The 104,866-nt window shown below is 32.9% G+C and overlaps 8 protein-coding genes across 10 annotated transcripts; 5 read left to right on the top strand and 3 right to left on the bottom strand.

Annotated features, from left to right (window-relative positions):
* Positions 1-19,192: 19,192 nt before the first annotated feature.
* On the bottom strand, positions 19,193-48,013 carry LOC128166846 (cytochrome P450 4c21-like). The gene is made up of 11 exons (XM_052832270.1): positions 47,891-48,013; positions 47,441-47,520; positions 46,798-46,941; positions 43,525-43,631; positions 42,750-42,868; positions 35,413-35,528; positions 25,848-25,972; positions 24,775-24,893; positions 23,678-23,853; positions 23,159-23,272; positions 19,193-20,900 (listed from the first exon to the last, which is right to left on the bottom strand). Exons 1-11 carry the CDS (start codon positions 48,011-48,013, stop codon positions 20,633-20,635), a joined length of 1,491 nt encoding a protein of 496 aa, XP_052688230.1. The 3' UTR covers positions 19,193-20,632.
* A 3,684-nt stretch (positions 48,014-51,697) lies between these two features.
* LOC128166994 (transmembrane protease serine 2-like) lies at positions 51,698-55,583 on the top strand. 2 transcript variants are annotated; one of them, XM_052832480.1, is made up of 7 exons: positions 51,698-51,802; positions 53,173-53,294; positions 53,850-53,938; positions 54,114-54,406; positions 54,616-54,734; positions 55,116-55,173; positions 55,283-55,583. In XM_052832480.1, the coding sequence occupies exons 1-7, from the start codon at positions 51,763-51,765 to the stop codon at positions 55,414-55,416; spliced, it is 855 nt and encodes a 284-aa protein (XP_052688440.1). In that variant the 5' UTR covers positions 51,698-51,762; the 3' UTR covers positions 55,417-55,583. The 2 variants fall into 2 exon arrangements, with proteins under 2 accessions (XP_052688440.1, XP_052688439.1); XM_052832479.1 differs by having other exon boundaries at positions 54,586-54,734.
* Positions 55,584-58,346: 2,763 nt separating this feature from the next.
* On the top strand, positions 58,347-60,829 carry LOC128164922 (transmembrane protease serine 2-like). Its single transcript, XM_052829033.1, has 6 exons — positions 58,347-58,544; positions 59,100-59,188; positions 59,364-59,656; positions 59,832-59,980; positions 60,362-60,419; positions 60,529-60,829. Exons 1-6 carry the CDS (start codon positions 58,347-58,349, stop codon positions 60,660-60,662), a joined length of 921 nt encoding a protein of 306 aa, XP_052684993.1. The 3' UTR covers positions 60,663-60,829.
* Positions 60,830-63,594: 2,765 nt separating this feature from the next.
* On the top strand, positions 63,595-66,075 carry LOC128164921 (trypsin-1-like). Its single transcript, XM_052829031.1, has 6 exons — positions 63,595-63,792; positions 64,349-64,437; positions 64,614-64,906; positions 65,078-65,226; positions 65,608-65,665; positions 65,775-66,075. Exons 1-6 carry the CDS (start codon positions 63,595-63,597, stop codon positions 65,906-65,908), a joined length of 921 nt encoding a protein of 306 aa, XP_052684991.1. The 3' UTR covers positions 65,909-66,075.
* A 4,467-nt stretch (positions 66,076-70,542) lies between these two features.
* LOC128167474 (trypsin-3-like) lies at positions 70,543-73,076 on the top strand. Its single transcript, XM_052833208.1, has 7 exons — positions 70,543-70,677; positions 71,002-71,189; positions 71,381-71,469; positions 71,872-72,134; positions 72,221-72,369; positions 72,536-72,590; positions 72,896-73,076. Exons 1-7 carry the CDS (start codon positions 70,632-70,634, stop codon positions 72,994-72,996), a joined length of 891 nt encoding a protein of 296 aa, XP_052689168.1. The 5' UTR covers positions 70,543-70,631; the 3' UTR covers positions 72,997-73,076.
* Positions 73,077-73,301: 225 nt separating this feature from the next.
* Positions 73,302-82,303, bottom strand: LOC128167473 (uncharacterized). Its single transcript, XM_052833207.1, has 17 exons — positions 81,942-82,303; positions 80,898-80,987; positions 80,036-80,160; positions 79,663-79,743; positions 77,438-77,543; positions 76,995-77,042; positions 76,862-76,901; positions 76,562-76,727; positions 76,187-76,288; positions 75,783-75,859; positions 75,149-75,263; positions 75,010-75,051; positions 74,763-74,829; positions 74,506-74,613; positions 74,276-74,340; positions 74,068-74,157; positions 73,302-73,937 (listed from the first exon to the last, which is right to left on the bottom strand). Exons 2-17 carry the CDS (start codon positions 80,957-80,959, stop codon positions 73,666-73,668), a joined length of 1,566 nt encoding a protein of 521 aa, XP_052689167.1. The 5' UTR covers positions 80,960-80,987; positions 81,942-82,303; the 3' UTR covers positions 73,302-73,665.
* Positions 82,304-85,033: 2,730 nt separating this feature from the next.
* LOC128165216 (cleavage and polyadenylation specificity factor subunit 4-like) lies at positions 85,034-89,146 on the bottom strand. Its single transcript, XM_052829499.1, has 7 exons — positions 88,966-89,146; positions 88,570-88,773; positions 87,774-87,869; positions 87,254-87,347; positions 86,414-86,549; positions 85,623-85,781; positions 85,034-85,407 (listed from the first exon to the last, which is right to left on the bottom strand). Exons 1-7 carry the CDS (start codon positions 89,066-89,068, stop codon positions 85,330-85,332), a joined length of 870 nt encoding a protein of 289 aa, XP_052685459.1. The 5' UTR covers positions 89,069-89,146; the 3' UTR covers positions 85,034-85,329.
* Positions 89,147-89,248: 102 nt separating this feature from the next.
* Positions 89,249-102,055, top strand: LOC128165215 (arrestin domain-containing protein A-like). 2 transcript variants are annotated; one of them, XM_052829498.1, is made up of 12 exons: positions 89,249-89,427; positions 91,141-91,214; positions 91,647-91,748; positions 92,142-92,210; positions 92,503-92,600; positions 92,842-92,975; positions 93,618-93,714; positions 93,852-94,021; positions 95,346-95,427; positions 97,032-97,130; positions 98,881-98,968; positions 99,742-102,055. In XM_052829498.1, the coding sequence occupies exons 1-12, from the start codon at positions 89,366-89,368 to the stop codon at positions 99,795-99,797; spliced, it is 1,131 nt and encodes a 376-aa protein (XP_052685458.1). In that variant the 5' UTR covers positions 89,249-89,365; the 3' UTR covers positions 99,798-102,055. The 2 variants fall into 2 exon arrangements, with proteins under 2 accessions (XP_052685458.1, XP_052685457.1); XM_052829497.1 differs by lacking the exon at positions 95,346-95,427 and adding an exon at positions 95,207-95,288.
* Positions 102,056-104,866: the final 2,811 nt, after the last annotated feature.

Raw genomic sequence — 104,866 nt, 5'->3', positions numbered from 1 at the left:
CACTATGAATATTTCGAATGAAAAATTAAACAGGCGTTATACCTAAATCCGCAATAAAATGATTTACACGTACATTTTCTTAACAGTTATAAACTAAAATAGAACCCCGAATCTACTCTACAAATTTTTTTTAGGTAATTTGTGTTCTCCTTTTGAGGAAAGATTTTATTTCAAAATAAAATAGGGTCGCACAGCAGGCATGGCCTTTTTTTTTTGAGGAAAAAAGTATGGAAGACTAGAAAAGGGTTAAAAAAAAATAAGATCGACTTTGATATTTTAGCTGTTGTCCTAATGTCATAAGAAGTCTTTTTATAACCATAATTTTTATTCAAAAAGCTTTATGAAATAAACTTATCTAAAACTATAATTTACGCTGAATTGGAACTACCGTTCTCCGACCTCATGCTATGTACATGACTAGCTTGTAGTGACATAATATATAAATAGTGCCTGTTTGGGAGGGTAACAGTTGAAATTGACACCCCGAGAAAACCATTGTCAACCGACGCAAATTTCAACTGTTACCCTCCCAAACAGGCACTACCTATTTTAGAGAAATTACTATTGCTTTTACATAGAAATGACGTGAATTCTACGTCGAACCGTACGCGCATAATTTAAGCGCATGTAACAATTCGTTGTGTTACCTGTTGCCAAGTGTGTTGCTAACGCTTAGGGTAATAGAACAGATTATCAACTGTGTCTAAACCAATCAAATTTCAGTTTTTAACATGAAAGTATAATAATCATATATAACGTACAATTAGGTCTTTTTAAAGATACTAGTAATTTTTTCATAATGTTTTATTGCAAAAACTAAAAGGGAAAAATTTGCACCAGAATATCATTTTGTGTCATGTTCAGTATTCTGACACTGACATTTCATATTTTGAACTCAAAATTAGTAAAAGGCACATTTAGATTAAATAATGTAATGATATAGAATTCCGTTACAAACGTAACCAGTTTCCAAGGTCGATCTGAAGACGAATGTCTTCAGAGCTTTGTTTTCTTTTTGACCTCAAAAACAAACGGGAGATTCTTTTGATAAAGGGGGTTGTGATATTATATTTCATCATAGAAAAAAGAACGCTTAAATTACTAGTACCATTTTGAAAATCTTGTATACAATATATGAATTTCTGATCTTGATCTTGGACTTTTCGACCTCAAAATATAGATAGTTTTCTTATGTTATACGAAGTTATATTTTAAAAAATCCATTGTAAAAGCTCAGAACCTTTGAGATACCAATCGGAAGTACAATTAGGTCTTGTGATATAAAATATTATTGCAATAGCTCAAGGCTTTTTCAGAAATCATCAACAAATGAAAGACAGAAAAGGGCATTGGCGGAAAGGCAAAACGACACTGAAAAAAACACAGGATAAAACTCTGCCATTTTGTCAACTGAAAGTACAGAATGACAGAGCTTTCCATTCCTTAACCTTTCAAACCTTTAAGTTAACATTTTGTTTGATCGAAGGACACTATGTCTTCTTGTGAAATCTCGATAGTGTCTGGTATCATTCCTTCGACCTTGAAAGGCTTTAAGGTACTACTAATTGATAGGCTGGGCGCAAGGCGATGGTTTTCAATTTTTTGACTTCGGACTAAAATACACTTATTTTTGTCGCGGGTTCAAATATTCGGGAAAACTGAAAGATGGATTTTATTTTTTGGAATTCTTTATAGAAATAAGCCTTGTCTTTCCCATAACACTGCTATATCCCTCTCCATAGGGTTTCAGCGTGGATAAATCTAGCCTGATGTTTTTTAAATCATTTTTCCGAGTTTAAAAAGGTCGAAATAAACACCGACCAAAAACGACAGACTTCTTTTTTTCTATAAGTTTTATATTAAGTTAAACGTTGCAGGAGCACCAAAATTAAGATAAGACTGTATCAAAGATTATATGAGGATTCTTTCTTCTTCTTTTTTTTTTTTTTTTTTTTTACAAAACCTTATTGATTTTTGCATGTAAATTCATGCCAGACGCATTGCTTAGTCCTTTGTTCACACTGCATTGATGTTTGCTTTACTGTTTATAACGTCTCTTCCGAACAACAGGGGCAAGCGTCGGTGATAAATAAACTGACGCTGATTTTTTTTCATTTAAATTAAATTCTATGACGCAATGATGGTGAATTCAATATAAATCATAAGTGTTCAATTAACGATAGAAGTTTTTATTCAAAATATCTATATAAAGTGGCAATATGTCAACAAAAATACAAACCTTTGAAGCAATCGAACTACAATTTACTCTTCTTTTGAGGAACTTGGAGTGAGCTTTGTCTAAAAGGTGTCCATTTCCTGTTAAATAGTGTCCAGTACATCGAACACTGAAGTTCCATTGTTATCTCATAGATTGACGTAAATTTATAATTACAGACTTCCAGGGCATTCTTTTCAACAGCAAATTGAGGTTTCAGACATATTCGTTTAAGTTGCACTCTTTTATGGACTCCAATTGATTTTACCTAAACTTTACTGTAAAGTATATTTACTGTGAGATAATGGATGATGTACCACACGGGATACATGTGTATAACAAATTTATTTCTTAACAAGAAGTCCATATCTGAGCAAAAATTCACATAATAAAATCAGTTTTATGGAATCATATACGGAATATCTTAAAAATTTCGTAAAATACATGTAGGTCCTGTATAAAAAAAAGATCTCCTGCATATTCTTATGTTTATCATTGAGCCACTTTGCAACAGGTTGACCATTGCAGTTATAGAGAAGATCTTAAAACAACTGTTTACATGTATACATTGATTTCAAACCTACATCAAACTATAAACCTCATGTAAGACCAAAGAATTGCCAAGGGGCTAGAGTCTAAACAATCTTAAAGAATCAACATGTTAAAAACTATATGTAACAACATTTGAGTTGTTTTTTTTAAATAATTTAAATGTTTTCTTTTGTACAATTAGAACCCCCCCCCCCCCCCTACTCCTGAAAATTATAATTTTGACAAATTTTTATCTACACTATCTAAACGGACTTAAGTTAGATTTCTATGTAAATTTTTGACACCCCATTGTGGCCCTATCCTATTCCCGTGGATCAATTATTTGAACAAACTTAAATTATTCCTATTTTAGGATGCTTCCAATCAAGTTATAGCTTTTCTGGCTGATCGGTTTCTAAAAATCAAGATTTAAACAAGATTTTTCTTTATATATTCTAATGTGAAAATTCAACACCCGACCCCCACTGTAACCCCACCCTACCCCCGGGGATTATGATTTTATCAAACTTGAATTTACCCAAACCGAGGATGTTTCCACGCCAGATTTAGCTTTTCTGGCGGATCGGTCATTGAAAAGAAGATTTGTAAAGTTTTTTCTCCAAATATTTGTATGTAAAAATTTGATTCTCAATGTGTTCCAATACTACCGCTAGGATTATGATTTGAACAAACTTGAATATACCCTACCTAAGGATGCTTCCAAATAAGTTATAGATTTTTGACCGACAATTTCCTTATATTTTCGTATGTAAAAATTTGAACCCTCCCCCAATTGTGTCCCCCCCCCCCCCCCGATCACAATCCGAACAAACTTGAATCTGCCTTACTTCAGGATGCTTCCACATGGTAACAGAAAACAGAAAAAAAATCATTTGTAAAAATTCGACCCCCCCCCCCCCCCCCATTGTGCCCTACCCTATCGCTGGGGATTATGATTTGAACAAACTTTGATTAACTCTACCTGAGGATGCTTTCAAACAAGTCACAGCTTTTCTGGCTGATCGGTTTCAAAGAAGTATTTTAAGATTTTAAAAGATTTACTCTAGATAGAAATAAAAACTCGACCTACACCTACTGTGGACCCATCCCATCCCCGGAAACATGATTTGAACAAACTCTACCTGAGGTTGCTTTCACACCAGTCTCAGCTTTTCAGGCCGATTGATTTCTGTGGCAAAGATTTTTTTTTATTCAATGTATATTCCTTTGTAAAAATTCGAGTCCCCCCCCCCCACCATTGTGGCCACAGCCTATCCCTGGGGATCACGATTTGAACAGACTTACATCTACCCTACCTGGGGATGCTTCCACACAATTTACAACTTCTCTGGCTGATCGGTTTCAGGGAAGATTTTTAAAGATGTTTCACCATATATTCATTTGTAGTAAAAATTAAACCCCAGTTGTGGTCCTATCCTACCGTCGGGGTTCATGGTTTGAACAAACTTAAATTTACATTAGCTAAGGATACCTCCACACAAGTTTAAGCTGTCCTGGCCAAATGGTTTTTGAGAAAAAAAAATTTAATATACCAACAAATTTCCAACGATTTTTAACGATCTCCCAATAGAAATACAGCATGGTCCTTCATTTTTAACTAATTTGAACCCCCTTTACCTTAAGATGCTTTTTGCGAAGTTTGCATTGGTTTAAATTTAAAAGTCAAAGGCGAAAGTTGAAGTCGAAAATGTAAGAAGTTAACGGACAGATAGACGGAAGGACAAACGGACGGACGCCGGATAAAAAGTGGTCAGAAAAGCTCACTTGAGCCTTCTCAAGTGCATGGTTTTAAAAAAGATGGAAGTCATAGATAATTCTAGGATGAAACGAACGAATTTAATATTTATCATTGGAGCAGAAGCAAAGAATGACAGATTGTTTTACAAGATCTATGTGAAAATGGAATTAATAATAAAGTTATAATTTAACAAGAGGCCCAGGGGCCACATCGCTCACCTGAGCAACAATTGCCTTCATTCTGATCAAATAAGCATTACAGTATCAAAATATCTTGACAACTGAGTACAGTAGATCTTGCTAAAAAAATTGAAAATCTGCCAATTTTTATCCACCTCTTATTTTTTGGTAAATACCAAGCCCCTTTTGTTGTTGTACCTGTAAGAAGATTTTTCTCTATTCCTATATACCCCCCCCCCCTTTCATGGCCCCACTTTTCTCTAGGGAATCATGGTTTCATCAAACTTAAATCTGCATAACCTGTGCTTTCACACTAAGTACTGAGTTTTGAACCGAAAACTTTCCCAGAATACTTTTAAGATTTTCTCTTTATATTCCTATGTAAAAATTCAAACCGCCATCACGGTCCCGCCCTACCACTAGGGAGTGTGATTTTGCAAACTTGAATTTACACTACCGGAGGATGCCTCTATACAATTTTAAACCTTTTCTGGCCAAATAGTCTTTAAAAAGAAGATTTTTAAAGATTTTCTCTATATATTCCTAAGTAAAAATTCATCCCCCATTGTGGCCTCACCATACCACTGGACTATTATTTAAACAAACTTGAATCTATATGATCTGGGGATGCTTCCACTCAAATTTGGGCTTTCCTGGCCTAATAGTTTTGAGAAGAAGACTTTTAAAGATTTTCTATATCTATAAAAATTTATCCCCCATTGTGACCCCGCCCTACCCCCAGGGACAATGATTTGAACAAACTTGAATCTTCACTTCCTAAGGATGGTTACATGCCAATTTGAGCTTTCTTGGCCAAATAGTTTTGAGAAGAAGATTTTTAAAAGATTTCCTCTATATATTCCTATATAAAATCTGATCCCCCAATTGTGGCCCCACCCTACCCCCGGGGACCATGATTTGATCAAACTTGAATCTACACTACCTAATGATGCCTCCACACAAGTTTAAGCTTTCAGGCCGAATAGTTTTTGAGAAGAAGATTTTTAAAAAATACCAACAAATTTTCAATAATTCTCAATTATCTCCCCTTTAAAGAGGGCGTGGCACTTCATTTGAACAAACTTGAATTCCCCTCACCTAGTGGTGCTTTGTGCCAAATTTAGTTGAAATCTGTTTAGTGGTTCTTGAGAAGAAGATGAAAATGTGAAAAGTTTACAACAACGACAACAACGACGACGACAGACAACGGAGAAATTGTGATCAGAAAAGCTCACTTGAGCCTTTGGCTCAGGTGAGCTAAAAAAGGTTAAGTTTACAATACAATAAGTTGTTAAAGTTTGTTTCTGGAAGAACAGACTTTGAAAATTTTCTTAATAAATTTTGACAATTTTTTTTACTTTTTTAATCTTTAGTTTTTAAGATCTGTGTACAAACATAGAATTGTGAGCAAATCTCTGTATCTTGCTTATAATTCGAAGCTTAACACTCAAATATGGTTAGTAAATAAAAATTGTAAACAATTAAACACAAGAAACATGCACTATAACAAATAAAGAACACAATTTATTTTTTCGAAATGAATCATATATAAACATGTACATATACCTACATATTTCCGACAGCGATATCAAACTCTCTTTAAACTGAATAAACTCGAGAAAATGCCAAGCATCTCAACAAAACCTATTGCATTAATCTACCATTACGCAAAAGAGAATGCCGAATTACCGATAGAATGAATTGTATTTCAGTACTTTTTTGATACATCAGATTTTGCTTAATTTGCGCAGGTAAACGGTTAACTGTTTGATTTACCGAAGTATCTGTTTGATTTGATACGTAAAAATCACGAAATAAAGACGATAGTTCCCAGGTTACAAAGCATAAATAATGAAAACGAAACGAAAATCAGAACAAGCTAACACCAATTAACGTCATGTGTGAAAACTGTCAACGCATTGAAATATTTAGCCTCAATTTACTTCACAAAATCGGCACCAATATATTTTGCATGTTTCAAAAATTTCCCTTCATTCGCGAACTTTTGCACAACAAGCAAATTCATCATAGTCAGATCGACCCTTTTTCGTATAATGTCATGGCTGCTTTAAACAAACCAAGAACCTCGTTTTAGAAGTACGGAATACGAGTCTTGGTAAAATGGGTACGCAAACCCGGGCCGTGGCAAAATAAAAGCCGGGGCAGATCGGCAATCGTCAATGCCAAATACGCATTATTTTGCAGCAATATTTACAGCAAATACAAATATACTTGTCCATCAAATATCCTGAAATTTTAATGAGATTGGCAGATTAGTAACTGCCAATCTTTTGTTTTGCCCAGGCCAAGTCTTGTCTACCCATTTTACCGGATGCCGAATCCGAAGCTATTAAACTGATTGAAACACGCCTTTCCTTTATTATTATTTTCGTAATAACTCAGATTTGAAACAGAATTAGACCTTAATTTTTGCAATTTACATTTTCCTTCCAATAAGGATAATTTATGCTAAACTACGTTGAATTGGAATCAGTAGTTCTTGAGAAGAAGATTTTTAAAAATGCACCCCCCTTTTTCTACAGTTTCAAGGTTATCTCCGCTTTGAATACAGATCGGACTTTTATTTCTGCAATTTATATTCGCCCTCCCACAAGGATGCTTTGTGCCAAATTTGATTGAAATTGGATAAGCGGTTTTAGAGAAGAAGTTCAAAATGTAAAAAGTTTACAGACGGACAGACAGACGGACAGACAGACGGACGGACGGACGGACAGACGGACGACGGACAAAAAGTGATCAGAATGTTCACTTGACCTTTCAGCTCAGGTGAGCTAAAAACGACTGAGGTTTTTTCCATGCCTGTAAATTTTTACATTAATGTAGTTGCTTTTAATAATGGCTAATATAATATTTTTTTGAAGATGAGAATGAAATATGAAATTTTTATTGCAATCTTTGTCTTATAACAATTTTGAGCAGACAAATGAAATGTTTATGAATAACTGCAGATAGACGGTGCTGTCTCAGACAAATAAGCAAAATTGGTTAAATTTTCATGATATTTTTTGCGATATTAGTGAGACGTGATATTGCTAAAATTGAATATCGCTAAAATGTTAATTTTGCATCCAGAGAAAAAATAACCCTTGTCAAAATTGTGTCATTATTTACTTACCTGTGATCGCTACATTCAATTAGTATTAAAACGAGTGTTGGTGGACGGATCTTTAAAATTTCAAGCTAAATTGTATTTATTTTTAATTAAATGACTTAAAAGCAGATAAAACTACTTGCTATCAAATCTTAGATGAATTTAATTTCTTAAGGATTTGTCCAAATAAACATTTGTAAATGCCTTGGATTTTAATGTCAATGCAAATCTAAAAAAAAATCAAAAGTTAATTAAGGTACCTCATTACATCATGGCTTATTCTTTTTAAGACATTACGTCACAAGATGGTAATTTTAGTGTTTTGTTAAATAGCTTGACAATGTATCAATCGATATGATTGATTATCATTAAAGCTCAGCGGTTTAAGTATCGGGCTTGTGAACCGCATATCATGGGTTCGATTCCGCCTACGACTTTTGTTCGTATTTACTGAATACTATTTTAAGAAAAACAATTATCAAAAATTGCTTAGTTTGTTTACCTATTCGAGATTCGAAACACGATATTTGAAAAACGAGATTCGAAATTCAAAATATATCTAAATTAACCGTCCGTACATGTTCTAACCTACAAATAATGTCATATTTTTCATAATTCTTTATCAATTTCATAATTGTTAAGTTTGTCGTCTTAGACCTCCATCTTCAATCTTAACAGTGAAGTCCCATTTCTTTATATCTTTTTTCATAGCAAACAATCCCGACCTAGATTTTTACCCCTTCAGTATTTCAATGTGTGTTCTTAACCATTACATAATAAGAGAATTAAAATGATAGAACATAAAAACAATTCCTTTTCAGACTCTGATTCTATTATATTTACTTTCTTTTAAATTAGACATAAACCATCAATTTAGAATATTGTATGAAGCTTTCGATTTTCATTTGAACTACACAAATCAACATACAAAAGAGCCCGTGCTACTGCTGAATAGGAATAAAAGAGATATATTGACAAAATTCTTCTTCTGTTTTCAACAGTGCATTAGAAATGGACCGGAGAATGTGAAATTAAACTCAATGCTTGTGGTTCTGTGCAAATATAACGGTAATATTGATTAAATTTAACTTTGCAACTCATTCTGGTTGTTAGCCATTTGAATTGAATGTTCGAATCGAATTATTTCTATATAGTACATGCTAACCAACAAATTTGACGGAGCGTGCCATCGCAATGATTAGCATCATAATTATGTGCATACTATTACAAAAGTTGATATTACTTTTCGATTACTATGCATGTTTTTTGTTTTGTTTTTTGGGTTTTTTTTCGTTTTTTTTTTCTTTTTCTTTTTTCTTTGTCAGCATGTTTGAAATAGTTTTTGTTTAATCAACATTAATACTTAAAGTGACTAAAAGACCAGACAACGGATGACTTATGAATATAATCACAATGCATGACTTTATCTCCCACGACTGTGATAGCACAGAAAAAAAAATATTAGATCAATTCATTTTTACCAAGGATGAAGATTATTTTATGATTTAATATATCTTTAATACATATATATGACCCCAGCCTAGGACTTGAACCCCTGTCTTAGTGACTTTATATGAACTAGACTTCGACCCGTGCGTGTAAGTATATGATATCGTTCATTTACGAAATAGATACATCGACACACCGTATTGTTGACATTAACATAACCAAGCTTTAGCCTACAATAATGTAATTAATTCACTACACTCTGCTTAGTTAGAATAATCTAACTGTGTCTCGGGGACAGGCCTTCACCACAGTTAGAATGCCTCCTGTATACCCGTAATGTAGCAGAAAATAGCAGAATCGCTCCGAAACGATTTTGGAGTAAGGTAATGAAACTGCATTGAAAATATAAGTCAAATTATTCATTACAAACCATTATGAGGCTGTAAATACCTTTCATCTAAAATTTTGATTCATATTAATGAAGAATTTAACACTTTTTCACCAAAGCTTTTCACTCGCTTCGAATTTGCACACCATGTTGACATCGGAACTCTCGGGATTTTTCATATTAAGTGTAAATATTAAAAGTTAGAGTTATCTCCCGTATTTCATTTAATGAACAATATGACAAATTTTCATTGAAAATTTACACGTATTTGTAATATCGTTTCTGAGTTTATCCATGCAGATGTGATATTCTGGAAACATATATCAAAGAGATTCCCGTAATTTAGCGTGAATGTAATGCGCATACGCAAGATTGTAAAATCCAAAAACCAAGATGATTTCCGGATTTTTTAAAGGAATTTTCGGTGATTATTAATTAGTGAAGCTTGATTAAGATAAAATAAAAGCAAATTGATAATTTTCAAGTAACAATGATGTTTAAAATATATAAAACAAAGTCAGTACTCTTCCGATTTCTCGATATTAAAGCCCAAAAATTCGAGTCTATTATTTTAAAATAGTAGTATAGATTTCACAATTTAGGTGGAGGACTTCGTGGACATCAGATTCATGCATTAAGTTTTTCACATATGTATGGGATCGATGGGGTCCCGGCCATGTAATTCCTCTTATCATAGAGATTCTTCACATCAAAAATAATAACAATTGGCCATGTAGTTGACGAGAAGAAGTTAACAAGAGGCCAATTGGCCTTAACGGTCACCTGAGTAGCATATATCCGATACACAAACTTGTCTCATATATGCATCTAATTAATTAGGTTTCATACTGGAGTAGAAAAATTATAAATTTGTAATGACAACCACATTTAATTCAAAAAGAACTGTCAAACCTATAATTTTGGTGAAAAACTAAAAGATCTGGTCTACAAAATAATGAATTCAGTTTTCCTTTCAGGTGTGTGGGAGTAAAGAAGATAATTTTTTAAGGTTATATGCATTAACATCTATACATCCATTTTGGCCCGTCCCTAGAGTCAAAACCCATACCCCAGGGGACATGAAAATTAAAATTTCAGTAGAGGACTTCCTAGTAAACATAATTATTAGTCGTTTTTTTTTTAACAGATGTGTGAGAATAGAGAAGAAGATTTTTAAACATTATATGCATTAACACTTTATTGCCATATTGCCCCCCCCCCCCCCCTCATGTCCTGAACCCCTGACACAGGGGCCATGAATTTCACAATTTAGGTAAAGGAGATTGTGGATATCATAACTATGTATTCAGTTTTTTGCCCACATGTGTGGGAGTAGAGAAGAAGATTTTTTAAGATTCAAATCATTTTTACTATATGGCCATATTGGCCCCAGCCTAGAGCATGAACCCCTGACACAGGGGTCATGAATTTCACAATTAAGGTAGAGGGCTTCATGGACATCATAACCATGCATTTAGTTTTTAACAAATATATATGGGAGTAGAGAAGAAGATTTTCTAAGATTAAATACATTTCTACTATTTGGCCATATCGGCCCCACCCTAGAGCCTGAACACCTGACCGAGGGGTCATGAATTTCACAATTTAGGTTGAGGGCTTCATGGACATCATTATCATGCATTTAGTTTTTAACAAATATATATGGGAGTAGAGAAGAAGATTTTCTAAGATTTAATACATTTTTACTATTTGGCCATATCGGCCCCACCCTAGAGCCTGAACCCCTGACCGAGGGGTCATGAATTTCACAATTTAGGTTGAGGGCTTCATGGACATCATTATCATGCATTTAGTTTTTAACAAATATATATGATAATAGAGAAGATTTTCTAAGATTTAATACATTTTTACTATTTGGCCATATTGGCCCCACCCTAGAGCATGAACCCCTGACCCAGGGGTCATGAATTTCACAATTTAGGAAGAAGGCTTCATGGACATCATTATCATGCATTTAGTTTTTAACAAATATATATGGTAGTAGAGAAGAAGATTTTCTAAGATTTAATACATTTTTACTATTTGGCCATATTGGCCCCACCCTAGAGCCAGAACCCCTGACCCAGGGGCCATTAATTTCACAATTTTGGTAGAGGGCCTCATGGACATCATAACCATGCATTCAGTTTTTTCCTCACATGTGTGGAAGTAGAGGAGAAGATTTTTGAAAATTTGGCTCTTTTTTGCATATTAGGCACCGCCCGTGGCTCCCCAGGGGTGGTAGAGCCATAAATTTCACAATTTAGATTCTTCTTACCATAGAGATGCTTCACACCAAAAATGGTAACGATTGGCCTGGTAGTTTTCAAGAAGAAGTTAAAAATGTAAAATTGTTAACGCACGACGCGCGACGCACGACGCACCACGACGGACGAAGACCAATTGCAATAGGTCACCTGAGTGACTCAGGTGACCTAAAAATGTAAATTTGCTAGCGTTACGCACGACGGACGAAGACCAATTGCAATAGACCAAGCCACACTTTACAAAAGTTACTTGTACATGTATGTCCCTTGGCCGCCATCTTTAGAGTAAAACCTATAGAATGGGGCAGCCCACAGAACGAAGGAAAAAATTTAATTCAGGAGATTTTATCACATGACGCCCAAATATTTGGTAGCATATAAAAGGGGGAAATCTGTAATTCCCTTTTAATCTTTGGGTTGACCCGTAGAGGGAAACAACTTTTGTAAAGTGTGGATTGGACTAAAGATCACTTGACTAGCTCACGTGACATAAAATCTTATCAAATAAAAATTGAAATTTAATCACATCATATTAATGCTTATAATGCATTGCATCATCGCAAATGTAATTAGCATTAATAATAAAAAGAATTGCACATCTTCATGCAATAAAAGATCATCATTATAAAGTGTCTGGTCAGAAAAGTTTGCGATGATGGGGACTGGCATCTTGATTTTCCAGGAACTTTTTACTTTGCGATTGCTTAGCAACTGGCTCTTTGAATTTCGAACCCGACGTAAATAATATGCAAAATAATTGCCCGCGAAGATAAAAAAAAAAACATTTTCCTTGCAATAGACCAAGCCACACTTTACAAAAGTTACTTGTACATGTATGTCCCTTGGCCGCCATCTTTAGAGTAAAACCTATAGAATGGGGCAGCCCACAGAACGAAGGAAAAAATTTAATTCAGGAGATTTTATCACATGACGCCCAAATATTTGGTAGCATATAAAAGGGGGAAATCTGTAATTCCCTTTTAATCTTTGGGTTGACCCGTAGAGGGAAACAACTTTTGTAAAGTGTGGATTGGACTAAAGATCACTTGACTAGCTCACGTGACATAAAATCTTATCAAATAAAAATTGAAATTTAATCACATCATATTAATGCTTATAATGCATTGCATCATCGCAAATGTAATTAGCATTAATAATAAAAAGAATTGCACATCTTCATGCAATAAAAGATCATCATTATAAAGTGTCTGGTCAGAAAAGTTTGCGATGATGGGGACTGGCATCTTGATTTTCCAGGAACTTTTTACTTTGCGATTGCTTAGCAACTGGCTCTTTGAATTTCGAACCCGACGTAAATAATATGCAAAATAATTGCCCGCGAAGATAAAAAAAAAAACATTTTCCTGTGAATTATAACTGTTTCAAGGAAGCATATGTTTTCGGCATGATTTAGCGGTTTTCGTGGCCTTAATAGTAAAATTATCTCATTAGTGATATAAGCGATATCTTATTCAAAATGTTATATTATACATGCATTTATATTTTCTAGATTGTTGAATATCAGCCGATCAGAGAGATAGGAATTAATCAATTATGTACACCCGTTTGCTGCCATCACAATTGCTTGGTGGTCAGAAAACCGGGCATATAACATGCAAGACAGGTTTTTTTTCAAAGATAAAGATATATAACGTTAAATTGTTTGATTTTTAATTCCATTTTTCCTTCGAGTTTGTTCAAATTATCAAATCGGTCATAGTTGGTAATTTGTTTTTGAAGATATTTTACATTAACTTTTATGAATATAAGCTCAATTTTCATTAGGTCCATTGACTTTTGTTAATATTATAATTTGATGTTGTAGAGCTCGTCGAGGGATCAACTTTACATGGATAAGACTTAAAGCATCAGAATTTATCAATATAACGAATTGCTACATGCGCGTAAATTTAGCTCGTACAGTTCGCCGTAGAATTCATGTCAATAAAATTATAACATTAAGTATAATAAAATAAACTAGTGGGGGTATTGTTTTTTTAACAAAAAAACACATGTCTCCCCTTCTCCCCAAGGATTGTAATATGGGGCAAATTTAACAATTGAAAAAGAATGATGTCAGCTATATGTTACCCAGACCCAGACAAAATTTTATTATCTTTTTCTTCATTTGACCTTAAGTAAAACAAGGTCAAGGTCAAATATTATTCAATAGTACACCTAGGTGTATTATTATTGTTCTTTGTTTAAAGTTTGAAGTCCTTCTGTCAAAGTATATTTAGGAGTTGAACAATGAAGTTTTTTCTAATATGACCTTGAAATAAAAATTCTAGGTCAAGGTCAAAAATTTTGGTAAGGTTCAACTAGGTTATATACCATCTATCTATGATGCAAGTTAAAAATCTGTATGTTAAAGGAGTCTTGTGTTATGGTTCGGACAATATTTTTTATGAAAAGCTTGACCTTGAAAAACAAAATAGGTCAAGGTCAAAACTTTTGGTGGCGTGCACTCCTTCTCAATAACATCTACCTATGTTCCAAGTTTGAAGTCTTAATGTCAAAGGGTATTTAAGTTACGGCCTGGACAAATTTGGGTGAAGAAGAATAAGAAGAACTAGACACGATCTCGTTGCGAGCAACGAGGAGGTCTTCCGTCTGATTTTTAGAATAAGGAATGACCTTACTCTTGATCTTCGTCAACGAAACGTATCCAGAAAAGGAGGCGGAATCTATGAGTGTAATGGGTTAAAGACTATCTATCCATTTGGTGTCCCTTTTTGAGGGAACAGCTCCTTTTCATTAATTTTAGTGAAAATGTATTTTTGTGTACCGCTAATGAGTATTTAGAAATTAGTTACCGTTTTTTGAGATATCTGGGAAAAATCGTTTTGTTATCCGGTCCTAAAACTCCTTTTAAGGTCCAGATAACAAACAATGAATGGTTGTACATTGTTAAGCACATTATTTTGAGCATCTTTTGTTAAAATACTGCTTTCCAGATTGAAGATCAAAGTGTTTGACTTCTGGCCCCTTAAAATCCCTAATTACATAACATAGGAGTGAAAGATTACCATGTATAGATGAATAACCTTAGAATAAACTTAATTACCTCTATAACGTATCAAAAATATTTTACAGTAAAAATGTATCATTAAAAGACTTTAGAGCCCCACCAGCCCCTTAATTGAAGGGCCAGCCCCTTTTTTTGATGTCATAAGAGTATTCTTGTCAATTCAAACACATTTTGTTCAAGAAAGGTTTATAAATTCTGTACCATTCTCGAGATATCTTGACAAGGTCGTTTTAGGGGCCGACCCTGTAACTCCTTTTAAGGACCTCATAACAAAGAAATTATGGTTGCAAATTGTTAAGCTCAATATTTAGAGCATCTTTTGTTCAATATTGCTTTTTAAAATGTTCCTCTATATATTTTGAAATATTGAGCATAAAAGTTTTGGACTTCTGGCCCCTTAAAATCCCTATTTACGTAACATAGGAGTTAATGACTGCCATATATAGGTAAATAACATTAGAATGAACATAATTGCCTCTATAACGCATCACAAAATATTTCACAGTAACAAGTTAACATTAAAATACTTTAGAGCCCCCTTAGCCCCTTATTTAAAGGGCCAGCCCCTTTTTCATGATTTTAAATGAAAGCTCTAATCAATTCAAACACTTTTTGTTCAACAAGTGTTTACAAATTTTGTACCGTTCTCGAGATATCTTCAGAGGGTCATTTTAGGGGCCGACCCTGTAACTCCTTTTAGGGACTGCATAACAAAGAAATTATGGTTACAGTTTGTTAAGCTCAATATTCTGATCATCTTTTGTTCAATATTGCTTATCAAAATTGTCCTCCATTTTGAGATATTGAGCATCAAAGTTTTGGACTTCTAGCCCCTTAAAACCCCTAATTACGTAAAATAGAAGTAAATAATTGCCATGTATAGGTGAATAACGTTAGAATGAACATAATTGCTTCTATAACGTATCACAAAATATTTCACGGTAACAAGTTATCATTAAAAGACTTTAGAGCCCCCTCAGCCCCTTATTTGAAGGGCCAGCCCCTTTTTCTTGATTTTAAATGAAAGCTCTAATCAATTCAAACACTTTTTGTTCAACAAGTGTTTACAAATTTTGTACCATTCTCGAGATATCTTGAGAGGGTCGTTTTAGGGGCCGACCCTGCAACTCCTTTTAGGGACCGCATAACAAAGAAATTATGGTTGAATATTGTTAAGCTCAATATTCTGAGCATCTTTTGTTCAATATTGCTTTTCAAAATTGTCCTCCATTTTGAGATATTAAGCATCAAAGTTTTGGACTTCTGGCCCCTTAAAATCCCTAATTACGTAACATAAGAGTAATTGATTGCCATGTCTTGGTAAATAACGTTAGAATAAACATAATTGCTTCTATAATGTATCACTAGTTTTTTCACAGTGAAAAGTTATCATTAAAAGACTTTAGAGCCCCCTCAGCCCCTTATTTGAAGGGCTGGCCCCTTTTTCTTGATGTCACATAAAAGCTCTTGACTTTATAAAGATTTTTTGTTCTACATGTTATAACAAAATACAATCGAAGAAAGAGATATTGAAAAAAAACCACGAAAAATCACGACGCTTTTTCAACTGTAATTTTCGAGCTCGGGCGAGCTTCGGCGCTTTTGGTCACAGGAAAATATATTTACCACATGTCAGATCTACAACCTTTTGTCTACAATCCCTAAAATTTTGAACTCAATATCTTAAATCGTTTAGGAGTTTACCCCTGGACAAGCCGACCCTCTGAAAATCGTTAAATTGTAAATAACTCAAAACTGGAAGTGACGTCATCATTAAAAAATATTTCCAATAAGGTTCAGATCATTATCTATCAGACCTGAAAGTTTCGTGTAAATCGGTCGAGTAGTTTTAGAGAAATCGCGTACACAAAATTGGTTGGAAAAAAAAAGAAAAAAAATAATAATAATAGGGAAAAAGAAACCGAACGAAAACAATAAGGTCTTCCGTTGGAAACGGAAGACCTTAACTAGAGCAAAGCTCGTTGCAAAGCAACGAGTGGGTCTTCCAGTGGTGTCGAGAGTAAAGATAGAAGTTCCTGTAAGAAGCAGAGTTCTAAAACCAACTACAAAGAAAATAAAAAAAAATATTCTTAAAGAATCGAATAATTCTTAGTACGACTTAACAATGTATGAATGATTTCAAGAACGAATTAACAAAAACCTTTACAATTTCTAGAACGACTTAATAAAAAAGTCCCGAATGTCTTCAAGTACGAATTAACAATTTCCGAATCATTTGAGGTACGAGTTATTTTAATTTTTAACATAACTCTATTTTCTTAATCAAGAACATGGAATCAAAATTTCCGGAAAACTCAATTTTTAAATCCCAATATTTTTGTAATGCATCGTCCGATTTTAAAACGTATTTCAGTTTTAAATTAAGCTTAATAAAAGCTCCTTTGTTGCTTCATGATTTTTATCAAATTGTTGGTCAGAAAGGTGTTATTATGAAAAGACTTAATAGCCCTTCTGGCCTCTAATTTGAGGGGTCAGCCCCTTTTTTATATCAAATAAAAGGTCTCGCTAATATAAACATATTTTGTTTACAAATGTTCACGGATGGTTAACCGTTATCGAGATATCTAAACAACTGTATTTTAGGGGCCGACCCTTTAACTCTTTACCGGGGCCACTAGCAACAAAATGTATGGTATCATATTGTTCAGAACATAATTTTGAACAACTTTTGTTCTACATTGCTTTTAAAAATATTTCTCCTTTTTCAGATATTAATGATCAAAGTTTTGAATTCTGGCCCCTTGAAACCCCTAATTATGTAATATATGACTAAGGTATGATACTGTATAGATAAACAGCTGTACAATGAACATTTTTGCTTCTATAATTAATAACAAATTATTGTTCAGTAAAGAGTTCTTGTAAGAAGATTCAAGACCCCTCTTGACCCCTAATTGGAGGGGCCAGCCCCTTTTTCTTGATTTCAAATGAAATGTCTTGCAAATATAAACATATTTTGTTCAACAAGTGTTCACGAAATGTTAACCGTTCTTAGGATATCTTTACAAATGTGTTTATGGGGCCGGCCCTTTATCTCCTAAATGGGGTCATGAAGAAAAAAAATTAAGGTGGCATATTGTACAGAACATTAATTAAAGCAACTTTTGTTCTACGATGCTTTTCAAAATAGTTCTCCTTTTTCATATATTAATGATCGAAATTTTGAAATTCTGGCCCCTTGAAACCCCTTATTACGTAACATATGACTTAGGTATGGTACTGTATAGATAAACAGCCGAACAATGAACATTTTTGCTTCTATAATTAATAACAAATTATTATTCAGTAAAGAGTTATTGTAAGAAGACTTTACAACCCTCTTGGCCCCTAATTTGAGGGGCCAGTCCCTATTTCTTGATTTTAAAAGATAGCCCGTGTATTTTGCAACAACTTTTTCATAACATGTTTTAACTAAATATTTATACATCAAAAGATATCACAGAAAATGTGCAAAAATTTCGTGAAAAAATTTGGTGCCAATTTTCAGGTTCAGGCGAGCTTTGAGGCCTTTAGCAATTCTCATCATTGGAAGCATGGGGGTACATCTATATTCATTCATCTACAATCCCTGAAAATTTCAAGCTTCTATCTTGATTAGTTTCGGAGAAGATGCGTGGACAAAATGACCCTTAAAAATTTACAAAATCGTCAATATCTGAAACCGGAAGTGACGTCATCATTTAAAAATGTTATAATATGTAGCGCCGATCATGCTTTATCCGTCCTAAAAATTTTGTGCGAATCGGTTGGGTAGTTTTTAAGAAATAGCGCTCCAAAAAAGTCAGAAAAAGAAAAAAAAGAATAATAAAGAAAAAGAAACCGTAGAATAACAAGAGGGTCTTCCGTTGGAAACGGAAGACCCTAAAAAGAAAGTCGACAAAAACAATATGTCTCCCCTTTGAAAGGTAAGACATAATAATGCCTGTTTGGGATGGCAACATTTAAAATTGACATCCTTCGAAAACCGTTGTCAACCGACGCAAAGCGGAGATAGACAATATTTTTTCGGGGGTGTCATTGTTCCACTGTTATCCTCTCAAACAGACACAATTTATATAGTATTCATTATTAATGATTTCACAGCACGTCGAAAATTAAGATGATCCTTGTGGAAATAAATGAATTGCAATGAAAAGGCAAATAGAAATGATCCTGATAATTATGAAATATTTTTTAAGCAGTCGAAAAATTATAATTTAAATTTTATGATAAAAATTTAAAAATCTTATTCAAGTATATCTCTGTTTGAAAGTATTGTATATTTCTTTTAATGACAAAAAACTTGCACAAATGACCAATTCAATTGGCAGGACATATTTTCAGGCTACAATCTTCATGTCAGGTTTAAGTGAGAAAAAAATGTATAAAACAGTTATTCAAATCCTCCTCTATTGGAAAGTAATGCATCAACCGTTTTTCTTCCAGTAACATTGAACTTGCACAAATAATGACCAAATCACAAGCCAGGGCATATTTTCAGGTTACAGACATTCTTTGAATTAAGGTATATGACGATCATACATAGTTTCATCCAAAGCTTACTTTTTGGTACATTTTTATAAAAACATCAGCCATTTTAGTTTAATGGTGAAGTATATTTTGTTCTCTCTTTTAACAGTTGTTTTATTCTTATCCCGGATAATCAAAACAAAAGGCTTATGAGCCACATCGCTCACCCGAGGAACAATAGGTATGATGAAATCAGCTTTATGGAGTCATATGCATAATATAAACTATCTGGACAATGTACAATAATACATTTAGATCCTGTAAAAATAAAATCCATTTTCACCCATGGATATTCTTATACTAGTATTTATAATCATTAGGCTAGTCTCTTTTCTAACAGGCTGAGTTGAGTATTGCAGTTCTCAAAAAGATCCTAAACAATTGTTTATATATAGAATTTAAACCTACATCAAACTCTGAACCCCTTATGAGGCAAACGAATTGTCCAGAAGCCAATGTCCAAACAAATATAAAGAATCACATGGCTGAATAGTTTCCGAGAAGAAGAATTTTAAAAATTTACTTAATATATTCCTATGTACAAGTAAAACTTTTACCCCCCCCCCCCCCCCCAATTGTGGTCCCGGGGTCATGATTTTTCACAATTTTGAATCTACACTACCTGAGGATGCTTCAACGCAAGTTTCAGCTTACCTGGCCAAATGGTTCTTGAGAGGGAGCCTCAAAAATATTCAATAAATCCTCATTATCTCCCTTTTTAAAAAGACGTGGTCCTTATTTTAATATTTTTGAATTCCCTTTGCCTAAGGGTGCCTTGTGACAATTTTTGTTGAAATTGCCCAAGTAGTTCTTGAGAAGATGTTGAAAATTTTAAAAGTTTACGGACAGACAGACGGACGGACGACAGACAAAATGTGATCAGGAAAGCTCACTTAAGCTTTCAGCTCTGGTGAGCTAAAAAAAAGTATTGTATCAAACCATAGTCATATTTTACATTTCGAAAGTATCACAAACCAGGAAAGTTTTTTATTGGCTAAAATAACATGATTGGTAATTGTGAAGAGCACGGATACAATAAAATTTATTGATATTTTAATGTTAACCTGGCAATATTGCTGAAACTTAAGATTTCCTTAGAAACTCATAATTAATGTTTCATATGTTTGAAATGTCAATCCCCGGGGTTTAACGTTAATAACAACACAGTTATTTAATTTCTAATTCTTATTCTAATAATTGCTGGTGGATTCGGTTTTAGCACAGCAGATTGGAATTTTCTATAAACAAAACCAGGTGTGGGCTGAAAAACAAACTTCCTGAGTAAAACTGATAATACAGTTTTCATTTCCATCATGGAAAACTTGTGGCCTATGCACATATATGGTCCGTATGAGAAAGGGAGGAACGTCATTGGAGCAACGCTTTCTGCTTCCAAAAAACGGCCAGGATCAAACTTGTCTGGATTTTCCCAATTTAATCTGAAAAATGATTTTGATGTTATATTTACATACAAAGTGAGATCGTTATGAAAATATTTTATGAATAGATTAATAGGCCCTCTACAGAACACTAGTAACTGATTTCGCGGGTGTGTGACTAATCTTATGTTTATAAGATTATATAATAAACAGTGTATACAGTGTAAATTTGCACTAGCAGATGATCATCTTTCTCAATTTGATAGCTTTGATTTCACCAACAGAATACATGTGCATGTGAATTTAGTTATTAAAAAGTAGACATGTCTACAATAATGTTCAAAATCCTTTAGCATATAGTTGTATGCATTAGTTTGGTGTGCAGCAAACGTCAGTAAAATATGTCAAGGAAAAGCAAATACGTTGTTGACAGGTTGTAATTGTTTGGGGAACAGAAAGTTTTAATCCACCCACTCAATGATGCGCGGAGAAAGAACATGGACTACTTTAATGGTTACAGTTCAAAGCAAAACGGCAATTTCTGTCAACCTTTGCCAGAGTGGTTTTATTCCTATTCCAATGATGATATGATTTATTATTTACTTTAACAAAGTCGACAACAAATTTAAGAGAGAGTTCACAAAGGACTGGTGAAATATTACATATACATCTGATTGTCTGACCATATAAAACGTCCGTCACACATACTGAGATAAAAACGGACTTTCTTGTTAGTTGGTACACTTCCTTGTAAATTGCCCGTTATACCCTTAGCGTGTTTATGAGATCAGACATGATTCAGAAATTAGAACTATAAACTACAGTACGTAAACAATATAACCACCACCATCGTGTCTTAACCAACCTGGTCTATAATAAGGAACTTGTTTCAACAAATGTTTTACAGTGCACTGCAATAATTTTAGTTGGAGATAAAATAATAAACCCGATATTGTTCTTTGAATAGACAAAATAACATCAAATTACATCATTATAGTCATGATTGCAAATAGGTACTTTAAAAAACAAAGTATCCGAGTGCATTAAAAGTTTGAAAAAAAAGCCTTAAAAGATTAATAAGGAGAGATTAACATTACACCAGTGATCACACGTCAATTCAAAAAATAAAGTTACAAAATGCAGAGGCCGAATGGACCATAGAGCTTAGCCTGTGATGAATGTGTTCATTTATAGTTATTTAATTATTCAACAAAACTGGTTTATAATAAAGTTGAATATTGAAGAAAGAGACGTTAACTCAGGTGATGAAAATCTGTGGGTGCAATGGTTTTTAAACAAATTGATTTTGGCATGTTAAAGTACAAATAAATGATATAAATTGAGGTTATTGGTAAAAAAAAAATGCGTATAAAACTAATTTAAATTTCAAGATCAAAACTTGTTTGTCCTTTTACAAGCAACTGACTGCTTTTTTTACAGAGTCAATTGAAGTTTGACATTTTATAAGCACAAACTACTAAATATTGTTTAGCACAAAACTCTACCTGAATGAACAATGGTGAAACAATTGACATCTAACACATTTTTCTTGAAAAAAAATCCTTAAGTGGTTTTAAACAATCAAAAAAACCTTCCTAGACAATTTAAAAATGAAAGGTTATTTTGGAATATCATGATTAAAGGACATCTTGCATAAGAAGTTTGCGCAAAATATTGATTACATTGACATGGGGGGGGGGGGGGTGGCTTTGCAATTCACTTTCACAGAAACGCTGTTTCTCATTTTGACAAACATGAATACCCTTTGAACACATCATGCAAAGATATGTTGATATTACACATTCAATCAAATCATGTATGAAAAGTAAAACAGTATAAAATTTAATGAATATATACATGTGTACACAAACAGGTGACCTGCAAACTTACTTTTAATCATGATCTTTCAATTCAGGATATATACAAAAAAAATCAAGATTCTCTACTCAGTAGTATTATAATCTCTTTTTCTTTGCTTTGCTTAATTAGTTTTTGTCCTGTTTTTTATTAATTAACAAACAATTATTAATTTTGCCTTTTTGTTTGTATACTTATTTTTTTTTTAAATGGTGTGCATTATTCTGGTAGAGCGATTGTTATAAACATTCATTGTCAAGCTAACACAAAACAGAGTATATGATTTTACACAAACAGTTCACTTCAGTCATAATAAATTTTTTAAGAGGTATTAATTGGAATGTCAGCAAGAACATTTTTTTAAAGCAGGGTAGTTATACCCTTTCTTTGTTTCAGATGACAACTTTAGAAATGAATAATGATCTCATTGTCTTTTTTCCATCATCACATAGAAAGCTCACCTATGGAGAGCACCAAAATGCAAGCCCACTATTGTTCCTTTTGGAATGTGGTAACCGTTCAAATTGTCATCAGCTAATGCAGTCCGGAATAGCGTGGGTATTACTGGGAACAATCTATAATGTACCAAGGTCGCAGTTTAGAACAATTATGAATTATTAGCAATATTAGTCGGCATCAACAAAAGAACAGCACCAAATTGTGAATATACGAACTTAATCATATCAATAGGTTTTCAAGGGAAGTATTCAGTGTCTAAAAATACTATGCAAACAATTTATCCTCAAAAGTCATGATTCGTCCGATTCAGAATTATTTGTATTCTTATTCAAAATACAATTTGTCTACCTGACTTTATATATATATATATATATATATATATATATATATATATATATATATATATATATATATATATATATATATATAATTATGTGTTTAATAATCATAATACAATAATTCTCTATAACTATAATACATGTATCTTTTTTCCATTAAAATGCGCATTGATACAATCATACCTCTGTGTTTCTTTAATAACGGCAGTTGTAAGTTTCAATGCATCCAAATCTTCGTGTGCCAGAGTTTTATTTACATCTTCTCCCAATACAGACAGAATTTCCTGCCGGACCTTTTCCTGTAGGTCGGGTCTCTCCGACAGCTGCAGGAGAATCCAGGTGAGTGCCACACTAGTAGTCTACAAAATACCGTATTAACTATAATTCTTTTATTACACACATAATTGTGTGAATAAAGAAAAATGGTCACTCTTAATATATGGGTTTAATCTTTCAAAAGAAAAACAATTTTTTTTTTTTTACAAATTTTGAATTTGTTTTTCTTAATGGTAAACAAAGCAATCGTAAAATACGATGAATATGCGTTTCATATATAAATATGATATGAAAAAAAAAATATTAATAACATCAACCAGTCCATAATCATTCCAGGTCAAAGGTTTCACAGATACCCTCGACTTAGGAAGGCGACCACAACGCATTTGTTTGTGTTTAATTTTTTTATTCTAATCCTATCACCGTTGACTATCATTGCTCTTGGTCTATAAATATCATCCACAAGTAGTTATACTTATGTTGATAGGAAATCGAATCAAATATATACTGTGGAATCATTAAAATTCGTTGGAGCCAATTTTCGTGGGTTGCTTAAAGTTTACAGGTTCGTGGGGATTTCGTTAAATCTCTTATACATACAAAAGAAAATATGACATGATAACTCTTAACTAATAATTCGTGAAGGATAGTTATTCATGGATGAGAGGTACCCACGAATTCCACGAAAATTGAGCCACCGCGAAATCTTATGATTCCACAGTATATATTTTCTAATCTGGCCCATGTCATGCGTTTGAACATTCTGAGCTCATCTATGTGTACACACGACATTGAAAATAATCATAACAGGTCACAAGGTCTTAAAATGCTTGTGGTTTTGTGAAAAACATATACAGTTAAATAAAACATAATAAAAAATTATTTGAATTTGATAAGATTCTTGATTTGAGATACATGATACATATGTCTTAATTGCAATGCTATATTTTAACGATAATCGACGCTTCTAATGGGTAAACACAAGATGGTAAAAGGTGACCTACATCAAATCCAGCCAAAAGAAACCCGAACACATGATCAACCAGTTCTCGTTTTGAAAGATGAGTTCCTTCGACATCACATGCTGTGGTCAGCATAGTCAATATGTCTCTTTTAGAAGATTCTGAAACATTATGTTGTACATGTATTGTAAACAATGCCAGAGAATCACAAAGTGATTTATTTGTTTTTTTTGGATACGAATAAGAACTGCAAACAAAGACAAAATTTGCAGAATTAGACATAAGCAACATAGACAGACGACTAACATTATAAAAGGTTAAGTTTTCTTTAAACTCGAACTGAATATTATTCCATGCCAATTACTTATTATTAGTTACAATTCCAGCTATCACAGTAAATTTAATTCTTTATTGGAGAATATTGTAAAAGACCAAATGTTTACAAGCTGTCTGAGCCCGTGTCAAATCTTTCAGAAAATGGTATTTATTTCAATCATTTTCGATGCAGTCGGTTCCCCTTGGTTGTTTTTCTAATCTGATCCTTTGTACCAAAATGTTTCATCAATATAAATTCTGTTATACGTCCATTTTACCATCTTTTTCCTGAATAAAATTAAGGAATAAGGAATCATTCTTTGAGTATTATGAGGTGATAATTTTGGTCAGGGTGTGGTCAAATCAAATGAAGTCCGAATGGCTTTATGAAAGATTTTATCACGCCTCGGTCGAAATTATCACCTCAAAATACGCAAAAGAATGATTCCTTATTATATTTTTATAATTTTCAGTAATTGTATGATTAGATATCAGGGTGTTGACGTATTTATCTTTTTAATTATGCAAATCCTGCTTGCACCCTAACAATACGAATTTACTGGACTGTGCATTTCAAAATCGATTCGTAACGTTCCCCCAGACAAAGACACTTAAATATATCGATAGAGGTATGTAAACCTCTGACGATTTGTATTTTTGTGTGTTTATTCTGTCCCTCTTATACCAAATGTGCCAGATTAATAGTATTTGGTTTGAGTGAATTAAGTAAACTGGAATTGAACTTAAATAAATCTCCATCTACAGAGAATGGATAACATTGTCTTGTAAAAACTACTAACTCGGATTGTTCTGTTGATTCCTAATTATCTTCTCTGTTAGTTCTTTTGTAAACTGAACATCTTTGTTCATCTTCCTTCTAGCTTTAGTGGGGAAGTACTTTGAAAAGGGCAAAAAATCCAAAAATCTAAAACAACAAAATCATGAGATGAAGCCAAGACTAAAAAGGTGTCAATGCGCTTTGTTTTAATAAATTAAATATACTATGGATACAGCATACATTAACTCCCAGATTATTTCATTTAGAATACTATTTTTCAATCCATTACTTTGGACCTGCTTTGTTTCAAACATTTGAAATTTCACGTGCATGATCGCCTCTCGCAAATAAGATCATTATTTTATATGCTTTTAATCGTAATTGTTTAACTGTTACTTAACTATTTATCCAAATCATGTATTTCAATTAAGTTTATGACCAGGATTAAATTTTACCACTTGTACAAAAATAGACCCCTTATTATGAATTTTTATGACCATACTTGTTCAATCTCATCCTCTATTTAATTATAAATAGTTCAACATTATAATCATCTAACTAATTAAAATTTAATTGGATTATTCCGTTGTTTTAAACTTCCAGTGTTCTAAATTTTAAGACAATGTATTTTTATGTCAAATATCATGCATTTCTCAAGCGTCATCAAGCGTACTGAAGACCAGATTGGAATGGATTTCTGACACACTGATGACATTGACTACTTTTTAAAAACATTTTATGTATCGCAAAACGTTTCTCTTTATTGATATTAAATGTATTCATTCCATTTATTGTTAGACCATGGACTCTGGGAGTGATGTAAGCCTGTCTATTTTCTTTTCGGCCATTTAGTCTTGTAACAAGCTTTGTTAAACGCAAAAGCTGTGCCTACACGAATCTCTGTGCATGATTTACTAGACACCAAAAAGTCAATAGTTACATCATATCAAAAGTCCACAGTCTTGTAAGGAAACTTTGTTGAATGATCCCTGAAAATCTGAATTTAAGTTTCCAAAGACAGAGCAAGACAAAAAAAAAACAAGGAAGCGGCCAGCTACAAATTGTGACTTTAGAAAAGGAATATAGACTAATGATCAAATTAATGATACTTTTTTAATAATTTAGTAAATATTTCAGCTCAATATTAATAGCAACAGATGGAAAGCTGTCAATGTGACAGCAAATTGGATTCTCTTTTTCAACAGTATGGATCCATAATGCACTTGCCAACACTGAAGTGATTAAGCCCCTTTCACAATTGGCGCACGACCACTTTACACAACTTTGCGATCGAAATTTTTGAGCTTCGCACGAGCTCTCGCATACGTTGCACGAGCTCTCGCATTCGTTGCATAATTTGTACTGGTCGCATCAAGTCCCCTCTGAATAGAGGACATGCACACTATTCAGACGCGACCAAACGCGATCCAAATTATCGCAGTGCAACGTTTTACAACGTTTTGTGTACTCGCAAGAGTGATACACGATTTATAAAGATCGTAAGATAAATCGCTGGTGTTTATGCGTCTGTTTTGTGACCTTGAAACTGTTGCTCAACGTGTCCCATGTAATCATGCAACGTTTTACTATCATTGCACGATTTATCAGCCTCAATATGCCATGCTTTGCTACTAATATATATACCCTGTATAAGTATCTCTGTTTCAGAACAAAATCTACAATAAACATTTATTGCATGATGGTGAGGGAAATACATGTATGAAGATTTATTCCCTCAAGAAAAATGATATTTCCCGAGGGCTTCGCCCAAGAGAAATTTGTTTTTTTCTGAGTAATAAATCTTCATATTCCCTGAACATTAATGCAATAAACGTTTTATTATACCAAGCAACATATGATTACACAAAATACGTTGATTTCTAATAATGTTTGACTTTTCAACAGTCGCAACATGAACGTCGTGATTGTTTGATTTCCTATGTAACTGTCTCACATTCTTTCATAAATCATAGATCATTAAGTTGGTTCTGAGATATACAGAGAATCATAATGATTAAATATTTTTGATTTAATCTTTTTTGTCTACATCGTTTGCACATATCGGCTTTTTCATTCCTATGACATCGCCCTGTCACGTGACTATCTAGACCAATCAGATATAATAGAATAATCATATTGAGGTATAATAATACATGCTGCTGCATACCTGTATCTTCTTGGGTGGCATCTTTTCTCGCTTTCAACTATGTCTACTGAATATGGGCGGTGTATATACCCCCTCCGACTCGCGCGATCATTCGTACCATGGAACGCATAATCGCACGTCCAATCATATTGGCGCATGTTCAATCGTCCGATCACCCAGTCTCTCACGCGTTCCTATCGTATTATCTTTCAACAGTTGCTTTCATTGTACAACGGTCGCATACAGACGCAAGATTCAATGCGTTTACATCGCACAACGCTCGCTTAGATCGTGCGAAATTCGTACGAATACTTTTTGCATGTGCTATTATTTCGACAACAATTAACGATTCATATCTAATTTTTTCGGTCGCACGAATATTTGGTCGCTTCTGCTCGTGTGAAATTGTGAAAGGGGCTTCATCAATACATATCTAGTGAAATGGTGCACCTTATATGTTATTGGAGTTATCCGTACAACAGGGTACCCAATAAGCAATATTCTGCAAGAAAAGGACCACTTTCAACAGCTGGTATTTTTTTTTCATAAATTATCAAAAATCAAAATCCAAGTAATATGCACATCTGATATATGTCCAATTGATATAAAAACATCAACTTCCTATCTTGTACTGCAAGAGAAGTTATCCATACAATAGGGTACCTTTTTGGCAACCGCCCGCCCGCCCGACTGCCGCCATTTTCACCATTTCAAAAACAGGATTTTTCCTTTGGAAAACCCCGTTTAAGAATAAGTGATGAAAATTAATTAATGTGAACTAAGATTAAAATAAGTGGTTTCATATAAATCCTTGCGGTAAGAATCAATATGTGATAGTACAAAGATAATAGGCTTTTATCATATTAAGTAAATCGAGTTTTTGAGCAATTGAAATTATCTTGTCTAAATAATCTTTCGTAAAACACATCCCAAGTGCAGAAAAGAAATTATTCAACTACATGGGCAAATTTTTACATTAGAATAAGTTGCTTTCTTTATGGAGGAAATAATTACATGTAAATACAAGTTCTTTTCAGGAAAAATAGAACAAATTAACCAAATTAATTACAATACAGAAATTTTAGCTTTCAAAATCAACATATAAATCATTCATAAACATTTTTTTAAAATAATCATTATAAAGTCATTAACTCAACTTGTTTATTGATTCATTTCAATTTGTTTCAAAACTGAGTATTAATTATTAACAGAAATAATACTCTTTCAGTTTTTATTATCAGAACATCTCTTGTTTCAATAGAAGAACGTGCTCATTAATTTCCTTGGTTGCAGTTTCGCAACCCTTAGCACCATCAAAGAGCACTGAGTTTCACGTTTCATGAGGCTATTTAAGATGTAAAATTAAACTGATTAATGTTAATTTACAAAGTAGCATAAATTTACAAAGTAATTGACTATCGAACTATAAATGGTTTTACTTCGTTTCGATTAGTTAAAAGACTTTGGTTAAATAAAGGATATACTAGATAGATTTGAAAAATTGATTTAATCATCTTGGGATTTTCGAATCACAGTTTACATCTTGATTGCTTTTAACAAAAAAAATTAAATAAAAACATTTGTTTTTATTACCAGAGCTGGGTCAAGATGGTTTCTGTATTCGCTAAAAAAAATATGGCTTCTAATTTGCTGTAGTTTGTAAAGCTCTATAGATATTATGTCAATTATTTGCATTTGCGCAACAAAATCAAACAAAAGGCCCATACGCCACATCGTTCACCAAAGCATCAATAGTCCATGATAAAACAGCTTAATCGGATCATATACAAAATATCAGGACAATGAAGTGGAATAGATTGAAAAGGAATTTTAAATATTTCACCAGATATTCTTCTGTTCCTCATCAACTCCTTTTTTGTAACAGGATGAATGCATAGTCATATTACATACTAAGCATTTGCAATTCTCAAGAAGATCTTAATTATTTTAAATATAGGATATAAACCTATATCAAACTATGAACCCCTTGAATTGTCCCGGGGCCTAAGTCTAAATAATTTTGAAGAACAATGTCAAAATGTTTGTAAATATAGTCATTTCATGCATATTTTTTACAATTGTATGCTTTGCTTTGGTATGATATTAAAATGATACGCTATGAGTTTTCAATGCAATGCTATGAGATTTGTATGCTATGCTATGAGATTTGTATGCTATACTATGAGAAATTGAAATGAAGGGCTTAATGATATGGTATGATATGCTATGCTATGGTATGCTATGAGACAAAGCAAAATCCTCTAAAATGCTTTTATCCTATTTTCCATTATTTAAGTTGGGTCCCTTTTAGATGGTCACCATCTCAATGATGTTTAAGTTCTTTTCCTATGTAAAATTTACCACTCCCCGTCAATGTGGCTATGCTATGGTATGCTATGAGACAAGGCAAAATCCTCTGAAATGCTTTTATCCTATTTTCCATTATTTAAGTTGGGTCCCTTTTAGATGGTCACCATCTCATTGATGTTTAAGTTCTTTTCCTATGTGAAATTTACCCCTCCCCTTCAATGTGGCCCAACCCTACGGCTGTCCCTGAAGATTATGATTTTGACGAATTTTAAAACAAGAGGCCCAGGGGCCACATCGCTCACCTGAGCCTTAACTCTGATCAAATTAGCATTACAGTATCGAAATCAAAATATCTTTACAACTAAGTACAGTAGATCTTGCTACAAAAAAATTGAAAATCTGCCAATTTTTATCCACATCTTTTTTTTGGTAAATACCAAGCTCATTTTGTTGTTGTACCTCTAAGAAGATTTTTCTCTAATCCTATATACCCCCCCCCCCCCCCATTTTGTGGCCCCACTTTTCTCTAGGGAATCATGGTTTCATCAAACTTAAATTTGCATAACCTGAGGTTTCAAACAAAGTACTGAGTTTTGGACTGAAAACTTTCCAAGAATATTTTCAAAGATTTTCTCTATATATTCCTATGTAAAAATTCATTGCCGCCCCGCCCTACTCCAAGGGACTATGATTTTGCAAACTTGAATTTATACACTACCTGAGGATGCTTCCACTCATATTTGAGCTTCTCTGGCCTAATAGTTTTTGAGAAGAAGATTTTTAAATATATTCTCTATTTATTCCTATGTAAAAATCCATTCCCCCATTGTGGCCCCGCCATACCCCCAGGGACTATGATTTGAACAAACTTGAATCTACACTATCTCAGGATGCTTTCATTTTAATTTAAGCTTTTCTGGTCTAATAGTTTTTGAGAAGAAGATTTTTAAAGATTTTCTCTATATACATGTATTCCTATGTAAAACTTTATCCCCCTATTGTGGTCCCACCCTACCCCCAGGGACTATGATTTGAACAAACTTGAATCCACACTACCTGAGGATGCTTTCATTTTAATTTGAGCTTATCTGGCCTAATAGTTTTTGAGAACAAGATTTGTAAAGATTTTCTCTATATATTCCTATGTAAAACTTGATCCCCCTTTTGTGGCCCCACCCTACCCCCGGGGACCATGATTTGAACAAACTTGAATCTACACAACCTGAGGATGCTTGCATTTTAATTTGAGCTTATCTGGCCTAATAGTTTTTGAGAAGAAGATTTTTAAAGATTTTATCTATATATTCCTATGTAAAACTTGATCCCCCTATTGTGGCCCCACCCTACCCCCGGGGATCATGATTTGAACAAACTTGAATCTACACAACCTGAGGATGCTTCCATTTTAATTTGAGCTTATCTGGCCTAATAGTTTTTGAGAAGAAGATTTTTAAAGATTTTATCTATATATTCCTATGTAAAAACTTGATCCCCCTATTGTGGCCCCACCCTACCCCCAGGGATCATGATTTGAACAAACTTGAATCTACACAACCTGAGGATGCTTCCATTTTAATTTGAGCTTATCTGGCCTAATAGTTTTTGTGAAGAAGATTTTTAAAGATTTTATCTATATATTCCTATGTAAAACTTGATCCCCCTATTGTGGCCCCACCCTACCCAAGGGGGCCATGATTTGAACAAACTTGAATCAACACAACCTGAGGATGCCTCCACACAAGTTTAAGCTTTTCCGGTCAAATAGTTTTTGAGAAGAAGATTTTTGAAAAATACCAACAAATTTTCAATAATTCTCAATTATCTCGCCTTTAAAGAGGGCGTGGCCCTTCATTTGAACAAACTTGAATTCCCTTCACCCAGTGATGCTTTGTGCCAAATTTGGTTGAAATCTGCCCAGTGGTTCTGAAGAAGAAGAAAATGTGAAAAGTTTACAACGACAATGCCGCCAACAACAACGACAACGCCAACAACGACGACAGACAACGGACAAATTTTGATTAGAAAAGCTCACTTGAGCTTTCAGCTCAGGTGAGCTAAAAACCCTACCTGTAGATGCTTCCACACAATTAAGTTTTAATGGCAAATTGGTTTTGAGAGGACTTTTGAAAATATACTCTTTATATTCCTATATTAAAAATCAACCCCCCCCCCCCACTATTGTGGCCCAATCCTACCCCCATGGTATCGTGATTTGATCAATCTACACTACCTGAGGATGCTTCCACACATGTTTCAGCTTTTCTAGCCAATTGGTATGTGAGAAGAAGAATTTAAAGTTTTCTCTCTATATTCCTACGTAAAAATCCCCCATGGTGGCCCCAGCCTACCCCCTAGGATCATGATTTTAACAAAATTAAATCTACATTATCTGAGGATGCTTCCATTTAAGTTTATCTTTTCTTGCCTATCAATTTCAGAAAGATGATTTTCAAAGTTTTTCTCAATACATTTCTATGTAAAATATTAAATCCCCTATTGTTGCCCCACCCTACTTCCTAGGAATCATAATTTGAACAAACTTGAATCAACACTACCTGCAGATGCTTTGATACAACAGTCGGCTTTGACACAACAGTCGGCCATCATACCCCGGGATCATGGTTTGAACAGTGTGAATCTATACATGTACTACATGAGGATGCTTCCACACAAGTGTCAGCTTTTGGTTTTTAAGAAGCAGATTTCTGAAAAATGCCAACAAATGTTCAATAATTTTTAACAATATCCCATAAAAAATTGCAGGACACAGCCCTTCATTTTAAATAATTTGAATCTCCTTCACCCAGATATGTTCATTTGCATTTTTGATTGAAATCGGCCCAATGAAGAAAAGGACGAAAATTTTAAAAGTTTACAGACAGACGACGGACAGACGCTAGACAAAAAATGATCAAAAAAAGCTTTCAGCTAAGGTGAGCTAATAAAAACTAATTAAAAACCAGGTCTGGTCTGGGCTCATTCGTTTGTTATATGTGAATACTACTACATTTCCATTTTTCAGTAATACATGAAAACATGTACAGATCACGTGGGTGTTCAAGATAAACATCTATCTATTCTTATATAAATTAGAAAATAAATCATCACGTCATCATAATAAATAGTTCACTTTAATTTTGGGGTATTGTTAACACATTTGTTTGATTTTCAAAACAAGATAAATTAAAATTTTATACCCATATTTGATATTTTCTGATATTTTAATTGTATCGTTTTCAATATTTGATAATTTCTACCATTTGTCATCAATTTTTTCACTTTTGCCATTGATAGAACATTTTCAACATGCCCAGTTCTTGCTTAATTTATACAGCGAGTATGTTTAATGCATAACTGATAAATTTTCTTAATAAATTTATTCAAATTTTCCGTTTAAATTCATATACTGATACCGTATACATACGTAACGATTATATGGTTGTTTAATTTGCTAATATTTCATAATAAACATTTAGCAATATAAAGCAAAACTCGGTTATAACGAAGTCACTGGGACCTAAGAAATTACTTCGTTATATCCGTAATTCGTTATAACCGTATAAGAAATTCATTAAATTTACATAGCTGGGGATCCAAGATGACTTCGCTATATCCGTGAATTCGCAATATCCGTGTCCGTACTAAACGAGTTTTCCTGTATCAGGTTCTTGGATGAAACAAAGGATGATTCGAGTACGTCTAATGACAGAATATGTAGTGTTACCTTTTCCCTGACCTACCGATGTAGGCCTATATTGACTATGCAGAGAATTCAGGGTAGGTCAGGGACACAGGCTTAAGGTTTAAAAAAAAAACTAGACTGACTTGTTTCAAAATAACACCTTGTTGTCATGTTGTTATGAAGTGCAAAGAATTTATTTGTTCTCAAATTCCTCAGACTTAAGTGCATGTATTTCTTGAACATTCAACTTTTAAATTTTCATCAAGTCTCTGAATATTCGCTTAATTTTTTTTTTCAACAACAACAAAGAAAAAAGAGACTAGAAAAGGCAAGCGGTTATGCATTCATGATGATTGAATGTCAACAGTTTTCCTATTGTTCAGACATTTTAGAAACTTCCAATATTGGTTAATGATTAATTTTTCGATTTTCATTTTCAAAGTGTCGAAATAGTATCCAAGGAATAAGTAATTTTTCATTTCATGCAAGGTTTCACATTCAATTAATTTAGATCGAGAAACTATATATTTAAAAGTTTTTACCTTTTCAGTTGCTAATGTAGTAATTAATAACCTAACAATCATAAATTATGCAACAGAACAGGATGGGTTAGCCAATTACATGCACAACTGAGTCATATAAAATACCCACGAGAATCAACACTCAACTCTAAAAGCTTGTTTTTCTATTTTTGTTATAATTTTCTTGGGTTATAAAATCCTGGTTTATCTACAATAGATAATGCAGCTCTATATATAAATTCATGTGATACCTCAGTATGTAGTTGATTTGGTAGAATTATATTCAAACTTCAGTTTACAAGTAAAACTCGTTAAATTTTTTAATTAATTACATAGATGCATATAGAACTCTCATTAATAGATATTGGAGCTATATAGGTAATTGCCATGGACATTAAACGATGATGAATTACCATTACAATTAATATATTTCATTCTAGTGCATGAGTTAAGGTTTGTGCAGGTTGTGTGACAAATTTTGCAATGCAGATGTTCTCTTGTCTAAAAGATACATATAACATAACAAATAAGACAATTGGCATTGGCTATGCATGAAAGTGTAAAGACGGAAGCTTCAGAATTTTTAATTTTTATGACTGGGTGAGAAAAGAAAACTACATTAAATGTTTAATTGTTCATGAAAACCTACGTATCATGTTTTAAATTGTAGATTTTGAAATAAATCTAATGTGGTCATTAATTCTACAAAGGGTATAAATCTGTAAAGAAATAAGGAAGTTGGTAGTACCTGTATATAACAAGTCCTCGGTAAAAATTTCCTGTGTCAAAGGGTACAAACCTATTTATTTTCATTTTACACCCCTCATAGCTTTTGAGCTTATTCAGAAAATACTCCTTAAAAGTTCATCGAATCTTTATGGAAAGCTATTAATAACTTGAAGAACTCTGAATATAAATGAATAAATACCCTTCTCTGACACCACTAACAATGGATCGTATCCCATCTTCATCCTCCGAGGAGGTTGGACTTTTTAAAAAGTCCGTGTCATAGCCAAATCCACATTTACAGATAACATCTAATGTCTGTAAAACACAAATTATTAAGAGAGAAAGTTTTATATAAAAAAAACCTAACCTATAGTAAACATAGGTAATCAGAGATTACGAAGCTCAGCGAGACAAGGCATAAACTTTATGAGGCATCATCTTTATAAGACCACATTTATCATATTATTTAAAAATCATAGTTAATGATCTTGGATATTCATGGATACTGTAATGACACAACATCGTATATCATATGTTTAAAAATAGCATGATAATCATATGTTAATTTCATACAGTATTATTAAAGATAATGACTATCAATACAATAATATAAAATATGATATTGCATCCTATGATACTTACAATAAATATCATTTCATACAATATAATACTGTAATAAATAATGTTGTTTTCCCTTGGACTGAAATGTCACATTTTCATTGGTTTAAACATAGCGTGATTGCCTCATATATCTCTATATTTGTTCTGTGAGAAATAATATTAGGCAATATGGCCGTCATTGGTCGACGCTTCGCTTACTCATTTCGACATTTCATAGTATTTAATACATAAACTGCATGCCGTAAGTTCTTAAAGTATTTGGAGTTTTTGCCCTTTGAAATTCTTTAAAATTAGAGTAGTTGCCCTTGGAATACAGCTCTGTTCTAAGGGCAACTACTCTAATTTTAAAGAATTTCAAAGGGCAACTACTACAAGTACTTTAAGAACTTACAACATGCGGTTTATGTATAAAAGTACTATGAAATGTCGAAATGAGTAAGCGAAGCGTCGGCCAATGACGGCCATATTGCCTAATATTATTTCTCACCGAACAAATATAGAGATATATGAGGCAATCATGTGCTATGTTTAAACCAATGAAAGTGTGACATTTCAGTTCAAGGGAAAACAAAATATGATATTGTATCATATGATTCAAAATAACTTGATAAATCATTGTATCATATCATATAATACAATATCATCTGATATAGTAAAATATTATATAATACACTATCATATTATACAATATTATCATATGATATAATATTATACATTACAATATCACATAATACAATTTCTTGTGATATAATAATATATTATATAAACAATATCATATAATAATACAATATCATATTATATTATATATTATACAATATTCTATCATATGATACAATATTATATTGTGCAATATACAATATAATATTGTGCAGTATAATATAAAACAATACCATTCGATACAATTATTTATTATACAATATTATATAATACAATGTTGTATAATAATATACAATACTATACATAACAATATCATTAAACAATATTTAATCATAATGTACAAAAAATTGATACAATATCATATTGTATCATATAACTATTCATGTGATATGATATATTGTATCATATAAAACAATAGTGTATCATATCATAGAATATGATATCAAAGGAATCATGTTATATCATTTAACAACAAACACCTCTATCAAGCAGGTCTGAGTGAGGTAGGAGATTTTTAAGCATCATTGACAATAGAGATCAGGCTCTGCGTCTGAAGCTACCTCTGCAATTCATTTATATTATAGTTAAATCAATTATGCAAGCCATTATCTATTAAACATGTGACCTGTTCTAAAAATCTAAACTTCATCCAGCATCCGAAACCTATGGCCAAGATTCAGCATTCAAATCTGTATCAGTATCATAAGACGCATCATCCATGCAAGTTTGATGAAGTAAGGACCGGTAATAAACAAGCATTCTGAGAGTATTGCATAAGCAATACACGTCCCCTACCGGTTTGTGGAAATTGTGAAAACAATGCACTGTTATGCAGAATATCAAACCCGAACATTAAAAAATTGGAATATAAAAAATTAATTTTCTCTAAAATATGTCAACCAGACGCTACAAAAGTGTAAACTTGATCTGTAGTTTGACATTTTGAAGCTGTTCAGCAAAATTCATATCATTCCTCAAACGCATAAAGAAAAAAAGTGTGGAAAACTGAAGTGGGACAGACAGACGGATGGACAGACAGACAGACGGACGAATGGACAGACAGACGGACTGACGGATGCAGAGGAAAGCTATGGTCCCCTCCGGTGAAAACCGGTAGGGGACTAATAAGATATAATCATTAGAGGGCACATGTATGGAACGCCTCAACTGCCTCATGTAGGTAATCTTCATAAAATGATGATACTTCAACATTACATGATGGTACTTCAACATTACATACTGATATTTCAACATTACATGATGGTACTTTAACATTACGTGCTGATACTTCAACATTACATGATGGTACTTTAACATTACATGCTGATACTTCAACATTATGTGATGGTACTTTAACATTACGTGATGGTACTTTAACATTACGTGATGATACTTTAACATTACATGCTGATACTTTAACATTACATGATGGTACTTTAACATTACGTGCTGATAGTTCAACATTACATGCTGATACTTCATTATATGATGCTATTTCACTTTGCGGTGGTTCTAAAAATAAGGAAGTTTTAACATTTGGGCCGTTTCTCTGTTTCAGAGATTGATCATATAGGACTAAGGTCCACTGAGACTAGTTTGGATCATGTTAAAAAGCTGGAACTACAAATAATAAAAAACAGGATTCTGCTTGAAAAATATATGTTATTGAACAAGAGGCCCATGGGCCACATCGCTCACCTGAGGAACAATAGTTATGATAAAATCAGCTCAATGGAGTCATAATACAAACTATCTGGACAATGTACAATAATACATGTAGATCCTGTATAAATAAAATCCATTTTCCCCTGGATATTCTTATGTTTATAATCATAAGTCCCTTTTCTAACAGGATGATTTTATAGTCATATCATATGTTGAGTATTGCAGTTCTCAAAAAGATCCCTAACAATAGTTTATATATGGGATATAAACGTACATCAAACTCTGAACCTTCTCGTGAGGCCAAAAAATTGTCCTGGGGCCAAAGTCTTAACAATTATAAAGAATCATCTGGCTGATTAGTTTCTGAGAAGATTTTTAAAGATTTACCCTATATATTCCTTTGTTAAACTTTGACCCCCCCCCCCCCATTGTGGCCCCACCCTACCCCTGGGTATCATTATTTTCACAACTCTGAATCTACACTACCTGAGGATGCTTTCACACAAGTTTCAGCTTTCCTGGCTGATTAGTTTCTGAGAAGAAGATTTTTAAAGATTTACTCTGTTTATTCCTATGTAAAACATCGACCTCCCATTGTGGCCCAAACCTACCCCCAGGGGTCATGATTTTCACAAATTTGAATCTACACTACCTGAGGATGCTTCCACACAAGTTTCAGTTTTCCTGGCTGGTTTCTGAGAAGAAGATTTTTAAAGATTTACTCTATATAATCATATGTTAAACTTCGACCCCCCATTGTGGCCCCAACCTACCCCCAGGGGTTATTATTTTCACAACTTTGAATCTACACTACCTGAGGATGCTTCCACACAAGTTCCAGCTTTGCCGGCGGATTAGTTTCTGAGAAGAAGATTTTTAAAGATTTACTGTATATATTCCTATTTTAAACTTTGATCCCCCATTGTGGCCCCACCCTACCCTCGGGGGTCATGATTTTCACAACTTTGAATTTACACTACCTGAGGATGCATCCACACAAATGTCAGCTTTCCTGGCTGATTAGTTGCTGAGAAGAAGATTTTTAAAGATTATTTGTATATATTCCTATGTAAAACTTTGATCCCCCATTGTGGCCCCACCCTACCCCCGGGGGTCATGATTTTCACAACTTTGAATCTACACTACCTGAGGATGCTTCCACACAAGTCTCAGCTTTCCTGGCCGATTAGTTTCTGAGAAGAAGATTTTTAAAGATTTACTCTATATATTCATTTGTTAAACTTCGACCCCCCCCCCCCCCCCCCATTGTGGCCCCACCCTCAGGTGAGCTAAAAAGGTTAAGTTTACAATTCAATAAGTTGGTTTCTGGAAGAACAGACTTTGAAAATTTTCGTAATAAATATTGACAATTGTTTTACTTTTTTAATCTTTAGCTTTTAAGATCTGTGTACAAACATAGAATTGTGAGCAAATCTCTGTATCTTGCTTATAATTCGAAGCTTAACACTCAAATATGGTTAGTAAATAGAAATTGTAGGGTAACAATTAAACACAAGAAACATGCAATTGTATAACAAATAAAGAACACAATTTATTTTTTCGAAATGAATCATATATATACATGTATATACCTACATATTTCCGTCAGCGATATCAAACTCTATTTAAACTGAATAAACTCGAGAAAATGCCGAGCATCTCAATAAAACCTATTGCATTAATCTACCATTACGCAAAAGATAATGCCGAATTATTGATAGAATGAATTGTACTTCAGTACCCCTACATCAGATTGTGCTTAATTTGCGCAGGTAAACTGTTAACTGTTTGATTTACCGTAGTCTCTGTTTTATTTGATACGTAAAAATCACGAAATACAGACGATAGTTCCCAGGTTACAAAGCATAAATAATGAAAACGAAACGAAAATCAGAACAAGCTAACACCAACGTCATGTGTGAAAACTGTCAACGCATTGAAATATTTAGCCTTAATTCACTTCACAAAATCGGCACCAATATATTTTGCATGTTTCAAAAATTTCCTTTCATACGCGAACGGTTGCATAGCAAGTAAATTCATCATAGTCAGATCGACCCTTTTTCGTATAATGTCATGGCTGCTTTAAACAAAGAACCTCGTTTTAGAAGTATGGAATACTAGTCTTGGTAAAATGGGTATGCAAACCCGGGCCGTGGCAAAATAAAAGCCGGGGCAGATCGGCAATCGTCAATTCCAAATACGCATTATTTTGCAGCAATATTTACAGCGAATACAAATATACTGGTCCATCAAATATCCCGAAATTTTAATGAGATTGGCAGATTAATACCTGCCAATCTTTTGTTTTGCTCAGACCAAGTCTTGCCTACCCATTTTACCGTAGGTAATTCTTACCGTATGCCGAGCCCGAAGCTATTAAACTGATTGAAACACGCATTTCCTTTATTATTATTTTCGTAATAACTCAGATTTGAATCAGAATTAGCACTTAATTTTTGCAATTTATATTTTCCTTCCCATAAGGATAATTTATGCTAAACTACATTGAATTGAACTAATTAGTTCTTGAGAAGAAGATTTTTAAAAATGCACCCCCCTTTTTTTACAGTTTCAAGGTTTTCTCCGCTTTGAATACAGATCGGACTTTTATTTCTGCAATTTATATTCGCCCTCCCATAAGGATGCTTTGTGCCAAATTTGGTTGAAATTGGATTAGCGATTTTAGAGAAGAAGTTCAAAATGTAAAAAGTTTACAGACGGACGGACAGACGGACGACGGACAAAATATGATCAGAATAGCTCACTTGAGCTTTCAGCTCAGGTGAGCTAAAAACTGTAGATACTCAGATTATGAAAACCACTGGCAAACAATTTGTGAGAAATTATAACAAGTTTTATGACATATGTGATTGCTTAAACTATTCTCTTTTTTTTAATTATATTGACTTGTGAACAAATATTTTGATACATGTACCCCCTTTTCTATTGTATTTTTTTTTATCCTCTATATCTCCCTTTTTCTCTTTTCATTTACTGCTATTTTTTTTTATCTATATATTTTTTTTTGCAAGAAAACACGTTTTCACACTACACGGATAATCTATTTCCTTTAGATTAATAAGATATTACGATATGTAGAATCTTGAAATGTATGAAATATGTCTGAAATATGTGTGTATGTGGATTTATGTGTAAATAAAAAGAAGAAAAAAGCTGGAACTGAAGAAGTACACAATACACTACAGCTCATGAGAGAGGATCTCTACTGAGTAAAAATATTGTCGAAACATATGATTTGTTTTGGTGCAATGTATTTAGGCAAACGACAACCATGCACACATGCAACTTATAAGATCATGCAAAGGATAAAGCATTGCATTGCTGTTGAATCTGATTTTAGCAGTAACTGTACTGTTGAACAAATCAGTGCTTTCATTGCCCACTCTTTCACGAGGATCTCCAGGAAGAACCCATTAATCCCCATATGTCCAATCTACATGTAACATGAATGACAGAAGTATTTGTTTAGGTGCTTTTTCAAAAAAAATTAGCATGTACTGTTGAAGTATCAGCATGTAATGTTAAAGTACCATCATGTAATGTTAAAGTATCAGCATGTAATGTTGAAGTATCATCATATTATGAAGATTATCTACATAAGGCAGTTGAGGCGTTCCATACACATGCTCCAATAAATTTATCCAGCTCTTAAAACCTTAACCTTCTCCAGCATCTGAAACCTACATGTCAAATTCAGCGTTCAAGCCTGTCAAATGCATCAGTATCATAAGAGGCAACATCCATGCAAGTTTGGTGAAGTTAGGATTAGTAATAATTAAATGAAATATGTTTTTTAGCATCCTTGATAATGGAGATCAGGCTCTGCATCTGAAGATACCTCTGCCATTTATTTACATTAAAGTTTCATCAACTATGCAAGTTTGAAATAGTACTAATATCTATTAAACATGCAACCTGTTCCAAAAAAACAAAACCATCATCCAGCATCCAAAACCTATGGCTCAGATTCAGCATTCAAGCAAGTCAGGTGCATTAGTATCATAGAACACATCATCCATGAAAGTTTGGTGAAGTTAGGACCAGTAATAATTAAGATATAATCATCAAAGGGCACCTGATCCAAAAACTTTATTCAGCTCTAAAAACCTTAACCTCCTCCAGCAACCAAAACCTATGGCTCGGATTCAGCATTCAAGCCTGTCGGGTGCATCAATATCATAAGATGCACCATCCATGCAAGTTTGGTGAAGTTAGGACCTGTAGTAACTTAGAAATTGCTATCAATGGGCACCTGCACCAAAAACTTTAACCTGCTCCAAAAACCTTAACCTCCTCCAGCATCTCAAATTCATGGCCCAGATTCAGGATCCAAGTCTTTCAAGTCCATTAGTAGGTCCAGATGCATTATCCATGCAAGTTTGGTGAAGATAGGACTAAAAATAACTTAGATACAGGACCTGCAACAAAAACTTTAACCAGGTCCAGACGCCAACACCGACGCCGGGGGTATAGTATAAGCTTCCCCCCCCCCCCCCCCCCCCCCCCCCGACTTCGTCTCGGTGAGCTTAAAAGGTAAACATGCATAGAGATCAAGTATTATAGACTGACCATTGTTTGGAGGTTTTTTTGCATTTCCACATCTGAATAACCTGTATTGGCACTCTCCTGTAACTTCTCCCATTTTGCACAAAGATTGATAGCCTTTTCTTGAAATACAGGAATCATATCTGATAAAAGAACAAATTATTAATAAGTATTATTCATACAAATACCAGCATCTATGATTTCATTTAAACATATATTTTATTATGTAAATAATCATAACTGGATTGAGCAGGATTCAGGCATTGCCGATGTAAAAAACAATTGCCTTCTCCAGAAGCATGACTCTCACAATACTACAGTACACAAGCTAAAATTATCTTTGATTTGACAATGTCTTTTCAGGTTCATTGTCTGAATTCAAATTAGAGGACAGAACAGATCTAGAGGAAAAAATCAAATGTTTTATATAAAAGTTTCGAAAGTACAGTTCAATGAGCTCATGATCCTTCAAAGGAAAAGGGGCACTAATCTAGCTCTTATGAAACTTTGCATCCAGCCCTCCTTTTTTCAAAATTTTGTTCAACACTTCATTGAAACAGTATTTACCAAATGATTTTGAAATTGTTAAAATGAAAGCATTCAATGCAAATTTTTTCCCAAAATATTTGTGGATAAGCTTATTTAATTATTGTACTGATATACGGGTACCATATATTTTTATAAATCAGAAAATTTATGAAAATATACAAATACTTGTTTATGGAGGACCTTCAGTATACCCCTTTTTGAGCCATTAATTGACTAAAGAAAATAATATTGAATTGAAAATGTCACAAACCATACAATACAGAAGGTGAAAAAGCTGGGTTGGAAATCTTTCTTATCACATGATGAGCTTCCCCAGACAACACAAACAGAGGAGCTGTACCAGTATATCGCTGAAAACTGTACAAAAGGACTACACACATATATATATATATATATATATATATATATATATATATATATATATATATATATATATATATATATATATATATATATATATATATATATATATATATGGGCCTAAAATGAACATCATCATTTTACAGTAATTCTGTTTTCTTTGTACAGATATATATGTGATGTTTTTACATAATGTTTATTTTTTTATTCAACTGCATGCCCACAATTTAGAAATATGACATCTTTAGCATATTTAAAACAGCTTTTTTTTCCAGCAGTTTTTCTTTTAGAAAACATAGAGTGCATGCTTGAACAAACAAAATATTTTAATCAGAGATGTATCTAGCCAAGGCTAATAAGTGACAAAAAAAATTTCCTTGTTCATGCATGCGCTCTGTATTTCCCATTCATAAAAAGATAAGAAAAATGTCAATTTCTGACTGATTTTAATATATTAAAAATAAATAAATTAAAAAATAAGTAAAATATATTTTACATCAACTCTTCTGAAATATAACATAACATTTTATTGTACCAGAAACACTTAAAGAATGGCGAATTATGGGGGCCAAATTAGCTCATATTATATATACTGGTAGTTCTTTCAGAGAATTTAATTACAAACTTCGTTATCTCGAACTAGATTGGACTCAGTTTAAAAACTTCGAGACATATCCGAGTATTCGAGATATTGAAAGTAAAATACTTCATAAAAATGTCGTTGGGATTTACAAATCACTACGACACATCCACTGTATTCGAGATATCTATGTTCAAGATATCGAAGTTTGACTGTACTTAATATCAACTACCCCTTTAAGCTGTACACAAGTTAAGAGAATTCAAATACCTAATATCAATTACTGCTGAAACTGTTCACAAATTTAGAGAATTTGATTATGTAAAATATCAACTACAGCTATTAAAAACTCTATACACAAGTTCAGAAAATTCAAATATTTTCTATCAACTTAACCCATGAAAACTGTACAAAAATTCATAGTACTCGATTTCTTATTATTGATTACCACTGAAAAATCGAATTTCGGTTAGAATTGCTTCTAAAAACTGCATGTATAATTCAGATTAGATATCCAATTACCACTAATTTAGATATTAATCTAGTACCACAGAACGACTACACAAATTCAAAGAATTCAACTACTTTTTATCAACTACTGCTGAAAATTGTTTACAATTTCATAACTTTTAATTGAAAAATGAATATTTAATATTGTTTAGCTACCTCTAATAACTATGATAATAATTGTTCAGAGAATTTAATCAGATTTCAGCATATCAATTACTGTTACTCACAATGAGAAAAAACAAGCCATGGGCCACATAACTCACCTGTGCAACTACAGCCATGATAAAATTAGCTTCATGGGATCATATACAAAAATATCTAACAATGTAGTAAAACAGCTCATGTATTTATGAAAATATTTTCAAAAATTTTCTCTACATATTCTTACACTGAATCTCTTTTGAAACTGGATGATTTCATAGTCATATTACATATTGAGCATTGCAGTTCTCAAGAAGATCAAGAAGAACAATTCATATAAACATTAACCTTCATCAAACTTTGAACGCCTTGTATGGCCAAAAACAAACCAGGGGCCACAGTCTAACTACCAAGAATTGATAAATGCAAAGATGTTTGCTTATAAGTAATACCATATATGATAAAATTTGAGTTTTTGAGAATAATCAAATCTATTACCTATGAAAAAAAGATTCAATGCCCCTCCACCCCAATTTGGCCTCAATCATAATTTGATCAAACTTGAACTTACACTACATACTAAAGGATGTTTCCACAAAAGTTACAGCTTTTGTAGCTATTTAGATTTTTTTCTACATACGAGGGTTGATCCAAAAGTAATGCCACAGATGCAATAAAATCGTGAAAAATAAGCATAAAGTGACAAAAACTTGTGCTTTGAGATATCTACCTAATTCAGTTCAGATCTGAAAATTTTAAGGCATTATGATAAATATTTCTGAAGATAATAAATTTTGTAGAGCGTGAAGCAAGGATAGTCGCCGCACGCTAGAGACGTCATTTCTAGATCTTTGGCAGTCTTGTAGAATTTCTTCATTTGGTGCTCTATAAAAATTGGCCACGATGCCCTATTTCACATATTTTTCCATTTTTTGTTCATAAAGTAACTAATTACTCCTTTTGTAATCAATAGGGTAATATAATGGGTATTATATAATGTGCAATCAGTTTGTTGAGGTCTCTTCAAGAAGTCATGAACTTAGCTTTATGATTTCACTCATGACATAAGAACCTAGTTTTAACTTCCCTTCAGAGTGTGTATCTTCTGTATTTAATTTATTTATTAACATGACGTAGGCTTTTATTAAATATTGGAACCACAATAAGGGAGCCCTTTTCACTCGCTCTCAATTTTAGGTTGATATGTCAATTCCAGTACATTTTCTAATGATTTCTATCCATCGAAGCAAAAACTGCATTGCGTAGATATTTGAAATGGACAGTAACAGTCCCTAATTTTTTAAAACAGTTAGAAAAAGTCTATGATATATCTGTTTCAAAATATTGTGTTGTTTGGGTCTTTTTCAAATTTTGGAAGCATGTAATTTATTTATAAATAGAAACCTTAAAAAAGAAGTAAATTCATGACGCGGCAATGTCACTGTATATCTATCTTGCTATAAACATCAATATCTTGTTCAGTGTTTATCGAAATTTAATCAAAACTTTACTTCAAATTAGAATTTTGATAAGGAAAATTTTGATCAATACAGCGCCAGTGTGAAACGTGGTGCATAGTGTGACATTACTTTTGGATCAACCCTTGTATTCTTAAAAATACATAAAATTTCACCCCCACCCCCAAATCGGGGCCCCACCTTACCCTGGGATTAAGATTTTGTCTATATATTTTAATGAAAAAATTTGCCCCCCCCCCCCCATTGTGGCCCCACCCTACCCCTAGGGAGCATGATTTTTTAACAAATTAAAATCTGCTGTATCTAAGGATGCTTCCACACAAGTTATGTATTCTTATGTAAAAATTTGACCAATGATGACGACAAACAACAGACAAATATGATTAGAAAAGCTCACTTCAGCCTTTAGCTCAGGTGAGCTAAAAAGGCTTTCTATCAATCAAAATATACTTACATTGATAATACCGTTGGCCTTGCATAATTCCGACTGTTTGTGACCAAGATTTGACGACAGATATTTGGATCTGCAACCAAAAGTCTCTCCTGTCCTCCAAAGTAATAGAAACGAATGATCTTTGAGTTGTATCTCTTCATCCACCTATTAGAGGAGAAAAATTTAGCTTTTTTAAAACCATTTAACCATTTTAGTCATTTTAATGAATAGGAGCATATGTTTGTAGGAAATCATATTTACTAATATGTTTTGAATGACTTTTGGGATGACTATCATTAAATTGTCAAATGAATCCTGCATGTATACAAATTATTATATATATATATATATATATATATACACACACACAAGTTTATGATATAATATGCAGCATTGATATAAGCATAGGAATATTAAATGCTGTACATGCAATTAACAATGCTGGTTTATATAGAAAATTCAAAGTCTTCATTGCTGTTACAGAAATTTTTACTCTGCACAACTCAATTTTCATATTATATTTTGTTATTTTAGGTGAGAAAAAAGTGATCAAATAAATATCTTGAATTTTAGATGTAAATTACACGCCAAGAGACTCATGAGAAATAGAAAAAACTTTGAAGGACTGTGCATAGAAACTTGAGTCTGTAGGTTTGATATATACCTGATAGCATTGGTCATAGGCTCTGCTTTTCGTGCCTCAAGCATGTTTCCAACAATTGGAATAAAAGGGCATCCTGGAATCTAGAATTGAACAAAAATAGTAGGTTTGTTGACATTCAACTTTTCTATTGCTTAATTAACAAATTCTGTTCATTTAATTTCTAAACACATATAAGATAATTTTGTGATATGGACCTATAATATAGATAATTAAAATGAATGACTTATTATATGGTATCACAAAAACCGAAATACACTGCATTTGTGTATATAGACATGTACATGCACTATGAAAGATTTCACCTGTAGGAGACTAGAATACTTATAAATGTATGTAAAGGTCAAGCAACAGCATAATATACTATAGATAAGGCTTCTATACAGTTCACTGTGACAGTATTATATACATGTATGTACAATGTACTTTTAGATCTGCCATTTGCAAGTTTACCTTTCTAAGTGGAGAGAAGAGGGGAGCTAATAGAAGCTTGTACAGATACCACAGCAGAAGAAACAGCCCACCTGTCAACAAGGTATCCACTAACAGAGCGTGACCCTCGGTAAATACCCCCATCTGAAAAACAAAAGCAAACTATAGGATCTCTGTGAAACATATAACGTTACCAATGCACTGGAATATGTAATACGTCATAGAAATAAATGATAAACTGTTGGCGTAGTATATAGATAATCGTCATTTTATTATAACAGTGTCCAAGGCAGGTTTTTGTGCGAGTTCACGTAAAGTTGGTGAAACACCTCACCCCATCCCTTCCCTTCCCTCCCTAAAACACAGGCCTCTGAATTTCTATCAATAAGCCGCTAAATGTAGGGGAAGAGAAAATATATACCCTATCTATATATAAATATAATGTATTTATATATATATATCTTTCTCTTCCCCTACATTTAGTGGCTTATTGATAGAAATTCAGAGGCCTGTGCCTAAAATAATGTTAACAACTTCACTATACTACTGTATAAAGCAAGATAATCAAACATCGAATTTCATAGTTTCGTATATGCATACCTATAAAGTCGTACTGTTAACTGCTTCAAGGAACAGTAACTCATATATGATCCTAGTTTACAATCGTAACTAATGTCAAGGTCGAAGGTATTCGTCATGCGCGGATCTAGAAAGGGGGGGGGGGGGGAGGTCCTATGGAAAATGAATATTTATTAAATTTACATAGTAGAATTAACGCAAATATACCTCGGACCCCTTGGCATAGTTATAGGTATACTAATCGAACCCCCCCCCCCCCCTAGATTAGGAATTTCATGATTTAGGGAATTTTATTTTTTCCTAGGTATATGAATATATGAAATTTTTTTTTTGGAGTTATAGGTATACTACGCCACCCCCCCCCCCCTCCATTGATAAGGAATTTCATGATTTTGGGAATTAGGCATTTTTCTTGGCTTGTCAATGTTTCTGATGATTATTTTAGCCCCCCCCCCCCCATTCCGACTTTTTCTGGATCCGCGCATGTTCGTTTGTCAAATAATTAAGATTGAAATTTTTTTTGTGAAAAGGGCTACAGTAGGATGAATATCATACATGTATACCTTAAAATTTTGTCGGTAGAATGTTCATTGTTTAAAAAACTGCTAATACATCATGCTGTAAATCTTCGTTCTAAAACTCGATAAATATACATCCTTAGTACATGTAGATTGATACATATAATATATGAGTACTCTATTCACACGTATAACCATGATAACTGTAGAACTCATTACTGCTAATCCATACCTATACATGTACATGTATACATGTACATGCCACACGAATGATTGATATTGAGCAAAGATTTAAATGATGAGCTTTTTTTAAAAAATGCCATATTGTGTGAAATTTCCATTGCGAATAAAAAATGAATAATTATGTCCTTAAATGTCAGACGCTAAAATAAAGGGAGGGGGGCTGGCAGACTTACTCCAAATCTTGACAAGCCAACAAACAATAACCACTTCGCCTATCTCCGAAATCCTAATCTATGACTGGTTTTCTATTATTATATTTTAACATACATGTATCATGATGGAAATTCTATAGAAATTGGTTATAGTACATGCGTTATAAAGATAGCGTATGTTTGTCTATTTTCAAGGAGAAATGTGTAATTAAGTCCATTGATGAGCCTGTCGACGCCGGGTCAGAAATGTAAATAAAATGCTACTACTGACCACTGTGCGTCAGATCATTAGTATGCACTTGATTGCATTTACTTATTAAATATTAGGAGGAGAATGTTGTAGCGCAGTGTCCGTGCATATAAAATGGGGGTGCGGGAAACACAGCTCTTCAGTCTTTCCGCCTCCTCTTTTTATACAGGTAAGATAAATTATAACTGTATAACGCTTGCGCGCATTCTCAAAAGTAAAGTTAATAGATTCAAGGGTTTTACTTTCAGAAAATTTTGTAATGAATATTAATGTTGATAAATTTCATTGTAATTAATATTAATATTTATTGTTAAAATGTCGTATCAAAATGTTATATCTAAATAAGAGACTATTCATCTAGAAGCTGTCTTTCTTTCTGCCTCCTCTTTTTATACAGACTGGGACACAGGCTACTCCTCATGTAGAGGAGGATACTTTCCAGCAACACAAAGATCTCGAGAATCTGTATAGACTAAATATCATAAAGCCCGTGGACATGACAAAGAAATGGCTTTATTTTAATAAAGTAATGGAATATTATAATATTGTGGTGGAGAATCCGGGATTGAGCGTTATGATACATGTAGTGTGTGTGGGTGTGGGTGTGTGTGTGTGGGTGTGTGTCCGGGAGGGAGGGGTGTCAGTTTAAAATTCAATTTTGTATATGTTAGTTTAAGAAAAAATATCTGTTTCGAGAAAAAGTTGGGTGGGTGTGGTGTAGTTTTGTAAGCATCTGAATCCACGTACTCTTATAGCTTCTGCATACATGGCTTGTATAATTTTATATAACGATAAGCATTTCTTAAATGATGATAGGTCACTTTTACATGTAAAACACATATGATTTTCTTAAGGTTCTAATTTTATACATGTACAATACATCTACGAATTTAGTCCCAAAATAGCGTTGACAGAACATATATTAACTTAAAATCTTTTCACTGCAATTCCATTCGACTAATGACCCTTTGGCAAACAATACATGTACTGAAAAATTCATATCTGTACATGTACTTTATTTATTTTTTGAGAAAATGAACAATTAATAACAACAACTTTTGTCAAGTGGAGCAATGTGTCGTTCCGCATTTTGACGTTCATTTATATTCGTCGATTTTCTTTTTTCCGCTTATGGCATCATACTCGTCCAAATATTTTCAATATTGTTCAACTACTTTTTCACAAAACACATTTCTAATCGATTTTGTTAATTTTATTTGCTTCAAAAGCCCCTTAGGATTTGTTTTAAAGTCTTTACATTCTTTTCAATTACTGCTGCGCCGTCCTAAACGCTGACGTCATTATAACAATTCAACTTTTAAAATTGTCACAAAACTCGCTATAAAATATTTAAAAGTTTTGTTACAGCCAACACATTTTATGAGTAAATAAAAGATTTATTATCAAATATGAATATATGCTTTATTTGAATTTATACATTCGAAAAGTACTTTACCTCAATTTTTTTTTCATTGTGTTGATATTAACTTTCTTTTTTGACATTGTGCCGCATGTCGAATTTTCGATCAAACATGCCGTTATTTCACTAATTAAATCTCAAACAATAGTTACTTTCAAAATATTATTTGAGTGCAAATTACTTGAACTCTTTGTGGCCCAAATTTCACCTTCCTCTTCTATTAACTGAATAACGCCACTTGTCTACGCTATTTTGGGACAACCCTCGTATACAGGCTATGCAGTCTACATTGCATGAAATACATACATACATACATACATACATACATAATACATACATATGTATCTATTATATATTTCACGTTATCATTGAGAAAATGATCAATTTCATTGTGAATATACATTACATGTTAATATTGTGTGTCTAGGGACTTCCTCAAATCGAAGGTCACAAGATATTCTAGCGTGTATGATAAAGAAGTATGCCAATATCTTTTTTATATATAGTCAATCAAGTATAATATACGAGATTTGTTCTAGACACGGTTTAGATTCATTGCATATTTTGGTTTGATTATGTAAGTAATAAACTGATCTAGTTATGTAAAAACATACTTCGCATATATACATATTGGTGTACATATATAAGATCAACGCCTTATCTCTAGATTCGTGATCCTTCGTCGCCCATCGTGATTTACAAGCTTCTAAATACCCCAGAGTTTCTCGACCATGATTAGGACTTTGTGTTGTGTTTTGGTTTTGTGTCATGGTGAGTTTGAATGCAGTTCTTTGATTGGGTTCAGGTTTAAGCATATTTGCATTTGATTTTGTACTTTTAGTTCCTGATTGTTTTATTTTGGTTTAAGGCAAAGGAATGTTAGCCGTATTCCAGAACCCGAATATTATGATTTTTACTGTACAATTTTGTTTTGTTTTCCTATCTAATATTTTGGAGGTGTATCTATCACTAAACATCGTTTAATTAATCTTTTTTTATTTACGAACAAAACAAAATATCCATACGTTATATGGTGTTTCAGGAGTGTTCCAAGCAACATTTTTTAACACTATCTTCGTAAACGTATACTGAATATTTATACGTGTAACGCCCTCTGATGATACTAGACTAAGTACATGTATGCAAGTGAACCGTGCGGTTTTTTTAATGTTAAGGATGTCAGAAGTGGCATAACTTCGTCATTTGGAGTATATTTCAGACAAATTGTTGTATGGGTACTGATGTTTCGAGCACAATGTCACCCTTTGTCCAAATAAGCGGTCGTTTTTATTGTATAGAATTCTTTGATGGTGGAATGACGAAACATTGATTATGAAAAAAAAACTGATGACATCAATTAGAGCAAGAACACAAAGCCTCCATTTATAATTTATTTAAAACGCAAAACATAGTCCACTTAGTTTAATATTGTATATCATTGATGGTTAAATACGATATCTGCTTATTTAAATGATTGAACATTCATTGTGACAGTCACGTTTAACGCTAAAAATCAATCTATGGTATTTGAGCTATCAATATTATGTTACACGCTTTTAAAGGGGCATGGTCACAATTTTTGTCAGTTTCTTTTTTTCTGTTTTTATTATTTATAATGCTAAGGAGTGCATTTCTAGAGATCAAGTGAAATTTCAGAGCCAGTTGCAGAATTAGGAGCAAGATACATGGCTCACGATTTCTTGTCATGTAAACGATGTTCGTGCCCTGTTTTTGTTTACATAGGTTCAATATACCAGTCAAAAATCGTTTTCAAGTTGAATTGTCTGTCTGCTTATTCATTTTAAGCATGGATAAACAGTTCCTAACGTTTAACACATTCATTTTAGTTCTACAACTGGAATTCTTACTTCAACATTCAAAACGTAAATAAAAGCTTTGTTAACATAGCAAAGAATTGTAAGCTCTGTAACTCGCTTATAACTCAACGAATGGCACCCAAATTTGAAATGACTATTAAAAATGCCTTAGTAAAGCATTGTAAACATTATGATTGTGGAAATAGTTTTTGACCAAAATCGTGACCATGCCCCTTTAAGATAACAAAATGGTTGGTTGTGAAACAAAATGCCGTAATGATGTAACAGAAAAATATAACACTCTCTGTACATATTTTACAACAGTATTGCCACAAACCTACAGCTCATGTGGTCACCCAGTCAAAAACCCCATCCATTACCACAGCGATCACTTCGACCGCGTGATAGGGGGTGAGGAAGCTCGCATGGGGTCCCTGCCATGGATGGTCAGTATATTGGGTAGGGGAAGGGGGGTACTATAATAATAAACTTGGCGTCAACGTAGCAACATTTTTCAAGCTTTTAGAACCATTTCAACAAGTGCTTGGACCTTGGGTAGTTGTGTCAAACAGCAATGTGACGTAGGTATGTCTATTTCATTAATGGGAATCATTAATTGCTGGCCACTCAGCAATGACTCTTTGAAATCAACACGATTTGTTTGGCTTTTGAGCTAAGAATACGCATGCCGGCCATCTGTCTATATTTCACTTGAAACCAGCGTAATTTTTTACTTGTTTGACGCAAGAAAAAGATTGTTACATCCTTCCGAAAGTCCAAGGTCTTGTTAAAATAATTCTAATTCAAAACCATGAATGAAATAGTGCATGATTGTAGGATAAAACCCCAGATTTGAGGCTGGGGATTAAAATTGAGGAAAGTTGGTGTCGGCGGGGTCTGCATGGCTTTTCAATTCGTGTTAAACTCGCTCCAAAACATCGTAATATACCCACATTAAAATTGAAAAATGATTAGAAAAAGTTCCTGTTTGGCTCTCGAAGGTGATGTTGACGGAGAATGGGGCCCAGGTTTGTGGTGGATCGGTCATAACAGACAGACTCGTGTTAACGGCAGCCCATTGCTTCGAAGAGTATGTTATTTTCAAAACATTTTGAAAAGTTAATTTGAAATTCATTACTTTTATTACTTTTAACTATACAGCATCGAATGATTACTTTTAAAATTGCATCATTACATTCCATTATTCAATAACAAATTAAAAGCTTAAATTCATTTTGAATGTGTGGTCACGTTGGGTGTTGCAGCCCAGAGAGTCTTGACCCAAGACGATGGCTTGCCTATGTCGGAAAGCATCATCTTCGATACCAGGACTTAACTGAACAGAAACACACGATAAACCAGATAATGATGCACGAGGGATACGACAAGGATACAGCCAGAAATGACATAGCGATACTCATTTTGAACGAGCGTGTGATGTTCAATAGCTTTGTCATGCCCATATGCTTACCTGGTTTCTCCCTGAGTTCTTTACTAAATCACCACTCTCATTCTAATCATGTTTATGGCATCGTGGCTGGATGGGGGGACACAAGAGGTAAAATAGAGAGAGAGAGAGAGAGAGAGAGAGAGAGAGAGAGAGAGAGAGAGAGAGAGAGAGAGAGAGAGAGAGAGAGATGAATATTGTTATATATATATATATATATATTATAATCTTTACTTCGAAGACAAATACTAACCCATTAAACATTACTGATGATATATTTCATGGATTAGAGGATAACCCACGATTTGTATTAAACCAAGTATCACTACCAATTCTTAACGACCGAGTGTGCGGTGCCCACAACTGGTATGGGAGCGAATTTTTGCCACAGACCACTTTTTGTGCGGGGTATGAACAAGGCGGGAAAGACGCGTGTTTAGTAAGTTTTAATAAATACATGAACATGTACATCGTTTTTATTGTAAACATTGATATTTTAATTTTAAACCGAATACAGGTGAAATAAAACTAAATAACATACTAACGAGAGCACAGCCAAGCAGAGTATACCTTATATAGTAATAAACAATTAATTTTTTAAACTATTAGGTTTTTTTCTACCAACATATACTGTAAAATTTAGTTTTTCCCTGAGTCAATACATCGAGTAAAATTAACACGTTTGATAGTTTGTGTTATCCTATATTCGAACTGTCCTAGTTTTTTTTTTTTTTAATTTTGTCACACATCAATAAAATGCGTATTTATTCATTGTATGAAATCTGCATGCACATATATATTTTGAATTTTACAAATATAGGGTGATAGTGGAGGTCCGTTTATAATAAAAAACCACAACGGATTATGGGTACAAGTCGGTAAGTAAACTAAATATCAAAATGGTTCCCAACATTTAGTTCATATTTGTATACATGTCCGTCCTGGGCGTTATTGCAAGATCTACATGTAACTTCCTGTAACTTCCAGGTATCACGAGCTGGGGGTACGATTGCGCTCAGCCTCGGGCTCCCGGAATCTACACTGACGTCACAATGTACATGCCGTGGATCACACAGAAAGCACAGAAGTTTAATATATACATTCCATATTTGGCTACTTGATACTTCAAGTTTTTGTTTGCTTTTTTCAAAGAATCTCTTAAAATCGGTTTTCTTGTATAGTACGAAATGACTTTTCCAAATGAACTTAAAAATATAAAGAAACTGTGCAAGTTTGGAAAATGTGCATCATGATATTGCGCTATTTAAATGAAAACAGCAGATATAGATTACAGTTTTTGTGTTATAATCTGATATTTCTCTTTTCTACATGATCAGTATTATGTTTAAATGTATAATGTAATCGTCACAGTGTGGTGCATTAAATAATATCTATTTATTTAAAAAAAAAAACAATACTCAAATTTGTTCTTTACTCCTATCAAATTTAAGTTAATAGTTAGTTTAAGATGTATTTTATTCATGATATAAACATTAGTATATAAAGAAAATATGGATTAATTAAACAGCAGGCAAAGTAGCCTGTAATAGTTCTTTCCATTAGTGATCAAGATACAGAAACATTTTTGGGAGTTGATTTTAATCAACTCTCCTATGCAGTTACTTTGGCAAAACCGGAACTGAAACAGTGTTTGGACCTACGCACAAATCATCACTGCTGACAAGACTTAAGTTCTTGAAAATGATAAATTCAAAGTAATGTATGCTGAAGCATTGTTTTTCAAGGAAACTTATATATAAATACCGTGAAAATAGTCAGATTTTAAATATTACGAAAATTTTTAGATAATTTTTGTAGTCGTATACATGTATTCCTACACCAGAGTGCAATACATAGTCTCGTTCAACCATCGGCTGTCTCCGTAAATCTCCGACAAGCTGAGAGTCGATTTACGAAGACAGCCGGGCGTCTGGTTGAACGAGACTAGAGTTCAATATTGCTTAGATCCATACAATGTTTAGAAATATTTCGATTACTGATACATAGTTTGATGGAATTAATTCTATCTTTTAATATTACACAACAGATTTTTATAAATGAGGTTTTCTCGAAATTCTTGTCGGAAAAGTCCGAGAATTCATATCAGTTATAAAATTGTGCGTAAATACAGCTTATGAATTACTTGCCATGCAAAATAACATATCGTTGATTTTAAAAACAATAATAATCGATAAAATCAACACCCGTCAGTACTTCAGTACTTTGATTAATAACATTATATATGTGTGTAGTTTACAGAGATCTTTTAAAGTAATCTATAAAGACATTACAGAATGTAGAAGTGTGAAATAAAAATGAAGAAAAGCAACCTGTTACAGTTATTATAGAAAACAAAAGGAGGAGATATTGAAAAAATAAAGGGAGATGACCAAAAATGGATCCCGGAAATTCAACTTTAGAATAAGGCTATAATATCAGCTTTGAAATATCATTAACGAGAATGTTGATAGAGAACGTGCATGTTACGATTCCATTGAAGGAGGCTGGATCCTGTTATCAAAAGTCTTAAAGTTTTTTCTCAAGTATTTCTTTTTAATATCTTCACCCACAGCTTAACCAGAATTCGTAACAAAAATTGAGGGTCTATGCGCTTCTTTTGGCGCTACACTGCATTAAACATGCCTTTTCTGCATTGAAAGTGTAATTTACAGATAAATCACTTTTCTTTTATTTTCTGTCGGAATGAACCATGGCATAATATACATATTTATTCTATTTGAAAAAAAGTTAAATTAAAACTATTATAAAGAAAATGTTCACAATTCTATCTCTTTATTAGTATTTTGACCTAATAAAACGCTGTTTTCGTCGATAACATTTCAGCAAGCAAAAGAATAAATTAAATTTAAACGTCTCAAACTTTTAAATCAAATTATATAACAGAACTGTCGGAAAAGTCTAAAAGGTAAATTTTGAGATATGTCATGAAATAAGCCAATTTTAGGCAAAAACTGGAGTTAATATTTTCTTTACCTTTATGAAATATAAGCTTAATATGTCAATATATTTTGTTGAAATGTTGAGATATTTTTCAAATACATTTTATCGAAATAATGAAGAAATCTCAAAGCACAGCATTTGGTCTCTTTTGGAAATTAGGAAGCTATAACTTTACAGTTTTCTGAACCGATTTAGACATGAAAAATTTCATTTTTTCTTGAAAACCAACCGCCTCAACCTTACTAATTTCTGCACATACGTGATTTTTTCTCAATTTTTTTTATTCAGTATAGTTTATTTGCCATTGTAGAACATGAATATACGAATAGAATTAATATATGATGCAAAATTTCCAGACTAGAGGTAATCCAAAAACAGAGGTTGGAAACTCTTGTTAAGCTATACATGTGTTATGCATGTAAGAAACTGTTTCAATGCCCCCCCCCCCCCCCAATGTATATCATTGATGGTTAAATACGATATCTGCTTATTTAAATGATTGAACATTCATTGTGACAGTCACGTTTAACGCTAAAAATCAATCTATGGTATTTGAGCTATCAATATTATGTTACACGCTTTTAAAGGGGCATGGTCACAATTTTTGTCAGTTTCTTTTTTTCTGTTTTTATTATTTATAATGCTAAGGAGTGCATTTCTAGAGATCAAGTGAAATTTCAGAGCCAGTTGCAGAATTAGGAGCAAGATACATGGCTCACGATTTCTTGTCATGTAAACGATGTTCGTGCCCTGTTTTTGTTTACATAGGTTCAATATACCAGTCAAAAATCGTTTTCAAGTTGAATTGTCTGTCTGCTTATTCATTTTAAGCATGGATAAACAGTTCCTAACGTTTAACACATTCATTTTAGTTCTACAACTGGAATTCTTACTTCAACATTCAAAACGTAAATAAAAGCTTTGTTAACATAGCAAAGAATTGTAAGCTCTGTAACTCGCTTATAACTCAACGAATGGCACCCAAATTTGAAATGACTATTAAAAATGCCTTAGTAAAGCATTGTAAACATTATGATTGTGGAAATAGTTTTTGACCAAAATCGTGACCATGCCCCTTTAAGATAACAAAATGGTTGGTTGTGAAACAAAATGCCGTAATGATGTAACAGAAAAATATAACACTCTCTGTACATATTTTACAACAGTATTGCCACAAACCTACAGCTCATGTGGTCACCCAGTCAAAAACCCCATCCATTACCACAGCGATCACTTCGACCGCGTGATAGGGGGTGAGGAAGCTCGCATGGGGTCCCTGCCATGGATGGTCAGTATATTGGGTAGGGGAAGGGGGGTACTATAATAATAAACTTGGCGTCAACGTAGCAACATTTTTCAAGCTTTTAGAACCATTTCAACAAGTGCTTGGACCTTGGGTAGTTGTGTCAAACAGCAATGTGACGTAGGTATGTCTATTTCATTAATGGGAATCATTAATTGCTGGCCACTCAGCAATGACTCTTTGAAATCAACACGATTTGTTTGGCTTTTGAGCTAAGAATACGCATGCCGGCCATCTGTCTATATTTCACTTGAAACCAGCGTAATTTTTTACTTGTTTGACGCAAGAAAAAGATTGTTACATCCTTCCGAAAGTCCAAGGTCTTGTTAAAATAATTCTAATTCAAAACCATGAATGAAATAGTGCATGATTGTAGGATAAAACCCCAGATTTGAGGCTGGGGATTAAAATTGAGGAAAGTTGGTGTCGGCGGGGTCTGCATGGCTTTTCAATTCGTGTTAAACTCGCTCCAAAACATCGTAATATACCCACATTAAAATTGAAAAATGATTAGAAAAAGTTCCTGTTTGGCTCTCGAAGGTGATGTTGACGGAGAATGGGGCCCAGGTTTGTGGTGGATCGGTCATAACAGACAGACTCGTGTTAACGGCAGCCCATTGCTTCGAAGAGTATGTTATTTTCAAAACATTTTGAAAAGTTAATTTGAAATTCATTACTTTTATTACTTTTAACTATACAGCATCGAATGATTACTTTTAAAATTGCATCATTACATTCCATTATTCAATAACAAATTAAAAGCTTAAATTCATTTTGAATGTGTGGTCACGTTGGGTGTTGCAGCCCAGAGAGTCTTGACCCAAGACGATGGCTTGCCTATGTCGGAAAGCATCATCTTCGATACCAGGACTTAACTGAACAGAAACACACGATAAACCAGATAATGATGCACGAGGGATACGACAAGGATACAGCCAGAAATGACATAGCGATACTCATTTTGAACGAGCGTGTGATGTTCAATAGCTTTGTCATGCCCATATGCTTACCTGGTTTCTCCCTGAGTTCTTTACTAAATCACCACTCTCATTCTAATCATGTTTATGGCATCGTGGCTGGATGGGGGGACACAAGAGGTAAAATAGAGAGAGAGAGAGAGAGAGAGAGAGAGAGAGAGAGAGAGAGAGAGAGAGAGAGAGAGAGAGAGAGAGAGATGAATATTGTTATATATATATATATATATTATAATCTTTACTTCGAAGACAAATACTAACCCATTAAACATTACTGATGATATATTTCATGGATTAGAGGATAACCCACGATTTGTATTAAACCAAGTATCACTACCAATTCTTAACGACCGAGTGTGCGGTGCCCACAACTGGTATGGGAGCGAATTTTTGCCACAGACCACTTTTTGTGCGGGGTATGAACAAGGCGGGAAAGACGCGTGTTTAGTAAGTTTTAATAAATACATGAACATGTACATCGTTTTTATTGTAAACATTGATATTTTAATTTTAAACCGAATACAGGTGAAATAAAACTAAATAACATACTAACGAGAGCACAGCCAAGCAGAGTATACCTTATATAGTAATAAACAATTAATTTTTTAAACTATTAGGTTTTTTTCTACCAACATATACTGTAAAATTTAGTTTTTCCCTGAGTCAATACATCGAGTAAAATTAACACGTTTGATAGTTTGTGTTATCCTATATTCGAACTGTCCTAGTTTTTTTTTTTTTTAATTTTGTCACACATCAATAAAATGCGTATTTATTCATTGTATGAAATCTGCATGCACATATATATTTTGAATTTTACAAATATAGGGTGATAGTGGAGGTCCGTTTATAATAAAAAACCACAACGGATTATGGGTACAAGTCGGTAAGTAAACTAAATATCAAAATGGTTCCCAACATTTAGTTCATATTTGTATACATGTCCGTCCTGGGCGTTATTGCAAGATCTACATGTAACTTCCTGTAACTTCCAGGTATCACGAGCTGGGGGTACGATTGCGCTCAGCCTCGGGCTCCCGGAATCTACACTGACGTCACAATGTACATGCCGTGGATCACACAGAAAGCACAGAAGTTTAATATATACATTCCATATTTGGCTACTTGATACTTCAAGTTTTTGTTTGCTTTTTTCAAAGAATCTCTTAAAATCGGTTTTCTTGTATAGTACGAAATGACTTTTCCAAATGAACTTAAAAATATAAAGAAACTGTGCAAGTTTGGAAAATGTGCATCATGATATTGCGCTATTTAAATGAAAACAGCAGATATAGATTACAGTTTTTGTGTTATAATCTGATATTTCTCTTTTCTACATGATCAGTATTATGTTTAAATGTATAATGTAATCGTCACAGTGTGGTGCATTAAATAATATCTATTTATTTAAAAAAAAAAACAATACTCAAATTTGTTCTTTACTCCTATCAAATTTAAGTTAATAGTTAGTTTAAGATGTATTTTATTCATGATATAAACATTAGTATATAAAGAAAATATGGATTAATTAAACAGCAGGCAAAGTAGCCTGTAATAGTTCTTTCCATTAGTGATCAAGATACAGAAACATTTTTGGGAGTTGATTTTAATCAACTCTCCTATGCAGTTACTTTGGCAAAACCGGAACTGAAACAGTGTTTGGACCTACGCACAAATCATCACTGCTGACAAGACTTAAGTTCTTGAAAATGATAAATTCAAAGTAATGTATGCTGAAGCATTGTTTTTCAAGGAAACTTATATATAAATACCGTGAAAATAGTCAGATTTTAAATATTACGAAAATTTTTAGATAATTTTTGTAGTCGTATACATGTATTCCTACACCAGAGTGCAATACATAGTCTCGTTCAACCATCGGCTGTCTCCGTAAATCTCCGACAAGCTGAGAGTCGATTTACGAAGACAGCCGGGCGTCTGGTTGAACGAGACTAGAGTTCAATATTGCTTAGATCCATACAATGTTTAGAAATATTTCGATTACTGATACATAGTTTGATGGAATTAATTCTATCTTTTAATATTACACAACAGATTTTTATAAATGAGGTTTTCTCGAAATTCTTGTCGGAAAAGTCCGAGAATTCATATCAGTTATAAAATTGTGCGTAAATACAGCTTATGAATTACTTGCCATGCAAAATAACATATCGTTGATTTTAAAAACAATAATAATCGATAAAATCAACACCCGTCAGTACTTCAGTACTTTGATTAATAACATTATATATGTGTGTAGTTTACAGAGATCTTTTAAAGTAATCTATAAAGACATTACAGAATGTAGAAGTGTGAAATAAAAATGAAGAAAAGCAACCTGTTACAGTTATTATAGAAAACAAAAGGAGGAGATATTGAAAAAATAAAGGGAGATGACCAAAAATGGATCCCGGAAATTCAACTTTAGAATAAGGCTATAATATCAGCTTTGAAATATCATTAACGAGAATGTTGATAGAGAACGTGCATGTTACGATTCCATTGAAGGAGGCTGGATCCTGTTATCAAAAGTCTTAAAGTTTTTTCTCAAGTATTTCTTTTTAATATCTTCACCCACAGCTTAACCAGAATTCGTAACAAAAATTGAGGGTCTATGCGCTTCTTTTGGCGCTACACTGCATTAAACATGCCTTTTCTGCATTGAAAGTGTAATTTACAGATAAATCACTTTTCTTTTATTTTCTGTCGGAATGAACCATGGCATAATATACATATTTATTCTATTTGAAAAAAAGTTAAATTAAAACTATTATAAAGAAAATGTTCACAATTCTATCTCTTTATTAGTATTTTGACCTAATAAAACGCTGTTTTCGTCGATAACATTTCAGCAAGCAAAAGAATAAATTAAATTTAAACGTCTCAAACTTTTAAATCAAATTATATAACAGAACTGTCGGAAAAGTCTAAAAGGTAAATTTTGAGATATGTCATGAAATAAGCCAATTTTAGGCAAAAACTGGAGTTAATATTTTCTTTACCTTTATGAAATATAAGCTTAATATGTCAATATATTTTGTTGAAATGTTGAGATATTTTTCAAATACATTTTATCGAAATAATGAAGAAATCTCAAAGCACAGCATTTGGTCTCTTTTGGAAATTAGGAAGCTATAACTTTACAGTTTTCTGAACCGATTTAGACATGAAAAATTTCATTTTTTCTTGAAAACCAACCGCCTCAACCTTACTAATTTCTGCACATACGTGATTTTTTCTCAATTTTTTTTATTCAGTATAGTTTATTTGCCATTGTAGAACATGAATATACGAATAGAATTAATATATGATGCAAAATTTCCAGACTAGAGGTAATCCAAAAACAGAGGTTGGAAACTCTTGTTAAGCTATACATGTGTTATGCATGTAAGAAACTGTTTCAATGCCCCCCCCCCCCCCCCCAATGTATATCATTGATGGTTAAATACGATATCTGCTTATTTAAATGATTGAACATTCATTGTGACAGTCACGTTTAACGCTAAAAATCAATCTATGGTATTTGAGCTATCAATATTATGTTACACGCTTTTAAAGGGGCATGGTCACAATTTTTGTCAGTTTCTTTTTTTCTGTTTTTATTATTTATAATGCTAAGGAGTGCATTTCTAGAGATCAAGTGAAATTTCAGAGCCAGTTGCAGAATTAGGAGCAAGATACATGGCTCACGATTTCTTGTCATGTAAACGATGTTCGTGCCCTGTTTTTGTTTACATAGGTTCAATATACCAGTCAAAAATCGTTTTCAAGTTGAATTGTCTGTCTGCTTATTCATTTTAAGCATGGATAAACAGTTCCTAACGTTTAACACATTCATTTTAGTTCTACAACTGGAATTCTTACTTCAACATTCAAAACGTAAATAAAAGCTTTGTTAACATAGCAAAGAATTGTAAGCTCTGTAACTCGCTTATAACTCAACGAATGGCACCCAAATTTGAAATGACTATTAAAAATGCCTTAGTAAAGCATTGTAAACATTATGATTGTGGAAATAGTTTTTGACCAAAATCGTGACCATGCCCCTTTAAGATAACAAAATGGTTGGTTGTGAAACAAAATGCCGTAATGATGTAACAGAAAAATATAACACTCTCTGTACATATTTTACAACAGTATTGCCACAAACCTACAGCTCATGTGGTCACCCAGTCAAAAACCCCATCCATTACCACAGCGATCACTTCGACCGCGTGATAGGGGGTGAGGAAGCTCGCATGGGGTCCCTGCCATGGATGGTCAGTATATTGGGTAGGGGAAGGGGGGTACTATAATAATAAACTTGGCGTCAACGTAGCAACATTTTTCAAGCTTTTAGAACCATTTCAACAAGTGCTTGGACCTTGGGTAGTTGTGTCAAACAGCAATGTGACGTAGGTATGTCTATTTCATTAATGGGAATCATTAATTGCTGGCCACTCAGCAATGACTCTTTGAAATCAACACGATTTGTTTGGCTTTTGAGCTAAGAATACGCATGCCGGCCATCTGTCTATATTTCACTTGAAACCAGCGTAATTTTTTACTTGTTTGACGCAAGAAAAAGATTGTTACATCCTTCCGAAAGTCCAAGGTCTTGTTAAAATAATTCTAATTCAAAACCATGAATGAAATAGTGCATGATTGTAGGATAAAACCCCAGATTTGAGGCTGGGGATTAAAATTGAGGAAAGTTGGTGTCGGCGGGGTCTGCATGGCTTTTCAATTCGTGTTAAACTCGCTCCAAAACATCGTAATATACCCACATTAAAATTGAAAAAATGATTAGAAAAAGTTCCTGTTTGGCTCTCGAAGGTGATGTTGACGGAGAATGGGGCCCAGGTTTGTGGTGGATCGGTCATAACAGACAGACTCGTGTTAACGGCAGCCCATTGCTTCGAAGAGTATGTTATTTTCAAAACATTTTGAAAAGTTAATTTGAAATTCATTACTTTTTATTACTTTTAACTATACAGCATCGAATGATTACTTTTAAAATTGCATCATTACATTCCATTATTCAATAACAAATTAAAAGCTTAAATTCATTTTGAATGTGTGGTCACGTTGGGTGTTGCAGCCCAGAGAGTCTTGACCCAAGACGATGGCTTGCCTATGTCGGAAAGCATCATCTTCGATACCAGGACTTATCTGAACAGAAACACACGATAAACCAGATAATGATGCACGAGGGATACGACAAGGATACAGCCAGAAATGACATAGCGATACTCATTTTGAACGAGCGTGTGATGTTCAATAGCTTTGTCATGCCCATATGCTTACCTGGTTTCTCCCTGAGTTCTTTACTAAATCACCACTCTCATTCTAATCATGTTTATGGCATCGTGGCTGGATGGGGGGACACAAGAGGTAAAATAGAGAGAGAGAGAGAGAGAGAGAGAGAGAGAGAGAGAGAGAGAGAGAGAGAGAGAGAGAGAGAGAGATGAATATTGTTATATATATATATATATATTATAATCTTTACTTCGAAGACAAATACTAACCCATTAAACATTACTGATGATATATTTCATGGATTAGAGGATAACCCACGATTTGTATTAAACCAAGTATCACTACCAATTCTTAACGACCGAGTGTGCGGTGCCCACAACTGGTATGGGAGCGAATTTTTGCCACAGACCACTTTTTGTGCGGGGTATGAACAAGGCGGGAAAGACGCGTGTTTAGTAAGTTTTAATAAATACATGAACATGTACATCGTTTTTATTGTAAACATTGATATTTTAATTTTAAACCGAATACAGGTGAAATAAAACTAAATAACATACTAACGAGAGCACAGCCAAGCAGAGTATACCTTATATAGTAATAAACAATTAATTTTTTAAACTATTAGGTTTTTTTCTACCAACATATACTGTAAAATTTAGTTTTTCCCTGAGTCAATACATCGAGTAAAATTAACACGTTTGATAGTTTGTGTTATCCTATATTCGAACTGTCCTAGTTTTTTTTTTTTTTAATTTTGTCACACATCAATAAAATGCGTATTTATTCATTGTATGAAATCTGCATGCACATATATATTTTGAATTTTACAAATATAGGGTGATAGTGGAGGTCCGTTTATAATAAAAAACCACAACGGATTATGGGTACAAGTCGGTAAGTAAACTAAATATCAAAATGGTTCCCAACATTTAGTTCATATTTGTATACATGTCCGTCCTGGGCGTTATTGCAAGATCTACATGTAACTTCCTGTAACTTCCAGGTATCACGAGCTGGGGGTACGATTGCGCTCAGCCTCGGGCTCCCGGAATCTACACTGACGTCACAATGTACATGCCGTGGATCACACAGAAAGCACAGAAGTTTAATATATACATTCCATATTTGGCTACTTGATACTTCAAGTTTTTGTTTGCTTTTTTCAAAGAATCTCTTAAAATCGGTTTTCTTGTATAGTACGAAATGACTTTTCCAAATGAACTTAAAAATATAAAGAAACTGTGCAAGTTTGGAAAATGTGCATCATGATATTGCGCTATTTAAATGAAAACAGCAGATATAGATTACAGTTTTTGTGTTATAATCTGATATTTCTCTTTTCTACATGATCAGTATTATGTTTAAATGTATAATGTAATCGTCACAGTGTGGTGCATTAAATAATATCTATTTATTTAAAAAAAAAAACAATACTCAAATTTGTTCTTTACTCCTATCAAATTTAAGTTAATAGTTAGTTTAAGATGTATTTTATTCATGATATAAACATTAGTATATAAAGAAAATATGGATTAATTAAACAGCAGGCAAAGTAGCCTGTAATAGTTCTTTCCATTAGTGATCAAGATACAGAAACATTTTTGGGAGTTGATTTTAATCAACTCTCCTATGCAGTTACTTTGGCAAAACCGGAACTGAAACAGTGTTTGGACCTACGCACAAATCATCACTGCTGACAAGACTTAAGTTCTTGAAAATGATAAATTCAAAGTAATGTATGCTGAAGCATTGTTTTTCAAGGAAACTTATATATAAATACCGTGAAAATAGTCAGATTTTAAATATTACGAAAATTTTTAGATAATTTTTGTAGTCGTATACATGTATTCCTACACCAGAGTGCAATACATAGTCTCGTTCAACCATCGGCTGTCTCCGTAAATCTCCGACAAGCTGAGAGTCGATTTACGAAGACAGCCGGGCGTCTGGTTGAACGAGACTAGAGTTCAATATTGCTTAGATCCATACAATGTTTAGAAATATTTCGATTACTGATACATAGTTTGATGGAATTAATTCTATCTTTTAATATTACACAACAGATTTTTATAAATGAGGTTTTCTCGAAATTCTTGTCGGAAAAGTCCGAGAATTCATATCAGTTATAAAATTGTGCGTAAATACAGCTTATGAATTACTTGCCATGCAAAATAACATATCGTTGATTTTAAAAACAATAATAATCGATAAAATCAACACCCGTCAGTACTTCAGTACTTTGATTAATAACATTATATATGTGTGTAGTTTACAGAGATCTTTTAAAGTAATCTATAAAGACATTACAGAATGTAGAAGTGTGAAATAAAAATGAAGAAAAGCAACCTGTTACAGTTATTATAGAAAACAAAAGGAGGAGATATTGAAAAAATAAAGGGAGATGACCAAAAATGGATCCCGGAAATTCAACTTTAGAATAAGGCTATAATATCAGCTTTGAAATATCATTAACGAGAATGTTGATAGAGAACGTGCATGTTACGATTCCATTGAAGGAGGCTGGATCCTGTTATCAAAAGTCTTAAAGTTTTTTCTCAAGTATTTCTTTTTAATATCTTCACCCACAGCTTAACCAGAATTCGTAACAAAAATTGAGGGTCTATGCGCTTCTTTTGGCGCTACACTGCATTAAACATGCCTTTTCTGCATTGAAAGTGTAATTTACAGATAAATCACTTTTCTTTTATTTTCTGTCGGAATGAACCATGGCATAATATACATATTTATTCTATTTGAAAAAAAGTTAAATTAAAACTATTATAAAGAAAATGTTCACAATTCTATCTCTTTATTAGTATTTTGACCTAATAAAACGCTGTTTTCGTCGATAACATTTCAGCAAGCAAAAGAATAAATTAAATTTAAACGTCTCAAACTTTTAAATCAAATTATATAACAGAACTGTCGGAAAAGTCTAAAAGGTAAATTTTGAGATATGTCATGAAATAAGCCAATTTTAGGCAAAAACTGGAGTTAATATTTTCTTTACCTTTATGAAATATAAGCTTAATATGTCAATATATTTTGTTGAAATGTTGAGATATTTTTCAAATACATTTTATCGAAATAATGAAGAAATCTCAAAGCACAGCATTTGGTCTCTTTTGGAAATTAGGAAGCTATAACTTTACAGTTTTCTGAACCGATTTAGACATGAAAAATTTCATTTTTTCTTGAAAACCAACCGCCTCAACCTTACTAATTTCTGCACATACGTGATTTTTTCTCAATTTTTTTTATTCAGTATAGTTTATTTGCCATTGTAGAACATGAATATACGAATAGAATTAATATATGATGCAAAATTTCCAGACTAGAGGTAATCCAAAAACAGAGGTTGGAAACTCTTGTTAAGCTATACATGTGTTATGCATGTAAGAAACTGTTTCAATGCCCCCCCCCCCCCCCCCCCCCCCCCATTTAACTTTAAACTCGAATTCAAATGATTATGTATTGCACGTCCTAATCGAAATACCATTGGTGACATATCAATGGTGAAATGCAAAATTACGAATTTACGTTAATTTCTATATGAATGGTTTGCGTGTTATAACACCAAACTATGCCGGTTGTTGACCTAGACCTACAGATACATCATAAGGGTCGTCTGTAGAAGAAAAACATGCATATGAATGAAGGTTTTGGACGATCCCGAAAAAAATTTGTTTAGATAATGAAACAAAGATTGCTTCGGGGGACAGACATACGGGTAGAGAAAGACTCTCACCTCTTATTGTCTTATTGTTTGTGTCACGTCACAGTTTTGTTTGTCAAAGAAAGTGCAATTTAGGGTATATTGGTCAGTAAACAGCAATTGTAACGTACATTTAAAGCAATATGGGCTGCATTTTTCATGTTGAATTTTTTTTACTAAATGTTCTTTTCTACTTAAATGAGAAATATATCATGGTTTTTAAATTTCTGTTAGCCATATTTTTGTGAAAAACGCCGTTAAAAAGCCTTTTTTGGAGCAAAATTGAATTATTGTCGTCCTGTACAAAAATTGATTTGCTGTATATTCCTTAGAAAAGAAATTTTTCCTTTGACAGAAATTAATGATTTTTTTCAAACCTTATTTATCATAAAAGTTTAAGTTACATGCAGACTTATCATACTAGAGGGTTTTTGCAGCAAAATAAAATTCTAAAAAATACAGCTCATATTGCTTTAAGACCACAACAATTATTGCTTTTATTTGCAGGATCCTCAGCAACGTTCGATAACTCTAAATTATCCTGATTTTTTTTATTCGTACCATGAATTAATTTGCCTTTTATATAGACAAATTTATTACAATGGTAAATTATTACGCAAAGCCATTCAACGAACTGCTTGGCTTAGTGGTTCTAAGGAGAGCTACTTCCTAGAGGTAAACGGATGGTTTCCTTTTTTTTCTAATTTGATCTCAAATTGACGTATACGTTTTTTAATCCATTATATTCATCGTGGCCAAATTGCGATATCTTCGTTAAATGCATGGATACCTTGAAGAGACAGGACAGCTGAAAACACATGTGTGAATAACTTCAGATTTATACATTGTATCGTTAGGAAATAAGAAATAATGTTGATTGTAATAGTTGAAATACATAAAAATCCCTTTCACATACCTAATTTACGTAATTATGAGCTTCCGGAAATTTAAAGGTCGTACAAACCGGAATAATCTTATATCGTTTATTTGTACCACGTGGACTTTGATTGACAGTAATTGACACGTGCTGAAAACAACAAGATATTCGCCCAACTACGGTCATCATGGTAAACGAGGTTGAAAGGACTCTCTAAACGGAACACATCATCACTTTCTTGATAATTTATTGATGGTTTACCAATTTCGGTTCAGACATAAATATGTCAAATAACCCCTCAAGGGGCCTCATTTACAAAAATGAATATAGGTTGTAGCAACTCCTATGATAAGCACACAAAAACATGCTTACAAATTAATAATTGTGGTTATTTTAAAAACTTTGAACAATTATTACCTGGGAGAAGTACTGAAATGACATATTTTTATCAACAAACATGTCCAGGAGAATCTTCGCGAGCCCTGCATATGTTTTGTTTACAGTAAATACGCATGCGTATTAGTATAGAAGGCTGAACCCCGTAACACGTTGCAATGTAATTATGTATAGCTTATACGTAATTATTAATTTTAATGAAATTATTAGATTTATTTCATGGAGAACTTTGTAATTTTCTGAAAGTTTATACATTCATGAGTAGTACAAAAATACGTACCGAACCCGATCGGAAAATTTTTTCAAGTCGGTTTTTTGATAAGATGCGCCGTACTGTCTCTTTAAAAATAGTCTTGTTGTTTTATTTCATTTATAAAGTTTGAAGGATAAATAACATTTTTATGATTAAAAATATTTGAGGCTGAGGATCGTAGAACCTTAAGGTATGCATTTTGGGGAACAAAATCAGACTTTCTTTATTGACCCTGTCATCTTTAATTAGCCAGTGTGTGGTACAGTCATACTAGTCTGCGAACACCTATTGTAATGTGAGACGACCACAGTTGTTTTCCGTTGAATAACCGGACCACGAATCTGGAATGACGATTGCTTCTCTAATCCAACAAAACTCGCCCGAGCCATGCCTGGGGATCAGTCCGCTCCACCATGTTAAAGGTAACAGTAGTCCTCGCCGTTCTCTGTCTTGCTTATGGTAAGAACAACCCGTTAATAGATTTAAAATAGTATTAAAAATTCATTATAGTAGTTTAGCGCGTGTATGATGTATCTATAAAAAAAACTCTCTTTCGCCGTACTTGTAAACGAATGTTAGAAGTAAAAAGCATCATGCCTGGGGATCAGTCCGCTCCACCATGTTAAAGGTAACAGTAGTCCTCGCCGTTCTCTGTCTTGCTTATGGTAAGAACAACCCGTTAAAAGATTTAAAATAGTATTAAAAATTCATTATAGTAGTTTAGCGCGTGTATGATGTATCTATAAAAAAAACTCTCTTTCGCCGTACTTGTAAACGAATGTTAGAAGTAAAAAGCATTAATTAGATTGAAGTGTATTGTAAGAGGACCGCAGTTGTTCCTTATTTGAGTTTGAGACATCATCAAACGAGCATTTGTCAATGAAAGTAACCCCGAAACAATAAAACTATTTTATGACTGCCTGTCACTAAAAATAAAATAATGAGTACTAGTTAATTTACAATGTATAGTTATTTATTTCCGCTTTTAGCCAAGCCAAGTCACAGAAAGCCCCACGCAGGGAATGGGCACCACACCCATACCCAGGTAGCTCAGACAGACCTCACGGCCGTACTGCAGTCAATCAATCAGGCAGGGTGCGGCGGAAGTCGCATCAGTCCGTCAGTGTCCTACATCGTGGGTGGATCCGAGGCTCGGGCAAACAGCTGGCCGTGGATGGTATGTCTGTGAAATCGACAAAGAATTTTATAACGCGAACAAAAACCTTGTTTTTATACTATATATATATATATATATATATATATATATATATATATATATATATATATATATATATATATATATATATATATATATATATCTCTGCTTAAAAAAACGAAAATAGTACGTAAGTTTTTGTTGTTGATTAGGCCTCTTTGGAGTATAATGGTATGCACGTCTGTGGCGGAAGTTTAGTTTCTGACAGATATGTCATCACCGCAGCTCACTGCGTTGAAGGGTATGATTTTATGATATATGAGTTCATTTATAAGGTAATCTATTTGACTTCCAGTCTAGCTCTTGTAGTTACTGAAAGCACGAGAATTTGTTACAAACCAAATAGGCATAAAAGAAGTTAGTAGATCTTGTTCATTCAGCAAGTGCTTGAAAATAAAAGTTGCAGGTGAAGTCATTCGTTTAAAATTTTGGTAGCGAGTCGTTCAACAGATACTCGAATCAAAGTTCATGTTGCAGGTCGTTTGGATGGTTTAAAACGTATTTTAACGATAAAAATCTTTCAGTGTTTAATGACCATCAATATTGAAAGTTTAACAATATACAATCAAACAATCAAATGATAGATGTAATGAATGTACCTAAGAATACTTTTCGTATCAAATTGTCTTTCTTTTTCTGACAGTGCTATGGCTACAGCTTCAAGATGGCGTGTTCGATTGGGAAAACATGACAGATCAAGAACTGAATCCACAGAACAGAATCTCTTTGTCAGAAGAATTATCAGTCATGGTAGCTACAGCAGCTCCAAAATCAGCAATGACATTGCTTTAATGGAGCTGAGCTCCACTGCAACTATTAATGATTACGTTAGCCCTGTTTGTGTTGCCGAGCTTGATGTTGCCGCTGGAACAAACTGTATCACTACAGGCTGGGGGGACACTCAAGGTAACAACACTCTCTCTCTCTCTCTCTCTCTCTCTCTCTATCTCTCTCTCTCTCTCTCTCTCTGTATAAATCTGCCTTCTTTTCAGGCACTGGATCAAACTCTGTTCTGAGACAAGTGACCGTCCCATTGATTGATCAAGCCACCTGCGCCAGCCGTGACTACTACGGTAGATACATGGACACCACAACCATGATCTGTGCTGGGTATGAACAGGGGGGAAAGGACTCTTGTCAGGTATTTAACCTTCTTTATAGTGTAAGAGCAAGACCTTCAAAATATATCACAAAATGATATTTGCCGTTCTATTTGTTCCTTTTACTTGTACATGTATCATAAATAACACTGGCCATGTACAGGATATATATATTGTTTATCTTTCTCGTTTCGACCATTTTCACAGGGTGACAGTGGTGGACCATTGGTCTGTAGCTCTCAGGGAGTGTGGCATTTGACAGGTGGGTAATTCTCCTAAAATTTGTTGGAAAAATACCATATGCATCGTTACACCGATATACAAATTTATTATATTCTAAATGTATATGTTGAAGTTTGGAAAGTTTAAGAGATTTGACCGTGATTTGAATGTTATCTTAAACACATCAGTATTGTAAACGAAACATGAATTTTGTAAAAAATTAATTTGCAATGTTTTAAAACTTTAATACATATAGTATTCAGTTTTAACACCGTCGTTCACCATCGGGAAGTTGAATCAAGTTAAAAATTATCATGAACAACCCTTCATTACTTTCTGTCATAGGAGTCACAAGCTGGGGCTTTGGCTGTGCTGAGGCCTTTAAGCCTGGTGTCTACACGAGAGTTGTTAACTATGTCAGCTGGCTTGGAGCCAATATGGCCTGACCGTCCAAAATCGCTGTATCCCCGGTGAATTTACAGTTTATTTTTCTATAATATAAAAAAATTGTACCAACAAAACTAAATATATAGGTTGTTTGTACATAATTTTAGTCAAATCAAGTGAATTAACTCCCCTTAGCAGATTTTTAATTCAACGTTTTTTGCGACATAGTGAGCCAGTTTGTGATTAAAGTGACTGACTCAAGAAAGGTATTTCGCTTTTCAATTATGAAAACTATATGTATTATCTAACCACCAACAGTACTTTTAGTACTTTGATTTTCTTATTTCATAAAGGACACAAAATATTTAAGGTTATATTTTTAATCATTTAACAAATATCACATACAGATTAAGTAATGTTTACCTAGATAAAATTAATAGATAAATATATAACAACTGGATTTTAATATCAGTCCAATAAAATATAAACATTTCTACATAACAAATTCTTTTTGACAAAACATTCATATGGCAACATATTTTACCAATCAAGATACCAATCAAGATCTTTTTGAGTAGATATTAATTTGAGACTGTATATAATTATTATGGAACATGAATTGAATGAAACATACAAAAATAATTTACGAACTGGAATATTAGACAATATGCACGAAAATTGTACAATAAAACTTGTTTATACATTTGCCAATTTCACAGTGTGTAGATTTATTTGGCTTGACGAATCCTCGTCACAAAAATTCCACTAAGTAGAAAATAAACAGTTGTGACAACAAACAGAATAATATATCCCAGACCTATCCTACAGTTCACACTTTCAAAGTAGTCTAATATCAGGCCGCCTACGGGAGTAGCTAGCGCGTTAGGAAGGATAAGGGCCAAATGCCAAACTGCAATATCTTTTGCCTTATCCTTCTCCTCTGGGAGTATGTCCATGACTAAAGCGAAATCCACCGACTGGAACGAACCGAACCCGATTCCTGCAAAAGAGTATAGCCATAAACTTAATAATTAAGTTTTACGAGGGTTAGCGAAGCATTTAAAATAGGTTCTTAGAAATATCATTTAATAATTTTGGTTGGTTTAATAAAAAAGAGAGGAAAAACTTACCAAAGAAGAAGGCCACGACGACGGCGATGTAATAAGCAGAAGGCCCTTTTATATATGTTAAAGTTGAAATGCAAATGCACATTATAAAAGCTGAAAAATAAAAGAACTTCTGTAAGGTTTATATGTTTATCATGAACATTGTGTCTATCAAATCTGTGTTATGGTTGAGGTATTTATTGGCTCATAAGGAATTATCTTAAACTCATACCAGCTACTATAACAATTGGTTTTCTTCTATTAAAACGATCAGAGAGAATTCCAAATATAATGGAACTGCAAAGAAAGAAAATATTGGTTGGTAAATATATGTTAATACATGAACATGTATGGAGGTTGATTTTTTTTTTTTATCTATTCTTAGTTTTCTAGTTAGAGTTGAAATAAGTTAATGCCAATATTCCAAGATGGTATCATTTCATAATCATAAAGATTTATAACCTGATGGCGGCTGCAAATAACATTGGCAAGAGCATGATGGCAACGCCTCTTCCCGCATTCCAACAGTCGGGAAGTTCTATCATGTCAGAGAGCCAGTATTCCAAAAATCTGCGAACAAAATATCAAAAGTACATTTAGATATAGGTATTCATTGCTATCACCAGACAAATGAATGCGAGTATACGCCCAGTGTATGTGTTGGATTCATTGTCTCTGTTTATGCAATCCTGTTTTGTCACGTTATTGATTGAGCTTACCCTGTTACCGTGGAAACGCCTTGCTGCATGAGGAATCTAGTAAAAAAGACCCACCGGAAATCGTGTTCTGAAGAAAATAAAAATAAAGTCGACTCTTGTGGGTTTTTTTATATAACGGTATTAATTAGTTTTGATTCAAGTTTTTTTTTGGCATTAGTGCAACAATGCCTGACCTAAACAATCATTGGGTTTTTTGTCTTTTCATTGAAAATAGCTAAAATAAAAACGACGTTATGATTTTTTTTACCTTTAAATGGCTCCCAAAAACCACAAAAAATCTGAACACAACCTGTGAAAGTAGAAAAGTAACAAATATGAATCTGATAATAAGTCTTTTGTGCAGGCAACATTATTCGAAATTCTTGTGCTTTGTTCGGATGACTTACCAATAGGTTCAAGATTTTGTTTTCCGGGTTTTTCGGTTGTCGTAAACACAGTTACACAGACGCTTACCATCACTACCGCTATGGCAGTTCCATAGGCTCCTAAAACGCCCATTTCCTGTGAATATTTAATATCTTAAATTTAAGTTTATTCGCAATATCAAAAATAAAAACTATCATCTTTGCTCTATAATTGTTATGACAGTATATAAATAGTGCCTGTTTGGGAGGGTAACAGTTGAAATTGACACCCCGAGGAAACCATTGTCAACCGACGCGAAGCGGAGGTTGACAATGGTTTTCGAGGGGTGTCAATTTCAACTGTTATCCTCTCAAACAGGCACTATTTATTTTATTATACTGAATGTCTTAATTTTAGAGAATTTCTATATTGCTTTTATATAGAAATGACGTGAATTCTACGGCGAACCGTACGCGCATAATTTACGCGCATGTAACAATTCGTTGTGTTACCCGTTGCTAAGTGTGTTGCTAACGCTGAGGGTAATAGAACGGATTATCAACTGCGTCTAAACCAATCAGATTTCAGTATTTAACATGAAAGTATAATAATATATCATGTTACATGTACTTTATTGAATCATCGCCATCAACAATGTTTTAAAATGATGCTTACAGATAATCCGATACCAACGGCTGCTCCACTTACGTTACCCAACAAAATCATACAGCCCATTACTCCAGAGTTAAAACCTAAAAAAAAATACAAGTTTTATTAATAAGTTGCAACCTGCCATAACATAAACCATTAAATTATAAGAAGCACTTCGCTCAATTTTTCTTAAATTCGTTTATACCCTTTGTCATCTTATGAATTTACATCTTCAACAAAAAATTAGGAAACATAGTTCATAACTTTTGTTGATACAATTATTTGAATGACCCTAAAAATGTCCCTATACGAAATCAACGAAAACTGGTCTCTAGTCTAAAACTAGAATTCAAAAGGTTAATGCAAGATATATATAAAACGCATGAAAAATAAATACGTAATATATAATAGTCGTAAAACCAGCGAACCTCTCTGGGAATAATGTGATTTGTCCGCAATCAGGGCATTGTATGGAACTGTTATCATGGCAAACGACACGGTGACAATTAGGTAGAAAAAGATATAAAGACCTATAAAATAGAACGAATGTAAACCTGTATGATATAATGTTACGAATAAAGATTCAAAAAGTGTTATACATTCATTTTTAAAGTGGGTTATCTCCCGTAAATTGGCGTAAAATATTTGATCATAATATAAAGATTTATGTACGAATATCAATAGTCACAGCTATTTATTTACTTCTTTTATTATTGAAATTATTATGTTTGATAGCAATTAATTTAACTATTTATGTCTTAGGCAAAAGGAAATTGAAAGTCTAAAGGATCTTAGGGTATTACCGAGGCTTCCTGAACTAGTGTCCTTCTCCTCAACAACCTCTACCTTTTTCTCGGGGACCAGAATAGTTCCAGGCTGGGATCCCCGAAGAATTGTAGTCTCGTGCGAATTCTTAATCGTTTTGTTTGCATATGGGAGACACCTCTGAGCTTCCAAATCGCTGTGGCACTACAAAGTTCAAACAATGGCTTTTACATTTACTTGAATGACGTACTTCTGATGTTGGTCTTATATTTTGTCACACGAACAATATAATTTCATTTAATATACTTTTTTGAGCGAGTAATAATCAAGTAAAATACCATTCCTTCTGTGCCATTCTTGTAACCTGAGTCTCTTCGTCTGAAAAGATAACAAAGCAAACTAATCATCATATGTACCTTCATATTCACCTACCATGATGCAAGATGAGGGAAAATGTATCAAGTTACTTACGGTAAGTATAATTTAGAGGAACTTAGCGCCATTCCTATCAATCCAATGCTGCAAGATAAAATATCATATAATTTTTGTTGAAAATATACCTAAATACATGTAGGATTTATATCCTGTCTTAAATTTTAAATATACATTGTACTAGTATACATCTTCGAGAGATTATCATAAAAATAAATTTATGCGCTGTTCATAATTATATTTCATTCGCATTAAGTATTTATTCTAAATTATATGGTATAAATTTTCAAACGATTACTGTATCTTGTTTCTAATAATATAAATGTATAATACTAGACTTATGTATACCATGAGTATCAAAATGGATAAAATATCAAAAAACGCTTTTAGTGAAAATTAGTAGTAATGAAGTAAGGATTCTTTATGTTTTAGTTTGGTTATGTGTATTTTGGGGTTATTAATACCGATAAATAATATTTTACCACAGAAAAACAGTCCCTGCCATCATAACGGGTCGTCTTTTACCAACCTTTAACGTCACTCGATCACTACCCATGCCAATCAAGGGACTAGTGAAAAACGTGAGAGCTGGAAAGAAAATGAATACAATCACCTTCACAAGTTGTGTATCTTATGTTCTAATTCGTTACACTCAACCGAACATAAATAATTTATAAAATAAATAAACACAGTGTGTAGGTACAGAAGCGTTCTCAAGAGTGCAGTTTATTACATGTAATAGTAATACACAAATATCTTCCGGTAAATCCTCAGTTCTCTACAATAATGAGAAAAATTGTTTTAAAATAACAATAAAATGATACATGAAAACGAGTATGGGTGTGTGGGCGGATGGGAGGGGGCCACGTCTTACTGCACGAAGAGAGAGTCTTCGAATGGCGCTAAATTCTTTACTCACTTAACACGAGAAGTCGCACTTCTCTAATTTAAATACCTGTATAACAGGTGAAATACTCATTATAGAAACCAATCAAATTTGGTTTCCGGTATATATATAAATAAACAAAAACACGTGTTCGACAGACACACGTGTCATCATACCTTAAATAAATACATGTATATTAACTTTAGTTCTGAAAAGTTAAAGGTCCCGTTCAGAACTATAAAGTCTAAAATTTAATTGTAAGCGTGTTTCAAGGTTAAAAATTTTGATCCGCCCTACGAAAGTTTGGTTCCGACCGAAAGGAAAATCAGAGTTAGAACCATTTTAACAAGACCTTGGACTTTCAGTAGGGCGTAGGTATCTATTTCTTGCGTCAAAGCAAGTTAAAATTGACGCGGTTTCAAGCGTAGTCTTAGCTCAAAAGCCAGACAAATCTTGTTGATTTCAGAGCTATGGCTAAGTGGCCTACAATGAAATAGACCTACGATACAGTTCTGTTTGACACAACTACCCAAAGTCCAAGCTCTTGTTAAAATGATTCTACAGTATATAGAATAATCGACATTGGCTTGTTTGTTTTTTTTTTTTTCGTGTTTTATGTGGGTTTTATACGGACAAGGTGAAAAGAACGTGGTTTTTTTAGAGCATCATAAACACAGAAGTTTTCCTAGCTTTTTGATAAATATATTTCCAATAAACCGAATATGTACGAGTAAACCTTTCGTTGTAAACTGAAAATTGTGGTGGGGGGGGGGGGCTCTCCTATACATGTAGTTTATTAATATTTCCCTTTAAAAGAATAGCCCTGCAGTTACCTCTAATGGTACATAATATCCATCAATGATATAAAGTTGCATAAGTGGTCAGAATCCCGACCATTAATGATATAAATTTATCATTAACAAACTACATTTACCTAGTCGTCCATTAATTATACAATTTCAAAATTATATCATTAATGGCCAAAATTTACATTCACTCATGATATTAAAGAAAATCCCGAAATACGTGCATCATAAGACATTGACCTTTAAGGATATACTTAGTTTACTTTTTTATTACATGTAAATTGCATTAGTGGAAGAACTTCTACTATTATTGATAAATTATGTATGAAATAGCGGCCATCTGCGTTTGAAAAAAAATAAATCAACAAACTTAAAGTTGGATTGATTATTCATAAATCACGAAATTAATCAAAGGTTATTCACACCTATCGAGATATGCATGTGCGTACCTATGAAAAACTCTTGATGGATATATGATGAAGCAGTAGGCGACATCTGGGCGTGCGTGCATTAGATATCGCATTGACAGTCGTGTCCATATTGATTAAAACTAGTTTTGTTAGATTTTTTTCAGGTCCAGATAGCTTCATCGTTATAGTGACAGCAACAGATTCATCGACTTTTGATGACGCGGTTATATATTATGTAGAGATAATGAGATGAATGTTACATAGATGGCGTCGTCGATCTATTCAAGTTGCTGCTCTGTATAACACAAAGGTGTGTTTTTCAACACAAACACGATCGCCATTGCTTCAACTTCTCATTCGCTCACCTCGGCGTTTCCTCTAAATTATGCACAATTCAAGAATCGATGAATTCTGATGTGCGTCTCCGTTTTCAAAGGCTCTTGGTTTCACACCAATACATTTTTAATTTCGCTTACTGCATGGGCGTTAGTAGTTGTTGTGTAATGATATTTACATTGATGTAATGAAATTCCCTGTCAATTGGCTTGCATGCACCATCTTGGTAATTCAGTTATTGGTATCTGGTTTTAAGATCAAGTACATACCAGCACCAACTGCCACCATCCCTCCGAGCCATCTGCCTTTTTCTGCCTCACCAACCAAAGAGCGAATCTGGGCTGGTACAACTGAATAAAATATTAATACATGCACGTATTCTCTTCTATTTGCAAGTTAATCATTTCTTTTAATATCTCTGAATATAGTACAGTAAATATTCATGAAATCGATTTTATTTGGGTTTTTTAAGGGGTAAGAGTGGTACGTATGACTATAATTGTGGGTACATACCGACTCGATATGTAATATATATGATTCTATGATAGAGAATCATCGTTTAATTATGTCGTGGAATAAATATTTAAAGAGGAATATCGTAATCTCCCAATTTTAAACAAGTAGTGTTCCTAGTGTACCTACCCTCAACAGACAGTAGGAGGAACATCAGACTGAGGCCAAACCAGGACAGGTTCAACAGCAGCACCCTGGGCTTACTGAGTAATGTGTTGTCCTCCCGTATAATGTCCTCATCATCAGCAGTTGTACTACAGATAAACATAAACATACCTGTATGGGTTATGTGTTATTATACTAGTGATCTTATTGTTTCTGATGTTGTTTGTAAAGTTTGCAAAGTTAATCAAGATGAAAATGCATTTGATTACCTGGTTTTTATAAACGAAACGTTTTTAGTGGGTTTTTTTTTTACTTTTAGAACCATTTTAACAGGAGCTTGGACTTTGGGTAGTTGTATCAAACAGCATTGTGACGTAGGCCTTTCTATTTCATTGTAGGCCACTCAGTCATGGCTCTATGAAATCAACAAGATTTGTCTGGCTTTTAAGCTAAGGCTACGCAATCGGTGTATATTTCGCTTAAAACCAGCGTCATTTTAACTTGTTTTGACGCAAGAAATAGATAGTTACATCCTACTGAAAGTCCAAGGACTTGTTAAAACGGTTCTAAATTGTAGTACATGTATGCACATGTATAATATATACATATCACTGTCATCAAATATTGAACTATATCAGTTTTTCTTTTCTTTCATGTCGTATTACGTATATGTATATGTACAAAATATAGCGAGTAATACCAATGCCTTCAAATTAACAAAACTTAAACATGTAAAAACGTCAGCCGATCGCGATATGTTTCATAAGTGCTACTTCGAAAAGTCCCAAGACAAGTACATTTTTAAGAACACATAGAGTATTTAATAATCCGGTCTCAACTGTAGGGCGTGACTCCGGTCATACTCGGTAAGTATGTCTGTACTTACTGCTCTTCCTCCTCTGTGTACAGTTTCCCTGACCGTTGGGTATCTAGGCTGTCCATCTCCATCCTACCCACGGGCTTTCTCTAACACAGGCTGTAAAGATTTACACATTCGTTTATTTTCTCATTTTATTCCGATATTCTTTTTCGGTACATGTACATGTAACAATGCATCCTTTATATATTATAATGAATACTACATGAAGATAATAGGCCTGCATGTGATATAAACAATGAAAACATGTACTTAAACAATAAGATGCTTTTTGTGGGTTTTTTCTTGTGATTTTGAGTCGATTTACATTAGAGAGATGGATAACCGCACAGCAACCGTAACAGCGCCTTTAATTGTCATTTACAATAACACTTTTAATGTGTGGTGAAAATATGGCGATGTCAGTTTTTACATTTTTTTGAAGTAGAATCTCGGGAGATAAAGTCATATAATAGACAACGACCACAGCAGTATAACGTGTACAGATAAACATGTGTGCATTGAAACACTTCCGTGACTATTGATAATATGTGACCTACGCTGTGTCGCATCCTGATGGAAAGTGCAATGTGCGATCAATCGACATTGACAACAATATTGTGTCCTATCTCCTTGTACACTCTGTGTATGCAATAAATCATGTTCAAACCAATTAATAGTTTAGACTAACACATATAACCACTTTCCATGTTGAAATTAATTTGCATCAACGAGGTACATATACAATGTTATAATAATGTACATTTAGGATAAGGTATCAGATTTCATCTTTGCACTTAATAACGACTCAGTAGCAATCTCAAGCAGACGGAGAACGGGCATAAGTAGTCCAAAGGAAAACATTCTCATAAAATATCTATTTTAAGCGAAATAAAAAAAAACTCCTTTGATCAAAAGTTAATGCGACGTAGCTAAACCTCGAGCTTCGTTGTTTGTAAATTCATCTTTTCTCCCTCACTTCAAAAAAGTTTAGCAAAGTGTCTTGCACGACAAGCCCTGGAAGCAATGACAGACAGAGCAAATGCAAATTAAAACTGTTTATGATGTACTTACGGTCAACAATAACAGAGAAGCCTTGTCTTCTTTGAATCTATTACTCCTGCCATAAATAAAGAAGAGCTCGATCACAAAGCCAGGAGAATATCAACATAGACGATCGATGTCAGAGAAGGCAAAAGAGTGCGTGATTTCTAAACCGAATCGATTGGCGTGCAGCAACAGGGAGTTGGCCACTGTCTTTGTAGTCAAGCTATTTCTAGGTCTACGACGAATCTAGCGCTGTTTCCATCCGCACATGAAGTGGCGAGGTATAATCAGGGATTTTTTTTTCTTTTTACTGTTTTATGGCAACTTCTGATTGAGCTCTTGTAAATCACGTGAAAGGAAAACTTCCGTCATTTCAATACATCAGATTTTTCCTTTTCAATGTAGTATCAGGAAGTGGATAGATAGGCGGAAACCTGTAACGACCATTTGGAGCTAGTTTCTACCTAGTGTTGAACTGGATATTCAAGCAAAATTTTAAAAGACTCGATTTCTATTAAAACTTTTTTTTTCTTTAAGAAAACTAAATATTTTATGAAAATTGTTCCTGTTTATAAAGTTCTTTAATGCTAAATGTAAAAAATATTCACGACATTTTTCCTTTATAAAATGCAGAAATGCATACTTAATTTTTTTGGTCGAATTATTTTTCACTTGCATGCGGTTTAGTGTTTATTTCATTACACTAAAAATGTTGACTTCAAGTAATATTAAGTTCTGACTTTCGGGTTTTTCTCGAACTTCATCTGTGTTTAATGGTCATGAATACAAATTCCTTTGAAAATGAAAGAAAGGTGCTTTTACAGCTAGCAAATGCATTTTTCAATCACCCATTTTATCTAAAAATATTAAAATGTTTTCACCTGTAATTATAGCACCCAGTCCTGTGGCCATTTTTACAGAGATAAATTATACAGTTTCTATAATGAATCTGAAAATAAACAAACTTTTACCTACCTTAAGTTAATATACAAAACCTACAAACACCTGATGGATAAGTGTATCAAAAAAATTGCGCTCTACTAACTTCAGAAAATATTGGAAATTTTCAAATTAATAAACACTGTTGAAATAAATGAAATGCTTCAATTTGTGTGTAATGTAATTACATGTAAAATAATTGTCGATATTTAAAATAGTTAACTTGATAATTGGTTTTTAATATGATAGATCGATTTTTTTTTATTTTTAGCGATAAGCGAAAATATAATATGTTTTCTTTTTTTTTAATTTAATTTGAATATTTCTGTACTATTTTTTACAGAGCTTTTTTTTTTTTTTTAAAATGTTTGAATAAATACCCTTTACACTGTTTTCAGAATACGTTTTGGATAGAAAGAGGGAACTGCCATTTAGTTCAGAATAGAAAAAAATGCAATCCTCAGTGTATGTCATCATTTTTCAAAAAAATTAAGAACTCTGAACTTAAGATAACATTATGATGAGGTTTTCATGATAATTTTCATGTACATTTTTCAAAGGCATTTTTTTTTTTAGTTATAAGACTTATAACTACTTTCGGTCTTTGGAGATTCTTCCAGGATTTTATTAATGGTACATATCCGATTTTATAATTGAGCCAACTCACCCTTATACCATATATTTTTCTCAAAAAGAAAAGAAATTAAAACATTTTCCTTTTGTATAGTGGGGCCCTAATCTTCTGTTACACGGTATATTAGATTGCATGTCGATAAAAATTAATCAATTGTCAACACAAACAGAAATTGTGTTCCACGTCTTCGGAGGCTGGAACTACCAGAAGTAACAAATTTTGAATGAGATCATAACTTACATGCAAACTATTTGCCATGCAGTGTTAAAAGATTGACCTGCTGAAATATGCATGTTAAATTGCGAATTCGCACACCAATGTTTTGAAATATGTTATTAAAAAATAAGCCCCATAATTCGATTTCATTACATGGCTGTTCAATGTCACAGTAATAGTAATACACCAAAGCAGGTAATTAGTACTCTAAGCGCAATGTCCTGATGTTAAGGTGTCAGTGGAATGGACCGATTTCAATATTCAAACACTCAAAGATTGGAGAAGGAGCAGTTTAAATGCAGAAAAAAAATCGAAACCAGCTCTTTGATACTGCCTTCTAAACTGCTGTGTTTGTAGTTAGGATTGGAAGGTGTCTTGATATAGAGTTTATTATGAAAACAAAACATTTTACCTACTATTCAAACCATGAACTCAATATGTGAATGTGAAACTGCATAAATATCGACACGAGTGGTACATTGTATGCCATTTGTCGCCCTATCTCTGTTATAACAAGAATCGATGGCGCTCACCAACTTCAAATATTCGTATGTCGATTGGTCAATTCCCAATATAAAACTATTAATATCGCTACTTCATTCCTCTTTATCATGAGAGTGTTCAGCTAAATTAGATTCAATGAATTATTGATTGCTTTTCCGGCGACAAAAGAAAACTCCTTCCGAAGAAATTAGTTTACTTGCCAATATTGGCGTCATAAATCCTGCATTTTGGAATAAATAAAATTTTATTGAAAACCTGCAATATCTAAATTTTTGTTTCATATCTTTAAATACCGAAGAGTTAGAAATAAAACTTTATTTGTGTAAAATTGAACCGGTGAATTGGGATTATTAACATCACTCAGGATTCTATAGTTGAAATGGGACAATCATTACTTGTAAAACCTTACTCAACGCAAAAAGCAATACAGTGTGGTTTCTGAATGAGCTGTGTTATCAGCTTGTCAATATATTAATGTAATGTTTTCCAATACACCACTATAACTTCATTAGCTTTCAATAGTGTATCGACTGAAGCTTGGTGAATTCAATTAAATATGAATTTCTAATTATCATTGTTATAATTGTAAACATTATCTATGTAATGCATCCACGAGTAACACAACAAGAGAACAATAGAACATGAAGCAGAATAAATGTACAATACAGATCATTCAGTTGTATATGTGGAATTCAAGTAAATTATAGAGAAGGTTTGGTTGATCCAACGTAAACACATTGTAAGTAAATGTATCCTTACAACTGGGTAAATTTACTGGCAAGTGATGATGTTTTTTTTTTAAATTACTTAAAAAATCAAATATTAATACAAATTCCTTCCATATTTATTAAAAAATAGGCAATGGATATCTCTAGTAAACAATATTTAGATAAGAAATCTTTTTCAACAGTACAAATATTCTTCATTTTAAGAAAGTTCAAATTAATGCATTCTATATTCTTGTAAATCCATTCTTCATATCACTAGTATGTCATCTGATTTTTGGATAATACACTTGCTTTTAGCTTTTACGGTGTATCATCAGGCCATAATAATAACACCATGGCATCAGTGAGCGATGTCCAGCAAATTTGAATATTTCACTTCATCACGTTATCACAATCAGCTGACTGAGGACGAAGCAAGAAAAGCTAGATGGCCCTTTGGACATTTATTAGCATAGTGTCCTTTCTCTCCACACTAAAACAAACAAGAAATAAATTATATCATACTACTCAGATCAAATTTAACATATTAACTATGAATTTTGTATTTAATTTAACAACCACAATCTGTATCAATTAAGACTACGGGACATTAATTGATGAGATTTAAAATATCAAGCTTTGGTAAATTGCCATACATAAAAATAAAATCATTCAATATCAGACAACTCTGTCTTTTACTCTGTGTACCTTAAAACATGTCACTTGGTCGAGTGGTCGTCTTGGGTCTATATAGTTATCCTGGCCGGATGGGGGCTTGTAGGGTAGGTGTACATGTACATGGTGACCATATCCAGGCTGAGGGTAGGGGGCATTGTGACCAGTGTCCATCGTGGTCTGTATAACATTCTGAAAACATAAACAATCACATGGGTCTGATTGCAGAAATAAGAATTCAATTTGCAAAATACATATTGGCCAATTAATCAATAATTGACTTGCTACTGAGAGTTCAAATTTTCTATAATTTTGAAGACAACTTTTATGTATATACAAAATATACCACTTAGCTTGTATAACCTAGCATTCTTTGTAATTTAGTCCAACAAGCATGTTTGTTATACATATATTGTAATTCTGCTTCGGTATGGGGTAGAAGAAGAACATGATAAATCTACTGTAAGCTAGAAGATTAAATTCTAAATTCAAATTCCTTAGCAATTGATTGAAATATTTTTTTATTTAAAACCCACTTTCTCTAACTTGTACATGTAAATGTGGTATTTGCCTATTCAAGTTCAACCTGATGTTTTGGGTTTTATCATGATTGCCTTTCATGTTACATAGACATGTACATGTATCATGGTAGAAATATTTAGGACCCACATGTAATTTGGCTGGGATTATTGAAAATGGTTAAAGTAAGATTTCCTGCACATGCATGACAAAACAGGTATTGTGTTCTGTGAAACTTAAAGTAATTTTCAAGCAGATTAAAAACAAAAAAATTTATACCTTAAATAACCACATCTACTACTTACGATTTTATCACTGTCTGATGTTTTCATTTTTGGACAGTTCAGTGCTTTGTGACCAGGTTCTGAGCAAAAATGACACACAATGTTGACTTTCTTGGTAGTTGTTTGCTGATCAAACACAGGAATATCAAAACTGGGACTGCGAAAAGTTAAAAAAAAATGGAGATTTAATAAATCAAAAAAGATTCAGATATACATGTAAATCATAATATCTCTTCAACAATTTCCTATAAGGTAAAGTCTTTACACTACTTACGGCAGAAAATACATGTTTTACAATTAGATATACAAGTAAATGTTTGTAGTGTTCATATTTAATGATATGACATAGCATAACTCCTGATTAATTAGGAATACAGTTAGTAAAAGTTGAAAATAGGAATCTAATTCACATCAACTTGTTCAACTTTAACTGGAGTTTAGTTTGAGCATCTATGTATATACATGTAGTTTAATTTTAGTTGCAAAGTTACAGTTGTACAAATAATAAAACAAAAAACTTTAATCCCACCATTTTTTTTTTTCATTTCAATTGGATCTTATCAACATGCAAGTTAGACATTTTGCTGATGTATTCTTATTGCCACTATTTTCATTCTAAATTTTGTTATTCTTTATAAAAGTGTTTGTTGGCAATAAAAATATATTATGATATGTTGTAACAGTTTGCTGTGAGTATCATCATATACCAACACTTGTTAAGTCCAGATATTGTCAACCATCCTTCACCGCGGTACTTGAGAATATTTATATATGTGTTAACATGTAGTATTAGGATTTTCTTTCAAAAACAGTTTGTAATTCATGATGAAATGAAATTTGAAAGTTTCGCAAACAACTTACTGCATATATTTACACTTGGGTCCTTCTAAACAAAATCCATTGAGATAGCACTGGCACAGAATTCTTCTGACATGACGATTTTTGCAGTTGGGACCTATTTAACATTTGATAGATGATAGAGCATATGTAGAATAAAAGCACTTTAACAATAATGATCAAAATTGTAAAGAATAAATAGATAAATTTCAATAATTAAAAACAACAGATCGCTGATTACCAGTAAAACTCTAATGGTTTCATAAATATTTTAAGGAGTTTCAATTGGCATTCTGTTGTTTATGATTATTTAATACTTGTGTTTTAATTATCTTTACACATTTTGGATAATATTTCAATATATATCAAACAATATATTGTTTTATATAATTATATCAGAAAGATGATACACTGTAGTAAGACTAGTAACAAATATCATGTATATTACAACATAAGATGTTGAAGCTTTTGGATTAATCATAAATACTGGAAAGAGGTAATCAGAATTTTAGATAATAAGATTACTGGTATTTTTGGTACTTACCATGTCTACAAAATCCTCTGTCATACCATGGACAGTCTTTGATTTTTGCAGATGGATCAATGTGGAGGAAAGGGCACTCTTTGTTATTACATTCACCTAGCAAATTTAAGCAAAATAGAATTAAGAATTATACCTACACCTTCTTCATTATTAACAGTCTGATAACTATTTAGAGTATGCTAGATAATTGATTAAAGACAACTCCTTCATACTTTTACAACAATCTGAAATAACCAAATGAGTATATACATTTTTTTACATGCCATTAACTATCTGTATATATTTTGCTATTCAGCATACAATTATAATATACTTGTACATTTACATTGTAACGATTATAGATACTCAGCCAAAAAAACAATGAAAACAGAGCAAACACAAAACTGACTTCATAAAATTTTAAACATGGGTGCAAGATACTGTCAGAAGATGGAAGAGTATCTTAGTACATGTACCATGTGTACCGCTAATATATATTCTATTCATTAAAATGAAAAGGTTTAACCGTATATGATAAATGCCTTCCCCTCACCTCATTGTCTCAAGTAAATGGGGAAATATACTATTGCATTTTATTTGTTAATTTCCCCTAAATACTGTATGAGCAGTCTCATATTTCTATCTACAACCATCTCATATTAGCTCTCTTTACAACAAACATCGTATTTAAGAGAAAATCACAATTACATGTAATGTGTTAAAAACTTTGAGAATGAGGTGAATCTTTGCTCCAATTTCATTTGCATTTCAAAACAAACAACATTTCTCTAGGTTACACATGGGCATGAAAACTCACCAAATTTGGAAAAGAAGTAACATTCAGGCATTTTACTCATGTCAAACTCATGAAGAAATTCACAATCATCTCCTTTTTTGCACAGACCTCTAAGCCAATGTTTACACACAACAGTTCGATCTCCTTTGACATGTCTATATGGACATGCAACTCCCTTGCTACAAACATTGCTTAGGTAGAATGTACATATCGCTGCCCCTGATTCTGTTAATAAATTGAACAAAGGCAATAAATAATGGATTGAAAAATCTTGAAACAATTTTGTCGCTAAACTACGTTTCGTTATCTATACAATAAAAAGAAACTTTCTTTGAAAGATAAATTTAAACTGAAAAATGTGGTGCATGATTATCTTATTCTTAGGACAGAGTATAACTGTCAACCATGTCTACTCACTGTCCATCCCAGGGAATGGAAGAGGTTGTGACCCTAGTTGCTGATCTAGAGCTACTTCCATTTCGAATTTTATATGAGTTACCGGCGCTACCAAATCCTGCATTTTTACGCTAACAATTTATTCCCTCGTCTTGATTTATCAAAAGAAATTACGACAACGTTGATCAAAAACAAAACTTTTAATACTATTTTCTCATGATAAGAAGCGTTCAAGTGATTTAGAGCATACTTTCGGAAACTCTCAGAATTTTTGCTGGTTCTCTGAAAATTTTGTCTCTTGACTTTACTTTTTTGACTATTTAAACTTTGGGCACCAGTTGAATTGTCCGGAAGATATTGTTATGACTGTTTGCTAGCATGTTGATGTTTGCTTCTGCAGCTGGTTTTACTGCAGAGTGCCATGAACGAAATCATTTTGAGAACAAATAAAGGAGAATACAATCCAGGAGAAAGTGTTTATGGGTAACATAACATCTCGTTCTGAATTTATTTGTGTTTTTTTTTCAGCTCACAACTATAAATTTATATCAATATATATATATATAGAGAGAGAGATTATCCTTCTGAATTTGTTTGTACATGTGTGTACCTTTAGTTAACAGAGTTAAAATTCTAAAATTCAACATTGTTCAAGACCTTTATGAACTAAAATATTTATATTTTCTGGGTCTGCAATAAAAAGGAGCACATTGTAAGATACTAAGATAGGTTGACTCCTGTAATTTGATTCCAGTCTGTCCAAGATATTTCTGTGACACATTTGGACGATTTTCATTTAAAATACACATACCTGTGAAAGAAGTGCAATTGAAATAGATGAAAAGGAAATTATCCAGATATCTTCATTGACATGTTATAGTATTTAACTCAAACAAATTCACAGAATTGAAAACAGATATCTTACAGAGATTAATAATGCGAAACATTGACATCTTTTCTCCATTCAGCTGTTCAGTAATCACTTGGAATATTATTAATGTTATCATTTGGGTACTTTCATCTTGCTTGCAATGCAAAATACCCATTCCAAAGGAGAAATCTTGGGAATTTTTTGTAATATCGAATAAACATAGTTTGAACCTTGAAGTATTTATAAATATTGAATGATTTAAAAAAATATGTTGCAAAAATGTCTTGGGATATGCTATAGCTCCGAGGCTGGGTAAGTGATTTGAAATTAAGATAAGCTATTTAGCACTATATTTTTTTATATGTGACATTTTATCGGAATGTTGAATGAATAACATTATATAGGTAGAGCTTATCTTCTCTCCATCTCTTTTTGTAAAAAAAAAAATACCATTCATTTGAAATTAATACAACACGAAGAATGAATTTCTAAATCATGTATAAATTGAAAAAAATATAATGGGAAAACCCTTAACAGGGAAAATATCTTTCATCCATTCAGAAGTTCTTGATATATTTTTCAACTTTATCATCCAGGTATTTTAATGTTAGATGCAATGCAAAATCCCTGTAAACTATTTTTAGTTGTTTTCTTAAACCAGTTAAAAAAGTAATCTGAGGAGTAATTTTTGTACAAGAGAATGAATATTGTGAAAATCCAGTTTTTACATTTATAAATCCATGTATCAAATAATTTATCAAAATATTAATGAGATGCAAAAACATGTTGGGACAGATTATTAGTGTTTAATTTGATTAATAAATTTGAAAACCCACCCACACATATATATTACATGTATATATTTAACCATCCAATGCAGAAGTGTTTATAAAATGATTTATTCGCAAAATTATGGTTTTAATCAGAGCTCACATTATTTTGAAAAGTGTTAAAAATGTAACAACATCAATTCAACAGATGTTGCCCATTTAATTCCATGTGATCAGAAACTAAAGTTCAAGAAGTCTAGCTGTTCTAAAAATTAAAAACATTTATCCATATAGTGGTGGTCATTAATCTTTTTATGTTTTATCATTCCTGTCAATCTTAAGCATAGAAATCCAGTGGAGTAGAAGTCATAATTAAGATTGAAACTTCAGTTAAACTTGACAGGGATATTGCCATTTTGATGATGAAATCTTCATTGACATTAGCATGGAGAACCAACCAATGATACAAATACTTTACTTGTGTAAAGTAGTGGACAATTGATATTGTAACAAAATAAAACATAATTCCTTATGCTGGGCATTTTTTCCTTGCAGAGTTGTATACCTGAACATTTGTAACCCAACAGCAGGGCGAGGTGTACGCCTGAAATTTGAAGGAGTAGAAAGTAGTAAGTTTTATATAAAAATGTCATATGAATATTGTGTACATTTTCATCCCACTGTTATGAGGTACCATTGGTACATGTGAACTATAGCATTATTGACTTAAGAGATTGATTTGTAATGGATTTGCAGTAGCACTAATAGTAGTCATATGAATTCAAATTTCATCACTCAATCAGAGTCAATCTTGCAGTAGAAAATGGTTTACACATACATGTAACTATACCAAAGAAAAATTAAATTTGTAAACCGGTTCTTTGTTGTAATATATTGAGGAAGAGTTTCATTTAGATTAATGTGTTTTCAATCAAAAGAGTTTGAGGAAAATATTTTAAAATGTACTATTGGTTAAAATTCTCTGTTTTCAAGCGAAGTTTATTTAATTATGATATCAAGTTTATATCATAAGGATCAATCAATTATTGTTTTTGTTGTAGTTAGTTATCACTGCTCTGGCAATGATGATCGTGAAGGTCCAGTTCTAACTGACAGTAAATTCTATATAGATGCCAAGGATGTCATCTTGTATACCTGTGAAGGTAAATCAATCAATTAACAAAAATGAAACTTAATTATTTATTTATGGTAAAAACTACTGGCATTATTGAAATCACGTTTTTATAACAGAATCATAAAAAAACAAATACAGTATCTCTCTAATCCATGTCCGTGCAATGCATTCAGAACACAGGATTAATTGTTTCTAACAGTTGTCACTATTGGGCTATTTATTTGGGCATATTGTTTTGCTTCTGTGTGTCTATATATATATATCAAGCTTTGGTTGAGCATTAGAAGTTCCAAAAAAAAAACTTAAAAAAAACTGAAAATGTTCAGATCAAATTTCAATTTTTAACTCCTTTTAAACTTTACAAATCATTAATTAAGTTACATGTATAATTTAGTTTGTTCTTTTGGTGTGTTTTTTTCAGACACAGATGTTATGGGCATTGGATCCTTTTGCTTTCCTTTCAAAGTGTCCTTATTGTCAGAAATCCCAGGTATTTATTCATTTTTTTTTTCAAAGAAAATTTGGTTGATGGCTTTTATTTCTTTTAAAGAATTAGCTAGGCTACTTTTAATTATTATGATTCTATTACAGCAGAAACTTACAATTCATGTACATGTATTACTTTTATCATACACATTATAATGAAGAATTATTGAGGTATTAAATGAAGTTTTCTGTATAATTCATTCAAATGAAATGGTTCTCTTTGGATGTACATATGTATGAATAAAACCAGAATAAAAATGATTCATGTATTTTGATTTTATTTTCACAATTTGCAGGTTCTTTCTCATCTGAAAATGCTGCAAATGATGGAAAATGGCTAGCTTCTGTTCAGTATTGGCTAAAAGCAGAACTTGTTGGAGCAGAGAGTATATCGGTACTATTTCACCAGTCTGTTTTGCTATAGTAAAATCTTAAGGAAAATAATATTGTTTTTTTTTTAAGTAACAGATCTTATAACTGATAACTTAGTAAGAATTCTCATTACAGTTATGCAGTTTTTGTTCAAAAATATAAGTTGGTGATATTTCCTTTTTAAACTGAATACTGCCCTCAGTGGGAGAAGGAAGCCTTTTAATAAATTCGTGATAGTATGTGTTTTCTTATTTTTTGCCTAGACAATGCAGTTCCTTATAGTGAACCACCCTCTACCAAGCTTCCTGCTTCCTAACGACCCCCCAATGGCTGTTGACTGTCGGATTGAGGTCTCTCACCTGCTGTTATTTAAGAAGAGCATGCATGTCACTGCCAAGTATGTCACTTCTGCACTATAGAAAGATACAGTGTCTACATATTAGATAGTAGAGATAAGATTGATATATCTCTTTATTTTTAATTTTTTTTTTACAGAATATTAATGAAAAAATCCATGAATTCTTTTGCATCATGGAAGGAATACATGTATTTCTAACATGATTAAATACATGCATGATAAAATGTACACAACATCACTGATTCTGCTATGTACCAGGTTTCACTGCAACATATACCCTTAGGCAAGCACTTCTACAATGGTCTATTCACAGTTGTACTTTATTTTTGATTTTATTAAAGCTCATTACTTTACGTATATGCACCATTGAATGTGAAGAGAAGGATGAGATATTATATCCTTGCACAAAGTACACAAATACAAAAAAACACTCATATCTAGAAAAGTTTCCCCAAAATATGATTTTTTAAGGCTTTGAAAAGTATCAAATTTTAAGTTCACTTCACATGATATTAGTGATTAAGTGTCTATTTTTAATTTTCTCCTCAAAAATATTTTTTGTAAACTTTTATTTATGTATCTGCGAGTTAATCCACAGCTGTGTCTTCTTTGAGTTGTACTTCTTGGTGCAGTAGTATGGTATAACTACTTTTTTGAAAACAATGAATCCTTATCTTTCAGATTGACTAAGCAAGTTTGGCAGGCAGGAGATGTGGCAAAATTAAAAATCATCATCACAAATAATACAAATGTGAATGTGTCCAAAATCACAATTAAGGTAGGAGAATTCTTTTCACTATCAAACACCAATTTGAAATATGAATTGGTTAATCACAGTTTCAAGGAAAAATGTGTAAAAAATGTGTAAAAAAAAAAATCAGGTACATGTGTATAACTACCAGGTATCTTTTGCAGCTATGCCGTGAGCTGATTTTAGTTAAAAAGGGCATTGTTATTCCTTGTTATGACCCAAAGGTCACAGTCGATGAAGGGAATGATCGAATGTACATCAGACCAGAGGGCGTGGATCCAAAGGTTGTGTGGGAAAACATGATATCAGGCTGTAATCAGGAACTTTTGAACAAGTATGACAATTCTTATCTTATGTTAAGTCATATTTATACAGGATACCATCTTCGCTAGCCAAGGGTTTTCGGTCCACTTTGCTCCCCGTAAACCCTTGGCGGATTTCATTACGAAAACTCGGTGATGTGGTGGCGCTATCTAGCGAGCAACTTGAGTTGCGCCCCTTGCATATTTACATTTTAATCGAATTAAACAACGGGTTATATACACACTACAGTATTAATACAACTTAAAAACATGCTGACTACCGAATGTCGGAACATAATCAACGATGCTATTAAACATGTTAAATACGAATTAAGTAATAACGAAGGGAAAGCACAGAATGTTTTATTCATCGTGTTTTGTAAGGACCGGGTGTGAGAAAGTCGCCGATTTACATGTATATGAAAGTTTTCATGCCATAAAACCAGGTATCGCTGTCGTGAATATTGCGGACCAAAGAAATTAAATAAAACAAAGATCATTGAATCTTTAAAAGCAATAACCATAATCAGAAACGTATATACTAACGGGATAGGCAACTTCTACATTTGCCATGTTTACTTCCCATGCTGATCACGCGAGCCATGACAAGTTTGTAGAGCTACATGTTCAATCCCAGTAAAATAGATACATGTAGGTAACAGTAGGTTTTAAAGCGATCTAGTTAGACCATCGTTGAAGAAGCACTGTACTCGGTTGTTTTCTTTTAAAGTTTATATTTACATGCACTGTGATTGGATCAGCTACTCGCAGCTGCAGCCAATCATAAAGCGGAGCCTGTCACCGAGTTTTCATAATGAAATCCGCCAAGGGTTTATGGGGAGCAAAGCGGACCGAAAACCCTTGGCTAGCGAAGATGACAGGATACATGTACATGTATGTGTTACTCATTATGATATATTGAATGTATGACCATCAGCATATCAATTTTCTCTTTTACTTGTGACATTGTCTATGAATGTGTTCTTTATTTCCTGTTATAGGATAATGATTTTGTTGATAGAGAAATATGAAATTCACATCAACCACGGCCGAGAGCAAAGTCTTGATTATTTTAGAACTTTTTCACAAATTGATTGTAACCTGTATATTATGTATAATGTATATATAAACACGAAGTCTTCTTTTATATAGTTGAGCTTTCCACATATTAAGATGCTACTCTTTTCTTCTCTATTTTCCAACAATTTTACCTTTAGGGGGCTGGATAATATCAGAATTCCACTAAGAAATGAAATGGAATCTTCAATTGAATCCTCAGTCACTGGGTCCCTTATTCAGGTATATTGAATTGAAGTAGTTCTTCTTTCACAATTTTGGAATTTTAATTTGTTAAAGGGGCCTTCAAGAGATTTGGATTCCACTAAAAAACATGGACAATACCCCAGTTTTGACCTCTCTAAATGGACATCATGTACAGGTATTTTGGCGCCTGTTTCAGTTCTTCTACAATCCTCCAGCTTGACCTTCTCTCTAGTGTCCATTTATCATAACATTCAAATGCTTTACATGTTAATACAGCGTGAAGGGTCACATTTTTCTAACTGCTGGCTTGATTTCACATTTTTGCTAAATTTAAATTTTGGTACTATTATAATGAGAATGTACATCTCTAAGTACTGAATACTTTGAAGTAGAATATTTCATGCTGGATATTACTAACACAATTGATTCACATTGGATAGAACCTAAGCAAGTTAATAAAGGTGGAAGAAAGGGATATTGAATATAAAGGTTAGAGAAATACAGTTGAGTTTTGACATCTTGAACACTGAATTTTTGAAATTCTAGGAATATGTTTAAATAAGTTTGTAGTCCCAATTTCTTTGGTTATGCATTTTAACCACTTTATATCTTGAATCCTGGGATATCTCAAAGATATTTGGTCTAGGTAACGCTTAGTTCTAGAAAACAAGATTTGACTGCAAACATTTCCATACCACTTCAGTTTGGACTTTTAAGACAATATGAATATATTTGAGTCACATATTCACTGAATTTGCTATTTCACAGAAATCATACTAATTATCATTGAAATAACATTTCTCGTTCGAATTGGATTGTAAGATATGTTCTGTTTGTCTTCTTTAACTGCTTAACAAGTTTTCAATATTTAAAAATTTTGAAGAGATACAAAGAAACATTGTATAAAATAATGTAGAAAAATATCAAGATTGAGCATTACAATGATTTTATTATCACCAAATGTCACTTATAGCTGGTAATGCCAAAACATACTCCAGATAATTAGCAGCTTCTTGAATTACGCTTACTCATGTATTGTCATATTTTTAGTATATATACATGTATTTGTATACAAATATTTTAATGATTATGTATCTATACAATGTGTTATCTGACAATGTAATGATTTAGATTAGATTTTAAATGGTATAGAAAATTAAACTTGATGGAAGCTAGGGTAAACACCATGTCATATGCAACGTTTTTGGTTGTATGTTTTATTTTGTTATGCTTTTGTTTGTTTTGTTTTTCAATTTGTTTGATACATGTTGTAACTCTAAATTATCCAGAATATTTTTATTTGTACCATAAATCTGCCTTTTACAAAGAGAAAAATTGATAAGTCTGGTAGTGTTGATATTACAACTATTCAACAAGCTGCTTAGCCTAGTGGCTCCAGGGAGACCTACTTCTTAAAGTTATAGGGGTTTGAGCCATTGGTATAACCACCTTTTTTTCTAATTTGATCTTACAGGTAACTTGTATATTTATTCCATTATATCCATTGTGGCCAAAATTGCAATAACTTCGTAGAATGGATACCATCAAAACATTTCTTTTTATTTTATTTCATTTATAAAGTTTAAAGGATCAATAACATTTTTATGATAAAAAATATACTTTGAGGCTGGGGATCGGACAACCTTGAGTTTCATGTAGGTCTGATGAATAAATTGATGATCATCTAGCCTCTATAGTGGTCTTTTTCGGTGATAAAAAATTGTATGCCATCAAAGATGACAAAGATTGTCAAGGTAACATGAATGGTTTACATTGCAGTGTTTCTACTACATTGATATCTGTGTAACTCTTCAAAACCACCAGGAGGGAAGTCTGACCGTACCAATATACTGTTTGATCCACTCCAAAAACACAGAGGTAGGAACTTAATCATGCCTCACATCTCCCTGCATGATATAACCAATAAATGTCGCTTTGTTTACTGTTATGGCGTACCTGTTATAATTGTTGGTGACTTTACATACATAAATGTGCTAAATACCATTCAGTCAGCTGTGTACTTTTACGATGTTTGTTTACATACATGTAAGTATTGTTGTGCTACAAATAGCTGCAAGATGGATCTGTTTTAAATGATAATATCAGTATGATAACCATTACTTTGACAAAACATGATGAGTGATGGCAACTAAGTAGTCTATTCGATAGGCTAAGCCTACTGTTGAATAAACATACAACTCAGGCACACTTTTGCAGTCACATTAATTCACATATTTATTGATATACTCTCAAAATACACTACCACAGACAGTGACACAGAAGAGATTATTGTTATTTCAAAGCCCGCTTTGAACCGCATTTAGGTGAAAAGCCATAGGTGAAAAGCCAATATGGTTTCCTCAACTAGAATATGTTTTCTGAATATTTTTTTAAAGTGATTCCCGCTTTATATCATATTCACGATATTATTTTGGTATCATACTTTTAGAACTGACAATATTAACATCCCATGTATAGTAACAAAGTAGTTTTTTCAGATTTGCTTGTTTTGTGTATCTGCAATTGTAGCCACACACTTGTGTTCCATGGCATATCTGCATTTAAATGACAACTTTAATTATGGTAAAAAATTGGACTTTGATTTTACTAAAATGTAATTGCAAGCTTTTAAAAGATCGTGTTATAGCCAAGCAAAATGAATACCAGCGTTTTTAACGACTTTCTTGAAAAGAAAAATTTAGGAGCAAGATTGATTATGACCCTTGCAAAATTGTCGTTGATAAACCAATTACATCCAAATTTAATGACTTTTATTTTTTAAAACAAACTATAATTTATACAGTGTGTAATTGTTTCTTAAAACACACAAATAAAACCAAAAATGAAAAGAGTTTGTTTAGCAATGCTAGTAAACTAAGTTTGTTTTCATTTCTTTTTTCTTTGAAAATTTTGTTAAGTGTCAATAATGTATTTCATTATAACATTAGAATCTGAAACAATCAAATTTTATCATTGAACGTGTATCTTTGTTGATTTGCTTCCTTAGAAGTTCGAACTATTTTTCCCCACTGTTACAAATCAGATTTGCTCATACTGTACTTATGACAACATAGAACATTCCAAGAATGCAATAGTGTAGTGATCATTTAGCTGGCACTGAAGGACATTTTCAATCCTTTATTTGTTTTTAGCACGAAATGTAGAGAAAAGAAACCGGATTTGCTTCCTCTGTACAACAATCTCACGGTCAATAATGAAAAAAGTCTAATTTTATTGTTAAGCATTATGGTTACGTTTAAGTATAAAAAAAAAACCCACCACATTTCCTAATGTTATCCTATTACGTTTCTATTTTAGTTGAAATTCTGTTTCGTTACCGATATGGAAATGGCAGTTGCATGATATTGACACATGTACCAATTTAGTAACCTTTTGTCGAAGATTATTTTAATTCCGTTTTATTTAGGTAACATTACTCTCGCGATCGACAACTGCTAATTGACATATCCATGTCATAAATGTTACAAGCATGCTATTATATGCATATTCTTTACAGATTTTTGATATGAAAAAAATATTTTATTAAATGCATGAGATAATGGCCAGAAGAATAAGTTTGATTTTTTTTTTATTTGTGAGCGATAACGTCTTGCTGGTTTTATTTCAGTTCTTGCAATGGAAACCTCCCAGCTGGATTTATGAGTCTGAGGTCATCATGGGGAAATCTATATTTTCTGTTTCAGAAACAGCATTAAGTAAGAATTTTTACCTATTACTGGTCGAATGATTTTAAGAATATGTAGTATGCAGCTGAATTCCTTTGCGGTTTGAATAAAAGTGTTAAAACCATCATCAATGGATTTTAAGCAATTTCGTTAAATGATAGAGAACCATTTGGTAAAAAATTACCCGTATCTTTTTTTTTTTTGAATTCTTGAGAGATTTCCTTGTAAAATTTGATTGGTAATGATGTGATTCAGCAATCTGAAGCGGAGATAAAGGAAAAAGAAAATGCTTAGTACCCTTGATAAACAGATGAACAGATTTTATAATTTGTTATTTCTTAAAAGCGTTCAAATGAAATAGAAAATTCAATATTTAGAATGATAACAGGTATTTTCTCTCATATGATGCTATTAGTATTTAAATGGTTGTGTTCATAATGCAGTTGTTCTAAAGTATTTTCTGTGTGGCCTCTTATAAGTGTTCAAATGAAATAGAAAATTCAACATTTAGAATGATGACAGGTATTTTCTCTCATATGATACTACTAGTATCTAAATGATTGTGTTCATAACACAGTTGTCCTGAAGTATTTTTGTGAATAATGCGCAATATAATATATTTTTAAAATATTACGCTAATTACAAACCATCAAAACTCTTTGAAATTAAAATCCATACTCGAATTATCTCTAAATGTTTGAACTGGGCCACTTAAGAAGAACTGGAATCAATAGAGAAGGGCCTGGTTGTTTGAACACCTGTCTTCCAGCATCCTCGGTAATCCGTCATTCTCTCTTTAACAGGAAGTGAGGCATTTTCGGATATTCCTCGGTTCCAAGCCCTGGAGTCGGATGATTGATACGAGAGTATTGATCATTATTTTTTTTTCTGACAAGTAATTTATTAACTTTTTGCAATTTTACAATTTGTCTGACTATTTGTGTTCAATTTGCCAATGTTGCCTTGAATGATATTGTACAAAACCTAATATTTATTAAGTGTTATTGTTTGTATTTATAGACATATACACTATCTAGTTCATTGTTCAGGAATGTTGTATAAGCATGTTTCACGTTGAACAAGTTTTTATAGAACATGTTTGACTGATTTTTAAAAAAAAAATTTTAGTGTGTTTTATTAATCTTTTCTTTATATTTCAAAGTTACTTTCTAAGTGCATCTGGTCTTCGTCTGTTTACATTTATTTCCCTTCATTTTCTTGTCAGAAACCTTGAAGGGAAAACCATCTCTTATAGTTACTGATGTTCTGAAAATTGAATGAGTTTTGATAAAATGGTGAACAATTTTCGAGAACAGCTGCTGGTCTATGATATAACAGAGAAAAGAAACAAACAATACGAAACAATTTCATTCAATTGTTTCGTACAAAAGACTATTTCATTTACTTGATCTAGGGATTCCACCGAAATTTTTAATTTGTTTAACATAAAAGAATTGAGCAGAAAAACTCCGTTACTTGAATCCATCCTATTTCTTCTAACCCCTACAGAATACATATCTTTAGAAATTGCGCTTACAAAATAATCGGACAGGATCAGCATATTTAAAGCATATCCAAGACACAAAAGAGAAGAAAATAGCGTGAAGTAGGACTACAATGATTTTTTTTATGTCGGCCTCAGCAGGTTTTTTTCCCTTGAGAGTACTTTATTCCACTGGGTTTTGATTTTTTCATAAAGAATAGAGCTCAACCAACTGGGTCTGCTTTCTGTATCACAGCCTTCGAGTTTGAATTCGTTTTTAAAGTATTAACTTACACGTAGGTACATAGGAAGTAAAAAAGAGTAATGTTTAGTAATTAACAAAAAAACCTTTCAAATGTTTATAAGCAATGGATTAATACTAAGTAAAGGTTAGTGTGTGTTTTACTTATGCTTTTGTCACTGAGTGTTGACATGAAATTTGCTAACACAGTTTTAATGTCCACAATGGAGGGCAAAACTTATACATGCACATTCATCAGATTACATTAATTGAGTCGTCTTTTGTAATTTAATTAATTTTTAATTTATGTAGTATTTCCACATTTACGATAATTTACATACATGTATATTATAAGATATGATGACCGTAGGATAAAACACGATATTCTTCAAAAGAATGGGTTTTAATTGTTTGTTATTCAGCTCATTGAAAGATAATTGAACCTGACTATTATTTATGTTTATAATGCAAATAAAAAAAGTCGAAATGAGTATGCACCATAGTTTGTGATATTTTTTATTTAACGTTTGAATTGCATGTTTTATTATTTGCATTTGCTAAGGATCATCTCCACAATGTGAAGATTTCCACTTAGTAATTTTATAATTATATTTTTAGGTAATATGATTTTTTTTTTATTTAGATATAAAGTGTTCAATTGAAAATATATAGTATGTCTTTATTTATAAGCATTCAAATGCATTTTGCATGCTTTTTTCTGGAAAATCCGAAAAGACCCTGGGAATTTGGGAATTAACAGGTTTAAATGTTAATAAATAAGGAATAAATTATCAAGAAAAATTATATCAAATTGAGGAACGTCTCGTATGTCCTTAAGTCTTGGACAACTTTATGATCCTGGGGTTAGAATAGATATACCGTAATAACAAAGTCACCTTGATAGCAAAGTTAACACCAAATGTGCCGTACAACGCCACAATTATTGCAAATTGATTTTACGATTTTACTTTTTAGAGGCAATGTGTACCTGTTTGTTGTGTTGAGAATACTAAGCTTTAAAAGACCCTCCTTTATTTCTTTTTCTGGTAGTTAAATATCTCATCTTACATGGAATCGAACTTTACAGACTCATAAAAATGATATTGCATTTTTTCATGATGAATTATTATGTAATATTTAAGATATCTTTGGCTATTTAGTGTTCATTTCTAGAATGTATGTTTGCGAGTTACAAATGATGCATTCCTGTTAGTGATTATTATACAAGAGTTATTGTAAATTCAGACTTTTGTTGTTGTGTGGGTCAAAGATTTTGTGATATCAAAAGGTTACATGACATACCTGTTTACAGAAATCCGTTTTATTTGAGTTGTATCAGTGTTGATATTTAACTGTTTGGTTATGAATGGTCAATAAATTAACGATAAAGATTCGCATTTTTATTATTTTTTAAAGATTTTTTGATGTCAGCATTAAGCATCAACTTTTGTATACCAGGAGAACAGTAATGACTCCAACTCTGGCAGTTTGAAATGATTAATTTGGTTTTTATATTGACACTTGCTCTTAATGATGCTTTTGGTGGTCTTGGATTTCGACACTCTAAATATTTAGCCTAACAAATTGAAAAACATATATATTCTAGCAATAGTATGCAGTTTTGGGTCTACTGTAGACAATATTCTACAATTAAAACTTTCAGTTTTCTGGATTTAAAACGGCATGTATCATCAAATACACTCTCTACTGTTATGAATTTCTCGAAAGTCATGTAAACATCTTGGTCATTTACAGAAACGAGACATAAATACGTTATTTGTCAGTATCTGAATAAAGTAATGACAGATTGAAATATATACAGGCCTGGTCAATGAACTCAAACTAGTATGTCTTTGAGTGTATAATATATCATGTAGATCGGGGCACTAGATTGACGGTTTTATCCTCCTAATAAACAATGCACTTAGCAACAGATAGCGAATTCTTAGAAAATATACTGCTATACCCATTTAGATGCCACTGTGCAGTTGCCTGCTGTTGTTGCCCCTTTCTAGTACGTTATGGTTCGGCATGCTTTAGATTTCAATCTATGTATTGAACATAAAGTGTTGCTTATCAGAAAGAGCACAAAAAGAAGGGAAGCCAACATGCTGTTTGCACGTCTCTAACCTTTAAATTCCTCACCAAAATGTGTTGACACTCCAGTCATTGAAAAATTGAAAGCAATCCAGCAGAAATAGAGCGTCCAGATGCCTTTGCTTTAATGATGAGTACAGTAACTTACATTTTTACACACATGTTCACTTTATGGTAATTAAATGTTACTCTAAATAGACCCTCTTGACGCATTTAATTTCGAATGTGTTGAAGCGACCCACTTCTTTAAGCGAGAGATGCCACTCGCGCTGTCACCTTCTAAGATTATTGATTTTGCTTGTTTTTAATGAGAATAACCTCTTTTATTTTAAATGAAGAACACTTTAAGATCCTGTCGTTAGGATGACTGATTTCCACTTAACTTTCGAATATATAAGAACGATGTATTGACCTTGACTATAGGTTGCGACCTGAGACATTGGCATTTACTTAATATCACAAACACTTCCGGTTTTGGTTTAATTTCCCACAGAGATTTTGGAATATTTTAAGTTGCCAATGAAAATGACATTACACTTATGAAATAGAAAATTTATGTCAAAATAAGTAAACGTTTCCTTCGGATTGCTTTGTATTTAAAATAATGTCGAGGACAAAATAATCAGCAAAAAAGTGAGTACAATGTATCGCTAAAATTAACAATACAGACACCAATATTCAAACAGCTCTGGCTGTTTTTCCAATGATCATTTTCGCCATATGAAGTGTTTTTATTTTTAATCTATCATTAAAGACTAATATCAATCACAAAGAATTGTCAGTTATGTTAAGCATGAACAGAAAAATACCAATTTAATGTTTTGTCACGGGTAATTGATTTCAATCGTTGTTGTCTTATTTTAAATATGATACTGATGAAACGACATATCAATTACGAAATGTTAACAATTTTACATTATTTTATTTCCTAATTTTTGAAATTTTCTATTTATCAGGGCGAACACTTAGATGTTTTGTTGAGTATATTTATATATTTTTTAAAAAGAGTAGACACCTTTCACTTTAAAAAATGACTAATTAATTTTCTTTAAAACATCCTGCAACTCATCTTACTGTAATTTCAAGTATGAAAACCGCTGGGTTTTTTTAGATTCAAGTTATTTTTACTGTTATAGTGAGAACAATTGCATGTATCACCTTTATTTCTAGCATCAAATTAAAGTAGACTAAGTATTTGATGTATCCATTCCCATATAAATATTCTTGTACATTTACATGTAACAGATATTTTGTGTAAGAACAGGGGCGTACAAGGCGTTAGATATCCCCCACTTGGAGCAATAAAAACGAACGATTTGCAGTTGTAGTTAAAATATCGATTTTGGGCTTGTATAAATTGTTTAGAGTATAAATTTCACGATGCAAGTCAATAATGTGCTCTCATTCTATAAAATACAACAATTAAAATTAATTTGAATTTACATGTAATTTTTAAAATTAAATTCCACAGCGTTTTATGCCAAAATGTTCACCATTACTATAATGTTCTAAATTGCAAAATTAAGTTAACAATTGGTCTTGGCTGCATCCTTAAAGCACCTTTGAATGAAGGATAAGTCTTTATTAATTTTGATTATTGATTTATTAGAATGAAGTCTGCATCCATAATGAGCAAAAATCCATTAATATTTGGGAAGCTATTAAGGTTATTCACCGTTCATGTAATGTGTCAATGTAGCTCAATGCGATAGGCGGAGGCCTGTAGAAAATCACTTTCATTTGAGGAGGGTGTTCGAATCATAGCAGACGTTTTGTTTCTAATTGCTGTGCTTTTTAAAGTAAAACATTTTTTTTTTCATTTTTAAGATAGGAATATATTGAAAAAATATTTGTATTGTATTGTTTATTTGCTAAAATTCATATAAATTTAAAACCCTTCTGATAACGACCAAACTTACAAAATTTTTATGTTCTGTACACATAATGTCGCATAAAAATAACGCCATGTTTAGAAGATACAAAATAAAACAAAGGAGATAAGTACCAATTATAAATATAAATGTGTTCATTCAAAGAGAATGCACTTCTTTATCACACATGTACTTATGTTGGTGCACATTTTCAAATGTAAAGTTGTTTTTATACA

The sequence above is a fragment of the Crassostrea angulata genome, chromosome 10 (genome assembly GCF_025612915.1).
Source record: "Crassostrea angulata isolate pt1a10 chromosome 10, ASM2561291v2, whole genome shotgun sequence".
Taxonomy (NCBI): domain Eukaryota; kingdom Metazoa; phylum Mollusca; class Bivalvia; order Ostreida; family Ostreidae; genus Magallana; species Magallana angulata.
The sequence above is the reverse complement of the archived record's forward strand: the minus strand, read 5'-3'. Positions and strand labels throughout refer to the sequence as shown.

Excerpts from the sequence above, each read along its gene's own strand:
- LOC128166846 (XM_052832270.1), bottom strand. The coding sequence starts at position 48,013 with ATGGGGGTATTTACCGAGGGTCACGCTCTGTTAGTGGATACCTTGTTG. Across the intron at positions 47,521-47,890 it reads TCTTCTCTCCACTTAGAAAG|ATTCCAGGATGCCCTTTTAT; the intron begins GTAAACTTGCAA and ends GTTCAATTCTAG. Across the intron at positions 35,529-42,749 it reads AAAAAAACCTCCAAACAATG|ACATTAGATGTTATCTGTAA; the intron begins GTCAGTCTATAA and ends TGTGTTTTACAG.
- LOC128166994 (XM_052832479.1), top strand. The coding sequence starts at position 51,763 with ATGATTAGGACTTTGTGTTGTGTTTTGGTTTTGTGTCATG. Across the intron at positions 53,295-53,849 it reads TGGGGTCCCTGCCATGGATG|GTGATGTTGACGGAGAATGG; the intron begins GTCAGTATATTG and ends TGGCTCTCGAAG. Across the intron at positions 54,407-54,585 it reads TGGATGGGGGGACACAAGAG|AGGATAACCCACGATTTGTA; the intron begins GTAAAATAGAGA and ends TTCATGGATTAG.
- LOC128164922 (XM_052829033.1), top strand. The coding sequence starts at position 58,347 with ATGGTTGGTTGTGAAACAAAATGCCGTAATGATGTAACAGAAAAATAT. Across the intron at positions 59,189-59,363 it reads GCAGCCCATTGCTTCGAAGA|CCCAGAGAGTCTTGACCCAA; the intron begins GTATGTTATTTT and ends TGGGTGTTGCAG. Across the intron at positions 60,420-60,528 it reads CGGATTATGGGTACAAGTCG|GTATCACGAGCTGGGGGTAC; the intron begins GTAAGTAAACTA and ends TGTAACTTCCAG.
- LOC128164921 (XM_052829031.1), top strand. The coding sequence starts at position 63,595 with ATGGTTGGTTGTGAAACAAAATGCCGTAATGATGTAACAGAAAAATAT. Across the intron at positions 64,907-65,077 it reads TGGATGGGGGGACACAAGAG|AGGATAACCCACGATTTGTA; the intron begins GTAAAATAGAGA and ends TTCATGGATTAG. Across the intron at positions 65,227-65,607 it reads GCGGGAAAGACGCGTGTTTA|GGTGATAGTGGAGGTCCGTT; the intron begins GTAAGTTTTAAT and ends TTACAAATATAG.
- LOC128167474 (XM_052833208.1), top strand. The coding sequence starts at position 70,632 with ATGTTAAAGGTAACAGTAGTCCTCGCCGTTCTCTGTCTTGCTTATG. Across the intron at positions 72,135-72,220 it reads AGGCTGGGGGGACACTCAAG|GCACTGGATCAAACTCTGTT; the intron begins GTAACAACACTC and ends CCTTCTTTTCAG. Across the intron at positions 72,591-72,895 it reads GGGAGTGTGGCATTTGACAG|GAGTCACAAGCTGGGGCTTT; the intron begins GTGGGTAATTCT and ends TTTCTGTCATAG.
- LOC128167473 (XM_052833207.1), bottom strand. The coding sequence starts at position 80,959 with ATGGAGATGGACAGCCTAGATACCCAACGGTCAGGGAAACTGTACACA. Across the intron at positions 76,728-76,861 it reads AGAATGGCACAGAAGGAATG|TGCCACAGCGATTTGGAAGC; the intron begins GTATTTTACTTG and ends TGAACTTTGTAG. Across the intron at positions 74,614-74,762 it reads GGCGTTTCCACGGTAACAGG|ATTTTTGGAATACTGGCTCT; the intron begins GTAAGCTCAATC and ends TTTTGTTCGCAG.
- LOC128165216 (XM_052829499.1), bottom strand. The coding sequence starts at position 89,068 with ATGCAGGATTTGGTAGCGCCGGTAACTCATATAAAATTCGAAATGGAA. Across the intron at positions 85,782-86,413 it reads CATCAGACAGTGATAAAATC|AATGTTATACAGACCACGAT; the intron begins GTAAGTAGTAGA and ends TTATGTTTTCAG. Across the intron at positions 85,408-85,622 it reads ACCAAGTGACATGTTTTAAG|TGTGGAGAGAAAGGACACTA; the intron begins GTACACAGAGTA and ends TGTTTGTTTTAG.
- LOC128165215 (XM_052829498.1), top strand. The coding sequence starts at position 89,366 with ATGAACGAAATCATTTTGAGAACAAATAAAGGAGAATACAATCCAGGA. Across the intron at positions 89,428-91,140 it reads CCAGGAGAAAGTGTTTATGG|AGTTGTATACCTGAACATTT; the intron begins GTAACATAACAT and ends TTTTCCTTGCAG. Across the intron at positions 95,428-97,031 it reads TAAATGGACATCATGTACAG|TGTTTCTACTACATTGATAT; the intron begins GTATTTTGGCGC and ends TTTACATTGCAG.